This window comes from Phyllostomus discolor, chromosome 3 (genome assembly GCF_004126475.2).
Source record: "Phyllostomus discolor isolate MPI-MPIP mPhyDis1 chromosome 3, mPhyDis1.pri.v3, whole genome shotgun sequence".
In the NCBI taxonomy this organism is placed as follows: Eukaryota; Metazoa; Chordata; class Mammalia; order Chiroptera; family Phyllostomidae; genus Phyllostomus; species Phyllostomus discolor.
The window spans coordinates 65894544-66038722 of record NC_040905.2 but is presented as its reverse complement, the minus strand read 5'-3'; the positions used below and the strand labels follow the sequence as shown (position 1 = coordinate 66038722).

Here is a 144179-nt window from a genome sequence, read left to right as displayed (position 1 = left end):
GGAGTGTGGAAAAACACTCCAAACTCGACTCCTCAAACAAAAAGTGTACCACAGGTCTTTAGAGTCGGATCTCCCGCTCTAGGGGTTTGGAAATTGACTCTAAGCAAAAGCAAACAAACAAACAAACAAACAAACAAAAAGGATTTAGAGCATTAACCTCTTTTGTTCCTCTTATCTAATAGTCTTGTGTTGATTGTTGTCCAATATCTGAATATTTGTTTTGTTTAATTTTCTAGTTGTTTATAGAGGGAAGTAAGACCTTACTCAGGGGCAAAAGTCCCCCACGTAGCTTTTATGAAGATCTTTTAATCAAAAACTCTCTACCAATACACATTTTTTTTTCTGAGGAACACTTTGGAGACTCCTGATGCAGGCATTCTGGGGGTTCTTGGCTTCAGGCAGGAAAAAAAAATCAAATTCAAGCCAGCATAGAGTTAAATGCAAAAGAGTATTTTTTCCCTTAAAACTTTTTAAAAAGTTTTATTTTAATTGTTGTTAATTTTCTATCTTTTACTCCCATCCCAGCCCACCCACCCAGCCCTCCCCACCTCCCTCCCATTTCTACCCCTGCTAGTTTTTTGTCCATGCGAAAGAGTATTAGTGAAGCAGTGTGACACAAGGGAGACTACTCCACAGATGAGCAGCTCCTCTGTGGTGGGATTTACTTCTTTAACTGAGGCTTGTTTAATCAAAGGATAAGGCATTCAATAAGGAGGAGCAATATTCAGGAATTTTCTGGGAAAGGGGTTGACACTTCTTGAAAAAGCACCTTGGCCATTTTATGTCCTTATATGGGTTTTTTATGTCCTTACGTTGTGGCTGAGGGTGTGTCAGTTAGTATGCTAATATATTACAATGAGGTTATAATAAGGCCAGGGGGTACTATAAATGAAATTGGTGACCATGTTGGATCAAGCTACTCTTGCCAGTTCTAAGCTATAAATCCACTGGGGGTTGGTCTTATCTCCATGACAGTCCTTGGAGCCTTTATTGGTTTTAACCATTTTACCACATACCTTATTTCACTTCTACCAATATATAAAAATAAAAAAAATATCTGAACAGATAGATTACTATTCTTCCCTACAATCTACAAGAGGTTAAAGGTCTATAAAGGTTTTTCCATGTTTTAAGGTGTCAGAGACCTACTTTTGAAGTTACTTTAGGAACAGTTACTATAGCTTGAATGCTCATATGTACTAAGCTTGTATGTTGCTTGTTTGGAGAATTAAAACCATGATTATTTTAAAAAATAAAAATTTAAAATGTCATTGTATATTTTGGCTTATACTCCCAGGTAGAAAGGTGTTAAGCAGGAAAATTTGAAAAAAAGTAAAGTTTTAACAGTCACTTTAGGAGTTTTTGATGTACCCATCTATTCTATAACTATATATTATCATTTTTCCTAAAACAGGCAATACTGATATTTTTAGTTTATTTAAATTTCTTCTTTCCTTTTGTATTTGATATTGTTGTATGTCCATATTTTAAATATCAAATAAACAACTTTTATTGTCTCTTTCTTTAGAGAGATATCTTGTATACAATCATAAATCTGCCTTGGCAGTGCAATTATTGATATAACTTGCCCATTAAGCAAACTCTGCTATCCAAGCAGAGAGAATTTAAGGAACTAGATATAACCATGGAGAGATGTTAACAATGTGATTACAGTTAAATTTTTAAAATATACTTTTATCTAATTTGAATATCCAAGTTTTGTGTGGAAGCTGTTGTCGTCAAGGTTCCCCAGAGAAACAGATCCACAGATCCAGTACAATGCAGCTATAACTCTAGATGTAGATATGTCGACATAGATAGGTATTATCCACAGCTATCTATCTATTTATGAGGGAGAGAGAGATTTTAAGTAATTGTCTCACAGTTATGGAGGCTAGCAAGTTCCAAATCTGCAGTGTGGATCAGCAGGTATAAACATACAAGAAAGTCCATGGTGCAGATGAAGTCCAAAAACAGTCTGCTGAAGAATTCCATCCTGCTCAGGAAAGCTGATGCTTTTATTTTATTCAGGCCTTCAAGTGGTTTGATGAGACCCACCTACATTATACAGGCAATTTGATTTACCTAGCACTATTCAATTTAAGCATTAATCTCATCCCAAAATACCCTACAAATATATACACAAAATTAAACATCACAATAGCATTTTATATTAATCCCTTATGTGTTATTAAAATACTGATGATGATAAACACTTTACAATTAATATATGATAAACTAACAAAGACATACTTATTTTACACAATATAATGAAGAAGAGGTATTGTGAGGAAGAAGAGGTAGAGTTGGCCAAAAATGCACTAAAATGTGAAACACTCAAGTTGAGATAAAGGAAAACAGTGGTATATTTTTTTATATTCTATTATTGAATCTTTGAAATGTCTATTATTGTCTCAAAGACTTTACATACCAGCGGCATATAAAGATAGTGTGAAGATTTACAAGTACTAATAGTTCCGGATACTTCAAGGATGATATATGAAAACATACAGTTAGCGAGATAATTAATTAGCAGTTTTAATCACACAAGAGGTAAGATATTTTTCAACCTTATCTTTGATGTAAACATTGCTAAAAAGAAAGCAACATTATTTACAGAAATAATTAAATAATTAAACTTTGTTAAAGGAGCTCCTGTTCTCCCTCTACATCTACAAAAATTAGATGGAATTTTTTTTTTGCCTTTTTTCTGAACCTCTCTTATTGGTCCTAAAGGAGGAGCCAAATAACTAGTGTATTTCTGACTTATTTGTGAAGAATTCTCCCCAGCTAACTTATTTTCTCTTTTTATTCTCCCAGAATACTAAAATATATAAAATTCCTATTTTCCCTTGATTCTTATCCCTACCCTCAAAACTAAATGTTTTCCCCAGTAAATAAGACTATTCTAACTCAGCTATGCAGTCACTGGGTAAAACAGAATAAAGAAACAGAATTTTGTGCTGTTTATGTCAAAAATAGCACTTTTGAGGACTTCCGGCAAGATGGAGGAATAGGTGGTCGTACCGTACCTCCTCGTACAACCAAGATTAGAAAACCAATAATTTACAACAATAATTTACTATCAGAATAACACCCAGATCCGGCAGAGGATTTATCTGAATGGAAGTCGGGCAGCCAAGAAGTTGAAGTAGACGCGTTCATCCGGACTGGTAGGAGAAGACGTGCCGGCGGGCGCGGGGCTGGCTCGGGTCGGCGGCGCGCGGAGGTCGGGGGAAGGTTTGGCGCGAAATCGGCGCAAAAGCCTTCGGGCTCATAAGAAGGCAGCGGTGATCCCTGAGTACTCAAGCTGCGGCTGGCAGACCCAGAGGGGCAGCGATTGTGGACCAGGGCAGAACTTGCCGCCTGGAAGCCCAGACAAGGGTCTGAGTCCAGGGGAACGAAACTACTGCCATTGTTTTTTCCCCACTCCCTCTCCCGCCCCGCCCCCACATATAATGTCACAATCTTGCGACTGGGGTGCCCAGGCCCGGTGAGCACCTAAGGCTCCGCCCCCCACCGTAACAAGAGCAACCAGACCGGAAAAAAAAAAAAAAAAAGGAGAGACGGCGGAAAAAAAAACCATGTTTTCAACAGAGCAAATCAGTCCCCCAGGACTCATCCTTTTGAGCGACCAAGAATTAGCCAATCTATCAGATGAGCAGTTCAAAACACTGGTGATCAGAAAGCTCACGGAGCTGGTGGATTTTGGACGAAATTTAGATGAAAGAATGCAGAGTACCATAAAACAGATGCAGGAAGACACGCGGAGGAGAGCCAATAGTGAAAGGAAGGAATATGAGTCTCAAAACAATACAGTGGACCACAAAGAAGATAGAATCAGCCAAGCAGGAAAGCATGATGAAATAAGAATTCAAAAAATTGAGGAAAAGATTAAGAGCATCCAAGACACCTTTAAACGTTCCAATATCCGAATTATAGGGGTACCAGAATCGGAAGGGGAAAAGCAACAGATTGAGCACGTATTTGAACAAATAATAAAGGAGAACTTCCCCAATCTGGCAAAGGGAACAGTCTTCCAAGAAATCCAAGAAGCTCAGAGAGCCCCAAAGAAGTTGGACCCAAGAAGAAACACACCAAGGCACATCATAATTACATTAGCCAAGGTAAAAATGAAGGAGAGAATCCTAGAAACAGCAAGAGATAAGGGGACAGTAACCTACAAAGGAGTTTCCATCAGACTGTCAGCTGATTTCTCCAAAGAGACCTTACAGGCAAGAAGGGGCTGGAAAGAAATATTCCAAGTCATGAAAGACAAGGACCTACATCCCAGATTGCTCTATCCAGCAAAGCTCTCATTTAGAATGGAAGGGCAGATAAAGTGCTTCTCAGATAAGGTCAAGTTAAAGAAGTTCATCATCACCAAGCCCTTATTTTATGAAATGCTAAAGGGACTTATCTAAGAAAAGAAGATAAAGAAAAGACATGTATAGCATAAGGACAGCAAACTCACAAATATCAACAACCACACCTAAAGCAAAACCAAAAGAAACTAAGTAAACAATTAGAACAGAAACAGAACCACAGAAATGGAGGGCACATGGAGGGTTAGCAGCAGGAGGGTGGGAGGAAGAGAGAGGGGGAAAAGGTATAGAGAATAAGTAGCATAGAATGTAGGTTGAAAATAGATAGGGGGAGGGCAAGAATAGAACGGGAAATGTAGAAACTAAAGAACTCATAAATATGACACATGGACATGAACTAAAGGGGAAATGTGGGTGGGAGGGGGTACAGGGTGGAGGGGAGAGAAGGGGGGAAATGGGACAACTGTAATAGCATAATCAATAAAATATATTAAAAAAGTAAAAAAAAAATAGCACTTTTTCATGCACTCAAAGTTCATTGAGCCACCTCCATTTTCACAAGATTTAACACTTATTAAAAACAGTTTCTTTTTAATCTATGAAAAAATAAAATTAGTCTTAATTCTTTCAGAATAATCTGGAAAATTTTTGTGTAGCTCTCATATTTCTATAGGTGGAAACTGTCAAGACCTATGCAAATGTTAGAGTGAATAAATGATGCTAGAATAACATCAACTAACTCTGTTTTCATTAATCATACATTCCACTGTGCATTTTCAGGCTTTGCATATGAATCTATCCCATGGTAATATGAAACGTTTAGGTAAGTGTTGCTGAACATTATGTGAAACCATGTGATTATTCATAGACGTTTATATGAATCTTTCATTCCCCATCCAAATAAATGTCACATTGAGCATTCAATATGTTTGAATGTGCAATCTCTCAAAAAATATTCTTTCTTCAAACCATAATGTTATACATTGCTTTACTATGGAGCTTTTAATACATTAGAACATGATTCTGCACATATCATCTTTGGGATTTTGTGCTATGAGCCATGGGATGCTCTTATACAGTGGTGCCTTGATCAATGGACCAGAGCTTTATTATCCCACTGCAAAAAGAGAGTAGAGCAGAGGTACTTGCCACTTACATGGCTGTCTCTTATTTTGATTGTTTTATTTAGACAATAAATCTCAGTGGCATTAAAGGTGATCTGAAAGTTAAACATTGTAAAGGATTTCCAAAATTAGCAATGGGCTTCTTAAGATGAACAAAATTCACTTAAAGCTATAGAGGTATTTATTTTTGTCTTCCATTCTTTTTTATTTTCTTTTAAGTCTACAAGAATTAATTAAATAGCTCATTTTTTCTAAAGCCTACAGAAACATTAGACTTTCTGAAGTTAGCCTTTGTAAGAGGTATCAGAAATAAGTTTCCTTTTTGCTATAAAATCCTGAGTTTCTTTAAAAAATATGTTGTAATTCCCATAAAATGTTAAATAACAACTTTCCAACATGTATTACTTAAAATAGCCATTGTGTACATAAACTTTTATGATAATACAGAATAGACCTACTGAAACTGGAACCAACTTATTTCATACTTCTAGAAATTATGGTAAAAACTGGAAGGGAATCAATCAGCCCCTGAAATCCCTATGAATGCAAAAATCAAAGTGTGACTGACCAACCAACACAATGTCATTCTCAATTAATTTCTATATAGTGGATAATACAATGTGCCACTCAGAATTCGTATGTAGGATGGAGACATTTATCCTTCCCCTTTTGGGAATTCCAGTAGCTAGGTCAATGTCTAGAAATGTATTTTGGCTAAAGAGAACATCTATACTTAGTCATGTCTGAACCCATGACTAAGTGGGAACCTAACCATTTTAAACATAGGAGTATAAAGTCATGGTTTCCTTGTCTCAAGGCAACACATCTCTAAAGGGCTAATCCAACTCCAGTGCTGCCCATGAAGCTATACAAGCTCATCCTTGTAACTGTATTGAAATTCAGCTTTACTGATTGCCCAATTAGTTTCCTTTGCCTTTATTCCTAAAAAAATGTCTATATTGACTGTGCTGTCCCAAACACTTCCCACGTCTAAATCTTCATCTCAAAGTCTGTTTTACAGAAATCTTGACATAAAACAATTAGTGTCACTGGCCTAAATAGATTTTAATGTGGGACATTAAAGCTAGATACTGTAACAGCCAGATGGCAATGAGAAAGGAATTAATTATAATAATGTCAGAAAACCTTCCAGAGAAGGTTGATTTATCAGTCTTTACAACAAAGATTCCTAGTTTGAAAGAGTGAGATTCTGAGGCTTGGGTTAGGGAAATTAGGGGTTGGTGAACTCCAGATCCCTTGAATCTTCTGGGCTTGATGCAGAGTCCTGCCCTTTCCTAGTAAAAGCGAGTGTGCCCTCCATTGCTTGACAATGAGGCAGTGATTTCTGTTCCCAAGTTATCATGAGCACCCCTTGGCACCAAGCAATAGTGCCCTTTGAACCTCCAAGCTAGGGAAGTGCTAACATGCTAAGGAAGAAGAGATGGGACTGTGCCCTGAAGAGCACTTGAAGTCAACTCACAATATACTAATAGTGGAATCTGCAGGATCTAGTCAATATACACTGGGAAGAATTGGGAGAATATGATTGGGATTACATCCTAGGAGTCCTGTATAAAAAAAGTAGAACATGAGATTGGATAAGGATTCCTTACTTTATTGATAAGAGAGACCTCTCCTATGATAAAGAATTTCACACTTTGAAAAAGAGCTCAGAAAACTGTGTTTATACACTATTAACATAGTTCTTATAAGCATAGAAAAAAAGGATAGCCCATTATAAGTAAAGTAGATGTGCTAAAAATGCCATGGCAGCATTTAGAAAAAAAAGGAATTTTAAAAAATTTACAAAAAGTGACCAAACTACTTGATATACTGTGTAAAGTTAGAAAATCCACCAGTTAACCATGTTTGGAGAGATTCTGAAATGTGCTCCATTTACCAAAGCAACGATAATGCACTGGTGAGAGAAATACCGTTGATGCAGACACCAGCCCACAGTGTCCACATCATTATGCATGAAATGAGACATTCACATAGACTACCGAGTCCGGTGGAGGAAAAGGGACAGCATGGCTTTTCTCCCAAGGGGAGCAAAACCCTTGGCCCTTGCTGTGACCACCCTTTATTGGGTTTCTCAGCACATTACCTGATGGTCCCCATTTACTATGCACAGGTTCGCTTTAGGTGGTTACCTTTTACAGAAAACAAAGGAGCTGATGCTGCTAATCATATCACAGAAGAAGGATATTTGCAAATGAAAAGGCAAAAGTGGTTGAACCAGTTACACTCATCCTTGGAAGGTTTAGCATGGATTTTAGGAAGTTACTTTATAGTAAATGTCTTCAATTCAGGGCGAGGGAGTTTTTTAGCAAGAGCAAGACTCAAAGCGGCCTAGGCACATTGCAGGCCTTATTCCCCATGGGATAACCTATCCATGGGCGTGGGTCCTATGCATCTCCAAGTGGGAGCTGGGCCCACACCATGCAGAATGATCTTCTACACACCATTACACTTGAGAAGCTCAATGGTAGCTGTTCTCTGTTGGTAGGGCTCATGGTAATCAATGCTGTATGGAACTGTGTTCTTTGATTATAAGAAGGATGATAGAATCTTGAAAATATAGAAACCAAAGGCAGCATCTAACCATAAGAAGCAAAGTCAGTGCATCTGTCAGGATGGTGAAACTGAAGTATCTATCATAGGCACTAATTTAGAGAGGTTTGGAAGTGGTTAATGAAAGACAGCATCTTAGTATGGGCAGCTGACAAAGGTATTACTCTATATTCATAATCAAAAGAAATTAAATATAGATATTCAGTAGGCTAAGGGCTGCCATCTCAATGAAATGTCATGATTCCTGACCCAGTTCTGAATTTCAGCAAGTTTTCATGCCTGCATCCCATTGTGAAACAAGAAGAGAAGGAGGGAGGAAGGAATGAAGGGAGGGAAAGAGATGGAAGTACTACAGAGAGAAAGAGAGAGAGAGATCTCTCAATATCTCTGTGAACCATTTACAAAGTGATCTGCAAGGCTGCCATCTTTGAAGATGGCCCAGGCCAGGAGAGTGTTCCACAGCAGATGAAGACTAAAGTAAGTAAAAGCTGTACCAATCCGGAAGAGGTTTGGATAATGGGAAATGCTTCCTTCTATTTTTAATGGCAAACTCCATTAGGAGAATCACAGGTAGATGTCTAGGTTACTGGACCATAACTGTATCCTTTCCAGGGGAAAATCATATATTATTCAAAAACAAGTTCCTTCTGGTATGTCACCAGGGCCTGGTACAGTTAGGTTCCACCTAACACCATGGAAACTGAAGTAACCATTCAGTCTGAACTCCTATTCCTGAGCTGAAGTCTGCCAAATCCTCCAAGTCATAAGCAAGTAGGCCTAGTAGCAATACATTTCAACTTGGAAGTAATGCATGTAAAATCAGAAACATGCTGGGCCACATGCAACATATAAGCTGCCAAGGTAAAGAGGCCTAGAGCCTCATTACACCCACCATCCTTGTGCCAGAGCCTTTCCTTCTGCTTATTTTTATGACCATATATGGTATTGTTGGTCTTTCTGACAGAAGAGAAAGTAGGTTGAGCTTAATCTGCTGTTCAACTACAATCCTTCTCAGGAGTATCCTTGTAAGGTGACAATGATAGGAAATCCTCTGCATGGTATGGCTTCAGTTTTAAGACCAACTACTTCTGCAGAGGAGATAATTCATCCCAATGACTTTCTTTTTTGAAGTTTCTCTTGAATAAAAGTCCAACAAAAAGCAAATAAATTATGTTCAAGGTTTATTACAGGGTGGAAGTAGATTAAAACAGCACAAGGGGTGGACTGCGATGGATGTTGTGGTGCACAGCTCAGAGATTCCACTTCAGAACCATCAGCAGATATTGCTTCCAGCTGAGTCCTACTCCATTCATTGCCTTCAGTCCAAGAGAACCACACTGCTCTACCTTGGAGCAACCCACATCTAGTGACTGATTGTTAAAAAGGTATTAAGGACTTACTCCGCTGCCTCTAGGCTGGATGACACTGATGGGTCTTCCCAGATTCAGAATCTTTTAATGGACAGGGTGATGCTGTTGTTAGAGATGAATCATAGTTCACCTTCTTTCTACTCAAATCTACTTCCTTCACTTCCACACAGATGTTGATAATGAGGACACTGATAAATTTTCTACATAAGTCTTCCTTCCAGAGTGTTTCTTGTACCAAAAAAAAATGCACACGCCTTAAGAAAAACCTGAAATCATTATCAGCTGGCTATACAAACTCACCTCAGTGATATTGCAGGTTCAGTTTCAGACCACTGCAATAAAGTGAGTGTCACGATAATGTGAATGGTACTCTTTTTTCTGGTAGAGCATCCTGCCTTCAATTGGGATAAAAAAGTCTGTAAAGTGCAAAAGAACAAGGTATGTCTGTACTAACATGTCAAATAACTCTAGTTCAGTCAAGCATCTGACTCCTGTTTGGGTAATGGGTTAATCCAAAACTTACATGTACAAAAATTCAAGAAGGTGTGGGAGTTTCTAATATAGTATTAGGAATGAAGAATTAAAGTTGGAGTTTTGATCCAGTGTAAAGTCACTGTCCCTAGCAATCTTTCCTGGATACTTGGAGTACTTTATTTATGATGAAGCATGGTGGTCATAATGAAATGAGGGAGGGATATTTCTGGCACAATAAAGCATTTAATACGTACTCATAGTCCTCCAGGATAGTTTCATTTTCCCACCTAATGTCTTATGTTGTGACCTATTTCTTGTTCTTTCCTATCCCCAGTCATATATTCATAATCCTCTAAGAACATGAAACTAATTTCCAGTTTAAAGAAAGTTTCACCATCTAGAATTCAGCATGTTTCCTTATTTGTTTTGTCTAGAGAGTATTGTTCATGGTGCCTGTCACTTCTCTACTATTGTTTTAACTAATCTTGGTACCATATTCATTATTTCACATTATTTTGGAGGAAAACATCAAGGTAGGATTAGATGAACAAGAAATTTATTGATTGAAGAGTTATCATAAGAAAAAAAATGGGAGAAAATGGGGTCACCAAACCAATTATGATGTAGGCACTACCCTTACAAACAGGGATAACTTTGAATCCCAGCTTGGGCTCTAGAGGAATTTACTGCTAGCTCTTGATAGTTTAAACAATTCAAGAATTATTATTAATTATATTATATGACAATGAGTGGTGAATATGCAAGTGCTTATGTGAAGGCATCAGAAGAATTTTCAAAAACTCCAGATAAGCAGATAGTGGAAGAAAATTACTTGCCAGAACAAATGTTCAATATGGACAAAACCTTCCTATTCTGGGAGTAGATGCCTGAAAGGACTTTCCTCCATAAGGAGACCAAGTCAATGCCAAGTCTCAAGGCCTTTAGGAGACAGGTAATAGTCATATTTGGGGGCAAAGTTGCAGGCTACAAATTGAAACCCTCTGTGCTCTGACATAGTGAGAAATTCAGGACCTTCAAGCTTATCAATAAACACAAACTGCCAATGTACTATAGAACTTATAGGAAGTCATGGATGACCACTTCAAGTTGCCCTCCTGAATTGCTATGCCAATGAAATGAAGGAGTACTATTTGGAGAATGAAATGCCTTTCAAGATTTTACTTACTGTTGATAATGCTCTTAATATCCCTCTTTTATTGGTGATCTTCATTGAAAAATCAAAGCGATATTTCTCCCTTCAGACACTACCTCTCTGATCCAACCAATGGATAAGGAGTTATGACAGCTTTTAAGGCCTACTACCTGAGGATGACCATTGCCAAGGTTATTGGTGCAAGTGAGGAAGACACTAGTGACTAGTTTAACAAATAAAGTGGATCTTGGGGAGCTCATTGACTTCAGCTAACCCTTTCCTGGGCCAGGTGCTGATTAAAGCTGGCCTTGGTGTGCAGGATGATTCTTTCTGCACACATCCAGTCCTAGCAGAGGAAGCCACAAGCTGTCGATTATTAATAGCTCCAAACAGATTGACCAGGGCCAGCCACAAGCAGCCTATGACAAAGGCCTATACTAGAGTCTTTGCAGATCTACCTAATACATAGAAACAGCTACAAAGAAACAGCCAAAATGGGAAAACAAAGAAACAGACCCCAAGTAAAAGAACAAGAAAATTCTCCAGAAGAAGAACTAGAGGAAATGGAGGCAAGCAATTTATCAGTTAGAGTTTAGAGTAATGATTATAGGGATACTCAGCAGCACTAAAAAGGAATAGAAACTATAAAAAATGACCAGTCAGAAATAAAGAATGCAATATCTGAAATAATTAATACAATGGAAGGAATCAGGCATAGGTTAAATGAAGCAGAGGATCAAATCAGTGACTTGGAAGACAAAGTACAAAAAAAAAACACTCAAGCATGGCAGTGAAAAGAAAAAAAGAATTTTAAAGAAATGAGGACAACTTAAGAAATATTTTGTACAACATGAAGCATAACAACATCTGCATCATGGGACTACCAGAAGGAAAAGGGAACGAGCAAGGAATTGAGAACCTATTTGAAGACAAAATGACTGGAAACTTCCCTAATCTGGTGAAGGAAAAGGACACACAGGTCCAGAAAGCTGAGAGAGTCCCAAGCAAATTGGACCCAAAGAGGCCTAAACCGAGAAACATCATAATTAAATTGGCAAAACTTAAAGACAAGGAGAGAATCCTAAAAGCTGCAAGAGAAAAGCAGGTAGTTATACACAAGGAAGAACCAATTAGAATCTGATTTCTTAAAAGAAAAATTTCAGGACAGAAGGGAGTGATTTGAAATATTCAAGGTGATGAAAAGCAAGGACCTACCACCATGACTATATTACCCGGCAAGGCCACCATTTAAATAAAGAAGAAATAACAAGTTTTCCAGACAGGAAAAAGCTAGAGGAGTTTGTTAATGCCAAACCATCACTGCAATAAATGTTAAAGGGTTTGCTTTAAGAAGAACTAAAAGAGAAAGAAAACACAGAGGAAAATAGTCTAACAATAAAACGACACTAAATACATATCTATTAATAATCACCTTAAGTGTGATTATTGATAAGTGTGACTTAAATGCTCCAACCAAAAGGCATAAAGTAGCTGATTGGATAAGGAAAAAAAAATACATATACATGCTGCCTCCAAGAGAACCATCCAAGATCAAAAGATACATATACACTAAAAGTAAAGGGATAGGAAGAGATATTTTATGCATGTGGAAAGGAAAAAAGTGGGGGTAGCAGTACAGATATCTGACATTATAGACTTTAAAACCAAAGCTATAGTAAGAGACAAAGAAATACTCTACAAAGTGGGACCTAATCAACAAAACAAACAAGCATGCAATATAACCAGAGACACTGAAATTAAGATCAAACTGACAATAACCAGAGGGTAGGTGGGAGGGGATAATAGGAGGAAAATGGGGAAGGATTGTCAGGAACATGTATGAAGGACCCATGGACAAAGCCAAAGGAAGTAGGATTGAGGGTGGGAACTCGGGGTGGCTGGGTTGGGTGGGATTGGTGGGGGCCAAATGGAGACAACTGTACTTGAAAAACAATTAAAAAATAATAAATTTGAAAAGGCAGAAAAAAAGAGAAAGACTCTCATATACAAAATGATAAAAAGAAAACCCAAGAAGAGAATACGACCCCAGTAAACATTTGCACACCCTACATAGGAGCACCTAAACATGTGAAGCAAATCTTGATGGCATAAAGGGAGAGTTTGACAGAAATAGCCATAACCGGGGATTTTATACTCCTTTCACTTCAACAGGTAGATCTTCCAGACAGAAAAGTCAACCAGGAGACAGGTGACTTAAATGATACACTAGATCAAATGGATGTAATTGCTTTCTTCAGGGCATTTCATCTGAAAGCAGCAAAATATACAAACTTTTCAAGTGCACATCGAATGTTTTATAGGATAGATTACATGTTAGGACACAAAACAAGTCTCAATAAATTTAAGAAGATTGAAATAGTAGCAAGCACCTTCTCTGACCACAATGTTGTGAAAGTAGAAAGAACACTGAAAAAACATGCAAAGACATGGAGCTAAATAACAAGTTATTAAACAATGAATGGGTCAACAAGGAGATCAAGGAAGAAATCAAAAGATACCTTGAAACAAATGAAAATGAGGACACAACAATTCAAAATCTGTGGGACACTGAGAAAGCAATTGTAAGAAGAAAATTCATAGCATTACAGACCTATCTCAAAAAAATAGAAAAAGCTCAAATAAACAATCTAACATCACACTTAATGGAACTAGAAAAAGATCAATACACAAAGCCCAAAGTGACTAGAAGGAAGGAAATAATAAAGATCATACCAGAAATAAATGAAATAGAGCCTAAAATAATGATACAAAAGATCAATGAATCCAAGAGTTGGTTCTTCGAAAATATAAATAAGATTGACAACCATTTATACAGACTCATCAAGGAAAAAAAGAGAGAAGATGCAAATAAATAAAATCAGAAATGATAAAAGAAAGCCCTGGCTGGCGTAGCTCAGTGGATTAAGCTCGGGCTGCGAACCAAAGTGTTGCAGGTTCGATTCCCAGCCAGGGTACATGCCTGGGTTGCAGGACATGACCTCCAGCAACCGCACATTGATGTTTCTCTCTCTCTTTTTCTCCCTCCCTTCCCTCTCTAAAAATAAATAAATAAAATCTTAAAAAAAAAGGAAATGAAAAAAGAGAAATAACAACTGACACCAAAGAAATACAACGGATTGCAAGAAAATATTATGAACAACTATATGCCAACAAACAGGACTAACTGGATGAAAATAGATTAATTCTAAAACTAAATCAAGAAGAATCAGAGAACCTGAATTGACATATTGCATCTAGCGAAATTCAAGCAATAATAAAAAACCTCCCAGCAAACAAAAGCCCTGGATTGGGTGGCTTCATGGGTTGATGTTCCCAATTATTCTGTGAAGAACTAATACCTCTCCTTCTCAAATTATTTTTAAAAATGAAAGGGGAGGGAAGGCTCCCAAGCTCATTTTATGAGGCCGGCATTACCCTAATTCCAAAACCACATAAAGGTATGACAAAGAAAGAAAATTATAGGCTAATACCCCTGATGAAAATAGACACTAGGTCCTCAACAAAATATTAGCAAACCAAATTCAACAATGCATCAAAGTACAGAATAATCCAGGGGCATTTATTCTGGTAATTCAAGGTTGGTAGAACTTCCAGAAATCAATAAATGAGATTCAACACATAAACAAAATGAAATATAAAAAACACATGATTGTATCAAATTGAAACAGATACCGTACCAGTGGTATCCATCAAGGCTGTGGATGCTCGTCAAAACACAAGAAAAACATACACAGGGACAATCAAGTCCTGTGGGGAAATAGGTACCAGACGGCCACTCTCTCTAGGGGAGGGCACCTTGGTCACCCCCTCTAGGGGAGAGCGTCTTGTTCTCCTGCCCAGGCAGGCTTTCATTAAAACACCCCCAATACAATTTGACCAGGAAGATAAAACAAGTAGTTAACTTTGAAAGGGAGTGGCAGATCTCCTGCTGGGATTCTGAGATTTGGGGGGTTTATCATTTAAAAAGACTACAGGACATAAAAGCTTAGTTTCATTTCCTGCCCATGCCTTCATATTCTAATTAAAGAGCATTCTCCAGCAAGCAGATCTCACAGGTTCTTTCATATTCTATTTCTCAGGTTCAATTACCCCTGGGGTCTGATGACTCTGGTCTGGATTGCACCACCCCTGTCGTTTCCGCATGCCTGAGTCTGGCAGAAGAGACAAAGGCAGCTGGGAGACTTGGATTTCCCAAGGACTCAGACTTTGGCAAAGCTGATGGGGCAGGGGTCGATGTCAATAACCACTTCATCTCCATAGCCCCCCAAGTCATTCCCTGAGGCCTCCATGTGATCATGCCTGTCTTAGGCGATTCCCCACCCCCCGCCCCCGTGGGAAATCTTATCCGTCATTGGCTAACTGATCAAAGCATTGGAGGCCAGGTACAGAACAGGCAACATTCATGCCAGGGAAATACGTTTTGTCTCTTTAGTGTCTCCTGGTTCAGAGGCCTCTTACTCAGCCTTAGCCACAGGTTTAGTTTCCTGAGACCAGGCAAAGCAGACCTCAACATCAAATGATGCAGAAAAAACATTTGATAACCCAGAACCCATTTATGATAAAAACTTTTAGCAAAGTGGGATTAGAGGGAGCATACCTAAACATAATAAAGGTCATATATGACAAACCCACTGCCAACATGATATTCAGTGGGCAAGAACTATAAGCATCCCCCTTAAGATCAGGAACAAAACAAAGATGTTTGCTTTCACCTCTCTTATTCAACTTGGTACTCGAAGTCCTAGCCACAGCAATAGACAAGAAGAAGAAATAAAAGGTATCCAAATTGGAAAGGAAGAAGTAAAACTGTCTTTATTTGCAGATGACCCATAATGATTCCACCAAGAAACTACCAGAACTAATAAATGAATTCAGCAAAGTAGCAGGATGCAAAATTAATATCCAGAAATTATTTGCATTTTTATGTAAATAACAAACTAACAGAAAGAGAAATTTAGAAATTGTGAAGTATTCACAATTGCTTCAAAAAAGATTATAATTCTTAGGAATAAATATAACCAAGGATATTAAAGGCTTGTACTTGGATTAATTATAAGATATTGAAGAAAGAAATTGAAGATATAAATAAGTGGAAGCATATACTGCGTTCATGGATAGGAAGAACTAACAGCAGTAAAATGTCTATACTACCCATAGCAATCTACAGATTCAGTGCAATTCCTATCAAGATTACAATGACATATTCACAGAACTAGAACCAATATTTCAAAAAAAATCATATGGAACCACCAAAGGCCCCACATAGCAACAACAATCCGAGAAAGAGGAACACATTTGGCAGAATCATGCTACCTAATATCAAACTATACTACAAGGCCATAGTAATCTGAACAGCACTCTGATGACATAAAAACTGACACATAAATAAATGGAACAAAAGAGAGAGCTCTGAAACAAACCCACACCTTTCTAGTTAACTAATGTTTAACAGAAGAAACAAGAACATACATGAGGTAAAGATAATTTATTCAATAAACGGTGTTAGGAAAATTGGACAAATACATGCAGAATAGTGAAACTAGGCTACCTTATTACACAACACACAAGAATAAATTCAAAGTGATTTAAAGACTTAAATGTTAGAACCAAATCCATAAAAATCATACAAGAAAACATAGGCCGCAAAATCTCAGACATTGCTCATAGCAATAGTTTATCAGACATATTTCCCCAGGCAAAGGAAACAAAAGAAAAAAGAAACAAATGGCATTGCATCAAACCAGAAAAGTTTTACACAGTAAAGGAAATCATCAACAAAATAAAAAAACAACCCACAGAATGGGAGAATATATTTGTCAATACATCTGATAAGGAGTAAATATCCAAAATTTATAAAGAACTTACAAAACTCAACATCAAAAAAACAAACAATCCAATTAAAATATAGGCCAAGGACCTGAATAGACACTTCTCCAAAGAAGACATACAGATGGCAATAGACATATGAAAAATGTTCTATGTTACCAACCATCAGAGAAATGCAAATTAAAACCACAATGAGATAACATCTCACACCTGCCAGAATAATTATCATTAATAAATCAACAAACAACAAGTGCTGGCGGGGATGTGGAGTAAGGGAAATCTTTCTGCACTGTTGGTGGGAATGCAGATTGGTGCAGCCACTGTGGAATACAGTGTGCAGATACCTCAGCAAATTAGAAATGGATCTGCCTTTTGACCGAGAGATCACACTTCTGTGAATGTATCTGAAGGAACCAAAAACACTAATTCAAAAGAATATAAGCATCCCTCTGTTCGTTTCAGTGTTATTTACAATCGCCAAAATATGGAAGCAGCCCAAGTTTCCATGAATAGATGAGTGGATAAAACAACTATGGGACATTTACACAATGTAATCCTACTTTGCCATAAAAAAAGAAGAAAAGTTTACCCTTTGCGACAGAGTGGATGGACCAGGAGAACATTTTGTTAAGTGAAATAAGCCAGTCAGACAAAGACAAATGGCATGTAATTGTCTCATATGTGGAATCTGATGAACAAACTGAACTAACAAGGCAAATGGGGACAGACTCATAGCTGGAGAGCCAAATGACAGCTAAGAGGGGAGGGGAAAGTAAGGAATGGAGTGATTGAGTAAAAAGTAAAAAGGACTCATGGACATGGACAATAGTGTGGTGGTTGCTGTGGGGAGAGGGCATAAAGGGGCTAACTGCCAATGGAAAAATACAATTAAAAAATAGAATGAAGCCCCTTCACCACCCAAAGAAATTAATAAAGAAACTTGCAGCTCTTTAAAAAACAACATCAAACTGGAATAGCCTGAATTCTACCGACAAGCAAATGGAGTTTCTTCCCGCATGAAAGCTTTGATTCAGTCAGAACTCCCAATGCCATGAAAGCTGTGTGGTATATTTTTAACACTTCTCTTTCTAGAATATGTGAAGGACTTAAGATCATTTTATTCTTTTTTTATAATAGGAAAAAAATAAAAACAAACTCACCATGGGTTGTTTCTGAGAAAAGTGACACTTCTTCAAGGAGAGTCTTGGGCAGGTTCTTCAGGAGGTTTTCCAGAAGGCATTCTTATCACAGTAGCTGACAGCTCCATGCCTGTTATTTTCCCTGAAGACTTTTGCAGTCAGTGGAACAAGGTGTGCAGTACTTGAACAACAATAAAAAAAATTTAAAAACAGAAGTTAAGAGAAAAAAGATGTGCAGTAAAAGACTGTGATGTTGATAATCCTGACCCTGTGCAGGTTTAGGCTGAATGGGTGTTTGTGTCTTAGTTTCTAACGAAAGTTCAAAAAGTTAGAAATATTAAGAATACGAAATAGCTTATAGGATAAGGATATAAATAAAAAATATTTTGTGTAATGTGTTATTATAAAGTTGGATATTTTAAAAACTAGAAAGTTTTTAAAGTGAAAAGGTTACAGTAAGCTAAGGTTAACTTATAATTAAAGAAAAAAGATTTTAAACTTAGTGTTGCCTAAGTGCACAGTGTTTATAAAGTCTAGAGAGGTGTACAGTAATGTTATAGGCCTTCACCTTCACTTACCACACATTTACTGATTTGCTGAGAGCAGCTTCTTGTCCTGCAGGCTCTCTTCATGGCAAGTGCCCTATACAGGTGTATTTTTTTTAATATTTTAAATCATAGATTTACTGTTCCTTTTCTATAGTTAGGTCCATAGATTCTTACCATTGTGTTAAAATTGCCTACAGAATTCAGTACAGTAATATGCTGCACAGGTTTGTAACCTAGAAGTAATAGGCTATACCTATAGGTTGGGTGTACTGTAGGCTATACCATCTAGGTTTATGTAAGTGCACTCCATGATGTTTGTCCGACAAAATTGCCCAATGACATATTTTTAAGAACATATCTTCCTATTTAAGGGACACATGACTATTTAAGAGACACAACTGTATCCATTGCAATGTTGATTTCTCACAACTACTCTATAGCATATGTTTGAGGTAACACAAACAATCACGCATGCAAACACTAGTAGATTCCAATTTCAAGCCATAAAGGAATGAATGGTACCAGAAGCAACTTCTCAAAGTAAATAACAAAATAAGTCAAAAAAACATAAAGCAATTTGCTCCCTACAAATGCCTGGACCTCTACTGTAAGACAAAAACCCTTGTGAGGCTGCATTGGCTCAAGGACTGCTGATCACCCTAATTAAAATTTCATTAGAACTATGCTTCAGCCCAAGATACTTCTTACTAATCCATCCACCTTTCCTTTACTGCTTCATAGGAGCCACTACATCTTCCCATTTTTTCTCATGATATTTTTTTCAATAAATCTCTTGTTTATTCAATTCTGTCTAGATATTTTCCTTTCAAGCAATGTGAAATGATACAAATGGTACCAGAATTAGTCAAAAAAATGTGTGGTAGCTTCAAAATTTAGAATGGGCTCACTCACTACCAAGCAGGCAAAGATGCAGTTTGGAGTAGAATGTGAGACAATAGTATAAGGTGTTGACCAATTCTTAATAATTGCACCAGTAGTTACTTGTAAATGTTCCACTGGGAAAGAAAACCTTTTGCAGGTGTGATAATAGACATGTAGGGGGACATAAATGTGGAATTTATGTGACTCATTTTGATACTTTCTGTTACTACCTTCTATAAAGGAACACATACAGCAACACTTTTCTAGAAAAATTATGATTACCAAGGGGTCAGAACGTTCATGATTGAAAGTTTGGGTTAATCTATCAGATGAGCCACCAAGACCTGCAAAGGTGATAACCAAGGGTGAGAAGAGGAGGGAGACCATGACCAACAGTAGAGACAGAGGCTATATTTGTTCAATCAACTACTGTCTTCTAAGATTCTCCTCAGAAATAGAGGACTTGGAGAATCATAGCAGAACTGCCCCTTGAACATGTATGGAAAGGTAAATTTGAGGGAGGGTGAGGATAGTTGTTCCAAGTGGCCATTAAATTATGTCTCTCTCATATTCTATTGCAGAAAGCATAAATGACAGAAGACCACAGTACTGCACTCTGAATCTACTGCCCATTACTTCCCAAGCCACAATTTCTGTGGGCTGTTTCCAACTAATAGATGACTATGGCAGAAATACTAATGTCCTTTTGGGTCATTTTGTCTTAGGTATTCATTTGCTTTCCTGAAACTCTCAAAGAATTGTAATAAAAGATTTTTATTACAATTTTCCCCCGCTCAGCCTTCCTTTTTTCACTCTTCTTTCATAGGTGTAACACTTGCATAACAGTCTGAAAATTATCCCCACCTCTTCTGGCTGCTTCCTCACATTCCTTAGTCTTTTCCTCCAGTACATTATCTGTGTGTCTAAACCTGTCTTGCTTCTGGTTCTCTTAGGAAATGAACCAACACATATGTGATCCCTAAGAGAAAGGAAATGTTTGAGGCAAACCTCATGTTCACACTAGTTTCTGAGTACATACATGCCACTTTCTGGATTGAACACAGAAAGTTACAAACCAAACAGAATATAGTCTGTGGAGCTGCAGAGCACATTGGATTTCTGGACTTATAAACAGACTGGAATTCTCAGGATAAGTAACTGAAGAGATGCAATATATAGAGGAGTAGCCCCAGAATTCTTTGTGGGTTTCCCCAAACTTTATTACTTGAGGGCAGGGCTGCACATGTGCACAGTGAGTCTTAATAAGGCCTAAAACAGTGACTGCTGCAAGGTAAGAGCTAATGACCAAAGGCCAGGTGAGGTAGGTAGGTATTAGAGTTACATCATATCCAAGACTTCCTATAATGTATAATCTACCTACAAAAGCCAACATATAATTTTTTAAAAATTAGACAATCAAAATGTATGCCCCCAAATTAAGAAAAAGGTGCACAGAAAAATATCCAAAGATAACTGAGGTATGAAATTACAAAAAAACTTTAAACAGCTATAATAAATATAATAAATGAGCTGTAAATAAAACTGAAAATGATGAATAAGCAGATGGGGATGCTCAGAAATGATTTTTAAAATCTATGAAAGTAAACCAAGTGAAAACACAAAACTACAAAGTACAATATCTGAAATGAAAAATGTAATGAATAAGCTGAGTGGGAGATCAGCTATAGCATGAGAAAGTGTTGGTGAATTTGAATACAGTCCAATAGAAATTATTAAACAAAAATAAAGGGAGAAAAATGTTAAGAGAAAAACTATCTCAGAGACTAGTGTTAAAATATTAAGTGATATAATATATGTCATTGATGTTTATAGAAGAAAGAAAAAATGTTAGAAAAGAGTTAAAGAATGATGGCTAATTATTTTAGGAATCTCCATACTGTTTCCATAGAGGCTGTACCAATTTACATTCCCATTAACAGTGAATGAGGGTTCCCTATTCTTCACAACCTCTCCAATACTTGTTATTACTTGTCTTCTTGATAATAGCCATTCAAACAAGTATGAAGTAGTATCTCATTATAGTTTTTTTGAAGATACAATAATGAAAATACTTTATTTCATTTTTTAATTTATCTTTATTATATTTTTCCATTACCATTTAGTCCCTTTACACCCACCTTCCCCCAGTGATCACCACACTGTTGTCCATGTCTATGAATCCTTTTTCCTTTTTGCTCAATCCCTCCACCCCCAACCTTCTCTCCCCACTAGCATCATCTGCTCTCCATCTCTGAGTCTGTCTCCATTTTGCTTGTTAGTTCATTGGTTCATTAGATTCCACATATGAGTGAAATCATGTGGTATTTGTCTTTCTCTGATCAGCTTATTTTTACTTAGCAAATGGCTCCAGGTTCATCCATCTTGTTGTAAAGAGTAAAATTTTCTTCTTTTTTATGGCTAAGTGGAATTCCATTGTGTAAATGTCCTAAAGTTGTTTTATCCACTCATCTATTGATGGACACTTGGGCTGCTCCATATCTTGCAATTATAAATAATGCTGTAGTGGACCCAGGGGTGTTTATGTTCTTTTGAAGTAGTGTTTTGGGTTTCTTTGCATATATTCCCAGAAGCATGATCTCTGAGTCAAAAGGCAGATCCATTTTTAGTTTGTTGAGGTATCTCCTTACTGTTTTCCACAGTGGCTGCACCAATCTACATTTCCACCAAGAGAACAAAAGAGTTTTCCCTTCTCTGCATCCCTGCCAGTACTTGTTGTTTGTTGATTTATTGATGATAGCAATTCTGACAGATGTGAGATGTTATCTCACTGTGGTTTTAATTTTCACTTTTCTGATGATTAGTGAAGCAGAGGATCTTTTCAGATGTCTATTGCTGTCTGCATGTCCTCTTTAGAGAAGTGTCTATTTGGGTCATTGGCCCATTTTTTAAATTGGGTTGTTTATTTTTGGTGTTGGGTTTCACAATTTCTGTATAAATTTTGGATATTATCCCCTATCAAGTGTATCAGCAAATATGTTCTCCCATTCTGTGGGTTGTCTTTTTATTTTGTTGGTGATTTCCTTTGCTCTGCAAAAAAAAAATTGTTTAATATATCCCCATTAGTTTATTTTTTCTTTTGTTTCCCTTTCCAGGGGATATATATCCAAAAGAAAAATTCTACAAGCAATGTCTGAGATTGTGTTGCCTATGTTTTCTTCAAGGATTTTTATGGTTTAGGATCCAATACTTAAGTCTTTGATCTATTTGAATTTATTCTTGAGTGTGGTATAAGAAGTTGGTATACTTTCATTTTTCTGCATGTATCTGTGCAATTTTCCCAACATCATTTATTGAATAAACTATCTTTAGCCAATTGTATGTGCTTGCTTCCTCTGTCAAATATTAATTGACTATAAAGGTGTGGGTTTATTTTGGGGTAGCAGGATACAAAATTAATATCCAAAAGTCAGTTGCATTCCTATTTGCCAATAATGAACTAACAAAGAGGGAAATTAAGAAAACAACCCCATTCACAATTGCTTTGAAAGAATAAAACACTTAAGAATAAACCTAACCAAGCAGGTAAAAATTTGACATGGGAAATTATAAGACACTGAAGAAAGAAATTGCAGACTATATGAATAAGTGGGAGCACATACCGTGTTCATGGATAGGAAGAATCAACATCATTAAAATATCCATACAACCCAAAGCAATCTATAGATTCAATGCAGTTCTTATCAAGATTCCAGTGACATATTTCACAGAACTAGAACAAATATTTCAGAAATTTATATGGAACCATAAAAGGTTGCATAACAACAGCAATTCTGAGAAAGAACAAAGTTGGAGGAATCATGCTACCTAATATCAAATTATACTAGAAGATCATAGTAATCAAAACAACCTTGTACTGGCATAAAAACAGACATATAGATCATTGTAGTTTTGATTTGCATTTTGCTAATAACTAGTGAAATTGAGCATCTTTTCATATATCAATTAACCATTTGTGTTCTTGGGAAAAAGTGTCTGTTTAGGTCAACTGCCCTTTTTATTTGGAGTGTTTATTTTTGGATGTTGAGTTGTATGAGTTCTTTATATGTTTAAATATTAACTCTTTATTAGAGGTATTGTTTGCAAATATCTTCTTCCTTTTGTGTTGCTGCCTTTTTGTTTTGTTGGCAGTTTCTTTTGCTATGCAGAAAATTTTAGTATGATATAATCCTATTAATTAATTTTTGCATTTACTTCCCTTGTCTTTGGGGTCAAATTCATAAAATCCTCTCTAAGACTAAGGTCAATAGTTTTAGTACCTATGTTATCTTCTATGTAATTTGTTGTTTCAGGGCTTACATGTAGGTCTTTGATCCATTTTGATTAACTTTTGTATATGGTAACAGCAGTCTCTCTTGATTCTCTTACATGTGGCTTTCCAATACTCCCAGCACCATTTATTGAAGAGGCTTTTTTTTCTCCATTATATGTTTTGGTTTCTTTGTTGAAAATTATTTTCCCATATACACATGAGTTTATTTCTGGGGTCTCAATTCTTTTCCATTGGTCAGTGTGTTTATTTTTCTGCCAATACCTATATTGATTATTGTCACTTTGTAGTATAGTTTGAAATAAGGGAGTGTAATACCTCTGGGATTGTTCTATTTTCTCAGGACTGCTTTGGCTATAAGGGATCTTTTGTGGTTGGTAGGTAATAAAGGGTAAAGGGGGTCAAAAAATGGTGATGGAAAGAGATTTGATTTTGGGTGGTAAACACACAATACATACACAGATTATTTGCAATAGAAATTTACATTTGAAACCTATACAATTTTATTGACTAATAAATTTAACTGAAAAGAAAATAGTTATGGCCAAACTCTTCAAATTTTATGAAAATATCAACCAGATGTGTTTCCAGAAAGCTTTTTAAACAACTCCTATACACATTATAATCTGACTGGTGAACATTAAAGATGTGGAATAGAATGTCCAGAAAAGCCAGAACAAAATTCCAATGTATGGAGGAACAAATATACGAGGCACAGTTTCTTCTCATAAGAAATAACAGGGAGAAAGATAAAGTAAATGTAATGAAATGACATCTGTAAAGTGCTAGAACAAGAACAATAAATTTTTATCTACTCAGGGGTCTATGTTAAGCCAAAATACCCTTCAAAAAGTTGAGTGAAGTGAAGAACATGTTGCCAGCAGACCTGCATCACAAGGAATGTTGAAGTGTTACGAGTAGGGGAACAATGATGCCACATGGATGTTCAGATCTGTACAAAATAACAAAGAAAAAAAGTGGTAAGTATATGGATAAATATAACAAGTATTTTTATTTTGTATTATTTTGAATTTCTAAAAGTCAGCCAAGTGAAGTGAAAATGATAACATTCTATTGTGCAGTTTATAATGTATGCAAGAAAAATATATGACAATAGCACAAAGCAGAGGTGATCAATGAAATTACATACTTATAATTTTCTTACATATTGCATAAAGTTTAATAATATTTATAATATGTTCTAAGAATAAACATTCTAACACATATAGCAGTCATTCTATAAAGTTAATAAATTGAAATACACTAAATATATAGAAAATATAAAATAAAATGGCCAAAAATTGAAATAATCCATAAAAGGGGGGAAAGGCAGGAAAGGAATAAAAGAAGAACAAAAAATCAATCAGGTAGAAAATAACATCAAATTAGTATAACTAAATCAAAATGTATGAGTAATTTGTTTAAATTAGACTAAAAACTAGACAGACTAAAAACTTCTATTTAATAATTATAAAACTTGATTGAAAAATATTTGTCAAATTCTTCTTAAATATGAAGGCAAAGATAAGTTAAAAATAAAGAGTATAATATGCAAATTATCAATAAACATAACTTTCAAAACTCTCAAAATGAAGTCATAAAAGAGTATGTCATGTACTACCTAAATCCATTCTAATGGAACCCAAGAACAAGAGAAACTAAGCTATGGTGAGATACATAATACAGAATCATATTGTACGGAAGTATATTGTAGGTGGAGACTGGAGAAGAGGACAAAGGGCATTTCTAGGAGGACGGAAACATTCTATGCTCTGACCCGAGTATTGGTTATTGCTTATAGATTTTACCAAACTCATAAAAGAACAGCTTATTTCACTGAATGTGAGTTATTATATTAATAAAATAAAAATGTCTCTTGCTAAAGGCCACAGAGGACAATGAGAAAAATAGCCAAACCCATTTATTCCTTTCTGAACATCTTTATTCTCATAACCAATTGATCCTTTGTTTAATCAAGTCTTTCTGTCTTGATAAAATAAGTATTTTGGGTTGTTGGTTTTATATTCCAGAGTTTTGAAGCCTATCTATCAATGTAAACATTAATCCACTGAGGTAATATAATTAAAGGAAAATTTACTCCAAGATTAAGCATCAGGAATATGACTATATCATGTAAGTTTTCTGGGGTGACAATGAGGTAATCACTCTAAATTTTTGTAATGGAATGGGTTGATGATTGCCTCCTGAGAGAAGGAAATTTTAAAATGAAAGAGAAGAGATATAATACAGGAAGGAAACAGGATAGCTACATAGCCATGAATACACAAATGTAACTTGATGGTATGGAAAAAATGCTGAAGAATGAATGTGGCAATCAAAAAGGGTCAAGATTACATCAGATACTACAAGAAAGAAATATGAAATAAGTTTTGTCAGCTCCTAGCTAAGCAGAGTCCTATGGAAAGAGAGCTTTGGCCATCAGCCTTCAAATACATTTAGCCCACTGGCAAAAACCGTTCTTTTGCTGAGATAAATAAAACAAGCTATTAGCTTCAAGCACATAATAATGTGAATCTGCCCTTTGACACGTGGAGCACTTGTAGAGAAATGATGAAATCATTTCTCTACGTCAGTATATTTAGTAATCAGACATTAAATTGTGAAATATTTACTGTAGAAGAATTGCCACTTTGTGAGGGTTTGAGGTATGTGGACTAGCTAACCTTTCTTTTCTGGCAGCACTATTCCCATTGTGTCACCTGTTTTTATTTTCCATGATGTTTACAGAAAAAATATTCTTATTTATTCTGTCTTTAAATCTTCTATCCCTTTGGACCCTGCAGATTTTGTCAGCATTTGGATATCTATCCATGGCAGATGCATTTCTATCTGCCCAGTGTGGATTCATCTCCTGAACATTAGTCTCTTAATGATTTATCTATTATAACCTTGTGTGAGATATCAATGCTACTTTCCTTCAGCAGACCTTATTTTTGCTGCTGAATCTTTGCTCTCTTCCCTGTAAAGGCTTTAGGCAGCCTCATTTGTGGACACATGGCCTGCAGGGCCCTCATGAAGGAGATGCCACCTTGCTGTCTGACTGATTTGGGATTTGGCCACAGTGAAAGATTTAGACAAAGGAATGTGAGGAGATGTAATATAGAGAAATATTTTATCTGAGGAGAAACTTCAGGAGCATCAAGAGTTTCTGCCAGCTCCCTTTCTGGAGGTCCAAATAAGGCCAGCTCCCTGAGGCTGGAATCTGGAATGAGGAGACATGTGGAGCAGACACACACAAGTTGTCCCACAGCCACTGTCATCCATCATGAACAGGAAATAAGTGTGTGTGTGTGTGTGTGTGTGTGTGTGTGTGTGTTGCAAGCCACTGTGATTTTCAGGGTCGTTTTTCATTAATAAGGCTAATAAAATTAACTGACTAGATTAGGAAATAATCAAAATGAAATATTTTAACAGCACATTTGAATTGCAAATTTGAATCCAATTTAGATGATTTGTTAAATGAGTGAAAAATACACTGTTTAAACAAAAGTGAAAATAAAATTAAAGTTACTTAAAATTCAGAATAGTACAAAATTAAAAATTTTAACTAAGAAGACATCTGCAATCCAGAGTTCCTGAAAAGCATAACTTCTTTGATTTTTGGTTATAATAATTTAAAATTACATTAACTAATCTTCTTGTTACTTAATGATCACTTCTGAGCATTTGAGGAGAGAGCTCTTCATATCTAGCAAAATCTGGTTTCACCTCAGTTTAGTTCTCCATTACTCTCTAATTCCCATAGTAACTCTGTATCTTGTACCACCATTACCTTATTTTGCTCTGAAATCCAAATTGTGAGCATCTCACTCTCCAGGTACCAGTTATCACCTTTTCAGCTTACTGTCTCTAGTAGCCCCTAAAATTTCTCCATTTTATTGAGAACTCATCCTAGTGTGTTGTAGACTTTGTGCATCTGTCCCCTTCTGTCTTCATGCTTCTTTTTACTTTCACCATCTTAGACTTCGGGGTCCATCATTATTTTTATGCATTCTTAAACACTTCCAACTCTTGATTTTTCTTTCCCTCCTATAATTGCCTGGCAAAACCTCAATTTTGGTTGAACTCAAATGTATGAATTATGTGTATAAACCCTGTATAACTCAGCTCAACTAGAACATGTATAACTCAACTAGAAATACTCATAAAACCATATTGATAGATCTCTGTTTTAATTCATGAACTCAAACCTTAAACAGACAAATAACACTACCCAAAATAATACTACATGTACTAAATCATTTTAATTTCCCAGCCTTTGATATAAATATTCAGAAATTTGCTTTCAACAAATATTTTCTTACATGATCTTATAGTTTGCTTAATTGGTTATGCATGATATAATGGCTTCCATTATAGCCTTTTATTTTCTGATATTCTTGTCTAACCATCTTTTGCTTCCTGGTTTTTGTACTTGCTATGCTTTTGTCTGGTTCTGTGCACTGATAGCTTCCGCTTATTCTCCAAGTCTCTGTTCAAATGTAAGCACCTCAGAGAGCCCTTTCCTTATTATTTTATTCAAAGAACTTCTTTATTAACCTCTGTCACACTGTTCTGTTGACGCCTTCACAGCATTAATTACAATATGCAATTATCTCCTTTTTACTTTTATCATATCTTTCTACATCTCGAAACTAAACTCTTCAAGAGGAGGACATTTGTGTGTGATTTGTACCTGCTGTATCTTCAATGCTGAGAGTAATATCTGACAAAGACTATGTACTCAAGAAACACTTTTGAAGCCCTGGCTGGCGTAGCTCAGTGGATTGAGCGTGGGCTGGGAGCCAAAGTGTCCCAGGTTCGATTCCCAGCCAGGGTACATTCCTGGGTTGCAGGTCATAACCCCCAGCAACCGCACATTGATGTTTCTCTCTCTCGCGCTCTCTCTCTCTCTCTCTCTCTCTCTCTCTCTCTCTCTCTCCCTCCCCTCCCTCCCTAAAAATAAATAAATAAAATCTTAAAAAAAAAATAAAATAAAATAAAGGCTACAAAACTTTAAAAAAAAAAGAAACACTTTTGAGCAATTAATAAATGAATGAATTCAACGTGAAAATCACTAGATAATATTTTAATGCACTTTGTAAACCTGCAAAATGAAAAGATGATAGTGTATGGCTTCCAAAGTCTCCTGTGGGATTCAAGCCCCATCTTTAACTTCTTGACTATAGGTTGTAAATAACTATACCATGGGATTAATTGGGTACTTGAATGAACTCATACTTTAAAGTATCTTTTTGCACTTGTTCTACCTTTGTCATCAGAGAACTTCATGATATAAGCCCAATTTTGATGTTTCCTATAGGTGACTTCATTTTCAAAGTATTCCTGGGAAAGAATCATCAATGGCCTAATGCCTCTGTTCACCTTAACATTTGTGACAGATGCCTGGGACACCAAGAACACACATTCAAATCTTTATTGGTTGGAAGTTAATCTCCACAGGAATTCTATATATCATGAATATTATAATAATCTAATACAAGTTTATTCTTCTTTCAAAAAAATTATAAGTGGATAAATCCAATTTTCATTCTTTTTCATATCTCATTTAACACATATGGCCAAAAGGTAACTCATTTTACATTTAGGTTACACAAGAGGTATTAAAATGCCCAGGTAATTTGGATCTTCCCAATAGACTTTTAAAGCGTATTTATTAATTTTTCTCATAATAGGAGCACAATTGTAACCAATATAAACTATGATGATTTGCATGAGCTGTGAGTTTGTGAGCATGTATGTAATCACGACACCTATGTTAGTCATGGCTATTTACATAGTAGTGTTTCCGGGTGAAGTGTAGGACAATATGAGTATATTTATGCAGAAGACAGATCAATTATTCATGTTATGAGGTACAGGTCAGATGTGAATTGGACTCATTATTTTTCCTTTATTCCCACACGCTCCCTCCATTAGCTATCTATTGATTCATTCTCCCACAGCAACTTTCTCTTGATGACAGATTAGACATCTTTAGACATAGTATTCAAAAGTTTAGTTTATAAGGACTTCATTTAGTCACTTTGCTCGACTATTTATTTACAAAAGCCAAGGTTATCAAAATTTCAATAATTTTAAAAAACAAATAAATCATGACTTGTGTATCCTTTAATAGAAATATTTACTTGCAATATTGTAATTTCAAATATATGCAGGGACTAAGTAAATAAAATAAATGAATTAAAAATTTTGGAATAAAGGAAAATTGTGGAGAGAGATGAAACAGTTGTTACTAATGCCTCCTAACCATTACTATCAGAGTAGGTGAGTCTGGTATTAACAAGTATTACCACGTTTTTGAAAATAAGTTTGTAGTACTGGTACTACTGGCAGGTGTGTATTTGATTTTGATCCATTTTCTTGGGAAACAAAAGTCCACTGGAGGCTGTATCCATCATTAGTGTGCCAATTAGTAATGACCTCAATATTATTTTTCTTTAAAATATTAAATAATAAGCATTACTAAATCATTTAAAATGTCTGCTTTCACAAAAGTCTACTGGAGGCTATATCCATCATTAGTGTGAGAGTTAATAATGACCTCAAGATTATTTTTTAAAATATTAAATAATATATATTAATAAATCATTAAAAATGTCTGCTTCACATTATGTATATATAGTATATCAAAGCAATGTTTTCCAAGAATACTCTAGAAAAGCAATATAACAAAGGATACATAGATGTACATATCTAAAAAAAGAGGCCTACACAAGTAAATGTTTTAGCCTTGGAAAATTTATACTATTATTTTTCTTTGCTTCTCTTATGATGAAATGAAAATAGTATACAAAGAAGGTAGGTTACATTAAAGAAAAAATTAAATCAATGAGAGCAGAAAGAAATTGGTCAAAGCAGATAACAAGAGACTTAGAAAGCACACTGAGATTTAAAAATTACAATCCTAAACAATAAACACCCTAGATAATAACACAGAAGATGCCTTATAGATGATGACTATTCAATAGGAAAGCAGTTTGGGTTAATATTCAGCTTGATAGTTAGTCTATTTCTACTAGACAGTTCCTCCAATGACAACTGAGCATGGAAACACAGCAAAATGAAATACAGAAAACATATTGATAGATAATAAGGTGGAATTTTGAGGACTTGCTAAAGCATATGAGGAATAGTGCACCTGTTTGTCTCAGGGGTCTTTGCAGTAGGAAATAAAACAGCAAGAGCTAGGGCTATAGGACCAAAGGAGATAAGGGTTTGTGAACAATTAAAATGGGGAATATAAGCAATTGAAGTCCCACTCTAAATTGGAGTCTATTTGATTAGCAGTAATTAAAAGATGTCTCAGACATTCCAAATGGATATTATAAATTAAAGTATATTTGACTAACAATGCCTAAGAATTGTCTTTTCTGAAGACACTCGTATTTAAATAGAGATTCAGTAATAAATGCAAATAGTTTTGTAAGTGGTGTGGGTTAGATAGTGAGGAAGAACTGAGAATGACAATGATGAGATATTTTCCTATTGTTTGAGAAGTTATATTAGGTTTATAATTGTATATTGTACCTAAAGTCAAGATTACCCTTCTGTTGTTATTACATTTGTTTATTATAAATTAAAAAATAACAGAAGAACAATGAATACACATATTGAACAAAAGTCAGTGAAGTTTTTACACATATTTACATGGACAAAATTAATTATTTCAGAATAATTTGTAAAACTAGATATTTTGTCCAGAAAAAAATAAAAAATTTTGAGTTGCCTAGTGGTGAACAGCTGAATTTTCTCATTGATATGCTTCTTGTTTTTCCTGATCATGGATTCATAAGTAAAAGGCTTTGCATGAATAATTCTCACTACATTGTAAGGTCATTAACAAAAATTTTAACCAGCCCATCTGTGATGATTTTATGTGCCAATTTGATTAGTCTATGGTACCTAAATATTTGCTTAAACACCAGTCTAGATGTTGCTGTGAAGGTGTGTTTTTTTGTTTTTTTTTTTAGATCAGAGTAATATTTGAATTAAAAAAAACCTTTGAGTAAAGCAGATTCTCTGTAGTATAGATGGGCCTCATCCAGTAAACTGAAGGCCTTAAATAAAAACACATTGAGATTTTCTAAGGAAGATGGATGTCTGCCTCCTGATGTCCTGGGACTTGAGCTGCAACTTGAAGGCTTCCATCTTCCAGCCTACCACCTTACTCTGTAAAATTGGAAAGTGTCAGCCTCCCCAATAACACAATAAGTTCATTAACATAAATATTTTTTCTTTATGTACACACATCTTGGTTTTGTTTCTCTGGACATTCTTGACTAATACACCAACATTTCCATTATTAAAATGACATGGGTACTAGCAAGGAACAATTGGAATTTGAAATTTAAAAAAAAATTGTTAGCACTCAATGAAATACTTAAGTATAAATCTAACTAAATATGTACAAGATTTTTATGATGAAAACTAACAAATCTAATAAAATGAATTGAAAAATAATTAAATAAATGAAGAAATGAACTGTGTTAATGATAGGGAGACAATCTTGTCAAGATGTCATTTTTTTCCCAACTTGATCTACAGATTCAACACAATTCCAATCAGAACCCCATCCAGTTATTGTTGAAGATATTGACAAACTGATTCTAAAGCTTATATTGAGAGACAAAAGATTCAAAATAGTCAACAATATTGAAAAAGAACAAAGTTGGAGGACTGAAACTACCAGACAGACTTCAAGACTTACTGTAAAGTTACAATAATAAGGACAACATGTTTATTTGTGAAAGAACAGACAAACAGATCAGTGGAACAGATGAAATGTCAGAAATAAACCCATTAAAGTACATTCAACTGATTTTTGGCAAAAGAATAAAAGCAACAATGCAGAAATGATAGGCTTTTCAATAAATGGTCCATAAACAACTATATATCCACAGGCAAGAAAGTAAAAATTAAAAAGAAGAATATAGACATATACTTTACACTCTTCATAATTAACTTGGGTTTGACAATGACTTTTTAGATTCACCACAGGCATGATAAAGTAAGAGTAATTGATAAGCTGGATATAATCAAATTTAAAATATCTGCTCAGTGAAAGACACTGTCAAAAGAGGGAGAAGACAAGCCATGGGCTAGAAGAAAATATTTGAAAAATATATATTAACTGACTGTTATATAAAACATACCAAAGAACTCTTAGATGTAGCAATAAAAAAATGAAAAATCCAATTTAAATCGGGCAAAAGATTTCACCAGACATCTCACCAAAGAAGATATACAGATGGCAAATAAGCATATGAAAAGATCTTCCACACCATATGTCATCAGGGAAGTGCAAATTAAAACAACCATGACACACCACTAAATACCTATATAGTGGTCAGCATTCAAAACATCAAAATACCAAATGCTGGTGACAATGTGAAGAAACATGAACTTTCATTAATTGCTGATAGGAGGGAAAATAGTGCAGCCCTTGGAAGACAGTTAAGATTTCTTACAAAACTAACCATAGTATTACCAACAACTACCAGATTATCAATCTTACCAGTAACCACATTCCTTGGTATTTACCCAAATGAATTCATAATTTATGTCTTCACAAAAACTTCATATAGATGTTTATAGCAGCTTTATGATTGCCAAAACTTGGAAGTAATCAAGTGGTCGTTTAGTAGGTATTTGGATAAATACTACAGTATATACAAACAATGGAGTGTTATTCAATGTTGAAAAGAAGTGAACATTTAAGCCATGAAAAAATATGGAAGAATTTTTAAAGAATATTACCAAGTAAAAGAAGCCAGTATAAAATGGCTACCTACTATATAACTACAACCATATGACTTCTGGAAAACCAAAACTATGGAGGCAGTAAGAATATCAATGTCTGTTATGAGTTTGTGGGGGAGGGGGGGGTGGACAGGCTGAGCACAGAATATTACTAAGGCAGTGAACCTACTCAGTATGATACTTATATGTCATTACACATTTAGCAAAACCCATAGAATGTAGTCCACATAGAATTGTAGTCCACATAGAATATAGTACAAGAGTAAATTTTGAAATCTATGGACTGTTGGTGACAATGGTATGTCAACGTAGCTCCATTGATTTTAACAAATATACTGTACTGGTGTGGGGTGTTGGTAGTGGGGGAGGCTGTGCATGTCTGGAGGTGAAGGTAATGGGAAGTCTCTGTACTTTCTGCTCAATATTGCTGTAAATCTAAAAGCACCCCCCCCCCAAAAAATAGTCTATTTAAATAAACTGTCATGGGCCATGAAAACCCCCACTATGAAATTCCAATTGTCAATCCACTTATTTGTAAAGTTGAGGGAACAGCTAACAATTAAAATGTGATTTACATTAAGTTAAAGGATAAAGTAGCATTTTAAAAGCAGCTGCCATTACTTGTATTATTTATTCATAAGGTACTGCATAATTGCAGAATTGTGCTGAATAAAGACAAATGTGTTCTCTTTATTGAAGAACTTACAGTTCAAAGATAGAATGGAAATTTAGGAACAACTTTAGCTTCTCAGGATCATCAAAACAGGCATTCTAATGGAAAGGAGTGAGTCCAAAAAACTCCTGTGTGGATAAGACTTCTTACACAATACTTATTTTTATGGTACTTATACCTAATTGCATTTTGAGAAGAACCAGACTGTCCTGAATTTGGTCCAAGTGTTGGTCTGTATGTTTTTGATTAACTTGCCAAATATGGATGCATATTTCATGAATTTGATAATATTAAACAAATGACACTAAAATACACTCTAAACATTAAATTGTTCAAATATGGGAAGAGAAAGCTCTTCAGTCTTGCTGAACCATGATCAATCATTCAGAATTGTTTACTTCAACATAAAAGGTGCCATGCTTAACAAATTTAGGAACAGTAGCATTATACAATTGAAACATTCATTTTTTTTCTCCTAGATGTCTAAATCTATCTTCTGTGTTCCTATAACAAGTGCTTGGCGTACTTTTGTTCTGCTGTTTGTGTGTGTGTGTGTGTGTGTGTGTGTGTGTGTGTTCTAACTGTTAGGGCCAGATGAACCACTCCCCCTAATTTAATTTAAAGCTTAAGACATTTTCCTCTTGAAGAATTTCTTGTTGCAATTTTCCCATTGGAGGAGACAGCTTGACATTGTGAGGCTATAGAATATTATGATTATCCTGAAAACTTTGTCCCACTACTCTTCCTTCCCACTTTCTGTTCCCACAATACTGAACTACTTCAAAGTTCCCCAAAGCACCAGCATTGTATTATTCTCAGAAGTCACACACATACTCTTTCCTGTTTGCAATGTTCTGTCCTCCCTCTAACTGGCTCACTCTTAGCTTTGCATGACCTCTTCCAAGAAGCTCACCTTCCTTGCTGCCCACAACTTAAACACTCCATCTGCTTCTACCCTGTAGCTTACCCAAGATACCAACTATATGCTTCAAATGCTGCTGTTAGTCATGGTGCTATATTGCAACTTACTTCTTTTGCAATCTGACCTATCTTAGTGAGTGAACTTCATGTTTGGTTAGATGCTATATTTTAATCATCTGTGTGTTCACATGTCTTTCACATTGCCCATAATATTTGTTCAAGATATATTGGACAAATTTAAGTAATGCATACTACACCATCCTCATCAATGAGTGATGTTTTATTTAAAATCCAAAATATATTTGTTAATTGCTTAAAATGAGTTCTGTGTTCTTACAACTAGAATTTAGCATCTTAACCATACATTGCCCAGGTCCTCCCCTTCCAAGTTCTCTTTTAACTTAAATATGCTCTTTGTTCTTGCAGTTTCCTCAAGTTGAGAAGTCAGTGTGATAGAGATGCATTAATGCAAGTAGGATTTGCCTAGACGTCAATAAACTTGAAAGGCTCCCAGCGGGCCACTTGTAGTGTCAATAAAGGCTAGTAATTACTTGCTCCTTTGAGCATTTTAGACCCAGCCCCCCTAATTGGCTCTGCTGTGAATATAAGGCTCCACAACTGAGAAGTTCTTAATTTCCTAAACCTTAGGCAAAGAATGTTAAACATTGCCAGGGACCTGGTTTCTTTTTGTTCAGAAGAGCTGGATGTTATCATTATTTTAAACTCTCATGGGACTGTTAACTCATAACTTCTTTTCCTGCTCTGCTCCAGCATAAGATTGGCTGTGGGCCTCACCACTTCCTGGCTTGGCTTGTGGAGGTGTAAACCCCAAAAGGCATAGAATGGATGAGCTAAAGCTGTTGCTTGGAATGAAGGAACCAGAAATTCAATTGAGAAGTTAGTGGTGGGGGTGGGGAAAGAAAAAAGTGTCACTCTTGTTTATAAACTGGGGAAAATTCTGGCTTTCAGGCACTGTCTCACATTAGGGGTGCCTCCTGATCCAACCCACCTGCCTCCTGGTGAAAAGCCAAACCATTGTGTGGGAAAACCAGAACAGCAAGTTCTCTCGGGGTGAGGGTGAGGACCAAAGGACAGTGAAGAAAGGGTCAGAATGAAAACTGGAGCGCAGGACTGGTCACATACCCCTGCCGCATAATGCGATAGCAGGGAGGAGACTGTAGGAGAGAGGAGAGAGTGAAGATCAGAGGATAAATACATAACATTGAGACTTTTGGAGAAGAGCCTGTCTGTCACTCCTTTCCTTTTCCCTCCTTTCCCTGTCCTTCCTTCCTTCCTTCCTTTGTTCTTCTTTCTTCCAGTTTCTTTCCTGTTTTCCTTTACCAGTGCGGGTGTGTTTGTGTTTAAAAAGAAGGTCCTTGATGACTGCTTTTTCTTGGAAACCTGTTTCTTCTCAGTGAAGTTTAAGTGGGATTGAAGTTTCCTTGACTTCTGTGCAAGGAGTTTGCAAATGACAATGAGAGTCACAGAAATATCCATAAAGTATCTAATGATACCTTTGACATCACTTGTTTCCTACAGGATACTGAGTAGGGATCATTATCTACCACCCACCCTGAGTGGGCAATAGGCTAATGGGTGCATGTGTGTTTTTATACTTTCCAGATTGAACTGTGCACAGATTATAAAACGTCGTCTTCTCCTTCGCCCTCCCCGGAATTCCCTCTACTTGGAAGGCGTGCGGATGCATATGTGTGTGCCCCTGTGCGTATGTATAGCAAAAGTGCTTGGAAGAAGCGACCTTTCTTTCCATGCGCTACCAGCTCTATGTGTAGAATTTCTCCACCACCGCGCGTCTCTAGTCTGTCCGCAGCTGAAGTGCTCGCTCTACGCTGATGCGGACAGGCTATCTCTGCGCTACCCTGTCCAGGAGCTGACGCTTCGGGTGTTCTCAGAAAGCCGCCTGACTCCCTCCTGTAATAGTGAGCTCTCCCCATAGTGTAGGAGTGGTGGTTCCTGTGAGCGTGTGTGTGTGTGTGTACGACTATGAGCTTGTAGGTTTCCTCTCCCAGCACCGTGCAGGCAGAGCCGGCAACGTTACTCTCCGTTACTCTCCGAGCAGCCTCCAGCAACGCAAGGCAACAGCAGCCTCCGCCTCCTCAGTGCGTTGATTGGCTGTTTTTGCTCATCATTTCCCTGCTAGGAAAAAGGAAGGGCCAGTGACGACCCCGAACCCAGCTGCAGAAGCGGCCGTCACCTTCAAAGCACACGGTGTCTCGTCTTTAAAGAAACCTGAGCCTTAGGGGTGGCAGCTCGGACAGACCTGGCAGGGCTGGCACGAACCGCGAGGGAGAGCGCTGGGCAGCGCTCGAGCACCAGTGTGAGCGTGGCCGCAGAGGACCCTGGTGACCTGCTCCTGAGATCCCGGCTCCACGCTCTCCTCACGTTTTACAGATTCCGACCCCCACCTCCCGCGACTGTGTCCCCAAAAGAGGAGCTTTTATATCCAGAGAAGGTGCGAGATCTGGGGCAACCGCTACTTTCCTGGGCACCCAAGATGCGCTCCATTCGGAAGAGGTGGACGATCTGCACCATAAGTCTGCTCCTGATCTTTTATAAGACAAAAGAAATAGCAAGAACTGAGGAGCACCAGGAGACACAACTCATCGGGTAAATGCAAAGCTTCATTTCAGGATATGACAAAAAGTCAAGCCATAAATGAAATGTGAATATAGACAATGGAGTGAGGGTTGGGATAGCATGTATGTTCCTATGAGCTTGTGTGTGTTTAGTCTCGTGGATTAAATAACAAAGGCAGTTGTTGAGGGGGGTGTGTGTGCTTCTCTAGGCATGTTCCCAGTAAGAGTTCAACTTGCTGCTGTTTGGTGGCAGTGACAGTTGTGTTGACGCCGGGCTAGTACTCCAAAGGGGAAGTCACAGCAGAAGTGTCAACAAAGAACGTGTGCCCTTGTCGTTTTAATCCGTGGGCAGAACTCAAGCAAGATGTCTTTATCCACCATCTGGTTGCCCTCCTTTCTCTACCTTATCACTCTAGAGATGCTAGAGAAAGCTGGCTTTTGGTAGGGCTGAAGTTAAAGCCCAGAAAGCAGGAAATGTGTCTCCACCCTGTCTTTACTCTTTGGCATGGGGTAGATCTGTGTATCTTAGTTTGAATTAGAAACTCCGGTACAACCAAGGATACTTCCTTATTTGCTCTTCCATGGTTAAAACGCATGGGTGCCATGGGTACAATTTTAGAAACTGGGTACTTTATCTTCTTTACGGTCTACATTTCTGCCTTTTCTTTTCTTTTTTCTTTTCTTTTTTTTTTTTTTTTTTTGATAAGTTCAAAATTTCCCCCCACCCCAGTGAGTTCTCTAAATATCACACTTCCTTCCTCCTTGCCCCTGGCCTCGGTGTCTTTGAAGTTTACCCAGTGGGGTGGCTGCAACTTTGTATTGCTTACATGGCTTGGAAGCGTTTTCTGAGGATGTGAACCTGGTTGTCAACTGTGTTCAAAGTCCTCTTTTGGAAATCCTCCCTCATCCGGAGGCGTCCGCTACCGGAAACTCCACAGTGGCAGAGATGCCTGCTTGGTTTTTATTTTCCTTGGCATTTATGAAAACGAAGTTAGAATCCTTGCGTGTGTGTATGTGTGTGTGTGTGTGTGTGTGTGTGATATAGGACTGCTAAAACGTGAACAAGCACACGAACTCCATGCACTCCATTTGTTAATATTCCTGTTCCTCCCTAAGTAATGAGCATTCAGGCGAGCAAGTCACAGGCTTATCCTTACAGAAGGAATTGCTGTTTTATAGAAAACTGAGGTAGCAGTAAGTACAGTCGGAAGGAACTGGAACAGAATGAAAAAGCTAGTAAGGAATGGCCTGGATGGTCGTTATGCATCAACAAACCTATATATGGTCTATTCTGGGGGGAAAATGCCGAACTCTATGAGGTCGTTTACATTGGGAGTGGGTGGGTTGCAAATGTGACCTAGCTCAACAGTCAGAAAAGAAGGGTTTTGGGCGGGGCGTGAGGGCATCCCCGTCAGACCTGCGCTTCCCAGGCAGACAAAGGGGTCTTTGGGGAGGTGAAGAACCGGCGCGTGGAGGAGAGGCGGAGGCTGGGGAGTGGGGGTCGAGGCTCTTTGTTCGCTTCCGGGCTGGTGGGCTCCGAAGACAAGCCTGAGCCAAGACAAAGCGGCCAAGCCTCTCCAGGACTCCGAGGGTTCGTGCCCGCAGCTCGCTAGCTGTAGAGCAGTAGTGGGCGGGACGAGTGAAGCGAGAGAAGGCACTACAAGCTGCCGAAATGCCCTCTCTGGGCCTCCCAAAACAGGCCAGCAGGAAGGAAGTGCGCACCCGAGTCGTGTCACTCCAGGGAAATAACAAACCTGGGACGCTCCACATTTCAGGGGCGACATTGCTCCTGTGGCCCTTCGCGGGACACCGCGGGCCAGTGGGCTGCCCAGAGCGCTGGGTAAGAGGGGGCGGGAAGGCACCAGCGCCGCAGTTAGGCTGGCAAGGCTGGGTTTGGCTCGCACCCTTTTCGGGTTGAGCTGCAGTTTGTTCCCTGCCCCTGTGAGAAAGCCTCGGGGGAGCGCTGGAGTTATCACCAGGAAGCGAGGTGTGCTCCAGGTCTGTCCTTTCCTCTTCGGAGCTGGGAGTGAGAGTGGAAGAATGAGTGAGGGTGGGGATGGGGGCCTTTATTGCAGGGTCAGGCACCCTTAAAAGAACATCACTTTTCCTGCTCAGCCGGCACTGAGCTCCTCCTCCTTAATTAAAACCCGCAATTACAGGTGTGTAGGACTAGGCAGAGAGCAGGCTGCCGGCGTTGCGTGTTTGTTAGTGCAGCGTGGTGTCCTAGGTGGGCCACCACGGGCTCTTCCCCCAGATGCGGAGTTGGAGCTGCGGAGAGCAGTGTGAGGACAGTCAGTCTTCACTCAGCATAAAACGTTCAACGGAAAAGCTTGTGATATTAGTTCACGATTTCAATTCCCGAATAGTGCTTCTGGTGGAGAAGTTGACTCATCAAACGATCATCTTGTTGACTCTACCCAAGCCGCGTGGAGAGTCTAGTTTAGAGATGAGTAAACCAGAATGGAGTTTTGGCCCCAGAGCCCAGGCCAGTACTCACAAGTGAGGTAAGAGAGGCAGTCTCTGACCTTTGGGGGGCACTGCATGCCTTCTGAGTGGGCAGTAGATTCAATTAAGGGCCTTCCACATTGCTCATGTTTTAGAACATCCCCCTAGATTCACGTTTAGCTTCCCTGCTATACCATGTTTTAATAGGCAGACAGTTTCTCTGCCTATTGGGCTTCTGCTTCTCTTAACTGAAGGTCCCATCTACAATCACTTCTACACAGTATTAATCTCGTACACAATGTCGAGCAGTCATTCCACTCAGAAGGAAAGAGAATACCAACACAACTTCCCTACCAGCCATCCACATTCTCCTGTGTCCACGGGAATACTAGCAGCATGGTTTTTATAAGGGACTGTATGAGAATAGATCTAGTAATTACTAGACATTTAAAACTGATATTTCCTTCCATGCAAACCTATGAATTGCCTGGCATGATACCGGTTGATAAAGTTGAACTTAAAGGGCATTGGGGGTATGAAGTGGTCTACTCTTGACTGACATTTTTCTTAATGGGAAAAATGTCACTTGCCTCACAATTAGCCCATGATTTCACTGGCTCTTTGTGTGCTATTTGGGTGTAATTGGAAATTTGTTAAGTGTCCTACAGGTAAAAAATATGTGGGTATGCTTATTTAAGGAGATAAGTATTTGAGAGTATAACAGAAACTTTAATATCATACAAACATTTGTTCTGTTTGCTATTCCTTAAAATTCACCATGTACTATTTCCCTGATGACCACAAATGAGACATTAAATTACATTATTTTATTATCTAGACATCTTTTTCATTTGACTGTGTACCTTATGTTGTCTTACCAGTATTAGTTCTGAAACTTATGACAGAACTGACTGTGAAGATAAGCATTCATTCTTAGAGTATTAGCATTGTCAGCAAAGTTACTTCCAGATTGTTCTATGATAGAATACACTCTCATAAATCAGAAAACCGAGAACCTGTGCTTTACTTCACATGTTACATTTGGAACTCTGCAAAAACCATAAAGCAGTAAGTTAAGGTAGTACATCTCTCATCTTTATTTTTAGTTGTTTGGCACAGGTAATTAAAACAGAAATGTGCCTACTGTTTGGGTTCAGGCTGAGTTGGATGCAAGTTCTTTTCTTTTAAATGGCTTTAAAGGTATTTTATTATGAGGAGATTTAACCTAGTCCAAAGGATATATAGTCATTCCAAAACAAGTCATAAAGAGTTTCTCAGAGTGGGTAAATGCAGTGTTTTTAGGATCTAATTTCATAAAACAAAATTAATCATATTTTAATATACTGTAGAATTAATAGAACAAATTAAAGTGATACCTGACAACTCATATTTCAAATAGAAAAATATTTTTAAATATTAATAACATAACTATTGATTGCTTTATGTCACTAGTATTGCACAGATGAATATGTAAGAGGGTTTCTCTTAGTTCCATATAAGCAGGAATACTTTATAAGATATATTGCTTTGTGTTCATGACTTCCTTGATGTATCTTATAAAAGTACATGTTGAATCGTCCTATATATGTGACGAGAATGCAAGAAATGTTTTCAGTGTAGCTGTTAAGTAATTATGTCTGATATGGAATCAGAAACTAGTAGAGGGGGTGGTAACATCCTTCATGCTTTGTATTCACAGGAAGGAAAAGCCTTTTCTAAAACAGAATGCTACCAAGGTCACTAGTGAAAAATCTCTTGGGATCCATTTAACTTTATGCAAAGAAATTTGCTCCAGAGCCTCGCATTGCACTAAGCACACACAGGAATTTCACTGACTCCAAGAAATTAACTAGTTGTAGCTGTTTTCATTCAAAGTCCTTTCCAGTGATAAAAAAAAAAAACCCTGAAATTTGATTTATCATCAGTTCAGTGAAAATAATTCAAACAGCAAAGTAGCATTTCATTACTATAAAACTGATTTAAACTTAAATCACTTTTAAAAATCTAAGTTTTTTTTACTGTGAAAAAAGCTCTATAAAGCTCTGTATAGCTCTATACAGCTGGGTACATCATAACAATTATTCTGCCACATAAAAATGTATCAGTATCTATACCAGTAAAACAATTTTCCATGGGTATTTGAACAATGTCAGCCTGTTTATATTTTTAACTTCTCCCATAAAAATGTACTGGTGATGAAAATAATTGCCATAATCATAGTAATCTGTGGTTAGAAAAAATGATATAACAGGTCAGTTATTAACAAGATGAAGACTAGAAAGACCCCTACCCCTAGAAATGGTGAGAGCTTATGTCATACTCTTAAAGGCATACCCCCAAGTGTAAAGGTTAAATTCTGTATATATCCACAGTTTCATTCACGTGTAGTTATTATCATTAGAAATGTAATATAAAAATAGACTTCTCAGCCACTGAGTGGTAAATTGCTTCAGATGTTTTCATTCATCCTGTATGACCTCTAAAAATTATTATTATTACTTATGCGTAAGCACATCAATGTATCATTTTCATCAGTAAGATTGTTTAAATATTAATTTTTATTGAGTTCTAAATTTTACAGAGAGTAGTTGCATGTGATGCTTTGAGTTGCTTCAAACTGGAAGTACATGTTTAAAAAAGAATGCAGACCCAAATACCAAACTATAAGCCTCCAATTACAGAATTCATCTAACAGCTGTTACACAAGCAGTGTTTCCATTGATGAGGGAGAAGATTGCCTACATAATAAACACATTTAAACTTTCTGATTGAGCACATAGTCACGTTACTTTTTAATTATATTTTTGAAATTCTAAAAAAAAGATAATATGTAAGGAAATAATTTCAGATTTAAAAAGGCCTATGCCGTTAGCAAGTGACTTTTAGATTCTCTAAGTCTGGGTTTACACCTATAAAATACCAAGAAAGTACTAGTCCAACTAGTTCAGCTGTTAATGATATTCTAATGGCATAGATGTGGTCATAGGTATCTATCACTATCATCATTATGTCGAATATCCCTGCTACATGGCATACTTGACTGACACTGTTGATTGAGGGAAGTAGCATAGTTGATTTCTTTGATGTGTGATAGAAAATACCAGTAATAATGTCTACTCAGTGAATTTTCTCCCCACTACAATCTCTGTTTCCTCACCACCACCATCAGGAAAGTGTCTTTTGTTGGGGTGAGGCAACAGTAATTTTAGAAATTAACACGTCAATACTGCTTTATAAATTACTTTCACATCCAGAGTCCCACTTAATCCTCACAAAGTCATTGCAAATTAAATAATGTTATTGAAATTTTCAAGGTAAAATAAGGGCTTAGTGGCCTAGAAAGAAAATATTGTGCAAGGTCATGCAGGCTAGCAAGTGATAGAATCACCAACATGTCCAGATCACCTGATATTCCAAGGTCTTCCTACTCCAAAACAAAAGCTCTTTCCATTATGTCTATGTGCCCTCTGTGAAAATAGAATCACAATTGTGGGAGTCTCAAGTGCACAGATGCAGAAGTGGCCTAACGCCCTATCTCTGTGGTCTGAACACAGTGGGTAGGGGTGGGCTAAAGGGGAGCAGAGCTTTGATGAGAATTTTTTTTTCTTTAAATGCCACAAAGGCCTTTTTTTCAGGATTCTTATTTTTTTTTACCTAGGTAACATTGGTTTATTAGAGTTAATATTAGTTTATAACATTATATAAGTTTCAGGTATATTTTATTATAATTTAACATGTGGATAAACTACAGCATGCTTGCTACCAAAGATCTAGTTTCCATCTGTCACCACACAATTGACCTCTTTTACTCATTTCACTCCACCCCCACCCATTTTCCATCTGGTAACTACCAATTTGTTGTGTCCTTCTATGAGTTTGTTTCTATTTTTTGTTTGTTTTGGTTTCTTCTTTACACATATGAGTGAAATCAGAGAGCATTTGCCTTTCTCCATCTAACTTATTTCACTCATCAAAATATCTTCAGGATCCATCCATGTTGTCACAAATGATGAGATTTTTATCTTTGTTTTATGACTGAGTAGTATTTAATTTTGTGTTTGTTTATATGTGTGTATCACATCTTCTTCACCCATTCATCTGTGGATAGACACTTAGCACTTAGGATATTTTTATGTATATTTGTAAATAATGCTGCTATGAACATAGGGGTGCATAGGAGGTCTGTCCAGAAAAAGTTCAACCATTGTTAACCTAAGGAGAATGATTTGCAGAACATCAGTGTAACCATCACTGCACTGGAATGCACAGACATGAGTGCACTGGAGAGTGTACTGGAATGCATAGACATGAATAATGATGACTTCACTGTACTAGTCAGTAGGGGCTGTAGATGCTGTTGAGTGAGCATGTGTACTGTGTGGCCATGGCATTCAGAATGACTGAGTAGAGCAACAAATCTGCATCAAATTTTGCATTAAGTTGAAAATTCCTCTGCAGAAACTATTTGGAGGAGTCAGAAGGCCTCAGCTATGGGCACCTGTTGATTGGCACCTTTTTCACAACAACACACCCACTTAGGCATCACATCTTGTACAGAATATTTTGATGAAACATCAAATCACCCAGGTGGCTCAGCCCCCCTCTAACCCACATTTGGCATCCTGCAACTTCTGGTTTTTCCCAAAACTAAAATCACCTTTGAAAGGGAAGAGATTTCAGATTGTCAATGAGATTCAGGAAAATATAACAGGGCAGCTGATGGTGATTAGGAGAACTGTGTGAGGTCCCAAGGTGCCTACTTTTAAGGGGACTGAGCTGTCATTGTCCTATGTACTATGTTTCTTGTATCTTTATCAATAAATGTCCTTATTTTCCATATTATATGGCTGGATACTTTCTGGACATAACTCGTATATCTTTTCAAGATAGTGTTTTCATATTTTGGGGGTAATAATCCAAAAGTGGAATAGTTAGATTATATGGTAGTTTTATTTCTAATTTTTGAGGAATCTTCATACTATTTTCCATAGTGACTATACCAATTCACAATCCAACCAACAGCATACAAGGGGATCCCTTTTCACAATATCATCTCCAACACTTGTTGTTTATTACCTTTTGATAATAGATATTCTGACAGATGTGAGGTGATATCTCATTGAGGTTCTGGTTTTCATTGCTTTAAAAATTAGTACTGTTCAACATATTTTCATATGTCTTTTGTCCATCTATATGTCTTCTTTGGAAAATATCTATTCAGATCCTCTGCCTATTTTTAAATTGGGTTATTTTGGCTTGTTAAGTTGTAAGAATTCTTTATATATTTGGGTATTAACACTTTATTGGATGTATGGTTTGCAAATACTATTTCCCATTGGTAAGTTACCTTTTTGTATTGTTGATGGTTTCCTTTGCTGTCAAAGCCTTCTTCTCCTTATGAAATTGGCTATATTTTATTGGGACAAGATAATTGTCCTGATAAAATCATATTCACTCAACCTTTGTAATACTTTTTATCATGGTCATATCTCTTCTTGTAACATGTAGAAAAGGTTGTATTATAATTTTTCACTGGTAATATAAATCAAATGATGTATTATGCTACTTAGAGTGCTTACTTTCACAAAGCTGGCATTTTATTTTGTTTCAGAGATGGTGAACTGTGTTTGAGTCGATCTCTTGTCAATAGTTCTGATAAAATCATTCGAAAGGCTGGCTCTTCAATCTTCCAGCACTCTGTAGAAGGTTGGAAAATCAATTCCTCATTGGTCCTGGAGATAAGGTGAGTTTCTTTAATAAGGCAGAATACATGGGGCTTGGCAGACTTATATTGAATGTTTAATTTATACTTTAAGTATGAATACTTTAATATGAGTTAAACAGCTCTACTAAATGATATTCATTTAAGACTATGAAACCATAAAACTGAAATCATTATATAGTCAGGAGTTTAAAGGATGAATGTGTGAGTTTGAATACATTGTCTTTATACTAATGGAATAAGATATTTAAGTGAGTACTAATATTTAACATACTTTTTTTTCTTCACTCAATTACTCTGGATAGCCATATATTTTGAGAATTACCTTGAACTTCTGTATTAAGTCTTCATACTGATCTTGACTTTTTTAACACTAGATAGAAATAGAACCCATAGAATCCTATTTTGCTGACAATTATATATAAATTTGACTTAATCTATCAATAGGCATTTCTATGTGAGCTCCTGTAATCAAAGTCTCAGTATTTATATTCAAAACAGGTAAAAATCAGAAAATAAACTTTATAGAGTACTGGTTTATTCTCTGTAACATTTTAGCTGAAACAACCTCTTGAAATCAAACTTGGTGCTTACATATGTCCATTATACCTTATTTTCTTCAATTATAATCATATTACTGAGTGAAAGGTAGGGCTAGACCTTCCTAATTATGGAGAAAGCAAGAAGATAATTTTTCTCTAAGTTACTTTTTGTGTTGGTTGGTAGATTTTAATAAGAGCTTTTTATTAAATCATAATTCTTTTTAAAAGTTCAAGAGAATTACCATGCTTTATGCAATAAAATAATTAAATATGTCTAGTATTGGCAGAATGCTAATTATTCAATTATTGTATATTAATACAGATTTTTTAAGTGTAGTTAGCGATTAAGAGGATTAGTTGCTGATCTGTTTGGGCTTCTATCTACTCACTTCTTGGATTAGAGCCATGTATAATTTAGATTATAATTAAACGATGCATATATACACTCATATTTAGAGTATGCATAGCAATTCATAGGATTAATGGCAGCAACAGCACTCATGACATGTTGAAATATACTTGAAACAATATCTGGAAATTAAAGAGATGGGTCAGACAAATGTAGAAACAGTTAGAATATTTGGTGCTAAAGTTTTGGCAGTGACTAGAAAGAAAAAATGGTATCAAATCGCAGTTTTATCAAGTGGTGTTATGTTCGGTGCTTTTAACTTAGGGAGAGCATTGTATATGGGTAGGTGGAGTACAAGTAGTGAACATAAGTAGAATCTGATGACAAAGTTTATAAATTGGTGTCTTTGATAGAATGTGATAAGCAAAGCAAAATTCATTTCAACTGAATAGGGAAAAAAGCCAATGTTAAAGATTAGGAGATTCTTTATGAAAGTAAAGATTTTTATTAGTCTTGAAAAATGGAAAACTTTGACAACTCTGACCCCCCTTCAGAACTGTCTGGCTGAAGCAAACACTAGGCACGGGCTCTCCAGGTTGACGTTTTTACTCCTGTGTCCCCCTTCTCTCATGACACCTGTCTAATACCTCCACATTCTCTCACACCTTTATACCCACATTTGATTTTAGAAACCCTATATGAGATGGATAATTATGAGAAAAAAAGCTACAGGATGTTGGACTAGATGGGCTCAAAAATGCAGGTGTGGTTTAGTTTAGAACAGAGTAAGGATCCATATTTCTTGGAGGTAAATTGTAAAGAGAGAAATACAGGTTATTATAAAAGGAAATATTTGCAGCATTATTCACAGTGGCCGACACTTGGAAACAGCTGAAGTGTCCCTTGATAAGTGAGTGGATAAAGAAGATGTAGTACATACATACAATGGAACACTGCTCAGCAATAAGGAAAGATGAAATACTGCCATTTGCAACATAGATGGGTCTTGAGGATACCATACTAAGCAAAATAAGTCAGACCAAAAAAGTCAAGAGCTATATGAGTTCAATCACATGTGGAATATAAAACTGCAAGCAACAAATGGACAAATAAGACACATAAACAAACAAAATCTTATAGACACAGACAGCAGTATGGTGGTTCCCAGAGGGAAAGAGGAGTGAGAGAGTGCATAAAAGGTAGAAGGGGTCAAATATATTTTGACTGATGGAGAGGTATGACTTTGGGTGGTAAACACACAATGTAGTATCATAGAACTTTGCACTTAAACCTATATAATTTTATTAACCAATGTCACTCCAATGATATTAACAATAAATGAATAAATAAAAAGGAAATATTTAGTCTATAAGGATATCTCAACAAGACCTTTAAAAGTGAGTGATTGGCAAAAGGGGGACAATTAGATAAGGCTACACAGATCAGGTAGTAGAAAGTAATGGAAGAAAGCAGAGTAAAATAAGAAATTATAACAGCTTAATTAATATATTAGACATGCTATGTAATGTATCAGATAAAATAAAATCTAACAAGTAAATTAAATAAGTAATTGGCAATTGCTAAATTAATATATCTGGTCATGCCATCCTAGTATCTATACAGAAGTGAATACTGTAGCCTTTGGCCAGGTGGCTTAGCTGGTTGGAGCATCATCCTGTGAACTAAAAGGTTGCAGGTTCCATTCCCAGTCAGGGCTCACACCTAGGTTGTTGTTCAGTCCCTGGTAGGGTGAGTAGAGGAGGCAACTAATCCCCGTTTTTTTTTTCACATCCATCTCTCTCTCTCTCAAATCAATAAACATATCCTTGGGTGAGAGGATTAAAAAATGAATACTGTAGATATGCATGAGATTACAGTGGTATGTTTTGCTATTTTTAAGATATTCAAGCTAAAGGTATTAAAGGTGAATTAATCCAAGCAGTTCATTATTTCAATTTTACAAATTAATGAGAGTTGCATTCATATCTTTGAGGATGATCTCTTTTCAATTATAACAGCTGATTAATATGTATGAAATATTAGTATTCTTTTCATATGGTTCTCCTTAACAGATAAAGAAATAAACAATAAAACAGTGAACAAATATTGAACAATGCACACGAAGTTGTCATTTCCTTACAGCAAAATAATAATTTGTAAAACCATTATTGTGCAACATGCAAACAGTCCATTAAAATTATAATTGCTTATAGCAGTGGTGACTAGTGATTATTAATCAGCTTGACACTTGTAATAAAAAATTTAGAATACAAAAACGTCTTAGTGTTAGCTTAACTTTTTAAAAGTCATACTGGAAACTAACTGTAAAGTATTTTGGATTATTTTTTCTTTGTTTTTTTCTCCAAATCTATAGCATTTATGAAGAACCATATTACTTTGTGTCAGTGAGTGGGTGTGACATGTTTGACAGGTGTTTTCAAAATTCTTTGATGTCTCTCTCTCATCCTTCCTCTCTCTCTCAAAAAAAGATCAATGAACATATCCTTGGGTGAGGACTTAGAAAATGAATACTGTAGTTTTTTGATTAACACAGTACAATTAATCATTTTTGATCTTACATGATTGAATTGTGCTTACAAACCTTTTTTATTTTAAAAATTTCATTAAACTTATAACATTCTTGTGACATTCCTAATAAATTATTTATCTATTTGCATTAAAATGTAAAACAGTCACTGAAGATAAATTATTTTTCCTTATATTTATAGACATGATTTTCTTTTTTTATCACTCATTCTTTCAGCTCTATATGCACTCTGCTACTTTCGTAAGCATATCAAGAGTAGATTCATATATATTCATCAAAAAACTGTACCTTTGGGATTTGTCCAAGAGAGATGGTTCCATCTAGTAGGTCATTGCACTTTGAAGGTTCATCATGATTTAGGGGAATTTATTCATTCTATAGCTAACTTCATAATTAAAACAATTAGCTTGGTTAAAGGTTTGATTTTATTATTACTAATTTATTATTTATTTATTATTGTAAGCTAAGATATAACACATTTAAGATGCTGTAAGTAAATCTGTGTATATTATACTAAGGTATCATTTGGTTGTGTCCAACATTTGTGACTTGATTTTGTTTTTTCCATCTTTAAGTTGTATCTTATTTGTCTTTTTTCTTATTTTTTTATATGTTGAACAGAAGTGTAAAGAATGGCAATACCAAATGTAGATGTATAGACATGTATGAGCTCAGCTGCTCATCTGGACAGATTAAACATGTAATAATTAGTCAGAAAAAAATATTTTCAACTCTTAGTATTACCATATATCAAAGTTTCTACATGGAAAAAGCTAGCATGTCAACTAAACATAACTGCAAATTTAAATGCTCTAATCTGTAAAAATGAATTTGCTGTTGCATCATTGATTTTCTTTTTTTTATTTTATTTTAATCACTGTTCAAGTACAGTTTTCTGCCCTCCACTCCCATTCCAGCCTACCCACCCATCCCTCCTCACTTCCCTTCCATTACCACCCCCACTAGTTTTTGTCCATGTGTCCTTTCAATTTGTTCCTGTAAACACTTCCCATTCTCCCCTGAAATTCCCTCTTCTCTCCCCTCTGGTCATTGTCAGCCTGTCCTCTATTTCAGTGTCTTTGACTATATTTTGCTTTTCTTTTGTTTTGTTGTTTAGGTTCTTGTTAAAGGTGAGATCATATGGTATTTGTCTTTCACTGCCTGGCTTATTTTGCTTAGCATAATGCTTTCCAGCTCCATCCATGCTGTTGCAAAGGGTAGGAGCTCCTTTTTTCTTTCTGCTGCATAGAATTTTCTTTTTTATATTTTATTATTTATGCTATTACAGTTGTCCCAACTTTTCTCCCTTTGCCCCCTTCCACCCAGCACCTCCAGCTCCCACAGGCCATCCCCACACCATTGTCCATTTTCATGGGTCATGCATACATGGTATTTGACTAATCCCTTTCCTTTTTTCCACCACCCCACCTCTCACCTCCCCTCTTTGATTTTCTTTAGAAAAAGTTTCACAAACACTTCTACTTTCTTTGTTCAGTAAGAACCAGTAGAACATATCGTCAGTCACACAGCTTCATAGTGGCCTAGTCAAGCTTCAAAGTCAGGCCTGCCTAATTGGAAAACTGTCCTTTAATACTAAAATGTATACCATTGAATGCATATTTATGAAGTAAAGAATAGTTTTATACATTAAAATAATAAAATACATTATGCATCCAACATTACCAAATGCTGAGTCAAATATTAAATGGCCACTAGAGGTGTAAACTAAACTAAAAAATATGTTTCTTTAAGCATTTTGGGACACTTTTATCCTTTCATTTGGTACCACCGAGAACCCTAAGCTTGGAAGCCTGAACAAGAGACAGGTTATGTTCATTTAGAACTCTGTCTGAGGCATGTTGCTCACTAAAATAATCTTTTGAGACAAAAAAAAACAACAACAAAAATGTGTGTTCTTTCTTTCTGCTCTTTGTAGGCATAATGAAACACTTGGCACTCTTAAACTTTTTTTCTTTTTAATAAACCATGTAATGATTGAATTGATTCAGTGTTCTTTGGAATCAAAAGTTTGCAAAGCCTGACTGCTAATATATGTGTTATAAACTAATTCGCTTCTCAACTTGTGATGCCTTCCAACTGTAAGATTTGTCTCACAATACTTGCTGATGGAGTCAGCAATGTCACTTACATTAAATTTTAGTTGACACAACATATATGTTTGTTGTTGACAAGAAACCTACAGAGAAGAAAGAGTGGCACCTGGTAATATGTTAGCTATATTTAACATTTCATAAGTGAAAACATTGTTTAGTAAATTAATTCTCTGAGACTTTGTAGCTGCTATTTCAAGTGACGGGTGTTGTTGAAAGGGAAGGGAAATTCTAGTTGAAAATTCAGTTGAAAATTTTCTGTTATGGAATCTATTTCTGTCAGTTTAACTGCCTAAACCAACCTTTCAGTTTAAGCCAGTATTGCCTGACCAAAAATTATCTTCATGACTGCGTTTTTAGTCTCACTGAAAGTGAAACACATATTTTCAGGTTCTTTCAGTTACTTTATTAACTTATTAAAACAGTTGCTCAACTTAGGTGTGTGCTTATATAATTGGTTTCCAGAAGTTACATTATGTTCACAAAATGACAGACACATAAGGAATCTTTTTTGTTGTTCTGTTCATCACACACAGAAAATACAACCCCCTGCTTTAAATATCTGGCAATAACTTGACTACGTATAGGGAAACTTGTATAGCAGATCTTTAAATAATGTGGTTTCATTCAACATCATTCCATTGTAATACTGATGAGAGAGAAAAAAAGTCCCTGACCAGGGCCACTGACCAGGGTCTTTGTGGAGCTTGCATGTTCTCCTCATGTCTGTGTGGCTTTTCTCTGGGTCCTTTGCTTTTATCTCGCATTAGAGACTTGCATGTTAGGTGAACTGGGGTGTCTACATTGTCACAGTCTGAGTGTGGGCGTGGGTTTGGATGCCAGTGGTCCTAAGATGCAAAGGTCACCTGTCCAGGGAACCAGGAAAGGCTCATGTCACCTGTGACCCTGAACTGACCCTGAAAAGAATTATCTTCCTTGTTTTTATTCATCCTTCGTAAATGTATGTTTAGCTCACATTCATTTCAGTGTCTAATATTTGAAATGTTTTGGGTTTTAACTTAGAAGTTTGACGGTGTTTTGTGAGCAGAAATATATTGTAGGAACCTAACTCATTTTTGTCAATTAGTCTATGGCAAAATTAGTTTTGTTGTATGTCTTCTTTCCCTTAAAGTCACAGTTTCTAAGAACCTCTCCACAACATTAGATGAGGATGTACAGCACTGGCTCAGCCAGTATATTAAACAGTAGCTTTTGTTGATGCATGTTTCTTAGAGCCCAGAAGTTAAATTGAGTTTTCTTTCTCTCTCTCTCATTCTGAAGTAATTTGGTTTAACATGCTATTTTCATTCATATCAATTATCTTCTGAGCAAAAGCATGTCTTTTCTCTTTGGTGATAAATTGTTTCAGTTCCAACTAAGTTCAAGAGTTTTTCATGTTTCCAATGACATTTAGGTAATTATAGTGAAGCACTGGTTTTCTCCTTTTTTTTTTTTTTTTTGCTACATTCTGAACAACTAGACTTAGCAAATTCACAGAACTTTTTATAGCCCTTTGTATCTATAATATAAAAGAAAATGCCTGTAGCCTTCTGGGAAGGAAAAAACTTACCTTTTCTTACTGTTTACAAAACAAATTAAACACTGAAGTCAAAATATTCATTCAGTAATTATTTTCAGTCTTTCTTACATCCTACATCAGGAATCTTAGCTTAGATAATTTCCCATCTGTAGATTTAAGCCCTAAACGAGTAACTAAAAGTTTGGTTTGATATAAGAAAAGGAATATACTGGAGACATTTAAGGTTTTTTTGCCCTCCCTCTCAATTTCAAAAAATGAATACTACCCTAACAGTCATTCTGAGTTTTACCTAAAAACTTATATTTTTTAATATTTTAATTAATCTACATGAATTAGTATTTTTATTCTGTCTTGGAAAATACTTTCACTGTTTTTATCACTAGTATTAAATAAACAAACAAAAAACTATTGTTGAGCCTATAACAGCATTGGAAGAAAATAGACAATAGTGTCATCTGCATTTAGTAATTATTTATCTCATTAAGCATTATTTTCTTCCAAGAACAATATGATGTCTTTCAAAACATTTCTGAACTCTAATAGTCCAATTTTATATCAATTTTCCCTAAGTAAATAATTAAAGATGTCCATTGATACTCAGGAATTTAGAAGACTTAGTGCTTGAAAATATTTTTGCTGCTTTCTATCTGTTATTGGAAAGTCTGTCTTGCAATCAGCTGACAAGCATTTAATGTTAACTTTTTTGATGAGGAAAGGGATTTCCAAGCTCTAGAGTCTTCTTTCAAATCTGGACCTGACATCTATTCCCTTCGTGCTTGCAAACGTGCCACTGCTCGTGAGTTACATCTTCACAGATCTGCTGCAACCCCTCCACATTATGTTCAAAAGAAAATGATAATACCTCTTCTTTTGGTGATTTGACCACATCCGTGCAGTCTTTATTTTAGAGCCAGCTTTGTCGTTTTCACAGGAAATGAAAAAAAATTGTTGAAATACAAGTGCCAGGCATTACTTTTTTCCCTCAAAGAAATAAATTATAGTTCATAAGTATGTATAAAATTTTCTATGCATTGCTGCTCGTGCACTTGTTATTAATTTTTGTTAAGAATCATACTTGCTTAACATCATGAAAGACTTCTGAATTTTCTGCAGTACACATGCCCTGTAGTTGCTGAATTCACCAGAAATTCTCTTCTCATATAATCTCATATAACTCATATGTTGTTAAAATGAACTGTTATGGTGTCTGATAGTATTTCGATTAATTTTTAAATTTCATTTGTAGGGAAGTTATACAGGTTTTCCTGTACAGATATAACTTGTGATGAACCTAATATTCCAACAACCTGAGGAGAGTTTTTCTTTTTTCTCTGTTTTAATTTTTTATTGTTGATCTTATTGCAGATGATCTCATTTACCTACCCTTTCCCTCCCTCCACTAACCTGCCTTTCCCCCCTCCAGCCTTTACCACGTTGTTGTCTGTGTCCATGGACTTCGCATGTATGCATACATGTTGTTTGACCACTCTCTTCCATTCCCCCCACCCTTTTCCCCTCTGAGATCTATCTGTCTATTCCATGTGTCCATGCCTCTGATTTTATTTTATTCATCACTTTATTTTGTTTATTAGATTTTACCCATGAATGAAGTCATATGGTATTTGTCTTTGTCTGACTAGCTTATTTCATTTGACATAATATTCTCTGTGTCCATCCATTGTGTTGCAAAGGATAAGAGTTCCTTTTTTTTAAAAGCCATGTAGAATTCCATTGTGTAAATATACCACAGTTTTTTCATCCTTTCATTTACTTGATGGGCACTTAGGCAGTTTCCAGACCTTGGCTATTATAAATAACACTGATATGAACATAGGGGTGAATATATTCTTCCTGATAAGTGTTTTAGGGTTCTTAGGATATGTTGCCAGGAGTGGGACTGCTGAATCAAAGACAGTTCTATTTCTAATTTTTTGAGGAAGCTCCATGCTGTTTTCTACAGTGGCTACACCAGTCTGCATTGCCACACTAGGATTGATGATGGCCATTCTGACAGGTGCAAAGTGATACCTCACTGTGGTTAAAATTTGCATTTCTCTTATGATTAGGGACACTGAGCATTTTTTTCATATGTTTATTGGCCAAGTATATGTCCTCTTTGGAGCAGTGTCTATTGGGTCCCTTGTCCATTTTAATTGGATTGTTTATCTTTCTGTTGTTAAGTTGTGTAAATTATTTATATATTTTGATAATTAAACCATTGTCAGATGTATCATTGGCAAATGTGTTCTCCCATGCAGTGGGCTCTCTTTGTTGATGGTTTCTTTAGCTTTGCAAAAGCTTTTTAGTTTGATGCAGTTCCATTTGTTTATTTTTCTTTTATTTCCCTTGCCCTAGGCGATGTATCAGCAAAGAAATTGCTATGAGAGATATGTGGGATTTTACTGCCTATATTTTCTTCTAGGATTTTTATGGTTTTGTGACTTACATTTAAGTCTTTTATCCAATTAGAATTTATCCTTATGCATGGTATAAATTAGTGATCTAGTTTCATTTTTCCACATGTACTTTTCCAACACGTACTTGTCCAATTTTCCCAGCACCATTTATTTGAGAGACTGTCTTTACTTCATTGTATGCTCTTGCTTCCCTTGTTAGATATTAATCAACCATACAGATGTAGGTTTATTTCTGGACTCTCTGTTGTGTTCCATTGATCCAAATGCCTGTTCTTATACCAAACTATTTTGATTACAATGGCCCTGTAATATAATTTGATATCAGATACTGTGATACCTCCAACTTTGTTCTTTTTCTCAATATAGCTGAGGCTATTTGGGTCTTTTTTGAATCATGTAAATTTCTGGAATATTTTTTCTACATCTATGAAATACAACATTGATATTGTAATAGGAATTGTGTTGAGTCTATAAATTGCTTTGGGTAGTATGGATGCTGTAATGATGTTAATTTTTCCAATCCATAAATACATTATATGCTTCCACTTACTTGTGTCTTCCTCAATTTCTTTTTCCAATATATAAGGAGATAAAAGACATGCACTCAGAAAACCTGAGGAAAAGTTTTCAAAACTTTATTTTTCAAAGATGATGAATATATTCCATACAAAATCTGACAAAATAAAGTTTGTAATCACATTGTTTTCTAATTATACCACATATTAAACTGGGACCTATTTAAAACAAGCCTAAATAAAGAAATCAAAGGAAAGATATGTGTGAGTTATTTTCTATGTCTCTTTGTTAGTCATGATTCAGGTTTATAAGTGTGATTTGGGGAATTGCCTTTTTGGTGAAGTGATGAAAGGAGGACACATTTTGTGCTCAGTAAGAAAGTGCTTGAGTTGTGATGGAGCTTAAACAATAACAACACTACAGGAAAAATATGTCTGTCATACCTTGTTATAATAATGACATTGTTTTTAGCTCTGAAAATATAAGCTTCAATAAGTGCACACTAGTAAATAATATCCAACTTACAAACTGCTAGAAAAGAGCTTTCTCAGATAGCTTATAGCTGGTATATGTTTGGTAGATTAAGGATCAAGCAATCTTGGACTTCGTAAAACAAGTTTATAATCTCTTTGGCGATACAATTCTCAAAAATTCATTAGGCTCTTGGGTTACTTCTTTGTAATTAGTTCCTGGTCTAATACCTCCCCCCAAAACTTCTGAACACAACTTCTTCAGTCTTCCAACTCCCACCATGTAATGGCAGCTATTCTTAAGTCATTAGAATAAATATACTTAGATGGGAAGACAATATCCATCTTGCTTTTGGGATGGCTGTGATTTACAGTTGCATCTCTTGCTCATTGGGGCATCAGAAACATTTGGGATGTCCCAATTACTTGACTCTCACACAGTTTAGATTATAGGTTATTATTAGAAATTTTCCCTTTCACTTCAGCTTTCAATTTGGCTATTCTATGCCTAACTTCACCAATCTTTTAGGGTCTTGCTGAATGAAACAAACAATATATAAACACTTTTTAAACAACTCTTTAAGAATAACAGGCTTGTTAGATATATACTGTGATTCCCAAATTATTGTGGACAACAGTTTTATCAGGAGCTTTGCTCTGTCATGCCAAAGGTGGCCAGCTTTCTGGCCCACTATATCTATTTTTTTTTCATTTGTTATCATCAAACTTAGCATATGCATGTATGTTTATATAGTGTCTTACATCTTTTATCATTTCTTTATTAGTCATGGGGTAGGCTAATCTTCCATAAAAAAGGACCTTAAAATGCAATGGTTCAAACGAGTTGAAAATGTATTTTTCTCTCATATAGTCATGGTCATGATTCACTCATACACTGTTTAAGAAAACAGACTCACAGCACCAAACCTAGATGCACTTGGGTTTGAAAACTTGGAAATGTTCCAGGTGAGCATCGATGTGATCAATTAAAACTTAGAAGACTCAACACTAAAAGGAAGAAGGGAAGAAAGAACACTAAGGAGCAATTAGCTATCTTTGCCGTGAGTCCAGTGTTCTAGATATCTTTTCCTCTGTGTAGATGTCTTACTTCCTGGATGATTGAGCTTGGTAGCTAGCTTTTTAATACACACCATATTATTGTTTTTATTCCTCTTCAAGTAATTATAATGTACACACAATTTGGGTAAATGTGTATAAGTTCTTTGAAAAGCTCAATTATTTTAATAAAGTTTACTAAAGTGTAATTCCAAACAATATCAAGTTATTTCTAGTCACCTTAATTAGACAATATTAAACAAAATAGATTACTATAGAAAATTAATTAAAGCCAACAGGATATCTAATTATTCAAAGTCAAGTCATGACAATTGCATTTTATTTACTGAAGTAATTTTCCTGTATGTTCTGATAGATAAAGGGTCTTTTTTCACTCTACAAATGGGTGAATACAAATGAGTGTATAAACTGTATTCATTTAGAAAATCATTGAAAAACTATATGCAAATTATCTGTAAATATATATTCTATTTCCTATAGAATCTATATAATTGGTTGCTTTAATTACCAACTTGCAATTTAAGATTAGTAATTTTCCAGTTTACATGTCATCATATGGTACTTTGTAAATGATGTCACCAGTTCTTTGATAAGTTGTCATTAATAGAACACTTTGTATTTCAAATATAGGAAGAACATTCTTCGTTTCCTCGATGCAGAGCGAGATGTTTCAGTGGTCAAGAGCAGTTTCAAGCCTGGTGATGTCATCCACTACGTGCTTGACAGGCGCCGGACACTGAACATTTCTCAAGATCTGCACAGCCTCCTGCCTGAAGTGTCACCCATGAAAAACCGCAGATTTCAGACCTGTGCAGTTGTTGGAAATTCTGGCATTCTGCTAGATAGTGGATGTGGAAAGGAGATTGACAGTCATAATTTTGTGATAAGGTGAGCTTTCTTCTTTTTCTAAAGATAGCAATTTCTTCAAAGACTTAATTTAGAACTACAAAACTGGCAGAAATGTTTTAACTCATCATTGATATTAAGGATTATTGAAAGCTCAAACAAATATTTAGCTATGGTATCTTTTGATGTGTAGTATCCAAATTTACATTTACTCTAAAACATAAAATCAAAACTTACTTAACAAGAACACAAAGGTGACCAATAGTATGATGTATAACTGCGGTATGATCAATCTTACCGAGAAGTACAAAAAAATGAGGATAAACATCTTTATGAAGACATGAAAATTATCATAACAATTTTTATTTTCTATCCATTATTACTAGTTTCCAACAATACAATTTAGAATTATAGATTAAAATATGTATTAGGAAATGTAACTCAGGATTGGGTTTCTAATTTTTCAGGAAAAATTTTATAAAGTCCACTTATCATTGGAAACAAATAATCTTGGCAGGAAGACCATCTTTGTTGTGTACTTGCTACTTGGGAGATTCAGTTTTTTGAGCCTCCTGGACATAAGCATCTTCGATGACACAACACTGAAGACCACACTTCCACCCTTTCTAAAGTCCTTGTCTTTCTCATAACATTCTGACTCACTGCCTGTGAGCCAGACCATTTCCTTCCCAAGTATGTGTGGCCTTTGTAATTGTACATGTGTTTCTTCTACCCTACAACATCAAGAACAATTTTCTGACTTAAAATTCAGCCAAAGCCTCATCATTCCTTAAAACAGTTTCCCATCAATATCAAATTGGTCAAAATTGTTAAAATTTTAATAACAGTTCATAGAATCTTTCAAATTGTTCACCTTCGCAGAGATGTATTGTACATATATCTGCGTAGCTACAGATTTTGATGGTTGACTGTGTGTAGAGCCTGGGTTCCCAGTTTGTTTCCCACTTTTCCCTTTAGTTAGTAAGCTTGTTAGGAGAGAAATTATGCCTGGTCTGCTTTCAGAGGGAAATAGTTCACTGACCCCTCAAAGATCAGATTCACACAGATATTATGTTAAGTTGACCTCTAACTTTTAAACCAAAGCATTATTTTTAGATAAAATCATCATTGAATATTAGATTTTAAACTTCACCTTTATTATTGTGAGAACATCCTTCAAAGAATAAAGTGTTATTTTTTTAAAATGACATATTGGAATGTATTATTAAATGCAGAAAGAATTTCTTGCTCTAATAGTTTTTCTATGGGGGACAAATGCAAGGGGCATGTAAATGGCATTATTGTCCTGTAAAGAAGAGTTTTGGAAAAAAGTATTTTTAATATCCCACACAAGTATTTTCCAATTAGCCTATGAAAAATGCCCATGTTGTACATTTAGCCTGTAATGGTAGTTCCACGTAGCTACAGACACATGCACATACGGTGTCATGTACTTTCTCTCCTGGATGGGATACTCTCTCAGTGGCTGTTTGTATCATCAGTTAAATACTGGTTTCAGTGAGGTATTACACTGACTAGGAGCCCTGGTCAATAACATTACATGCTGCTTAAAGTTAAATGAATAAATGAAAATCAAAGCCTGGTTTTGGTTACCTAATGAGTGACTAAATAGTGAACTGATTTGTAAAATCTAGGACTCATACACATAAATACCTAAACAAAAGAAAAATGAGAGAAATAATTTTCTTTCTTAATAAAAGTATTTAAAATTAAATTCAAATATTAGTGTAATGTCCACCTGGTTGATATTTTTTATATGTGCATCCCTCAAGACACCTAGCACATGGTTCCCCAGGAAGTGAATGCCTTGTTTCTGCAAGGAAAGAAGGTTGGCCAAGGCAAAGAATCATGGGTGGTCAATCACTCCCTCAAATTGAAAATATCTTCCTTCTCTTGACCCATAATCCTCTCTGATAGGACAGATTAATAAAAGATGATAAAGCTCTTGTAGTGTTTATTTTGATGTGATTTACTTCCACATTCACATATCAGTTATATACCTTGTTCCACCTTCTTTAAGAAGAAAAGGAAATAGAGGCATAAAAGGAAAATTCTATTTTATTTTTCTAGACTTATTGAGATATAATTGACATGTAACATTGTGTAAGTTTAAGGTGTACAATGTGTTGATTTTACACATGCATATATTTCAATTTAAACACCTCCTTCAGGTCACATATCTAACTATTTTTTTGGTGATGAGAACATTTAAAGTCTCTCTTAGCAACTTTCAAGCATAGAATACAGTATTGTTAACTAAAGTCACAATGCTATGCATTAGTTGCAGAACTTATTCACCTTTTAACTTGATGTCTATGACCTTACCAATATCTAGTCATTTGTCCCACCCTCCAGCCCCTGCTAACCATCATTCTACCCTCATTTCTGTAAGTTTGGCTTTTTAAAATTTAATGTATAAATGCTATTATACAGTATTTGTAGTTCTCAGACTGTTTTTTTTTTTCATTTAGCATGATACCCTCAAGTTTCATTCATGTTGTAAATAACAGAAAGGAAAATATTATTTAAGGATTATTCATTGGACCTATTTCTACACTGACAGGCATTTTGATTCTCAGATTGTACTGCCTTGAAATGGGAGGAAGATGTGACTTTCCTTCATGTGCTTCTGCATCCACAGAGCAGGTGCAGGCCAGGGTTTATTCAAAAAGAATGTTCTGTGGGATGCATATTCTTATTTCCAATGTTGTCATTTTTCTCTTTAGGATAAGCTCTTCTTTTCATCAAATAACATCTATGTCTATGGTGTTTTTAAGTAAAGACAAGTGCAATTTTAGGCCCAAAAATAGCTTTGTTTTGTTAACTAATAGAAAACATTCCAAATATTCAGTTGACTGAAGTTACATTTCTAAGAGCAATTATAATGATGTGTGTAGACAAAAGGATAAAAATATGATTTTTAGAATTATGAAACTTCCCTTTATACCAGTACTTACAGGACCAGTGAATTTAGAGGCCTCCACAAATAATTCCCTAAAATTCTTCCCTACACAGGCGCCACATTAAGTATAATTCAATTTATTGAAACACTTTCTTTGAAATTATTCTTATAGTCGCTTAAAATAAAAATAATCTGGTAAAAGGTAAACATTAAATTATTATCTTAAAGGTACTAATAACTTGTTACAGTAGTTTATTAAAGGCAACAAACCTTAGTGGGTGCCAACAGTAGGCCAGTCATGAGTGGAGTACAGTTATAGAAATGATTATTCCTGCATTCCTTCCTGAATGAGGCCTGGAGATTTGTGGGGTCAGGAAAAATCTTTGAAATAAGAAGTTTCTGAAAACACATAGTGAATGTAAAATATTTTGTATGGGGCAGCTCTATTATTTCAATGCAGAATGACTTGCAAAATATTTTAAAAGGAGAATAGGTAAACTTCCAATACTGAATAAGACTGTTTAAACTCAGAATTTTACCTATGTCTGTGAAATATTCCACAGTAACTCTAAATAAATAACTAATCTTTAGAGTCACACACAACACATTTTAAGAAGATATTAAGAGAAAGAGGGAGGGAGAGAGATAGAGATAGAGATATCTCAGTGCTGCAGGAAAACTGTCACCCAAGATAGGGTCCAGGACTGCAAGCATAGCTCATTGTAAGTGATACTGGCCAAAGTGGCATGCTATACTTTACCTTCTTTAGTTTTCCAATGTAGAAAGTGAGATTATTGTATAAACTAGTTCTCTCTACCTAGGTTGTTACAATTTACCCACTCACTGAGACCACAGAGTGATAGAATTGCTTCTACAAAATCTCTGCCCTAAATCCACCCTGTGTGTATTGATTTATCTAAAGAATGCTGTACAATTTCAGGAACTTAGAGTTCAGAAGACAACATATTTATATATCATTCTAGGCAGGAAAAGAACAAAGGGCAGGTGTAAAAAGCTCCTTCTGTGAACTCAATTTTAAAGTGCCTTTTGAATATATTCTTGTATTTTTTACTATGTGTAGTTGTAAAATTATTGGAACAGTATATACCTTACATAAAGGATGCAATTATTTAGTCATGAAAATTTTGGGGGCTTTTGTAAAACAATGTTTAATATGCTTTTAAGTTTTCCTACAGTTACTTTTCATGTCTTTTAGATAACTTACACCTGTGTATATTTACAAAACTGCATTCTAATATTTGTGCTTTCTATATTCAAGAATTTTATAAAATTAACAATAGTGGTTTTCTAATGAGATTTTTAAAGATTGAAATATTTCCTTATATTGATGCTGGAGAACAAATCCTCATTCCATTTTCCACATTCTTCTCCCCTGCCACCTTGGTGTGCAACAGTGATGGTGGTTTTTCTCCATTCTCTGGGCTACCTGGGAATTGTATGAAATGTCAGGCAGCCCATCAGTACTGGTTTTCCATAGAAGAGAGACAGTGTCCAGCTGATGAGTAATCCTGGTCCCACACTGTGCTGCCTTTGATGTTGTATGGAGGCCTCTGGGTAAATTAAGTTGCAATTGGCAACTGATATTTTTTAATCGTCAAATGCCACTCCTCACTTAAACAGATATTAAAAATAGTGAGCAAGACTTAAGTGATTCAGAAATGGGTAACTGAAAGCTACAAAAGCACTTTTTTTCTGTTAAAACTAGTTGAAATTTTAAATTTGATTTTGTTTATTTATTCTTTTATGGTACCTCCCATTTCTCCACTCTCCACTGTCCCCATCTTCCCTTTAGCCTAGACCACTTTTTAATTTAATTTAATTTAATTTTAATTTTATTTTATTAACTATTGTTCAAGTGACAAAAATAGACCACTTTCTTCTAATTGTCCCCTTTTATTCTTTGATCTTCAGTGCTTGACCAGCTCCCTTTTAATTTCCTCCTGGTTCATATTTTTCCTAAAAATACAAGAACAGCAGTGAGTGGCAGGTAAAAATATCTATTTAAATATATCCATGCTTATATAAGTAAATCTTTAGTACTCAAATCACAGTTCTAAACTACCAGTATTGACATCACCTGGGAGCTTGTTAGAACTACAATCTCAAAACTTGCACCAGAGCTGCTGAGTCAGAATGGGCATTTGTTTGGATTGCTCAGGTATTCTATGTGCATTAAGATTTGAGATATACCAAACAGCTCAATATGCCTAGACAACAAGCTCTAGACATCTTGAACTCTACAACAAATCTGATTTATTTTCTCTGTATTTTCATAATCTAGCACCAAAATTGGTACATTGAGTTATATGTTATTTATTAAATTAAAAAAATGTAGGATTTGAGAAAATTCTAGTTTCCATTCATGCATTGTTGGTTTAGAATTTATATAACACTGGAGTCCAAAATTAATATATCACATTAATATCATATCATATCATATCATATTTAGGGTAATCATATATAAGTAAAGGTCATTTAAATCCTTACAGTTGAAAAGAAAATATAGGAACATGAAGAGTGGCTAAATGAAGTGTCCTAGATATTAGGAATCAGAAAGTAGGGTTCCTGGCAATTACTGGAAACATAAAATTTTGGACATCTATTTTAAGATTTTAAACATCATTATTTTCATTGTCCTTGGATATTAATAATAATAAGACTTTTATTTCAAAGTGTTTTTCTAAGTATCAGATGGAAAATTCATAAAGAAATGCAGAAACTGTAAAACTAAATTAATAATGAAATTGAAATACAGCTCATTTGAATTAAATGTAATTGAAAATTAAATTTCTCACTGCATTTCCTAATAGCAATGTCCACTGACTACAAATAGAAATTTTCATTGTATGATATAAACAAAAGGAGAAACATTCCCCAGATCCATCAAATGTGTATATAGTTGACACTGGATAACATATTATATAATATAAAATTTAGACACATGAACACTGCTGGAATAGGTTGGAGTATCTACAAAATCTGACTACATAAAATTCAATAATTGTAGTGAATGTATATATTTCTTCAGGAAGCTAAAGTAATAAGACAAAAATATTATATTTTATGATGCTCCATCTTCCTAAAAGAAGAAATGATATGTTTCACAAAAGAAAAAGATGGTAGAATTGACTTCCCTTGAATTATACAATATATTTGTATAACAATAAATTTTTCATTCTCTACTGCTGGATAATTTACAGCAAACTTTAAATTATCCCCTTGACCTTTGACAAATGCCTACCCTTTTATAGCAAAACAGACTCTTTTCTGGAAGAGAAAAAAATGCCTGCTTTTCTATGTATTGACAAAATATCTTTAATTCTACCCCAGCCACTTTCACAGATAATATGTTTCTCCTTAACCCATACATTTTAACTGCAGATGATTAAGTTTCTGGTAGGGATTCAGGTCTTAGAATTATAAAGATTTAAAAAAATTCTTATTGGTTAAAATAGCTACTTTATATGTTAGGATTAGCAACGTTGGGTATGTGATATTTGCTGAATATATTTTCAACCATATTGTTACTTAATATTTTATTCATGATTTTGATGAATGAAATTTTATAGTTTCTTAAACTAATTATCTCTGTGATATTGATTGCTTTTAATTATAAAATATATGTTCTTGGTAGAAATAATAATTTTTATACTAATTATTTATGATTTTTAAAATTTAACTTAAAACTAAGATTTATTATTTTTTATGATGTGAGGGAAGGCTCTAACTTTTTCCTTTCAATCATGTTGCTCTTGGAATAAAAAGAGTTTATTTACAACAGATAAATTTTAAATGGAAATGACAATGGTTGATAAACTATTTTAAATTTTAAAATGTTTTATGAAATACTTCTTCCATGTTCTAAAAATGCAATATTATAAACAGATACAATTACCCATGAATCAATCTAGCAAGAATTTAAAAAATTCTTAGTACTCAGTGCAAAGTTGCAGTGATATTGGGACTCCTATAAAGTGCTTCCAAAAATGTAAATTGATAAACTTTTCTAAAAACCAGGTGATAATGTCTACTAAGCCTCAAAAATAATATATTTATTTGTTTATTATTTTCAGTTTGAAGTATCTATACAAATGTGAATAATTGTGTAAATAAAAAGGCATTTTATAATGCCTGACAAGAAAAGATAAGTACAGTGAAATACATCATTGGGATCTTGATTAGAATTGTGTTAAATCTGTAGCTTGCTTTGGGTAGCATGGACATTTTAATGGTGTTAATTCTTTTTATCCATTTACATGGTATGTGCTTCCACTTATTTTTGCCTTCTTCTATTTCTTTTTTCAGTGTCTTATAATTTTCTAAATACAGATCTTTTACATCCTTGCTTAGGTTTATTCCTAGGTACTTCATTCTTTTTGTGAATGGGATCATTTCCTTAATTTCCCTTTCTGTTAGTTCATCATTGACATATAAAAATGCAACTGACTTCCAGGGATTAATTTTGTATCATGCTACTTTGCTGAATTCATTGATCAGTTCTGGTAGCTCCTTTGTGGAATCTTTGCGGTTCTCTATGTATAGTATCATGTCATCTCTAAATAAAGACAGTTTTACTTCTCCCTTTCCGATTTGGATGCCTTTTATTTCTTTTTCTTGTCTCATTGCTATGGCTAGACTCCAGTACTATGTGACAAAGAGGTGAAAGTAAACATCCCTGTCTTGTTCCCAATCCTAAGAACACTTGTTTGCTGGAGGGGGGAGGGATATAAGGGGATTAAATAGTAATGTAAAAAAATAAAATAAAGATTCAATTAAAAAAAGAAAGGATAAGTAAATCATCATACATCTGGATGATTAGTTATACAACAAAAAGAAAAGAGAACTCTAAGGCAAAGGGGTCAGCAACCCCAAAGACAAATGCTTTCTGTGGTCTTTGGATAAGACAGTTTGTGACCATTCTGTTACTACATTCATAATAAGCAACTGTATGAAAATAGCAAAGTATTTGGGGCTTAAATGATAAAAGATATTTACACCAATTTAAGGATTTACGTGGTTTTCTGTAGTGCAAGAAAAACCCTTAGAGTTTGTTTGTTTGTTTGTTTGTTTGTTTTTGTTGAGGTTTTGTTGCTGTAACTATAAGCAGAAAAGGAACATACTTAATGATGCAGAAGCTAGAGCATATTTTCAGTTGGAAGGACGATGGTAATAAATAAATCAAAGATAAGAAAGAGCATTTAATAAGAAAGATAGTAGAGGAAACAAAATATGATAAAATCCAAGTCATAAGACAAATTAAAATGATAAAGCTTAGATGGTATGATTAATATTAATGCCAAGTATTATAGAAATCATCCTTCCCTGATATGGGCCTTAGTAAATGGCCAATTGAACAAACAGTCCTTCTATAGATTTTAAAATATGGCTTCAGTTTTGTGTTTAAAAAATTTGATATATTTTATCAATATCATCTGTAAGTGGACACAGGCCCAAAATAAGTACTCCAAAGCCAATCACAAATGTTTCAGCATCTGTTGTTCCAAGTGATTGATAAGCTAGCTTTGATCTTGTAGTTTATTCATTAACTCCTCCATTCTTTTATTCACCTATTTATCGGGAAATGGAGATACAGAAACTGAGAGCTGTCTCTAAATTGAGACGATCACAGTCTAGTGAAGGAGATAAAGTAATGAACTTATAATGGACAGACTACTTTATCAGAGGTACTCAGAAAAGTAGGCACTGGTAATGATGCAGAGAGGAGATATAAGTGGATGGTGGAGGATAATTTTCTGAGAGAGACAGCACTTGAAATGAGTCATAAAAGCTGAGGAGGCAAGTGTAGAAAGAGGAGAAAACAGAGTGAGACCTAGTTCAAACTGGATCTGTGATGCATAGAGGGGTCTGGATATGGAACAAGTGACTTTCCCAGGCCCAGGAGTGGTTTCAGCATGCTGGAATGGGAGGTTGTGTGGGTCAGTGGAAGTGGACTAGTCTGGAGAGGGAGGCTGAGAGGCAGGTGATACAGGGTCAGGTCCATTATTCCTTGCTAAAGAGGAACTTTCTTCTGGAAATCATTTCACAATATGTAAACATCTATCATATCATCATGTCGTACACCTTAAACAATGTTATCTTGTCAATAATATTTCACTAAAGCTGGAAAAACTATTTTAAAAATCAAAGAAATATTTAAAAAGCTAACTTTATAGCAATGAGCATTTTTTTCTGATATGATCTGTGGATCATCTGTGAGAATTTCTTCCTTTTATCATGCACTTATTGTGTGTTAAAACTATGTCAAAATATTCCAGAGATAGCTAAGTGTGCAGGAGACTCATGTCCTTTTCTCTCATGGGAACTAATGGCTTATTCCAGTGAGATAAACCTTTAGAAAAGGTAGATTTGATTTCAACTTTCACTCAACTTTTAGCTTTTCCATTTTATATATATATATGTGTGTGTGTGTGTGTGTGTGTGTATATACACATATTTAATATATATGCATATGGTTTTAAGTGATTTATTTGCTTCTCTAAACCCCAATGTCTTCACATTTAATATGAAGAAAATAATAGCTATATTTTAATTTTGTTGGTGTCAAAATAAAATAATACATGTGAAAGGGTCTAGTAGAAACCCAAGTATAAAATAGTAATTGAAGAAATGTAAATTTCTCTTCCTCTGATGGCATAGGATTGATATTCATGGTGAGAAAAATTGTATCTTAGACCTAGGTACACAGAAAATGTAAATATTTTCAGTTAAGTGGCCATAGTTGCTACACAGTATGTATTGTCCCATGAAACACTTGAGAGGTCAGGAACTTGGATCCCCTGCTGGCATTGCCACTAAATATAGCTGTAAGATTTTGAACAATAATGTAAACCACTTTGGGTTTTGGTCTCCTGATATGCCAAGTGTACAGTTGACCTGGATGGACTCCTGAATTCCTTTCTGTATCCAAAACTCCATGACTCTATTTTCACATGATTCAGTAGCTACTTTGGAATAGGTCCTGTCAACTTGGATTGTTGTTTGAATTTTTTCCCTCTGGTTGCTGTTTTATAAATAAGTTTCCTCCTCATCAGTCAATTTGTAAAAATAACATTTTCCTCTTAAATCCTCTGATCTGGCTCTTCCCCTTGGCCCTTGGCCTTTTCTTCTGATGTTTGCAAGCAAATGACAGGACTTAAAATCAGAAGAGTATGACTTCTTAGCCAAAGGGGGGGATTTGTACAGATTATGGAAAATGTGATGAGGTCAGAGGTTTGGAAAGTCATGGTTTGTATGAAATACATAAAGAAGAACCACTAAAATCAAGAATTGTCAAAGGGCAGAGAAGTTATTTGACACCAACATCATTTAGTATAGTTTTGGAAAAGAGACTCTGACATTTACTGGGAGATAAGACCTCGCACTTCCCCTATATACTAGCTGGCAACCACTGAAATACTTGGAACCACAGAAAGCAATCCTTTCAGTATATTGTTTGACTTACACCATTACTGGAAACTTTTGTTTAGAACAATAGCAGTCAGTATGGTATCAAATGTTAACTGTGATTTTCTTTGAGAGGGAAATTTGCAAGTGCTTTATGTCTGAAAATTTGCTTAAACCTCCGTTTATGGTGCTGATGTTAGTGTGTATTAGTGTATGTATGTGTGAATGTGTGTGTATGTGTCTTCAAGCAGTGAGCAGAAATAATGTTTTTAAATTGGGAATAAAAATAACTAAAAGTTATGTTAAAATCTGGAGTGTAGGTGAGTAAGGAGATATACTGGAAGTTAGGAGAGTTGGGATCATATTTCAACTCTAACACGGCCCGGATGACATTGGATATTAAATATGTTTTCTAATGAACATAAAATTTCAACCTATAGATTTTGCAGCCCGTAATTTAGATTATTCTCTCACTACTGTCAAATGTTGTTTGTATGGTGTGTATGTGCATGTGTGTGTGTGAGAGAGAGACAATGTATATTTTAGATAATCAAAATCCTTTGAATCTACAGTATTGTACAATAAATTTCGGATTCATAGTGCTCAAAATTGAGTTTAACTCCCAGCTCTGAAGATTTGTAAACTGAAGCTTTTTCCCCTTCATTTGTAAAATATGATTACTGATACTCAATTGTATGACTGTTCTTTTAGGTCTGAATAACTAAGGTATGTGTAGTATCAGGCATAAGGAAGGCAGTGACTGTTAGCTTTTATATGGTTAGTGAATTATACAAATGATTGAACTGAACAATAGTCTTGAGTCAAAAGCATGGTGATCCTATAAAAATTGGGAGTGATTTTTCTGCTGTGATTCATATGTTCAAAATTAGAATTCCAAAATTATTTTTCGAGTTCTACTTTGATTTTTTGCATTAAATGTATGGCTCCCAGATATGATTATTAAAAAAAACTAAAAATATTTACTTGAAATTTAAAAATGACAGTGGTAGTTTCATGAATCTGTTGTCACATTATTCAGCAAGTGTTTTTTTCTTCAGCAAACAATTCTCAAGCAGTCACTAGATGCCAAGTTCTGAAAGACCTTAAGAAACATTAAGGATACCCATGGTCTATTAGACAGAGTATCAGTTCTATACTTCTTGAAGTTTTCAGTCTGATGGAGGAGACAGGCAGGTAAAGAGAGTAAGAGAAATTACAAAACAGTACAATAGCTTGTACTGTTGCAGCAATAATATAGCTCACAACAAAGTATCAATGCCAGAGAGACTGAAGAAATTAATTACAAAATGAATGAATCTAACTTTCAAGGCAGTTCTTTTTGGGACAGGATAAATAATTTTTTTTGAAAAATGTCATATTTTTATGGATATTCTTGCCCTTACTATTTGTGTACGTCATCTTATCAAGGTGTTGTGCAGATGTGCTTTTCGTGCTTGTTAGCCTCGGTGACTGAGATCATTCATAATAATCCTGCCCAGTTTCTTGACAGGCTCTGTCCTTCACTTTAATTTTTCAAATTCTCCAAGCACGATCTTCTATGTAATTCAAGAAAACTATTAATATTTGGGAAGCTTAATTTTGTGCCTTCTATATTCAAGATACTTGTGATCTATTCTAAGTTATCCAAATTATTCTTTAATTTCTGTCTTGGGCAATTATGATGTACAATAGACTTTTAAGTATATCTCAGTATTTTATGTGATCTTCAGCAAAAAGCAGAACACTATCTGGATTCAACCAGAACTGGGATTTTTGTTTTTACAGATCACAAACTGAAACTGTTACACTTTAAAGAAATAAAAGGGGAGGGACCCTAACAATTGGAAGAATGCTAAGCACTGTAGCATTTTTTCCCCGTCCTTATCTACCAACTTCTATAATGAGTAAATTTTGACTCTTGAGAGTTTTAAAAATCAGGATTTTCAAAAATATCAGCCTTTAGAACTTCTCTAGTTTCCTAATTTGTTTTGAATGATGATGGTTTTACTTACAGAAGACACTAGTCATTTAAAATAGACACATCAGTGAGATAGATTGTATTTCTTGTTTAAGTTTAAAAATTTCCAACCTGATAGGATGATTTTTAAAATAGTCTATTTTATTTAGCACAGCATCTGAAAGTTGAACATTATAACAACTGTGCTTAAAATGCAGTTTTCAGCCCTGGCTGGTGTAGCTCAGTGGATTGAGCACGGACTGGGAACCAAAGTGTCCCAGGTTCGATTCCCAGCCAGGGTACATTCCTGGGTTGCAGGCCATAACCCCCAGCAACCACACATTGATGTTTCTCTCCCTTTCTCTCTCTCTCTCTCTCTCTCTCTCTCTCTCTCTCTCTCTCTTTCTCCCTCCCTTCCCTCTCTAAAAATAAAATAAACAAAATCTTTTAAAAAAAAACACCTCTAAGCCTTTCTTTAAAAAAAATGCAGTTTTCAGCCTAAAACACATTTGTTTTCATTAGCTCACTTCCCAAAACACACACTATATCCACTTTCTAATGCAACATCCTTAACATGTTTAACAGAACTAACAGCTCAAAATAAATGTTGAAGTGAGTGTACAGGGAATCAGAAGATTTAGTGCTGAGCCCCAAACTGACAGCCTGGGCACTCAGTCATGGTGGTAGGTTACCATGTTGTAGTAGTTATTGTTGTTGGCATTTATCATCATTGACCCAGGAGAGGCTGCTCCTTTAAATACAGGGAAGTACATAAACAAAATTACCCACTCATAAGAGTTGTGTTAACCTCTGGTTTGAGGGTCTGCATGTCTTCAGGACCTGGCTTGGAGCATCAGCAGAGCTCCAAGAAGCCTGAGAGATCGAACACCATTCTCAACAGTTCTCATTGCAAACACACAGCGTACACAGAGGAACTCTCACTGTCCTATGGTTAGCACTTCTAGTTTCATTACAGACATCAACTCTCTGCAAGCAACTAACTATGACAGAATTTCATGAAAAGTAGAATAAAGATATAAGCAAATATTTTAGACTGAAATTGAAACAATTCGTTCTGCCAAAGATGGCATTGCAGTAGATATTAACCTTTGAGTTTTAACAAACTTATAACTTTTTATTAGATTAAAAGCCAGGATGTCTTTGAGAGGAAGGTCATGCCAGGCAAATGCATCGTCATAAGTAAAGGGACACAGAAAAGTATATGCAGAAGTCTGATTCTGGAAAGCAAGGGCAGGGACCAGTTACGAGTCCCTAGACTGGTACCACTGAAGATTTTTGGTTAGGTTAGCAACATGATCAAATGTGCATTTTAATACAATGATACCATTATTGAAAAAGAGAATTATAACATTGGCATCCTTGTGTTAAAGAACTGGTTAGAGCAGTGATTTTCAACCTTTTTCATCTCAAGACATATATAAAGTAATTACTAAAATTGTACAGCACACCAACAAATACATATTTTGCCAATCTGACAAAAAATAGGTATAATTTGGATTCATTCACACCAAATAGTTTGTTGAGTTGGCTGTTGTCATTTTTTCATTTGACAGTCTCAGGGAAAAGAGATCAGTGCCCCTGACTAAACAGGCAGGTATTGCGTGTTTTAAAAATTCTGTGGCATACCAGTTGGAAATCACTGAGTTAGAGAAGAGCATTGTTTATAAAGATGCATAGCAATTACATGCAAGAATATTATGTGCAAGAAAATCTGTATTTTCTATTATAATCCACTTTATTCTTTATAATTTGTTAAAAATTGCTGATCAATGACCCCATATTTAATTAATGATCCACCAAGGGTCTAACTAATAGTTTGAAAAGTAATTAAGAGGAAATTATTGTAATGATAGTTCAAAGAAACATGGAGGTGCCTGGGCTGAGAAAATATTAATAGAAATAGAGAATATATTCTGGATAAATGTTCTGAGAGGAATTTTCAAGGCTTTATAATAAATCTGATATGGAAGATAAAAGAATTATAGAGATTAAGACCTTTTAAGCAAGTCAAAAATGTGATATTTTACTAAAAGAGAGCATAGACTAATATGTTTCTCAGTATTTTGATCTGTCTTCTAGAATGAGTTTGATTTTTTCATTCTGAAATTTCCCTAGAATAATATGACGCCTTTCTTCCTAAGCTTGCCAGTAATGTAAACAAATCTGGATTTGTGAAAAATTTCCTCTTCTGTTTAGTCAGTTATTTTCGTGATATGTGTCATTAGTATTTATATCTGTGAAGGGTAGGATTTTTTTGTTATTTTACCAGCAAGCATAAAATGTAATGTATGTATATTTGTATTCATTCACCATACAGAAAATTCAAAGCTTCAACATATTTCATCTCTATTTCTAACACTTTGCTCACGACATAATGGTATGTACCACATATAGATCAACTGTTAATCTGATGCTTCATATTTCAAAAAGTCACATCAATTAGATAATTAATCTTCTTGTCAGCATTTTGAAACATGTTTCCCTCATGAGACCTGAGGTATAAATATTATTTTCATATTTACTATTCATAAAATGCCTTTGTTTAATAACTTCTCAGGATTTGGGGAGAGATATGTTTGAGTTGCCTTATACAATACGTTTAAATCCTGGGAGTCTGAGACTATGACCTAAGAGTAAATGTAAACTATTATTTCTCCTACAGGAAGTCAGGGTGAAGGATGAACATATAGATTTTTCCTCTGACTCTGAAAGAAATCGCAGGTGTCCATGATTTCATTTAAAAATTCTGTGATGGAGTCATTCTAAAGTAGCTGTGCTTTTCTTCTATATTCACAATGTCCTTGGACATGTTTATTAACCACTTTGATCTTAGTTCTTTATCTTTTAATTGGAGATAATACTACTCTTTACCTCAAAGTACTACAAGAAAGTATTGGTTTCAGGACTATTTGGGGCCAACTACCCACACCTCAGGAAAGTCAGAGAGGCTGATAAATTAATTGCATGTGTCAGCTTCCCCTAGCAATTTTGAGAGGATGACCCCTAACCTAAAACACTTAGGTATCAGAGATTATTTGTTCTCTTGACTCTTCAAGCTCAAAAGCAAGACAAAGCAGATAGAAATCATAAGCTTCCTCTGGGGGCAGAAAAGAGAAGAGGCAGGCTCCCTTTTCATGGTGGTTGGCAAATGTGGTCCCACTGGTAACAGTGGTTTGGGCTAAGGCATTTCAGTGATCATGCAGGGAAACACACAGTGGGACTGGGCAAAAGAGAAAAGGAATGCCAATCATGCATTTGGAACTTGTCTGAACATTAACTGACAGTGGGAAGGCCTAGACTTTAGTCTACGATGCACTCAGTATAGTTTTCCTCACACTTACTTTATGTTTTATGAGTAAAGAAACAATTGATAACCCCCTGTATCACAGCACAAACCGTTTAACCTCAGTATCGTGGATGACTACTCCTGTCACAAGCACGAATGTGCAGATATACCTTGGGATGAATAAAGACATGGCTAAATGAATGACCATTACTTTATTGGTATTACTAATATGAGATTACATTTTGGTCAGATTATATAATAGTAAAAAAATTGTGATCAAATAGTAAGGTAGCTGGAGAAAGAATCTAAGAATGTGATGTGGTGTTTTCAAAAGGAACTCTCAAGAACTGTTGAGCTATTGAAAGAGGGACCTCGTAGTTGCTTAGACTGTTGAACTATAACTTAAGAGAAATGGCTCAGGATATTGACAAATCAAAAATTTATGTCTTCCTAGGGAATTCTGTGATCTTGAAATGTTATACATGAAATAAATTACATGAATTAACATTCAAATGAATTTTAAAAAATTATGTGGCCTTGAAATAAATAGAAGTACCTTGAGTTCTGCATCAAAGGGCTGTTGAAAGGCAATCACATCTAGTATGAGATCACAGGAAATTTCAGAGGCCTAGAGAACAAGAGGACCCAGCTGCATTTCTTCAGGTTTTTCAGCAATGATGGAAAACAAACACAAATAAATTGAAAATTGGGCAGCTTAGAATAAACAGGGAGTTCATTCAATGTACCAAATTATGTATATATGTCAAAACTAGTTGGACAGTGAAAAAATTCATTTGGCTAAAGAAATAGAGCTTTAAAATATTCTTATGCACTCAGTAGTTTTGACTCACAAAATTCATCATTTAAAAATTATCTACTCTTCAAATTGATGAGATTAATAATAAATTCTAAAATGATATGTTACTTCATAAATGCTTGCTACACATTCTGGATACTTTTAAATATTATAATCCCTAAGATTTAAAGAAAGGAAGATTAAGAACATTTGATTGGAAATCTATTCATGATCTTGCTCAGTCAGCAGCATTGCTACTAGTATCGCTATGAGGTTCACAAGTTGACTGAATTGCTGGAGTACAGCACAGCTGGTTCGTTATTCTGGTTTGTTATTTTGGCTTACTTAATGTGTGCCCTGATTATGTGGCACACAGCTAATTATATGACTAAATATCTGACTCAGCCACAGAGTAGTTAATTTACTGGCCACATATGGACATGATGTTAATCTTTCTTGCCAATGAAAACTTAGATACAGTTGCTCCAAGGAAAATCAACCAGCTGGACTCTTGGAGCCAGAACACGTTATATTTTACTATGTGTCCTTTTGTCATGCTATTTTCAGTATCGCTATTTCTATCCCTCACAAAGCCTGGTTAGGCTACACATAGGTCATAACAACTTTATAATAAAGCTCATGTGGATTAATTACTCTTTGATCTCCCGTTTCCCTACACCAAAGTCACTTAGAATTTTTTGATTGCATCAGATAAATTGGTTTATCTCCTAGATCAACCTTATTTCCAGAAGTGTTCTTCTGTTAGTTTCTGTTTGCTTCCATGGTAGGAAGTCCTGCTTTTCAGTACCCAACTTTATTGATGGATGTCTTTTTAGCTCTGAAATGACTTGTGGCCAGACAATTGTGTTTCAGAAACATGCTCAGTCAGTCCTAAAGGATTGGTGTTAGTGAACTTAGGGGTGGAATAGCTTTTAAGTATGTGACAAGAAAAAGTAATGAAAAACATAAAGTATCTACATGACATTTTTTCCTGAAAAGATAATTTAGTATAATGCTATTTTTGTTCCCTTACAGTGGGCTGACTCAGGTTATTTTTATAAATATAGAGAAAATGAAGTATAGATATTGTTCTTTCCACAGCGCAAATCTTCTGAAAAGAATTGCTGAGGATTTCTTATAGCAGAAAGGTATACCTAACACCACCTCTCCTGACAGGAACATGTTAAATGCAATATTAACAAGTGTTGTCAATTTTTTACCTAAGGAAATAGAATGTCTGCGATAAAGATATTCCGAATGCATTTTCCCCACAGTATCCAAAGTCATCTTATAATCTGCTTGCTTAGAATTTTAGACTATCTTTAAAGCTGGTGTGGAGTGCATTTTCACACTTCAAAAATCATTATATCCTCATGAGTTCCACTGTTAGATGTTCACTTTAACTTCTGTTCACATGTAGCTGTTCTTTTCCAGGGAAATTCCATTCATAATATTCTGACTGTGATGGGTGGGAATGAATAATACCTAATGTCAAATAGTGCATGAATCACAAATGAAGACAAAAATACAAACTCATGTAGTATAGTGGGCTAATTAAGTATGTATAACTTGAAAATATTATTTCTTTTTTTAAATCTTTTTTAAAGATTTTATTTATTTTTTTTTAGAGAGGGAAGGGAGGGAGATAGAGAGAGAAACATCAATGTGCGTTTGCTAGGGGTCATGGCCTACAACCTAGGCATGTACCCTGACTGGGAATTGGACCTGCAACACTTTGGTTCATAGCCTGCACTCAATCCACTGAGCTACACCAGCCAGGGCTGAAAATATTATTTCTAAATAATATGATGTGTTAATTTTTACTTGTTTTCTCTTAGTAGCTCATCCTGGATAATATAGGCTTTGCTTAATTGTGTAAGATGAAAAATATTTGTTGTGATAGCTAAATGTTTTCAGAGATCTAAGAAGTAATAACATGTATTCATTAAAAGAGCTAAGGAAGGGTATGCAAGCCAGTGTTTTTAACAGCAGAGCACACAGTTTACTTTTTAATTAAATTTATCTTGTTTGAGAATTTAATAAATATAGCAAAAGAAATGTGAGAAACTTTCACAATGCAGTCAAATCTGTAAAATGCAGAGAGAGGAAATCAGTTTATTTTCCCCCTCCCCTAAAAGGCTGGTATAAGGAAAGACAAAGCAAAGAAGAAATTTTGTGTGCATATGTGTGCATGTGTGTGTTTCATGGTGTAGATTTGAATAGACACAAATGATTTTTTTCCAAATTAGCAAAATCTTGTTTGCTAAAAATCTAATTCTTCAATACTCAACTAATGAAAATTTACCTTTTTAAGCAAATTAAAATATTTTAAATTAAAAGACTATTTTTTAAGTATCCAAAGATTTAGGTGACAAAATTAAAAAAGCATCACAAATTGGATGAAGAAAAATTCAAGGTGTTTTCTGAAGCTTTCTTTCAATACAAGCATGAAATCAGCTTTCAAGAACAGAATGAGGCCCAGGAGTCTTCGACACCCTAGAGCTTCAGTTGTAAAAACAGGGCAACCAGTTCTGCCCCTCCTCCGCAGGGGGCATGTGCCTGTTAGCATGAAAAAACGATCATTTTGAGGATGTCCTAAAAGGAACAGAAAATTATTTGATCCGATACTATGACTTTTGTATCTCAACATTCTCACATCTCAAAATGGCATATTGAACATGAGAGTTCCTTTTTCTAACTTTGATTTCCCATGTAGGCCTCTAGGAGGCAGTTATAAATATGTGTGTGCAAAATGCTATACGGAATTATAGTTTCTCTTTAACCTCAGGGTGCAGAAAAGCCATCATCACTTACTTACACTTACAAAGTTGTGAAATAAATTTGACACATGATGCAGAGTGGAATATCAGGTCTCATGTGTTGTACTTATAAAGTGGTTTGGATTCCCTACTGCATGGCAACAGATGAAGTTACCATCACAAATCCACCTATTAGGAATTCATATTGTGTGGTTTTATGAAGATAAAAGCAAAGAGAATTCTCAGACGACAGGTCGAATTAGTATAAATGACAATTTAAGTCCTACATCAGGAGCATGCACCTTTATTGAAGACAATGTTCCTTATGTGTGGTGATTTATTGAAAATGTAATTTTACTGGATTATCTTTTTTCCCCCCACCTGGTTTAAGAAAGTAAAAAAAAAAACTATGCTCATTTTCATCCTTCTTTCCATACACACCATTTCAGAATGGATGTTTCATATTTAGTTTTCATTTGCCCGTTATTTTTTTTTCTCTTCAGGTGTAATCTAGCCCCTGTGGTGGAGTTTGCTGCAGATGTGGGAACTAAATCAGATTTTATTACCATGAATCCATCAGTGGTACAAAGAGCATTTGGAGGCTTTCGGAATGAGAGTGACAGAGAAAAATTTGTGCATAGACTCTCCATGCTGAACGACAGTGTCCTTTGGATCCCTGCTTTCATGGTCAAAGGAGGAGAGAAGCACGTGGAGTGGGTTAATGCACTAATCCTTAAGAATAAGCTGAAAGTTCGAACTGCCTATCCGTCATTGAGACTTATTCATGCTGTCAGAGGGTAAGTGTCTGGAAAGGACCAGTCTGTCCTTGGCACAATGGAACACATAACTACACATTTTCTCTAGACAGGGAGAAGCCTCATAAAATCTCCCAGCAGATATATTTTTCTATTAGTTTAGAGTGGCTACTCTATTCACCAACTTGAATTTTGTTTATGCGCTATGACATTTTAGCTCATTCTTTTTCTTATAAAAGCAAATATTTGAACTTGGCACTAATGTATATCTGCTCATGAAGAAACTACTGTTTTATATATTTTTCCGTGTTAAAGAATAATAACAATTCATAGTGAATTTGATGAATTTGGGTAAGGAAACAACAGAAGTGCTAAATGGCTAGTGGGCAATATTGCTCAAACATAAATGTTAAATGTATTTAAGGGGCAATTAAGTCCCATCTATAGTTAAGAACCCTACTGGAGATACAGAAAGCTGGCTGAGATAATATTGCTTAATGCTTCCCCCCAAAAGTTACAGATGCTATTTTTATGAATTAAGTCAACACTTCCCTTTCTTAACTTAAACATAGAAGAAAAACCTAAGAAATGGACTCTTGTTTAAAAGTGGCAAATGACCAAAAGGCCAAATTTAGTTGTGTGTGTGTGTGTGTGTGTGTGTGTGTGCGTGAAATACATAACACAATGATAAGCAATAATGTGCATTTACTGAATATCTACTGAGTGTCATATGCTGTAGATGCAGAGGACAAAAAAGAACAGATCACTGCTTTAAATGAATGTATAGGCTGTATGGTGGAAACAGAGGCATACACAACCAGCCAAGACATAAACAAATGATAAGGGTGTATGTTGTCAAGAGTGTAGAATTTGTCCCTAAGGTTAACAAGGAAGTCTTTAAAGTCGAACATTTGAATCAGACTTTAAAAATAGAATAACAATTGTCGGGGGAAAGAGAAAACCGAACAAAGAAAACCTATTGCATCATTGGAGCAAGCCAAGGCAGGAAATGATTATACAGTAAGCTTGTGGAATATTGTGGAGCATTGTTATACAAAGTTGGAAAAATTACTAGTGATTTGGTTGGGAAGAGAATCAATTTTATCCTGCATTAAGCACAGTTAGCTGTGTGAATTTAGGAGGTAAATCTTGTAACTTCAGACTCTGCATTAGCAAGGAGAGGTGCTAAAGATCAGTTAGACTTTTTAAACTAATTTACTCATAAGATGATAAAAACATAGGGTACAATCAGTACATGGGGAAAGGAAGGGCAAGTTCAGGGAAGCAACTGAATATTGTGACAAGAAAATGAATTCCAAGCCCAGAGTTAAAAATAGTTTGCTTTATATGCTGTAATTGTAACTGGGCTAGTGTTTTTGTTATTTTGTTATTGAGATGCTATCCTCAAAGATTGACCATTTCTTTGTTATGCCTCCAGATAGTTTCTTGGATTGTGTTATTCTGTGCACAGTTAAATTGTATTCTTATAATTAGGTCATTTTATTCAACATTCATTCCCTTGATGTTTGACACAAAGTTTCAGTGAAGTTAGATAAAAAATAAGTGCATTCCGAGGATAAATATTTTTTGGTTACAAAGATTCCTGTTAATTACATTTGAAAAAAAAAGTGTTCTTTTTTTAAAAATAATGTGTTCTTAACTATAATGCCTTGTGCTAAGAATACATCCGATTTTATGAGATGTCAATATTGAATATCATTTAATTCAGAGAAATACTTAAAGATATCACTCTGTCCTCTTTTACGCTTGCACACACCTTGCCAGATACATACACTCCAGTGATAGCTTATTAAGATTAAAAAACAAATGTTTGGAAGTTAGTACTTCCTAAGTATAGAAAACTAATTGGAAAATTCATCACTCTGAATTAGCACTTTTTAATAGACTGTTTTTAGAGCAGTTTTAGGTTCACAGCAAAATGGCAAGGAAGGTACAGAGATTTTCTGTACAGCCTGTGCCCCCAACACTTGCATAGCTTCCCCCATTATCACCTTCTGCCAAGGAGTTACACATTTGTTACAACTGATGAATTCACATTGATACATTATCATCACTCAAAGTCCGTAGGCTACACTACTGTTCCCTTCTCGTTTGCACATTCTGTGGGCTTTGACAGATGTATAATGCATGCAGTCATCATTACAGTATCCCACACAGTAGTTTAACTGCCCTAAAAACCCACTCTATTCAGCCCGCTCATTCCTCCCTCCCCATCAACACATGGCAAGCACTGTATTTTTACTGTTTCCATAGTGTAGCTTTTTAAAAAATGTCTTATAGTTGGAATCATGTGGTATATAGCCTTTTTAGACTGGCTCCTTTTACTTAAAAAAATGCTTTAAAAATCCCTCCATGTCTTAGTGCTCAAAAATATTCCATTGTCTAGATGTACCAATTTATTTATTCATTCATCTGTTGATTACAAATTTGGCAATTATGAATAAAGCATCTGTAAACATGTGAGTGTAGGTTGTTGGGTAGACAATTTTCAAGTCATTAAGGCAAATGCCAAGGAATATGATTGCTGGATCTTATAATGAGAGAATATGTTTAGTTTTGTAAGAAATTTCCAGACTATCTTCCAAAGTGACTATACTGTACTGTGTTCCCACCAGTAATGAATTAAATTCCTGTAGCTCCACATCCTTACCAGCATTTTGTATTTCCAGTGTTTTGGATTTTGGTATATTTTAATTTATGTTTCTCTGATGACCTATGGTGTGTAGCATCATTTATGTGCTTTTGGTCATCTGTATCTTTTCTTTAGTGAGATGTTAAGGTCTTTGGCCTATTTTTTAGTCAGATGGTCAGTTTTCTTATTGTTGAGTTTTAAGAGTTTTGTATTTTTTTGGATAACTATTGTTTATCAGATATATCTTTTACAAATATTTTTCCCAGTCTATGGCTTGTCTTCTCATTCTCTTGACATTTTTTTGTAAAACATAAGTTTATTATTTTTAAGGAAGTACCAATTATCAATTATTTCTTTCATAGATCATGCCTTTGGTGTTATAACTGAAAAGTCATTGCCAAACCCAAAATTATCTAGATTTTCTTCTATGTTATCTTCTAAGAGTTTTATAATTTTGCATTTTGCATCTGTGGTCTATTTTGAGTTAGTTTTTATGAAGGGTGTGAGATCTGTGTGTAGAATCATATTTTTTGTATGTGGATGTCTGATAGTTCTAGCACCATTTGTTGAAAAAACTCTTTACTCCACTGTATTTATTACCTTTGCTTCTTTATCAAACATCGGTGGACTGTATTTATACGGGTGTTTTTCTATGCTTTTTATCTGTTCTGCTGATCTATTTGTCTATTTTTCTACCAACACCTGATGATCGTGATTATGTAGCTTTATAGCAATCCTTGAAGTTGGGTAGTGTCCACTGAATTTTTCTTATCCATTGGTATTGCATTGATTATTAACGGTCACTTGCCTTTCCATATAATCTTTAAAATTATAATTTTTTCCCTTAGATTCTGGTTTATATTTTCAGTTTACTACCAATAGCAAAACATAAAATAAGAGACATTATTTAAATATGGCATTTTCAATTAATTAGAATGCTGATAGAATTATGTATTGTTAACAACAATGAATTTATATGGGCTTTTTACAGATGTATTAAAGATAGAAAGTACACAACTTTTAATAATCAGTTCATCAGTACTCCACTTTTATATTGTATGTACTTTTCTTCCATAATCATTATAAATATGAACTACTTCACAAACTCCTAAGCATATCATTTCAAAGAGCAACAGGACCAAACTTATGACCACTGGTGATGTTAATGATATGCTTTCTTTTTATTCCTGTGCTTTAGGTGTTTTTGACAAGACTTATCTTGAATTCTCCAGAAAGACCTTATCTTGCTATTTTACTGGCAATGTATCTATCTGCATATTTCCCCTGAAATGTCAAGTGATTGAGTTCTAAACTTGGTCCAGAATATAAAAAGTAGCTGTGTAGATGCCTTTCCTCTTTCAAATATTTTGGAAATTTGTACACATGGTGTATGTGAAAGGTAATTTCACTTACGGAATTAATAGAACTAATATAGTGATGCACGTAACATAGAATTTTGATACAATGTTTGCACTTTACACAGATACTAACATGCTGAAAAATAAGGAAGTGCTGAGATAAGATTCATATGACAACAAAACAAGAGCAAAGTTCCCAAATATCTGTTCTTTACGTATCTGTTTTACATCTCTCTGAAACCCTGTGATTAAACTAAGCAAAATAGTTGAGTTTCATATCCTCTGTTAATCACTAGTGTTTGTTGTTTTGCATGAAAGCTTTAGAGCACTTAATACATGCATTTTAGGGTGTACAAAATCATAATGTTAAAATGTAAAGGCCTTGTCAAGCACTGCAGTTACAAGGAAAGTTTGAGCAATTTGGAAAGCAGAACACTCTTGAACAGAACAAGAATCATTTAGGTGGTTTTCATTTTGTTAAGCTTCACTATTTAAACATTTTACTCTGAAAATTATGATGGTTTATTAATTTTAAACATTTATTTGTATGTTTTTTAAAATTTATAAAAATATATTTAATAATCTCAACACTCAAAGAGATTCTTATGTTTTAATATATGGTCATTCTTCCCAAGCCATATTAAGTAAAACAGGAGGAAAAAATATAGCTAGATTCTAATTTTAAAACATCTTACAAGTAAGGAAAGGGTAATTTCAAAGGAAAAATAACAATTACAAATTTAATTACAAATTTAAATGTATTCAACTGGTTTGAAATTGCAAGCTTTTCATTGGTATTCTTCAGAACCCCTACACATTTACTTATTATTATTATTTTATTTTATTATATCTCTTGTGAAGAATAGAACTATTTTCATGTGACTTAAGAGTCAAGAGGGAATTTTGAAAATGTAAAATGACTTGTAGAAACTTAAAAGTATTACTACAATATATACAAGTCAAGGGTTTTTTCTTTATACATTTATAATAATATCAACATACAATCTAAAACTTCCTAAAAGCACCCAATTACATAATTTAATATAATATTTTAAATTATTATATAGAACATTCAAACTATTTTTATAACATATCAAGCATTAGGAAAAAATCTTATTTTTATGATTAATATAATTTGATTCATAATCAAATTGAGCGCTGTTTTTTGAGTGGGATAGCTATACTTAATTGTCTATCTTTTAACATGGTAGCAAAAAAAAAAAACAACAGCTAGACTTTAAAAAGTAGATAGAAAGTTTAGAGTTTACAGTAGGTTTACAGTAGATTTACAGTAAAGTTTACAGTAGATTCCACTACTGCAATTGACAAATTCTTAAGAATTCTCCCAGGAGACAGGTAAAATGAGAATATTTTAAAATTTTGTTTTATATAACTAAGCTTATATAAATTCCTAGTTTTAGATTAGAATCATGTGTATGCCTGTACATTTTTTTGATATTTGTACTTTAGGGAATTTCCTCTTATAGTTCTCATCTCCATTCCTCTGTTTCTTATTATAGTGCTCTTATCTCTAATCAGATATTTATTTTTAAGAGCTTAATTAACTTAATTTAAACTTTTGATTTGTTTACAATCAGTCCTGGAAATATATTCAAATTTATATGTGAATCCTTTGCTCCTTGGCAATTATTATGAACTATTATTAAAATATTTATTCCAAAAATAAAATAAGTCAAGTATTTTATGATATATGCAATCCATTATTTTTATTATTTTAACTCTACTGTAACAAAAATAATCTATTTGTTTTATTTGACCACTGCATTCTAATTATTAACTTGCCTTAATATCAATATTTACATAACTCACTCTACTGTCACTAAATTAAGAAGCTTATACTTATTATCAGGATAAACACTGGTTTGAAAATTTACTGATGACTTTTGAGACTGATAATAGTAAATATATTTAGTGATGGCAATTTTATAGCAATACTAAAGTTATATAACAGTTTTATAAACTAACATCTTTTTTTAAAGATTTTATTTATTTATTTTTAGAGAGGGAAGGGAGGGAGAAAGAGAGAGAGAAACATCAATGTGCAGTTGCTAGGGGTCACAGCCTGCAACCCAGGCATGTACCCTGACTGGGAATCGAACCTGCGACACTTTGGTTCACAGCCCGCGTTCAATCCACTGAGCTACGCCAGCCAGGGCTTTATAAACTAACATCCTTAATAAAATGATTTTTAAGGAAAAGATAAACTCAGTTTATATAGATTTTAAAAATTTTGATACGAGTTCTACTTATGACATTTATTCTTTATCTTTTAGTGGAAAATGTATGTGCTATCCTTTCTTTAGATTTTATTTTTATTTTGACACTGTTGCAGATGTTCCCCTTTTCCCTACACCTCCATTATCCCCTGCCCTAGGCCCCCTTCCCTCTGGCTGTCACCACCCTGTTGTCTGTGTCTGTGGGTTGTGCATACATGATCTTTGGCCAATCCCTTCATCCTCTTTCATCCAATATACACCTACCCCTACCCTACCCTACCCCTCTGGCAGCTGATAGTCTGTTCCATGTATCCATGCCTCTGTTTCCATTTCATTCATCAATTTCCACATATGAGTGAAATCATATGGCATTTTTCTTTCTCTGACTGGCTATTTCATTTAGTATAACAATCTACAGGTATATTCATGCTGTCACAAACATTAAGGTTTTCTTTTTCCTGGCCTTGTAGTATTCCATTGTATAAATGTAATATATAAATGTACCACAGCTTTTTTAGCCACTCATCTACTGATGGGCACTTGGGCTGTTTCCAGACCTTAGCTATTAGGAATAATGGTGAATTCAGAGTGGTGAAGCCATTGTGGAAAATGGTATGGAGTTTCCTCAAAATATTAAAAATGGAACGTCCTATTGACATAGCATTTCCACTTCTGGGAATATATCCTAAGAATGCCAAAACACCAATTTGAGAGAATATATGCATCCCTATGTTCATAGGAGCATTATTTATCAGCTATCCTTATATGTGACCAGTATTCCTGGTGTTTTTTTTTTTATTGGAAGGATAATTTAACAACTACAAAAAAATGTTCAAGTGTGAGATAAATTGACCACATGACTGCTTTAATTTTGCACAGAATTAAGAATTTCCCTTTGGAATATTTTATATTCCCCTCATGACCTATATCACTGTTTTTAAATTAGAATTCATAAATACATATTTCAAAGTGTGAGAAAATGTTTTCACTCTCTTTAAAATATGTTTTTATGTTGATCCAAATAGAGAACATTTGCTTAGAGAATTTTCAATAATTATTTTGGAGTTTGATTTCCAAGGAAGGTCAGAAAAACCTATCTTATTCTGACTGTAGAAAAGACTATTTTCAATCTTAAGTCTCATATTTGTATCCTTTAAAGTGTGGATATTGACATAAATAAGCATTTAGATTAATTTGGGCTTCAAGTTCTACTGGTTCTGTATTTTGTCCTTACTAAAGCGAATATTCAAGCCATCACAATAAACATTTGTATTTGATTTTCACAACCATCCTCAGGAATGTATTCTCTATAACCTAAAGGAGGTACATTTAACTTTTGATCATCATGGTAGTGGAGGTAATTTCTTAAACATTCCTGCTTTAAAGTTATTTCACCGGTAATTTAAACATTCTTTATATTCTTCAATAGCACATTTTAACTAACCCACCTCAATCTAAATGTTTTGTGTTAATAGTAAAAGGTATGCACACACTAAAATGCCCATATATGTAGATAGATAGACAGACAGAGAGATACAGAGATAGAAAAGATATAGGTATAAGTGTTTGTTATGGTACCATTTAGTGTATTGAATTTATTCTTTCCTTGGTTTTCTGAGATTGTTAAAATTTTTAAAAATCATAGTTCTGTTTATAAATGTAAATTATGGAAAATTATTTTTGGACTAATATATGTTGCATATATGAAAAATAAAAGTATTATACACATATGCTATATTCACACTATATATAATATTTACTATACTATTAATATTTTATATATATTTAAAAAGTATATAATATAATGTAATGTTACATATAATTAGAGAATATATAATATTAGTATATTCACATATACTCATGTATGTATATATGTGTATATGTGTGTGTATGTATATATAAAACAACTTATTCCCCCCAAGTTCCTTTGATAGACTTTTTACATGTCAGACAAGGTATCAATAATACATTAACTTTCCTTATGATTATGATACATTGTTGATTCATATTCAACGTGTTATGACTTGGGATTTTCAAAGGCTGATTTTGTTGTGTTTAATATACAACAAAATTCTCATACTTTATAGTTATGTTGTTGTTATTTGTTGTGCTGTCTTGAATTTATTCCTAGTAATTTTATCTTGTGTCAGGAGAATAAGTATTTTTTACACTGCTACTGTGACTAAGCTTTTAAATTATTTTTATTCAGAATATAAGATAAACTTGTAATTAATCTAAATATTTTATAAGTAGTATACTTACTTCTTCATTTTTGTTATTAAATAAAATTACATTGAACAATGGCGTATCACTTAGTATACTCTCTTACATTTCCTAGTATTTTGCTGGATCATTGGTGTTTTCTTGTGGCATGCAGCCAGTAAATTGGCTGATTCACAATTTAATGATCATGGTCACAATTCCTGCTTGTTGATTTAAATGTAGGCAGAAATAACAAGCATGACAGAAACCAAATCAAGTGACATTTCTAGCTAACCTTTTCTCTATAGAGCTTGTCATTGTGTTGTAAAATATTTTGTTGGTCCAGTATAACTATTAAAATTAGCATGCATTAGTTTATAATGTATGCTTTTTATGTGGCTCTTAAATTAAAATTGTATTTTTACACATCTTCCAGCATCAACTTTTTTCAGTTTTAAGATTAACACAAAAATATCATTTCTTAGATTTTAGTTACTGCAATCGTATTTCAAATGTGAAAATTTGTCAATTTTAAATGAAAATGTAAAAAAAAGCTATATAAATTCAGATTGATTCTTTGCAGGCTAAATTCATGTGAATGGCATGTGCTTGCACAAGAATCTGAATCAGATGTGGCTCCACATAGAACCTCCAGTAGAAATGTAGGCTGAAATAGACCATTAGCAGGCTTCAGAAAATTTAAGTTCACCCTGTTGTTCAAATGAATTGTTTTGGAATACTGAACCTACTTCAAGTCACATAAGTAAAAGCAATGAACAAAATAGACATATTCACTCCAAATGCTTTCTGAAAATAGCTTACTTGTTCTAAATTTAGTCCTATGCCAAGAAACACCAGTGCTTTCCTATGGTTTCAATTTTGACCAATCAGCAACATAGCTATAGTATTTCTTTATGAAACATGTATCCTTCTTTAATGTTTTTGAATAGTTAGACACTGCATTATAGATACTTTAAGCCTCATATTATCATGATGGAGTATTTCTTCCCTCACTGGGGACTTTGATATCCAGCCTTCTGGCATTGCTTCATTTCCTGATATCTTAATCTTTTTGCTCTTGAAGTTACATCATTATTTTCTAGCAGCTCCCATCATTCACATATCATCTTGGAATACGAAAGCATAAAGAGCTTATATCTGAGCAGTCATTCACGGGTGTGTGGCTCAAACAGGAACCTGTGGGAAACAGAGTTGCCAGGCTACCCTTAGCCAACGTGCTCTCCATTCTTAGTTCCCTCACTGAAACTAAGAAGCTTTGAAAATAGAATATCTTTTGAGAAGTGGGGAAGCTTTCATGGCACTCAGTGACATTGACGTATCCTGTTTTTTTCTTGTTGGTATGCATTGTTCTCTCTCCTCTACTTGGTTAATTTCTACTCCTTCTGCAAGTTTCAGCTGAAAGGTAAATTCCAATTGGGCACAATTTCAAATTCTTTATGCTATTCACTCAGCTTTTATTAATGCAGATTCAACCCATATTTATAATAACCTAATAACACTAATAATCACCCACAAACAATCAGCAATAATATCACACAAGAGAACTGGGGGATAATGGACCCAAGTCCCAAGAGCCAGATCAGAGTCCAGGTCCGGGAGGCAGCCAGTCAGCATCTTCCAAGGCAGAGTCTGTGGTGGCTTTTCAGTCAGCTAGGGCAGGGTTGATTGGCACAGCCCTGTGACATTCTCTCCCTCTCAACTGTCTCAGCTGTCTGTTAGAAGGCCTTTGCTTTCATATTCTTGCATGATGTAATGCCGCATCAGCCTTTGATTAACACATGTTGCTTTGTGCCACCTCCATAAGCACATGATGATTAATATCCACTACTGCACATGCTCTGAGAAGGTGTTGTTAGCTGTCAGATAAGCATGTGTGCCTACCACATTGTACTGTGCCTGTGGAAGGGTTGCACTGCTCCTCTGAGTCATTGCTTCACTGCATGTACTCTAAACATGACTTCTTACTTGACGGGACTGACTAATGTCAACATCCTTCCAGTACATATGTGTTTTTGCCTAAGCCAGTTACAGTTCTGTCACTAGCAACCCAAAGAGGCTCAAACAAGAAAATGGCATTCATTATTCTGGCTCCCAGCTCCAGGATGAGCTTAGATCTTACATTCTGATCAGCCTCATAGTCCACAGGCCTCCTTCTTCAAGGCAATCTCATTTACTGTCCTTTCTTTATTCTATGAACAATTTGTGAGCCCCCTTTTGGGCCAGGCACCTCCCCATACCTGTGGGCTCTGGGCTCTGGATATAACCTAAAGAAGACATCTGGGCATTACCCTAAGGAAACTCACACAAGCACTGAGCCTTTGAGGTACATAATCAACAGGTCAGTCCAAGCACTTTGTCCTGATGTTTGGATTATTTTACTTTTTTGTAGCATCCTCCTTCTCCTCCTCCTTCTTCTACTTCTTCTTCTTCTTCTTCTAATCAATTGGACACAATATCGTACCCTTGTCCCTTTCTCTAAGATAGACCTGGGTGTCTTTTCTTTATATTCTCTTCAGAAGAGATAGATGTCTTTAATATACATTCATTGGAATGTATGATTATTATTCATTTTGTTTATATTATAAATTTTATGAGAGCAAAGATTGATTTGCTTATCTCTTTTCCTTAGAAGCATGAAAGCCCCATACTTGTTATGATGAGGGCTGAAACACATGTATAGAGGGATGGACAAGGGAGTCCTGAAAAAGGGCCAAGTTGTGTTGACTTTGGTTTAGAATTACTTCTTCTTTTCTTTTAATCCCCACCCAAGGTTGTGTTTACTGATTTTAGATAGAGAGGAAGGGGGAGGAGAGAGAGAAAGAAACATCAATGTGACAGAGAATCATCTATATGTTGCCTCTCATACATGTCCTGAATGGGGATTGAACCCCCCAAACTAAGTATATGCCCTGACTGGGATGGAACCTGCAACCTTTTGGTGCAAGGGAAGATGCTCCAAAGCCACCCAGCCAGGACTAGAATTACTTCTTTAGAGCAATCAAAGAAGCAGGATAACAAGTCAAATGGAAGAAAAAATTTTTACTCAAGAAGCTGCCAATCACCAGTTGCTTCTGAATCATCCAAATAGTTTCTGCAGAGGAATGTTCAAGCATAACACAAAATTTGATGCTGATTTGTTGCTCTGCTTAGTCATTTTGAATACAACAGCCACACAGTACACATGCTAACTCAATGGCATCTACTGCCCCCACTGACTAGTACAAAGAAGTCATCATTAATCACTCATGCACGTTCCAGTCCACTCTCCTTGGCTGCCAGGTTACATCAAATTCACACATAAACCATTCTTGTTATACTAACAACGGTTGGACTATTTCTGGATAGACCTTGTATAGATGTATGTATATTGAGACAGAGATAGGGGCAGAGAGAAGAAGATAGAGAAATCTATTAATATTTTTAAATCATTTATTATGGTGATTTTGAGAGGAAAAAATGTTATTTTAAACACATTAGCCAGAAAAATGAATTTATTTTTAGTATTTTTTAAGTTTCAAGACTGAAATTCAGTATTCAAAAAAAGGTTTATACTGCTACATTTAAGAGCTGCAGGGGAAATCCATGCATTTATTTCATATGATTTATTTATTCAGTAGTTTTGGTTATTTTATTGCCTTTCTACTTTCAAGACCCAATCTTGTAATGAGTGGTGGTAGGCAGTACGTAAATAACCTTAGAAATTCCCTTATTTCTCTGACCTTTCAGGAAAAAAAGAGGAACACTGATCAATATGCAAGATATGTATTGAATTAATCTGCACGGAGCTATTCTAATGTAAGGCCAAGTTACTAGGCAATTACTACATCCAGAGATTTCCCATAAACACTAAAAATTAGTTGTGAATTTAAAATAAAAAGCAAATATATAATAACTATTTAAGAAGTGAGTATGACTAGATATTGAGTTTGCTGAAGAAGATTATTGAATCAAATGTCCCATAAATCTTTATGTATTTACAGTTTCTTTTCTCCTTAGGATAATTTAGCTCTGGCATAGCTCGAAAGCAGCAGTTTAGATTAGGTGTTTTCATAGGATTGATTATAGTCAATCAGCGTTTCTAGCTTCTAATATGATTAATCACATGATCACAGCCTCAGGCTACAATTTCAAAATTATGGCTATAAATATTTGAAATGCCAAGTCAAGATAACATACTCTAAAAGAATAAGACAAAAGACTTGGGGCTTGCCCACTACACTTTTTTTTTTATTAGAAAAAAGTCACTGATAGAGACTTTTGTATATTCAAGAGCCTGGATACCAGCACACTGTGATTCCTATCTCCAAGAGATCAAAGAAAGAACCACCTCTCCTCCTTTTTCTCTCTTTTGACAGCCTTACTCTCAAATCATTTGAATATCTGAGTAAATAAGCATATTGTGCCTGAATAATGACTTTGACAACTAAATATTTTTAAAGTCCCTTTAACAATGCCTTTTGGTTCTCTCTTTACGTAAAAAACAACAATGGGAAAGTATGTTGGTCAAGGGAAGGCTGGAAGCTCTGTTTCTTACAGGTTCTAGTTGGAGTCATATGCATGGATTTGGCTTCTCAGAAATAAGACATTTACATTTTCACATCCCATGGATACAATAAGTGAAGAGGAACATTCACAGAGACACAAGAAGAAGCAGAATTATAGAGTCCTAGTAAAAACCACTAGTCAGTGGAAAGGGGGAAAGCATTGTAGCTGTCTGAGTGTGCTACCTCTGCCAGCTTGCCCTCATCAATGAGCATCCCAAACATCCAGGGCTATCCTCTGTTCACCACCAAAATACTGAATGATGTTCCTTTATATGTACTGATAAGGAAGATTGCCCTCCCTTCAGGTGAGGGCATCTGTAGTTCGGGATGGTTTTCTGAAGATCATATTTAAACACAATGTTTTTTGACATACGTGTAAAAGATGGTACAATAGTTTATTTTGAGAACCAGTCAAATACATTATATAAGTTGCAAATTCTTATTTTTTTAGATCAGTGTTCATTGTCACATCACTTCCTCCAAATGGTATTATGGTGGAGCTGTCACTACAAGGACCTAAATGAAAGTATAATTGAAAGTATTCTTTTAGTTGTTCAGAATAATATTATGTTTTAAGAACTTTATGGTCTTCTGATATACTATTGTTATTGTTACTACTTGTTGATAAGTTAGGCATATTTATCTGAAATGTGCTTCCATGTTTCAGATATCCTACAACATTTATGCCAGATACAATCTTAGATGAAAGGAAGTAGCTAAAACACTCATGTGACATGTGGATATTCATACATAGTCTAAATTGCAAAGAATTATATATTACACTATTAAAAATTTTTATTTTATTTTACTTTTTTTACCCTCACCTGAGGACATTTTTTTTTCACCACTTCTAGAGAGAGAGGAAGGGAGAGAGAGAAAAACATCAATGAAAGACAAAAGCTTCTATTGGTTATACAAGCCTGGACAGGGATTGAACCCACAGCCTTTTGATTATGGGATGACACTTGAACCCACTGAGCCATACCAGCCAGGCCATATTATTAATATTTTTGACATTGAGTCTAATAGGAACCAATTTCTTTTCCTTTCCTTTGCTCCAGTGGATCTTACTTAAAGTAAAATTATTACTTGCAGTTAAAGTTATGATTTTGTATTTTATTTAGATAATTTTATTCCTCTCAGTAGAATTCTATAAACTTTCTGCAGGAATTATTTTATAAACATATATAAAATATTTTACAATATGACAAACTGGTCTTACATTCAAATACCTGTTTCCCAGTATTGCTTGAGAAAATTTTACACTCATTATAAATGTTTGGCAGTACCTATTTTAAAATAATCAAAATTAAAGAAGCAGCATTTGAGTGGAATCTGAGCACTTGCCCAAAACTATCATCTTTGATTTGCTTCCTAATAGGCATCATTAGAAAGAAAGAGGGAAAGAGACAGATAGAGAGAAGGAAGGAAGGAAGGGAGGGAAGGAGGGAGGCAGGATGGAGGGAGGGAGGGAGGAAAGGAAGGAGGAAGGAAGGAAGGAGAAAGAAAGGAAGGAGAAGAAAAGAAAGAAGAAAGAAAGAAAGAAAGAAAGAAAGAAAGAAAGACGAAAGAAGAAAGAAAGAAAGAAAGAAGAAAGAAAGAAAGAAGAAAGAAAGAAAATAAGAAAGAAAGACAGAAGGAAGGAAGAAGAAGGAAGGAAGGAAGGAAGGAAGGAAGGAAGGAAGGAAGGATAGGAGGAAGAAAGAAAGAAAGAAAGAAAGAAGAACGAAAGAAAGACAGAACGACCGAAAGAAAGACACCAAGAAAGAAAGAAAGAAAGAAAGAAAGAAGGAGAGAGGGAGGGAGGGAGGGAGGGAGGGAGGGAGGAAGGAAGGAAGGAAGGAAGGAAGGAAGGAAGGAAGGAAGGAAGGAAGGAAGGAAGGAAGGAAAGAGAGAGAGAAAGAAAAAAAGAGGGACTGAGGGAGGAAGGAAGGAAGAAAGAAAAGAAAGAGAAACTTGAAACTTTGTAAAATCCACATGTTTTAGAGCTTAATCCATCAGCAGGTTTTCATTAATAAAAGTCACTATCAGGAAGAATCAGTGCTGCTAAGCACATTTTGTAGTTTATTCAGCTGGCAAATATTTTTCTTTCTTTTTTTTCCCTAGAACAGACGCCTGCCACAGAATTGCTGTAGTTTCAAAATCAGTAAGCTGATTATTTTATGGAAAATAATTAACACAGAATATGTTCATACAAATATTTTAGTAATGCATAAAGCATAGCATCCCTCCCAGACTGGGTAAAAAATAAAATACAAAATTTTTCATTTAAAAAGTTTATATTGAATCAGCAAAATACTTTAAATCACATAATTCCACAGTTGAAAAATTTGAATAGATGTATTTCTTCACATACATTCTTTCAAGAGCATTTAAGAATACATTCCGTGCCAGGAGTTGGGCAAGGTCTGAAGCTGCAAAGAAGATAACAAAAGCATGGGAACCCTCAAGTAATGGGATCCCCACCTTCTTAGTCCAGAGATTTAGATAAAGAAGGGACAAGGTAATTTGAGAATGCTAGTCCAGGAGATTTGGCAAATACTTGGAATCCCCCTATAAAGTTATATGAGCTCAGTCACTACATGCAGATGGACAGAAGAGTTTTCCAACCAGGATTAAAGGTCAGCTGAGAGTATAGACCAAGAATTTACAGTAGTGCCTATTCGCAAGTCATATCATAGCTATATACTGCATAATATTCTTTTCCCACAGAACTAAATGTAATACCTCCTAAGTTTTGCTTGATAAAAAAATGAAAGAATAAAAAGAATATTAATCAGAGCCCCAACTTACAAAAAGATTCAGAATCCATGGTAAAATTTATTCTAGAAAGGTAGGGAAGGTGATAAAAAAGAAGTATTTATGTAACTACTCAAGTGGATTACCTGTTTAGAACAATATAAGGTAACAGAAAAAATGTCTAAATAGGTTTATGAATTTTTTCTTTCTGCACCATGATATATGGTAGGTTTGACATTTCCCTTATTCTGGTTTTCTCATTTAACTTAGTGTGTGCAGGAACTAAGTCCTTGAATTTCTCACTCCCTGTGAGTCATGAATATGACTGTAAGGAGGAATACACTGACTGCCAGTAGGTTAGCAGGAGGGCAGGGACTTACTGGAGAACACAAGAAGCAACTACAAAATAAAAATGTGGCATATTAGGCAAACTATCTGTATTTTAAAAAATTCTTTTGCATCTATGTAAAAGTTTTTTTTGAGATCGGTTTTCTTATAACCATTAGTAACCTAGGACAGGCATGTGATGAGAGCAAATGTAGGGTAGCTGGAAAAAAGACTCAAAGGGAAATAAACTATTCAAATGGAGTGCTGCCCCTACAGGTCAGGCAATGATGGAGCCTGTGGTTTCCTCTCCGGAAGTTTGTGCGTTAGGAAATGACTGCCTTGTGCAAGAATGGTGACGCAGGCTGAAGTGAACTCTTTGGAGAATTGGCCACCCCACTCAGTCTCCTGGACCTTTTAACACTGAGGTTTGATTGGGTACTTTCTAACCAAGCTGATGGTTGACAGTATTAGGGAATATTTTCACAGCCTGTTCTTTTGCATTATAATAATACACTGAAAACAGGTTTTATAGTTTCTCTGAAAGTCCCCAATATTTTACCTTAAAGGAAACTCTAATGTATTATATATGTTCATCAAACAACTGTATCTTCAGCTTTAAATTTCTTTTAGAATAGCACTATAATTCTTCTTAAAATGAGTAAAAAAGATATTTGAAAATGTTTTAAAAAGAGTGAGGAAATTCATAAATGATTAGAAAAATCTAAATCCATTTGAAAAATAATAAATATTCTCATTTCATGCTTCAAATAATTTTGCTGTGTCTCACTGATAAAACCATATATGTATAGCACAAAAAATTAGGACCAAGAATAGTTAAAAAGCTCTGGCCAGGAGACTCATTGGTTACACAAAACAAAATTTATTCTTGTATTATTATTTATTAACTATTGTATTATTTTGTATTATAACTGTAAGCATACTTTTATACATCCCTGTGTAATATACATAGCTAACTAATTAATTAATATACATAAAGATATTTTAGTGATCATTTGACACATCTAGTTAAACTCTCATTTCACTGAGCAGGATGCTGAGGCCCTGAATTTCAGCCAAGACTAGACATTCAGTGGCAAAGTCAAACTTACCTATTCCAGGAGAAGCTCACTTTTCACCAATATCTCTATAGAATAAAGTAGCTTTATATTAATATTACAATATTTGTGCCATATTATCATTCCTTTTTGATGTTTATTTTTCAATATAATAAAATGTATTACTTTATATAGCTTTGCACTCTGCTACAATGATATTTAGAAAATGACAGCATTCCTATTCATATGTTATCACAGACTTTGAACACTTTCTAGTTTGGGTTTCCTAGCCAGAGATGAAGAGATTATTTCTATAGAAAAGAAACAGAAGTAACCAAGTAAACTGTCTATATAGTTAAGGATTTATACCCCAAACTTCAGACACTAGTTGTTAAAGAATTCTAAAATAGAATTCCTTTTTTTCTCAACTCTAAAAGAGATAACACAAGTCCTTACAGCTGGGTTCCGAAGCATTTCTTTAAATTTAATTTCATTTATCTACTCAGGCTTTCAGCTGACACTTGCAGAGCAAAATCAGGATCTCTTCTAGAGAATTGATTGATGGTGAATCATATTATTTATAAATCTCAAACCATGTAAATTTGAAATATTTTATTTTGAGTGAAATTTGAAACAATATAGAACTTTAAGATATGCATTTACCCAAAGAACAACAAAATATTAGTTCTTATACATTTTAAATTGATGAAAATTTATAGAAGTAAAAATAATCTGTTTTTAGATCAAGCTTTGTCAACATGACTTAAATAATTTTGCTGAAAAGTTTAATGTGGATGACACAGTGATAGAATCAAAACATCAGTTTCACAATTTGCTGAAATTACCTAGTAGCAGTTTTGTTTTCTATTATACACATTTATTATTCTATACAAAACAAATATTCATGAGGATATACCTGAGAAAAGTGTCAGAGAATGTATTCTGAGTAACTATCATAGTGACAACTTGTACTTGAGTCTCTGGACCCAAGTCTTCATTTTAAATTCAGATTAAAATAGTAACTGCATTCCTATAGACAAATAAGCAAATGACTTGTAGGGCTGTGAATTTTAATATTGAACTTAACAGTTTTTTTTTTTTTCATCTAGTATTCTTTGTAGTGTTTCAAGCATAATCATTTACTAATGTTAGGACTTGATTGAGAAAAATTTAATTTAGATTTTAATCCTTGTCAAGACAGACTTTTAAAATATGTTGTATTCAGTGTCTAGTTGGCACTTATCTGATAGCAGTATAAGTAATATCATGTTGTTCTTTATTAAAATCCCTGGTTTCTTTCATTTCTCCTGTAGAAACACCCTATTGCTTTTCTGTTCCTCTTCCTGAATGTAGAATAAGCGTAGTAAACTCATGAGTAACAAATTGATGACAGTCTAGTGACCTGTGTAACCACATAGATATTTAAAAATAGAATTCATGGTCAACATTTAAAAACCATGAGCTTTCAAATGAAACTTTTGTTGGTTCTTTTAAAAAAATCATAAGATCTGGCAACTCTGGAACTTTATCTTTTCTTTTTTCCATTTTTTAAATTGTTGTTCTAGTACAGTTGTCTGCATTTTCCCCCCACCACTCCCCCTACCCCATCCACCCTCACTTCCCACCCTAGATCCTACCTACTTTGGTTTTGACCGTGTGTCCTTTATACATGTTCCTTAAAACTCTTCTCCCTTTCCCACCCCCCATTACCCTCTCCCATCTCCCCTCTGGTTACTGACAGTTTATTACCAATTTCAATGTCTCTGGTTATATTTTGCTTGCTTGTTTGTTTTGTTTACTAAGTTTCACTTACCAGTATTTGTCTTTCACCACCTGGCTTATTTCGCTTAGCATAATGCTCTCCAGATCCATCTATGCTATAGCAAAAGGTAGGCACTCCTTTCTTACCGCTGTGTAGTATTCCCTTGTGTAAATGTACCATAGCTTTTTGATCCACTCATTTACTGATGAATAACTATGAGCTAGAACTGAATTTATCTTTCTATAGTGTAACAATTGTTATCCAGTTTGTCACAATCCACATATTCCTGTCTCTTCATCCTGACAATGGGCTCGATTCCCTCACCCTGGTCTCCTGCCCATTAGCTTTTACACATTAGTTTTATTATTATTCTTTTTGAAAGGAGAATGAGGTATAAATATATATGTCAACCAATTCAGACAGTCTTAGAACTAGAGATTACCTATCATCTAATTAAAGGATTCATTAAAAATTATGACATGAAGGCATATTTGGGCAAGTAAAATGACTCAGAATTTATATGTAGTAGTTTGATCTCAAACATACATCTTTTGACACCAAATGCCATGCTTTTTTCATTAGTTAAAAAAACTGTGAAATAGTTGCAGAAATTATACAGCATTTTATCAATAGAGGTTCTTTTCAAGCAGTGTGTGCTAATAAATGTTTAACAATCAGCAATCTGAGAAAACAAGCAAATCTGGACTACAACATTTGCTGGTTCCACAGTCCATGTTCATTTCCCACCATGTCCAATTTTAAGCTCTTGGTGAGATGTCAATCACCTTATATAAAAATCCAAGAAAATTTAACCAGTTCCATCCATGCTGTCGCAAAGGGTAAGAGCTCCTTCTTTCTATCTGCTGTGTAGAATTCCATTGTGTAAATGTACCATAGTTTTTTGATCCATCCATTTACTGATGGCCTCCTAGGCTGCTTCCAACACTTGGCTATTGTAAGTCATGCTGCTATGAACATTGTGGTGCATAGGTTGTTTTGGATTGGTGTTTCAGGGTTCTTAGGATATAATCCTAGCAGTGGAATTGCTGGGTCAAAAGACAGATCCATTTTTAGTTTTCTGAGAAAATTCCATACTGTTTTCCATAGTGGTTGTACCAGTCTGCAATCCTACCAACAGTGCACTAGAGTTCCCTTTTCTCCACAACCTCTCCAACACTTGTTTATTGCTTTGTTTATGATGGCCATTCTGACTGGTGTAGAGTGGTATCTCACTGTGGTTTTAATTTGCATTTCTCTGATAGCTAGCAATACTGAGCATCTTTTCATGTGTCTCTGGATCCTCTGTATGTCCTCCTTGGAGAAGTGTCTGTTCAAGTCCTTTTCCCATTTTTTGATTAGTTTGCTTGTCTTCTTAGAGTGGAGTCATGTAAGTTCTTTATATATTTTGAAGATTAAACCCTTGTCTGAGGTATCATTGGCAAATATGTTTTCCCATATGATTGGTTCTCTCTTTATTTCAATATTGTTTTCTTTTGACATTAATTATTACCATACAAAATGTTTACTTACATAATTGGAAAAATATGATTTTTTAACTGCTTAACCTAAAAATTAAATGATTATAAACCTTATGATATTAGTAAAAATGATAACATCTGAGAAAGTACAATATATTGTCATTTCCTTTATTTACAACTAAATGTATAGGAAAATATTTTTTGGTAAATTTTTATACAAAAAACAGAAATAAATTTTAATATTTCATAATACATGATTAAAATATTATAGCAAATATGTATATTTCTCCTGTAGGAGCACAACATATATATGTATTATATATGTGTAGATGTGTGCAATCCAGTGAATGTGCATCCAAATCTACATCTAATTCCAGAGCTCTAAAGCATATGTGAGTGAACTAATGGAACTGATTGTCAATACATATTAAGATTTATTTCTAAATAGAAAATAAGATGATATATGTGTGTAAAATAGCAGTTCAGATTTTTAGGAAATAAAATTTATTTCATCTGCCATGTTTTACATAAACTCATTTATTTATTCCAGAGGTGTTTTAGGCTAAGAAACTGAAATGTCGTTTCTTCCTTCTTCCATAGTAGAAGTGTTTCCTCAGTAACAGGAATTAGTCAAATCATTTACAGTACTGGAAGTCATATATAGTTCATCATTACTCTATTTTCTAGCAGTTTTAATCATCTATTTGAAGAGAAAGACTTTGTTACCTAAAATCTCTTATATTCATCCCCAAAATTGAACGGGGTCTCATCATAACCACTGCATCTGAAGTAGTTCATCCTGTTGCAGGAAGATGACTTGCTCAATGCCAAAGAATTATCAAGTGTTGCAGATGGTAAACCTGCACCATTTGCTTTCATTAACTTTCTTTTCTGGGTGAAAGAAACAATAAGAAAATAGGCAAATGTAACACTCAATTTATAAAGAGCAAAGATAATATTTCATGATGAACATTCAAACACTAGTAAAAGCTAGCTGCTGTTCTCAGGACATACAAACCCCATTTATTTTATTTTGTCTGTGAAAAGCCTGGCAAAGTAAAAGGAAGTGTGTTTGCATGCATGTGCTGCATTGTGAGAATCACTTGGAATAGTTGAACTCTTTCCTCTGTTATTTTCATAGTTCTTTATTCATAACATAAAGGAAATTATTTCTTTTGCTCAATGGTCTAGAGACAATTAGGATTTAGATTTTGGGGTGAGTAGTGTGTGAAAGAAAAGTAAAATAGCCTGTGTTCTAGGGTTCCAGAACTATCCTCTAGACAGAAGCTGGAGGTAGAAATCAGTGCTTAAGATTAAGATTTAAATTGGCTTATTATTTTGGCTTATGTGTTTTCCTCAAATTTAGAGAAAGCATGTGGTATGGAAAATAAGACTGCTGAAATCCCTTTCTCCCTCTTTAATCGATCTTTTTTCCCTCTGTTTTGTAAACCAATTCAACACTGGTTCCCTGAAGCACCTTTTACATTTATGATGACTCAGATTTTACAAGTAGAAAGTAGAGTTAATAATTAGAATGGTCTCTTATTTCCCTAAGGTATTGTCGGGTGTGAATGTGTGTGTGTTGTGTGTGTGTGTGTGTGTTTGTTTTAGCACTAATGAGAAAACTCTTTAGCCTTCCCTTAGAGCTCCTATGAATAAAGCCAATAGTGATAATAACTGGCATGGGAATATTTTTACACGGAAATTGAGTAGTATGCCTCCAAACTATTCCATTTTAATGTCAGCACATAACTGTAGCAATTTTCTCTGATGGATTTTATTCTTTTCTAAGTATCAGCATTACTTCTGCTAAATGTAAGTAAAAACAGAATCTGGAGATGATAAAATACTTTCCTGATTATTTATAGTTCAAGTTGATTGTTTTATTTATTTATTTTTTTAGTTCTAAAATGTATTTGTCCACCTCAATGAAATGGAATAACTTTGATTTGGCAAGTTGAAGAAATGACATAAGATATAATATTTGCCATAGAACTGTGAAAGTTTTTTAATTCCAGGTTACCCTCAGTAAGAGTACCATATCTTAAACTAAGACAGAAAAACATGTTAACCTTCTTTTCTGCATTAGATTTTAGAAAGGTTTTTACTTCTCTGTGTGTTTTTTTAATCAGTTAATGCAACATACCCAGTGACTAATTTCAAAGTTATACCCAAGAAAATTATAAAATGAGGTATTGGACCCTCAGTCACATTTAATGTTTTAGTAATTTAATTATTGATTCTGAAATTAATGTAATGCCAACTAAAATGACATGGCCAAATTAATAGCACTACTGAGATACTGTTGAGATTTAACTCAACATAATGTTTAGGACACAGACTCTGGAGGGAGGTTGTTTTTTAATTCCAAGTTTCACAGCTTACCAACTCTATGACTTTGGGTTCTTTTGTTACTCTCATCATGCTTTGGGGTTCTGAATTGTGAAACAGTTAGTAAGAGTACCTACTTCAATGGGCTGCTGAGAGAATCATTTGAGTTATATATTTGTAAAGCATATAGAATGGTGCCTGGCACATTGCAAGTGAAAGATCTTAATGCCATGTGCCTGCCTACACTTCAGAGAAGAAAGCAAGTCCCTGGCCGCCTATATTTCTGACAGATTGGCTATAAATCAAGGGTTTGCACAGCCTCTTCCTTGAGTTTTGTAATTTGCAAGAAAAACTCACATAACTCAGGATGGCACTTTACTTATTATTACTGGTTTATTATGAGGTTTGTAACTCAAGAACTGCCAAATAGAAGATTCATATGGCAAGGTATGGTAGAGAAAAAGGGATAAGGAAGATGGGTAGGAGTTTCCAGCACCTTGGTGTGATTACTCACTGGGAATATCTCTGGACCACCTTGTTCAAGAGTTGTTATAACCCAGTCTTCAACCCCTTCTTCTTTCTGGGTGTCAGAGATGGGGCTGAGGGTTCTCACCCACTTATCAGTTGGCCTTTCTTATCACCAGCCCCAGTCCTGAAGTATCTAGGGACCCCTCCCTATATAACCTCCTCAGTATAAACTCAGATGTAATTGAAAGTGACCTTTAATGAATAACAAAAGACACACTCCCATCACTGGGAGTCCCAGTGTTCCAAGGGTTCACTGGGTTATATTCCCAGGGTTATAGGGTCTCTATGCCAGGAAGTAGGAACAAAGACTGAGATGACCATTTGTGCTTATTTGTGCAACTGATGTGAAACTTTAAACCTTCTTGTAATTTGTGATTGAGGACTTTGTGTACAAGTTGAAAAGACTAAATTAGTATCATGTTATGGATGCAAAACTGCCATAGCTATAAATAAAAGAATATAAATTGGAATATTTCCCATTTTTTTCATTGTTTTATAGCTTTAAAAGAAATAATCCAAGAAAGATGTTCAATTTCATTGAGCAATAATTTGAGAATGAGGAAAAGGCCCTGGCTGGTGTGGGTCAGTGGATTGAGTACCGACCTGCTAACCAAAGGGTCGCTGATTTGATTCCAAGTCAGGGTGCATGCTTGGGTTGCGGGCCAGGCCCCCAGTACAGAGCACACAAGAGGCAACCACACATTTATGTTTCTCTCTTTTTCTCCCTCCTTTCTCCTCTCTCTAAAAACAAAATAAATAAAATCTCTAAAAAAGAGAGAATGAGAAAAAACATTACATGCAAAACAAATATTTTAAACATTTAGAAATGTAAAACCATCAAATTAAAATATTGTATGTCACACAAAAATTTCTTACAGTGACTATATTTTAATGCCCCCTTTAAATATCAAATTACAGGCATTTTCACAAATAAGGACATTTTGTGTGTGTGTATGTGAGAAGGATATCCATGAGGCTTCTGTATTTAGTATCCAAATTAGATTTTAAGGCATGATAAATCCCAAGCTGTTATACTCTCTTTTTGTTCACCACAAACTAACAATAACCCCTCTTGTCATTATAGGATTTCATGTTTCATTTCCTTTCATTATTCTATAATTTTTCACTTTTCAATTCTATTAAAAATAGACCTCAATACTGTGTAAACATATACATTTTATACATTTTAATTGCATTTGATAAAAATCTCCTTTATTATTATGTGTATACTCACTTGATTAAAAGAGTTTCCTCAACTTCAGTTTTCTTCAGTAACATCATTTAGCACTCAACTTTAATCAAACCTAAGCTGTGTGCCATGTAGATTTGGGGTACATATTCATAGTAAATAAACATAGTTCTCACCTTCACCTGGATGGTTATATCAGTGTAACAAGTGCTCTATGATGGGGGAGGGAAAGATAGTGTGGGAAAGTCACTTCTAGAAAAAGTAAAAATGGAAAATTGATTAAAAGAAAAAGATTTGCTCAAGAAATTTATGTTTTAGTTAATGTAGGAATAGGGGGACTATTTAAGGCAGAGAAAATGACATTTGTAAAGACAAATGACTTTTTTGCAATCATCTCATTGTTTAATATTAGCTAACACTCATATAACTCTTATTAAGTGCCAGCCTTATTACAAGATGTTTTCACTCTATGTAAAAAACCCTATAAGCTAGTTCTGTTATTACTTTCATTTTTCACATGAGGAAACTGACAAAGGAACTAGTGAAGTAACTTGCCAAGTTTATACAAGTGAAAAGCAAAGCCAGAGTCCAAGCCAGCCAGCTTGAATCTGTATTCTTCCTCTGACTTCCATAGTGCCTTTACAGTGGAAATGCATTGAAGTAAAAATTTAATTAGTTATATATACTAGGTATTCATTTTGGAGACTAATAACCAGTAAAATTATTTTGGAGACCAGCTTACAGTAGCTCAAATAATATAAATCACCAAAACACCTGTGTGCATTTATTATTAATCATAGTCCATAGCAGACTAGGAATTCACTTCACTTCCACAAAGATTTGTTATCTTTCTCTACATACAAAGTTTCAGGCTAGGACTCAGGAACATCAAGATCAATTAGTTTATGCTCTGCGTTTTTCAATTTTGTCTGTGAGGTGATGTGTTAACCAATAAAAAGATATACAATTTAGGACAAATACAATTGAGCAGACACCTGTAGGATATGAGGGCAGAGTTTGCCTTATTTACCTTTGAATTCAGAGCACAGTGTCAGACACATTACATATGGAACGAACAAATGAATGCAACAATGTGCTATAAAGGAAAACATCGCTGTCATCACTGTGAATCATGAGATATTCATTAAAAAGAGACATTTGGGGACCTGAGAGTGAGTTGGATTTCCCTACTGGAAAATGGTAGAGTAGCAGAGTAAATGACATTTGCTTAATACATAAAGGATAAGCAAAATCAGTAGAGCAGAAAGGTAAATAATTGAGTAAAGACATAGAGGATTTACTGAAGAGTTTGACTAGTGTAAGATTAAAAAAATAACCTTAAAAGATGTAACAAGGAGCTTTATATTTTTGAAAGTGGAGAATCCGTAGAAGTTTGTGAGCAAGAAATGACAAATCAGAACTGCACTTTTAGTTACACAATAAAATTAGCATTGTATTTTATAACTGGAGCCTATAAAAATATTTTAGAAGCTAATTTGTTAAAGTGTGTGCAAATTAATGGTGGACTAAAGGAGGACAATAAAAACAAGAAGATAAGGAAACAGAAAGATGTGGAAGTTAGCTAAGGATATGTTGAAATTTTAGAATGCTTCAGTAGCTTTTAATTCACTAACCTACATTAACTGAGAGAGAGTGAGCCACACTTTGAAAATAAGAACAAATCCTTTACTTCATTGGTGAAAATAGCAAGTCTTTCTTCTTACTATTATACTTGCTGTGGTCCAAAGCATGTTTGAAAATGAAATATCTATGATACTAAAATATCTTCAATAGTGAAACATCTGTGATACTGAAATATCCTCAATATTTTTTAAAAATTTGTAAGGCTTCCCTAAAGCATATGTCCCAGACATACAGTATTACTTTTTAGGTCTGATTGCAAAAACTGTGGTGCTCCAAAAAAGCCTGAAAAAGAAAAACTAATCTATGTAGAGTTAAGTTAAAAAAAAGATAATACCTAAAGTGTGGACTGATTTGTATCAAAGGTTTTGCTTTAAGTATAAATACAATGCATTTAATTTATCCAGTTATGAAGTATCCATTATTGATATTCAGTACCTACTTAGTCAAAGTTAAATGGTGCCATGTTCAAATGAAACTAGATTTTAGAAGTCATAGAGGGGATCTCAGTCTTTTCCAAAACCAATATTTTAAACAAAGTTATGGTTCTAGATTTAGAGAGCTACTCAAATATAATGCACTTGCATATATAGGTTCCTATCATGTCTCATCTCAAGTCACCATCTATCCCCTCTCCAAAACAAAACAGAACAAAAAAACTGTAGAAAAGTTTTATCATGAGTCAGATAAGGAGATTTTTTTAAATAAAAAATATATAAAATTATTCATTTGAGGCCCTTTCAGAGATGATAAAGTCAAACCACTCAGAAGCATGTTTTTTGGCTAAGAGCCAGACTACACCTCCAATGGAAGGTTAAGTAGTGGAACAGAAGTGGAGAATGAAGGAAAAATGGACACGATGAACTGAGATGGAGAAGAGACGATGTACTAGAGAAGAGTTGCATGTCTCTTCATGGGAGGAAGGGCAATAGCAATAAGAATATCTTCATTTATTGAACACTTCTCATTTAGTCCTCATAACAGGAAGGTTTTGTAAGCCTCCTTTTAAGAACAGTTCAGATTAAGGAGAAATGAGAAACTCATTCTTTTGTGAAATTTATTTTCCGTGTATTTTCACATGTATGCTTTGTGCATATCTGTACACATAGGCACACACATGTGCACATCCATAGATAGATATAATGCAGTCATTCAAAAGAACATCTTTGTCTAAAGAACACAACTGTGATTTTCCATGTCATTCTTGACAAAGTGTCCTTGACTGCTTGTCAAAACTCACAAGCATTAATACAATAAGCTACCACCCAGAGATATTACATAAAAATACATAAAATTAGCATACTGAAGGCTTGAAGGGGTATCCTGAATTCAGAAAAATAAAATTTATGTTCTACACGGATATCCATTGCATATGCACAGTTTCTAACTAAGGAATGGATTAGCTTCAAAGTTTTGCTTTATTAGCTGTTTTATTCAACGATAAATAGTATAATGTTGGGTCAGGTATTGTTTGTAGCACTTCACAAATTTTAACTTATTTAGTCTCCATAACAATCCTATATGGTAAATATCACTCCCATTTTTATTTTTATTTTTTAAAGACTTTATTTAGTTATGTGTAGAGAGAGGGAGGAAAGGAGAAAGAGAGGGAGGAAAACATTGATGTGAGAGAGGAACATCGACCAGGTGCCTCTTGCACATGCCCCAACTGGAGACTGAACCTGCAACCCAGACATGTGTCCCAACCAGGGATCAAACAAGAGAGACATTTCACTTTTGGGGAGGACGCCCAACCAACTGAGCCACACCAGTCAGTGTTCATCCCCATTTTATTGACAATGGAGTGAGGCACAATGAAGTTAAATATCTTGTACATGCTCACATAGTAAGTGGTAGCCCTGGGCCTTGAACCTCATCCATCTGGCTCCCATTTGCCTGTAACTCCTGCACAGTAGTGCATCTTGTAAACTCTGTTGCCTTTCACTTATTTGCCTATTGGACCAGGTCTTCTTATTCAACTTTATATAATTTTTATAAAGAACTAAACTGTTACACTGAGCCACACAAGCCTCTTATCTTTAATGTTCCGTAGCCATGGACAATTTTATATTATAAAAAAATAGTATTATCACACTCTTAATAGTAAGGCATAAATAATAAATAGATAAAACTTTATATCTCTTTATCTTGTATAATTGTACTTAAGAAAAATCAGTTTAACTCATAAAAGAATATGTCACTAGATAGAAACAGTGTGGTAATTTTAAAGGATATGTTCAAGCATTCTAGAGATTAAGGACACAAGAAATTTATATCTATTTTGTTGAATTCATGTTGAATTTATGAACTTTCTTTTCCTATTATGGATTTATCACTGTCCATACCCTTTATGTTTCAACTTTTCTTTATTACTCTAAAGTAGAATTAATGCAAAAAACAAAACTTTAAGTCAATGAGAAGATTTAACAGAGCATTGGGGCAGTCATAGGGAGGAGTCAAGGAAAATGGGTCCCAGAGGAATATATGCTTCGGTTTGAAAAAGGAATGAAGGTGAAGTTTCTAATCTGGAAAAAAAGACAAGAGTGGTGGACATCAGGCCTAAAGATGGAGTGAGGGCTTTGAAGAGGGAGTGAGGCGGTACTGGAGGGTCCTTGGTTCACACAGCTCTCAAGGGTTCTCAGGCTCTGCTGCTTCCTGGGAGCCTTTTAGAAATTACCGTGAGAAGGCAGAGCTCTGCAGGGCTGCTGGGTGAGTGGGAGCGCATACAATAATGTTTCTACATGCAGGATATTCACAGTGCAGTTTTGTGATTTGGGCACAAACTGTCTGCATCAGAATTCATCAACATTTTATAGTAAGTCACTTGGTACCACTTTGTTCTTTCCCTGACTGTAATAATTAAGCCAATGAAAATTCTTCTCAGTCTCAGACTTGCTAAGGACATTTTATAGGAATCTAGGCCTTGGAAAACACTGAACTCTTCCCTTGCTTAACTAGGGAGTAGTATTAACTGTAAAAAAGGCCTTTACTTCTTTGACTTGAATCAACACCTGTGGATAAGGATCTCCCACACTCCATCCAAAATGCTGACTCTCCTCTTAAAAGTCTGGAACTTTGTACTTAGATTATCAAAAGCAAACTGCAGGTTTAATCATGAAACAAGGCCCTAAATATCTCTGGTGTCCCTCAAGTGAGAAAATCTAGGGTACTATCTAGGCTTTAGGCCTGCAAGAAGTCTTTGCAAAGATATGCTTAGGAATCTTAAACTTAACCTATGTTCTCATCCAATACAAAAGTTTTTATATCCTGTTATGAGCCTCTTTCTGTTAGGTTTTCAGGAAAGTGATGATTGTGTTTTTGAAGTCTCAGGGGTGAAGAGTAGGGCTTCCACCTGGCCTAAGCTATAGCAGGCAGCTGCCATCCTACCGGCTCTGGCAGCTGCTGGCCTGGCCCAAGCAATGGACTCTGACATGCCAGCACATACCAATTTATTGCCCATCGGCTCATTTGGGTTTTGTGTCATGGTTGGTTTGTGCAGGCCACAGTTGGTAATGAATTCAAGAAGTTCACCCCTGGAAGAACGCAAGGACTCAGCTGGGACAGGTAATCCACTCTCCAGTGACTGGAAGTGGACTCACGTTTTGTTGTTGCAATCACACATTCACTCCAATTGGTGAGATGACCCGGAACTGCAAATCAAGGTGTTTTAGCTTTTACTTCAGTTTACACATCAGTACATACGTAGAGACATGGATGTAGATACAGGTTTCAGTTTGAAACTTGAATCCCTTATCCAGTGTTTACCAGAGATGTACATGGTGAGAATACTGCAGGTGGCATCTGAGGAAAGCTACAACCGGACACCGGAAATGTGTGCTCTTAAAAGGCACTTTGCAGTGTTCTTATAGAACCACAGAGATTGCTGCCGTGAACGTCACTGCAATTTAGGGAGTGACAAAGGTACATCTTGGACTTCTTAGAGTGGCCTGCAGCCACACATGCAGCTTGTCTCTGAAGCCAGGGAGGGCCTGATTAAATACAGGGCCCACCCACTGTGAAAAAAACTCTCTGGCACCCCAGCTGCCATTCAGAATGTGAAATCCAGGATATGACCTGTCAGGATGAGCCACTTCAGCATATTGTGGCACTGCAGCTGTCAGTGAGATACATAAGTCTCCCGAGGAAAGCATTCGGACTGTTTCCATGGTGGGATGAATACAAATACACAGCTCCGGTCACATTTGAATGTGATTTCTTTTCAGCAGGATGGTCTACACTACATATGCACATTAGTGGAAGCGATCCCATACCTCTTCTGATCTTGGACTGCTGAGCATTTTCTGGAGGCAGACTAGTTCAATATTTCTTTTGATCTGTAGTTGAGAGGAGCACAGAGTATTTGGATGCTGTACAAATTTAAAATATGCATTTCTGTCCTCTTTCCTCAACAGAAACAAAATTGCTATAGATCCCCAAAAATATTTCAATGAAAAGTTTGGAAAACAACTGGTTCCACAATCCAGATTTAAAAAATTTATTTCATATTTATTCCTTGATATTGCTTATTCTATTCAACATTTTTATCTATAGCACTAACACCAAAATGTATACTAGAACTTAAAAATTTCTTACTTGTGCCATGGATGTCAAGAGAAGGTCAGTGAATAACATCAGTAACTATATAAGCATTTTCTTGATGGGAAAGTAACATGCATTGTCCCTCAAGTGTGTCCAAATAGGTGGCACTAAGTCAATTTTAGAGTGAATTTCTCTTTTTCTGAGTTCCTATTAAAAGTTTCTGAAATGTAGGAAATGGTCAAGTAACAAACTTATGTTTTAATTTGGTACTTTTAAAAATAAAACTGGCTGAAATAAGTCTCATAACAAAAATGCCTCATGACAGACAGTTTCATTAGGAATCATATACATCTGCACTGGAAACAATAGACTTCCTTTTAATAGCAAAAAGGAAATGATAGAAATTTTGATTCAGCTAACAGTAGAGTTTAAAAAGTCGTACTATCCCAAACTATTTTTATTTAAAGCAACATTTAACTATGTATTCTGATACTTAGATAATTATTTATATACCTGTGGGATGTTTGTGTGTGTGTGTGTGTGTGTGTGTGTGTATGTACATATATACACATACATACATACAGGGTCTGGCAGAAGTAACGCCTGCTTCAGTGTGGTTGGAAGGGTAATAATATGGGTGTAATAATTTAGTTTCAATTTGAATATTTCACCTAGAATGTCATATGGTGTTCTTGAGTGTGATATTGTTATGTTACAGAATTACATGCCTATGATTTGGTAATAAAAATTTCTGTAATAAAAGGAGGTATTATTTTTGCTGGACCCTGTATTTTCATAGCTAATGAGGTATATATGTACTTATGCATTACATATGTTTATTTACATGCGTTTTTGCACATATTATGTATGTTTGATTTCAAATGTAAGCATAATATGTGACATATAATTATTGTATATTATATAGCCACACTTGATATTATACTTATATATTCACTATCAATTAGAATGGAATGTTCTATTTCCTATAATATATAACAATTTGTTTCACTTGCTTATCTCAGAATCTCTTGATTCCAATAATTCATTAATTTAACAACTATGTTTATGGTTACTATGCAAAATTGTTTAGTAGAGAAGTGTTTCTAGTTCGTGCATATATAAATTCAGAACATGTCTATTCCAAAATACCAAAAAGCCATCCCTGAAGTATGAAATAACCTTGAGAGTTTCACACATGTCATTTCCTCATTGCTCTGTGACAGATTCCCCCCCAAACACCTATCACATTCCCCAGATGGCTTAGCAATCACCATTGGCAGAGTATGAATAATGTTTTAGGTTGAACAGATGTGAGCAATTTGTAATTTTTCCCCTTTCTGAACCAGCTTTGTTTTGATGAATCAACTGGAAATTTAAACTTATGTAGAACTTCTGCTTGAAAAGCAGCAGTGTTTTCCCACATTGGAATATATAGTCAGCTCTTAAATATGGTAAGAGGCAGGGAACAGGGCAAGTGGCCAGACTGTGTGACAATAAAAACCAGAAGATCGTCACTTAGCACTGCAGTGGAGTTTCAGTTTCTTTAGTCTGTAGAACCGCGTATAAAAAAGAGATTTAGGTCATTCCAAACCAACCAAACTTCCATCACAGTTTGAAAAGAGGGTTTTTAAGTAGTGTGTCTCGTATATATCAGGTTGCCCATGTTTCTTTCTCTCTGGTCAAAATACTCTAATTATAATTATATTGTTGACCTTAATATAGGCAACTTAAATTGACCCTTACTGGTAATTCAGTTTCAGAGAAAGCTCTCCTAAGCTATAAATACATACTCTTTTCTTTTAAAAAACGATTTTAAAAAGAGACTACCTAAGGCAAATCTTAAGTCCATGGCTATAAAATACACATTTATTTATACATTAATATTCCATTTTATGTAATATAACTTACTTTTCTTATCATAACCAGTTGCTAGATCTAAAAGGCCACTTAATGTCCAAGTTCAGTCACAGCCCTGTATTTTCAGAGCTTGTCTCTGACCTGAAAATTCTTGCTGTTGGAAGAACAATTATAATGAATATTTTAGCCTCCTTTAAATTAAAGGTCTTTCAGACCAAACTAACTGGCCGTTGGTCTAGATTAGATAACACTGAATTCTTGAACCCTTAAGGAGTTGAGAACTCCATATGCTACAGGCATAACCAAAATGTGAACAAAGGCAGTCATTGATGCACTTCTTATCTCCATGTTCATTACTACATTCAATACCATTGGCATAGAAAGTTTAATATCACTTTTATAAAATACTTTCAGGTAAAATTCATAGATCATCCCCCAAATTTTTTAAACTTGCTCCATTTGAAAACCACGAAATTTCATACACTTCTTAAATAAGTTAAATACTACAACTTAAACTCTATCAAAATAATTAGAATTTTACTATGCTTTTTCTACTTCCACGCCACTTCAGAAACACACCTGTTTTATCTTCATCACTGAATAATCACTGGTCCCGATAAGGTGGCCAAGGATCTGATTTACCAAAGACTTTCGCGTAGGCAGCCATTTTGAGGATATTAATAGGTACATTTTCTTATTTACTTATGGAACTCTACAGGGTGGCCTACTCTGGCATCTTCTTATCTCTCAGGTTCTCTAAATTAATGTTTCTTTGATATGAAGCTCAGTCTCTGAGATCCTGAGTTTGCATCCATCCACAATTGCTGGGCCAGAGATGAAGGGCTTGTTTTCATGCCAATAAAAGGTGAAGGGTCCTCTGGACAGCTCTTACAGAGTGCCCACAAATTACAATGATTTGTAGTCAGTTTGCTGTTGCATTGCATTTGTCCTCTTATTTGAAAGGATGAATATTAACAACTGAGACATTTTAACAACTTAGACATTTTAGAGGTGTCTTTATTAGTTAAGAAAGACCATGTGAGAGTCAATCTGAGATTTCTTAATATTTTAAGCCTAATTACACTTATTCCAAAATAAATGTAATTTATTCTTTAGTAGGTGTATAGTCCTTTTCTGAACCTGTATATTTCCCAGGTTGATCTCTTGCTTTCTGCACTCTATGGGTGTCTCATGCATCCAGGAAGTTTACAAATGAAATTGCAGTTAGCATACAAGACGATATTACGTGAATGTACTAACAAAGAAAAGAAGAAGGTCAAGAATACCGTACACACGCTCTGTAAGCCGGCTCCCACAGATTGCCTGTCTTTGGATTTGTTTTTTCAAGTAGAATCAATCATTAGACAAGTGATTTAAGATGCCTTTTTTTTACAGAAAAATTGCTTTGAACAACAACAACAAAAAGCCATCTCAATTGCATTTTCATTTTAAAGAAACTTATGTTTCACTCTCTTGATAAGTTTATTGTTATGAATCCTTAGCTAATTATCTCCATCAACTTCCATTCTTATTCAAAGTGGGGAAAAAAGTTTTGTTACTCTCATTCCTGAATTTCTATTATATCAGTATAGCTTAAAGAAAAACAAATAGTATGAAAATGGTTGTCTTAGGCCACTGCCTCTCAATTTTGTATGAATTTCATGATTGCTGTATTAACTTGAATTGTATAGTTCACATTCCAGATAGAAACATGATTCTTTCTCCTTGCCTTTTAAAATGTAACAAGTTTAAAAAAGTAACTATAGATTTTTTGGTTTGTTTTGTTTTCCTAGGTGATTTTTAAGTCCTAGTCCTATAATGTAGGCAATACTTCATCAAGTTCTTTAAACAAAAACAAGAACTAAATTAAACTGAACTCAAATTCATTAATTAAATGTTAATAGCCATATGCATAGGTAATGCAACTGACCTTTTCTAATAATATATTAAATTTCATTTGTATATAAATTCATATTTCATAGTGAACTGGAACAAGGGGAGGGATGAATGTTTGATCAGATGTAAAGGGTAGTCAGATATCAAAAGTGGGGGGATTCTTTCTAAACTAACTTGGCAGGATTCTTGCTAAAACTAGACCCAGCAAGAATGGACAAAGAAGGCCATAGTGGCCTAGATAACAAGAGGGTGCAGAGGAGCCTCACTGAAGTTTGGTCGAGGAGAGACTCTCATACCTAGGAGTGAAATTTCTGCAGAGTAAGGTAACTCTAGGTTTATCCTTGTGAAAATCTTCCAGACCTTGTCCCAAAAGGGCTACATCATTTTACTCTCATACACAGCACCAGCAATGTATGAGATTCCAACTGCATCACCTCCTTGTCAACACACTATTATTTGTCTTTTTTATTATAACCATTCTAGTCGATGTGAAAAAGTATCTCATTGTGGTTTTGACTTACATGTCTTTTATGGCTAATGATATTGACCATTTTTTCACATGCATATTGGCAATTTATATCCTCTTTGGCAAAACTTCTATTCCTCTGTTCATTTTTAAGTTGAGTATTTTTGTGTATTCAATATTGAGTTGTAAGAGTATTTATATATATTTAGATGTAAGTCCCTTATCAGATATGTCACTTGCAAATATTTTCACCTGTTCTGTGGGATTTTTTTCTTTTTCTTTTTTGAAAACACAGTTTTAATATTGATAAAGTCCAATTTAATTTTTCTATTATCACTTGTGTTTTTGGTGTAATACTAAAGAAAGCTTTGCCTAAAGCTGTGTTACATTATTCCTGTATTTCTTCTAAGAGCTGTAGAGTTTTAGCTCTTAAATTTAGGCCTATGATTCATTTTGAGTAATTTTTGCAAATGGTATAAGGAATGGGTCCAAATTCATTCTTTCAATGTTGCATTTTGACTGAATATTATGGTAAACATCATTAGGAAAAGTCTCAGACAAGGTGCATTTTGTTAAACATTAGCCAGATTTTGTAGTACTGTTTTCACTTTCATATTTTTTCATTGCAAAGAATAGGGTATTATATAATGTAATTGTCTGTATAGCTATATTCCTGATTGCTTTATTTTTTCAGAAGTACAAGAACATTCTTTTTTCTTTTAAATCTCCACTAATGGTCTTCCATCCAGCAATTACTTTAAATGTGATTTTTATATTAAGTGATTCTGCTTAAAAATACATGGAAGGGATCAGCATTTATTTTTTATTCTTTTTAAAAATATTTTATTTATTTATTTTTAGAGAGAAGGGAAGGAGAAAGAGAGGAAGAGAAACATCAATGTGTGGTTGCCTCTCACGCACTCCCTACTGGGAACCTGACCTGCAACCTAGGCATGTGCCCTGACTGGGAATGGGACCTGCGACCCTTTGTTTCGCAGGCCCACACTCAATCCACAGAGGTATACCAACCAGGGTGGGATCAGCATTTATTAAAGCTAAAAAAAGAGAAAAGGAGGAAAATTACACTGATCCCTAGATTGGACTTGCATCCAATAAATATTGACATCTGGAGAAAGCAAAACAAGTATTAACTGACATTTGACTTGATGAAAAATATTATAATTACCTTATAGCCCTTACTAGTATATAAAAATTTAAAATTACCCCCTAATTAATTTTGTGGAGCAGAATTACAGCAGTATTTTTCTAGTGACAAGTAGCTTTGGAGTATAATTCATATCCCCAAACCTGCATCCTTGGTATTCCCTTAGTAATTCTCATTGTTTTCTTTTGTTTTTATTTTATTTTGTTTTTAAGCTGGGGGGGGGGTCCTTTCCCAACATATATGCTTATAAAATGCCTTTTACTGAGTGATGAGTTTATGCTAAAGACAACATAGTTGTCTAAATAGACAGTTCCTTCAGCATCACACCCTTTATGGCAAGAATAAAAATAGAGGATGATGACCTAAATTTGACTAAACTCCCCACTTGCTATTATGTTGATACTTGCTGGGAAAGCTTTAAAGAACTACTTTGAGCTTGCTTATGACTATCTTGATTCCATTACTTCAATGGGCTTTCAGAAGAACTCTGATCTTTGGCTGATGTTTGTACACTTTGCTAGCAAGCATTTTACATTATTGAATGGATTATAGATTGCATGTATTTGTCCTTACTCCTCCTGAAATAGAGTTTTGCACAACTCTTATCTAGGAGGTTAATGTAACCTTACTTATTGACATAAACTAAGCATATATATTTGAAAATAGTCTAACTTAAGCTTAACTAAGGTCACCAGGCCATTAAAAAAGTTGTTTACATTTTGTTATAATAGTAAAATGAACTTTTATTGGGAATTGGTTCTTATGTTGGCTGAGGAATGTGGAAGTATAATCTCTAAGTGCCTCCTTGGAATAAATATTTAGGTAGAGGAAAAATTTGCATGCGTAAAATACAACTGTCATTCTCGTCTTCCAATATCAAACTCACTGTTCTTAGGTTTGGGGATTACCTACCCCCACTTGATTTTAATTCCTCTTTTATTTTATTTTATTTTATTTTATTTTATTTCTCTACATCTTATGAGAAATAATTTTACTGTTTCCTTTTCATCTCAATAAGACAAATGTAAGGTTTTCCCAATTGTTGATTTTCAATAAGCAACTCATAAGAAGGATCATGCAAAAGGCACTGCAGCATTAGTCGTATTTAACTCCGTCATCATGCTTCAGAAGGCTGTCCTCCTTCTACGTTGCCAGTATTTCACCCGGGCATCACCACTTCTTCATTCTCACAAGTTAGATTTTCAGTTTCAGTTGTCTTTCAGAACTCATTAGGTTAAAAGAAAAGGTTATTAAAACCTGTAGCATTACATCTACTTAATTTTTTTGCCATAACCTCCACACACCAGTGCAGGTTTTTAAGCATTATCTTTGAGAAGTTCTAAAATAGAGTTAGAATACCTTTATATATGATAATTATTCTTAAGTTCTCCTTCACTAAAATCTAACTAACATGATGCAGTTCTGGTGTGATTCATTTAAATTTCATTCAGGTTTCTGACACAGTAAATAAAGTCTAAAGGATTCTTCTGTTTACTTTTGTTTAATTGTTCTAATTTCTCAGCAAAATTCCATTTTCCTATATTATATCATTCTCTTCTGCTAGCTTTATTTTTGAAATTATAGTGGATAGTTTTATAAGTTTTAGGCACTAAAATTTTTTTATATAATAAAAAAATTTAAGTAAATCTTACTTATTTGTAAGTATCACAGTATGTTAAATTTTTCAGCAGGAATGGTTTTATCAAACAGCTCGTAGTGTTATTGAAAAGAAATGATGCATGTTAGTTAGATCGCACATTATAAAAGTGTTAGTAGTGAATGACATCATGCAAAACATAAAGATTAGACCACTGCCAGCGCAGGGTGAACGTTCATGTTCCTCAATATGACATCAGCTGACTTGTTAATTTTTACAAATGGGAGTTTTAGATGTGGTAGAAACCATATTAAGAATCCCATGTTTTGGTTGGTAATCTGAAAATGAGTAGGTTTAAGGGGTTTGCCCAAGATCACATCGTTAGTGAAGGGTAAAGCAGAGCCAAGACTGTAGCTTTTTCAGGGCTTTCCCCCTGTTGAATGTTGTCACTCAGGGATTGCCAAGCCATAGGTGTGCTCCATTTATTTTAGCACCATGCATCTCCAAAATGCCAGCAAAAAGAAACTAAGTAAGCACTCATTAAGGACCTGCTGTGTATTCACCACTGTGCTAAAATGTCATGAGATAAAATTGATTCATTTACTTCTATCTTATTATATAATAATGTTGAAGTTCTCCATTAGTATGTAGTGAAGCTATCTTTCCAGAGATGCAAATTATTTCTCCATCTTCTCTCTTTATAAATGTGGTAAAAAGAAATAACTACCTGGAAATTTTTTGAAGGCAAGTTTCTTTAAATTTGAATTTACTTGTACAAACACTAAGAAACCACAGGTCAGGAGGATTTTTTCTGAGTCTTTTCTGCAGCCAATGACGTAATGGAACTGGCTTGTAGTGGCTTGCAAGAGCAGGTCACACCATCTCTTCCCATTTCAGTGTTCACTGACATCAGGGGAGAAGTTTGAAATTAGCTGTGATGGGAATATTTGCACCACAGAAATGAGCAAATAATGCATATCAGTAACTATCTTTCTTAGTCTCTGCTGTGAAACATATATCAATGTACCAATGGTGGAGCAAAATTGGACAAACTATTTTACTTCTTGAACAATTAACTGCTTCCTCTGTGAAGTAAGGATGATAATATATACTATAGCATATATCACAGGATTTTATGAGGTTCATGTAAAAGTACTTTGAAACTAAGTTTCAAATAGAATCACTAACATCACAGTAATAAGAGTTCTATGTTCACTAATAAAATGAGATACTTGGCAAAACCAACATAGCATAGGTAGATCTAGAATTTCTTAACATCACATCTACACATAAACCGACTATGGACCTGGCCAAATAAAAAGAAAAAGGATGACATTTAGACTGAAGGTCAAAGTCTGATTCCTATAGGGGACATCAAATAGCAAATGGGTACCAAATAGAATATGGAGATTATTAGGTCTAAAGTAGTATTTCTACTACTTTAGAAGTAGTAGAAACTACTTTAGTTTTCCCCATGCCATAAGTCCCTTATGCCTCTGATGAATTAGGTTTAGGGTGTGGCAGATAAAACATTTTCCATACGTAGGCTATGAAGGCCTCCGCAGAAAGGATGTTCTATTTTCTCTTTATCACCTCCTTAATACAGGGCTCTGCACACAAAGGGCTCATAGGAAGAAAATTGACAAGTTGACCTCCCGAGGCTACAAAATTCTGCTTTCATTTTCATGAACATATTCATCAACATATTTCAAGAAGTGTTGTTCAAATCTGCATGGAAATCCCTACCCTTTGATACAGAGTAACTACCTTTGGCATTTGCAATGTGGTTAAATGAGTTATTTATTGAAACTACAAAATCCTCTTCTGATTTCAAACACTTTTGAGACTGTGCTTAGGAAAAATGTGTCCTGTGTATTTGTCAAGGCTTATTTACCTCTAATTAAAACAAAAACCCCCAAAATGGTCATGTGTAAAACACCACACAAACTTTTATTTTTCTCCATGTGAAGTCAGTGTTAAAAATACTGCTAATGACTTGCTTTTTCAAGCTGAATGCTCTTGAGACGCTAAAGAAATCAATTCCTTTTTAGTTACAATTAAAATCATCATAGCCAGATAGACATGGGCTTAAATCTTGGTTCTGTCACCTCCAATCTCCATGAGTTTAAACTGGTTATGTAACCTTCCCAAGCCTTGGTTTCCTCATCTGTGAAATGATATCTATTTGTAGTTTGTGGTAAGGATTAAATGAAGAAAAAAACCAACAGCATACTTAATGCTCATAACACTATCTCTGACCATTATGAATAGTCAGTAAATTATGATTATCATGGCTACTTTTTAATAAATTGCTTATGTTTTTACTCCTGGGTTTACTCCTAGCTTGCCAAATCACGTAAAATATGTTTCTCTGTCACTCTGTTTCCTCACAGGAGAAGCATATTTAAGATCATCACCTTTTCTTCTCTGGAACAATATAAGTGTTAATTAATTCATGGTGAATCCAATTATTCTAAGAACAGTGCAGGAAGTCATATTTTTTAAAATGATCATCAACCCTACTTTTGTAACAAGACAAATCCATAGTCTTAAAAAAGTATCACAGATTTTACTAAAAGAGTTTTAAAATAAAATTAAGGTTTATGCAATTTAAAACATGAATTTGTGTTTTGTAGCATACTGCAGACTGGGAATACGACAAGATGACTATTTGAATAGTTGAAAGCAAAACATCAGAGATGTTCTGTTTCGGTGTGTGCGGGGGTGACTGCCTTCAGTTTTATATTGCATAGCCTGTCCACACAAATCCCGCCAAAGAATGAAACGGCCCAAGACTGACGAATGTGTAGGACAGAATCCCTGAAAATCCATATATATTATTCAGATACTATAAAATGATTAGCTTTTTAAGGGTGGGGTATATATTTTGGGTGATGAACTATAGAAAGCTAATTCTTTTATAATATCTCAAGTTTTCATAGATGTTTTAGAAGCAGAGGCTATATTACACCTCTAACAGAATCTTCCTGTGGAACCAAGCACAAAGCCCAGTTGTGAGATTAAACAAGAGAGGAGAAATGGAGAAGCCACTTCTGAACTAAGAGTGCACTGTGTTATGTAGGCACTCCACCTCTCATTCCAGATAAAAGAATTTCTGGGCTCAAGGATAGAAACTTTGCAAGTCATATAACGTTAGGTTTAAAGGTGTTGGCAGAATGAGATTCCATACTCTTTATTCAGATTCATCTAGAAATGTTCATGTTTAATCATTAGAATAATATTTTAAGAGGAAGAATAGTACTTCTAAACTTGAAGTCTTCTTTGTTTAAATATAAATACAAATTAATCAATATGTTGAGTATGTTGTATGTAACATTTTTTGCTTTTATTTTAAAAATGTCAGTTGCCTGAAATACTCATATATTTTGACTCATCAGGTGGTTATGATCTGATTTTATTATGAGATAAAATATAATATATTGCTGGCTTTACAATCAAGAACTCTCGAGTAACTGCTTTGCAGTACATCATACCTGAAAGAAGGTAAAGGGAGCAAAACAGGGAGGAGGGAGCCAAGCAGGACCAGGAACCTGTCAGGGACTGTGCAGTTTCATGGGGGAGGAGATCTGGAACAGCAGCAGAATCTTAGAGGTAGAGAACACCCCAAAGACATATGGTTTTGTTTCTCAACTAAGGAAATGTGACCTCAACTCTCCAGTCAATACGCAGATACAAAAGGTGCCAAGACAGAAGTGGGATGTGTGAGTAGGGCTGAAGAATGGGTTGTTGTGGGATATTCTGAAATTCAACTACTACTTACTCTGTGTCAAGTTCGATGCTATATTCTTCCACATTTACTTTCTTTTCATATGGTCATAATAAGCTTACATGTTAAACATTATTAACCAATGTCCAAATAAATAAACTAGCTTTTTCAAGGACTTAAAAAGTATTATTTCACGCCCAGGCATTATAATCATAAATATGGTCACCTATAGCACACTGATTTGGTGGGTAGAGGCATCCCAAGCATTGAGTGTGCCTGAAATAAGAAATGGGACAGTAGATAAGACACCTTGCTGAGCAAGCACAGAGCTTCCATACTGAGTAGTGCAATGACTACATCTATTTTTAAAAAAGAAAGTTTTAATTTACACACAAAATCTAAGGTGAGTTTGTTTCATGCAAGACAGAGTATTACAATATTAAAACAGAAAGGAAGGGAAGGAGGGAGAAAGGGAATTAATAATATCTGAAATAAAACAGCCTAGCTGATGATTAATATTGTCTGTGTGTCTATGAATGACTAAATTATATTGTAATATCCAAAACTGCCAGGGAATAAAAAGGATGCTACACAGTATCACAGTTATCTTTATGTGGTGGATTATAGCTAATATTTTTCTTTTTCATTTATTTTTCCCTTCATTTTTCTATAAAAAATCTGCATTTATTTTATAATTTTAAAAATTAATTTATTTGTAAAAATAAATACATATATGGAAACAAGATTATTTCCTGACTTGAAAACATTGCTAAATTTTAATATACAACACAGAAGAATTTGAGATCAAATTTATAACAGCTATACTAAATATGAGTAGTTCATTATTTTATCAATGCAGTTGTTTCAATCCAATGTTGTCCTAATTAAGATTAAAAACTTAATAACTTAAAATTAAAAATTTTTAAATATGGCTTTCCAGATGTTATTCTGGGCTTTGTCTTGTAAAGTTGACCTGCTAATAGAACTTTTAAAGAATATTCATTTTTTTTCTTTTTCACATGTGAAATGTGTTTTGGGGCAAATACTGAATCCTGATAATTAAATTGGCCTATAAAATTTCAAGCATAACATTAGATTTGTAATAAACACATAATAAATTGTTAGTAATAATTTCACAGAATGTTATTACCTGAGCCTTTATTTCTTGACCCACTTTAATTTCTTTTAAGTTGTTACATGTTGATGCCATTTATTAAAGTCTATTTGCTTGTGATTTCTAAAAGTATTCAAGAGGATAAGTGGCATTTAGTTTGTGTTTTTTTAATGTCCTGAAAAATGTGTAATTTATTTTCTTTAAAATTATTCAAATTGCTACAAGCCAAATATCACAAAGCTTCATTTCTTCTTCTGCTAACATTTCTAAAAGAAAGTTTATTAATAACAGTATTTCAACTACATAGATTAAAACACAGCAAGTTTGTAAAGTATCTCTACCAATTATTTTCAAATAGGATGTTTTGTGATCAGGATTTAGTTTTCAAAACACAATTTTTATTAATATTAATTTCTAGGTAATATCCTCCCTATTAAAAATGCATTTATTTCTTCTGTAAATTCCTCACTGAAGTCACATCATAGAGTTGAGAATTGCCACAAGAATTATGTTTTTGGATTACATTTTCCTAGGTGTACTAATGTTTCTATAATGCTCATTTGCCTGCTCTGCATTAAGATGTCAGGTACTTGAGGGTAAAAAGACAACCTCACTAATTGTCTGTGGTATCTCAAAAGGTGCCTGGATCTAAAAATGTTGAGTGACATCCAAATACTTAGCCCGATAATATGGCCTTCAGCATATGTTCCAACATTAGAGTTGCTAATTTGTATTACATATAGAAGTTGCTTTGGTATTTTTCTCTATAACCAACCATAATTAAGTACAGTCCAGTAAATCTCACCAGAATTAAGAAACGGAAAGCAATTTTTTATAATATGATCATGAGGTCACATTGAATGTGATCTTTCACTCCCATGCAAATAAGATAGCATTATATTGTTGCCCACTAGTTATGTTTTCCCTCACCTTAGAATAAAATACATAATTCAGTATGACCTTCATATTGCCAAACTATTTCCAATCATTGATGCTTCCTGATGAAAATAATTTTGTTCACTGAGTTTGCACTTCACCCACTTGAAATTTTTAAAAATAAATGCGTTTTTAAAACTAACCAACTACATCCACTGACATTTTTAACCACCCATAGATAACATGGGCAAGACTTTCCTATAATAACCGCTTGCTTTCTCAGGGCTGAGAGAACTTCAGGCTGTAGCTCAGTCTCTTCGAATTGTTTAGATTGTAGACATGAAATCAATGTTGGTGGTTTCGTCACAGTGATACTAATATGGGTGGTGTGGTTTCTGCTCGTTCAGCTATCTTTGGATCAAAAACAAATTCCTAGATGTTCTTCTCTGAAAATTCTTTATAACCCTTCTTTACTGAGAATAGTCTTTCTTAAAACACTTGTGATAACAAAAGGTCAATAATGCATTTCACATTGCTTAGCACATTTTAGCATGTGACCCAGGAAAACAATAAAATGTGAGAGGTCAATTCTGGTTTGAAGGAGGGGCCAAAGGGGAAAAAAAAAAGGAATGATAATGGTAAAGTGTATTTTTCTTGTTTTTTGGTGTTTATAGTGAGGTTTGAAAGTCCAGTATTTCTCCATCAAATGAAATAAAATAAAATCTTGTTTTTTCATATTCAATAGTCTAGATATATTTGTTCTTCCCTGAAAAGCTTCACAAATCCTTTTTAAATAGGAAATAATATTATGTAAAATCTAAGGCAAGTATTTAAATACCACAACAACCAGAATCCAGCAACCTTCCCCTTACATTTGGATGGCAGAGGATATATTTCCCCGAATAAGAGATGTCAATCAAAACCAAAATTTAAAAAAAAACACACAATCTATTTATTACCGGGTAACTTTGAAAGAAACACAAAATGTATACCCTTACTCTTTAGCAGAAGGCAATGAATCTGTGAAAAACTGTTGGCAACCCCCTTCCACTCCAGATTAGCTTCTTGAGTCTGCCTGCATGCTTGTCAGGTGAACATCGTGTGGCAACAGTGATGGGCCCGAACACTCTGGAGTATTTTATTACCTTTAAAAATGAGTAGCATGAAATATTTATCAGCACTGAATTGTGTTTTACCAACTTTACAAAATGTTAAACTGCATAAATGGTGGCCTAGTTACAAATCTAAGTGTTTTGTGCTGTTTTGTGGGTGGAGACAGTATTTTTAATTAGCCTTAATAAAGTGTGACTTAGACAACCAACAATGAATATGTTAGCACAATACAGGTAAAGCATTTATTTGTTTGAATTTTTAATTTAAATACGAGATTTTGAAAAAACTATAGACCTAGTTTTATGTTCCCTTTTCCCAGAAGAATCACTTTGTCACTGCACGCGACCGCGTCTCTCACAGCACATTTCACGCTTCCTGAGAGGATTCTGCTCTGTAGAGTATGCAAATGTTTGCTACTAATTTATTTTAAATACGGGATTACACAGCAATATTTAAGTACATTTCAGGTGACCTGGCTAATTATGTGACCTCAAAAATAAGCAAAGAAATCAAGGATTAAGAAAAATAAAGAAAACTCATTAATATTCTAGATGCTTAACAGATATATTTCTTCAGTGATACTTCGAATGTTATTCATAAAGATATTTTTCAAGTTTCATTTTCATTTACTTTAATTATACGTAGTATATTTGCTATAGACGCTGTAGTATGATTCTCTAAATTCTTGTTTCTGTGTTTGTGTGTGTGTTTTTCCAGTTATTGGCTGACAAACAAAGTTCCCATCAAAAGACCCAGTACAGGCCTCCTCATGTACACACTTGCAACAAGATTCTGTGATGAAATTCACCTGTATGGATTCTGGCCGTTCCCTAAGGATTTGAATGGAAAAGCTGTCAAATATCATTACTACGATGACTTAAAATATAGGTACTTTTCTAATGCAAGTCCTCACAGAATGCCATTAGAATTCAAAACATTGAATGTGCTACATAATAGAGGCGCTCTGAAACTGACAACAGGGAAGTGTGTAAAGCAATAAAGCACATTTGGAAACAGACAAGCTGAATATGCACTTCTTTTCTGAAGACACTTCCTAAGATTTGAAAATAGGATCCAAAACAAAACTGGGTTTCAGCATTCACCAATGACCTGAAAGGTGATAAAGGACATTCTTGAGAAATCCACTACCAGCTGATGAAAAACCTGCAAAGTGCTCTAAAAATTAAATATCTTGACTTCAAGGGTCCTAGTAAGTGCCACTTCCACGAAGAACACAGTTTGAATGTATAATCAGTACTGTTTACAAGATCCAACAATGCATTCATCATTAGTTACCGAGGCAAAGATGTTCATTACTGTCAGGCTGCCGCTGCAACGCCAAGCACATGAGAAGAGGAACCCAGGAACACAACTCCGCCCTTGGGGACATTAACCATCCTTGTCAGCAGATAGGAAGACGCAAACAGTTTGATCAGTGAGATTCATAAATTTAAACAACTCAAGCAAATGCCTTCAGTTGAGAGTCTGAGTCCTATGGTGAATTATGTTTCTGTTCCTGTTTTTATTTGTCTGGAATCTCTTTTGGATTGGGTATTTGGGGTGCTTAGAAATCCTTTCTAAGACAAATGTGAATGACATAAATAACCTTCAAGTAATCATGGTTAAAGTTCTTACATTTTTAAAGAGCAATCACACAATGTCTTTGATAAAAAGGTTTGTTTTGCACAACTCTAAACCTCCAGATTTTTTTCCATTGGTGTAGAAGGTACCAGTAAACTGTACCATTTGGTAATCTTGAGCCATTCTAGAGGAAAGGTGTTCTATGTCACCTGAGGTGGTAATATTAGCTGGAAAAAATGTACTTTTGGTACCAAAGATTATACTGATGCTTCTACACAACGAACCATTCTCCTCCCATGAAAATAATGTATTAATGTGTTATTCTATCAACATGAAAGTTCTCTCTAGATATTTTAAATTTTCCAAACTCAAGACCTCCACAGTTTTTACATTTCATAATAACTCTGTGGAAGCATTTTGCCCTTTAGAATAAATGTTTGACTGACAGGGCAGAAAAGTGACTTCCAGTTCTTTAGTATCCTCCCCCTTATTCAAATGAAAAGAGTGGCATGCTCTTCGTACCATAGTTAAATGTCCTTAGTGCAGGAATAACATGACTAATAAGACTGCTGTTTCCCTAACAGGGATGATTCATTTTAAGAAGTTTAACAATAAAACTGTGTGTCAGTGTTTTGCACTTTGTATGAATTAAATTGACCAACATTTTTTCTGTGGTTAAATTTATTCATGTTATCATATTAATGTGTTTTCAAAAAAGCACATGGAATTATGAATAAAGTAATTTAAAATGTTTTAGCATATAACAGAATTGACCAATAGGCCTGTTTACTGGAAACTTATCCTAAACGGGTAGGTAATTCTGATGGTAGATTGTTTCTCCCAAAAGCAGAAGTACTGTGTTCCCACTTCTACTCTTGGCCTGAAACGACTTAGATGACTTCTTGTTTTTTTCAGGCAAGGCAGTCTGAGGAAAGAAGGACAGCACGCAGAGTATGTATGTTTTGTTTATTAGGGAAGACAGTGTGAAAAAAAGATCAAATAGCATGGAAAATGTATATGTATATGTTACCATGAAAAAGAATATTCACAATAGTACAGCTCTCGAATTATTAATGATATGTGGTATTATTTTTAAAAAATATGGTAGAACTGTGTGATATAGAAGACTATATTTTCTGAGAATTCATGTGTCTCTGAGAAAACAAAATCGAATGAATAAAGGAGATGCATAGCTAAAAATGGGTAGAGCATAATGTACTTTTATCATTAACCTCTTATCTATTGGGGATTTTAAAAGAATTAGGCACATATTTTGAATGTGAAGTTTAAAAGTCTGATTAATTTAAAAAACCAAATGTAGGTAGGCAATTTATAGAACTGTAATTTTGACAATTTGCAAATCAGTTGTTTGAATAGCCTTTAATTTAAATTCAATGGAAATTTTGAAATCACAAGTAAATTCTTAGAGGTAAAATCCATCTCAGAAGTCATTGAAAGTATGTTTTAAAAAGCAGCAGCAAAGTACCTTGCCATTTTTACTGTATTTTCAACAAAGGTATTTAAACAATTTTAAGGCCACAGCAAAAGCATCCCAGCCATTCACTGTTCTGTGCATTGAAGTTTATCTCATAGACGCATTGAGTAGTGCCTTTTTAGCTTCACATTGTGTTGTCGCCCGATGCTTTGTGTTCTCTAAATACGTTGCCCAGTTCTGAAAATGTTCAGCATACAAAAAGGGCTTCAGTTTCAGCTGAGACTACTTTTGTTCATCTCAGGGAACTTTTAATACTCAAGAATAAATTCATTTAAAAGCATTTAGTGTTCAAAGAATATAAACTTTACATGGTCACTCCATTCCCTGTTGTGTACTTTCCATCCACACGTCCCCCTCAAGATCTACTGTGGCCTACCTATAGGGGTGGGGCAAGGAGATCACGGAAGGCTAACAGCAAGAATAAGGAAAAGAAATGAGATTTAACCAATAAGGGGGCAAAAAGGATCTTGATAAAATTAAATTATAAATACATACTTGAAATATCTGGGTGTTTTTCTTTTGTACTATTATGTGTTCACGGCTTTAGTTGTTTGGGTTTTTTTTATTTCTTTTTCATGATTTAACCCTTTACCTGACAAATGCTCAGGCAGCTGATTGTGAAATATTCCTGTCCTTTAGAAAGCATGGTTGTTGTGTGCTGTTGACATGAATGGGCCATGGAAACATTTTCATCGTTACTACCCAGGCTGTTCTATACTTACTATTACATTGCTGGAATTAAAAACAATGAATCGGTATCAGAATTTTCTGGGCAAGTCTAATTATTCAGCCCACAGGACTGATGAAATTACTGTGGAAGTTTTTTATATGAAAGAAGGTACTGGGCATTTCAATGTCTTTATGTAGTGTATATCATATGAAATGTATATCAGTGGCTAATGGGAATTTCTGCGTATATGCTTACAGAAGTGATTCATTTCAGTAATGCTATGCTTGCATTGGGGATATAGTGGTGAGCATAGCAGCCTTCTACATGCTACGGGCAGTGTACATACCAAGTAGCCATTAAGCTACTACACAGGAAAAGGGTGAACAAAATAATTTATTTCTAATTGAGCCAGTTAGTCACAATGCACACAATGTTGTATTGGTTCATAAAAGAGTTGTTTTCATGTGGTTATTGTTGAGAGTAGCTGTAATTGTGGAAGGGGTGTAGGAAGAGTTAAATAGAGTTAGTTGTTACCTCTACAAGTTTGAAATTTCCCCACCAGACATTATCAGTATACCAATGTTTTAAAAGCTGAGTTAATGGAGGTTATTGTTTGTATTTAATGAAAGAAAATCCAAATAAAGTCCACCTAGAAATAGATATTTTATTATACATGTGCTATGGATATATCTATATAGTACAAATAGATGTGTAATGCATATATACAATGTTATATATGTGTGTTTGTGTGTATACACACTGAGCCTGTAATATACACACATTAGATTTGTGTTAAGCTAACATCTTCAGGGGTGGTATTGTGAAGCACTCTGGAGATGAGACCACTTTGGGATAAAGGAGTTCTTTTGAGACTTCAGTTACTAACATGCTTTAAGAGGAATCTACTTTATAACTGAATTCTATGTTGTCTATACCTAGAGTTAAAATAAGGGTCTAGTCTGTCCAAATGTTTAAAAAGAGAAAAATTTAAATAAAAAAGTCTTCAAGCTGGCAATGTATTTGAATTGCAGTTTTCAGATTGTGGCTTTGGGCCCTGTGTCTCCCATCTAAATGGCACCTTTTAATAGAGACTGTTTCTTTGTGTAGGCAAAAGCACAAGTGGTTCAAATGTATATAGCAGGAAAAAAAGTTTACAGAGATAGCACTGCTGCACAGAATAATTGCTACTGAGTATTTCTTATATACTTTGTGAAATTGAAAGATAAGGTTTATTCTGTCAGATTCATTATGTTCAACACTGTTTCCCTATCGTTTATGTATAGCAATTGGTGTTACTGTTTTATCATTTGTAAAATTGTAAAATAAATTAAATCCCCTTTTTTTCAATTTTTCTTTTGTTTCTTATATCCAAGCCCTCGGTTGTACTTTGTACATCAATATAAGGTCCTAGTTTTTAATAAGCTTTTGTCTTCCCTGCCTCTCAGCCTCAGCCGCTGGTAATCTGGCATTTATTTGAAAGTGTATGCACGGGACTAAGAATGAAATCAAAAGCCCATGAACATCAGGAAACCCTTAACAATTTTATGTGTGGCGCATTCTGTTTGCTGTTGAAGGAATGAAATATTACACAAGTTAGTCATTTAAATTCAATTTACAGAGTTACTGGCTGCTGTCAGTCAGTCACTACAGCTTCATGGCTGGAGAGGCCAATGGTTTCTTACATGCTACACATGCTTTGGTGGCCCTTTGATTGCGATTTCAACTGCTATTTCATCCACTTGATACCATTTGCTGTTCATCTTCCAGGACATGATTCTGGAAAATTACATGGCCTTCTCTAACTAGCTGGTCTATGTTTTCAGACTCTGCACTATCGTCTCCATAAAGTATTACATAAGATTACTTTTAGCATTCTATAATTTTAAAACATGTGCTAGAGACCAACAGCAAACCATTAATAACGGTTAATGATTATAGGTCTTGTTTATATTTTCATAATTACCTTTAATTTCAAAGATCCATATACTATTGGTCACTTCTATCTATTCTGGGGATATAATCAGATCTTATTATAAAACTGAGGTGCATATGGCAAGTATCCCAGCAGTACAGATTAGATGAAATAAAAGGTTGTATGACTTTTGAAGGATCAGAATTTGAACCTATGTGTTCAGCCTAACTTCAGTGCCCATGTCTTAACCACCACATTTTGATGCTTCTTCTTAAACTGGCAAGAGTTCCCTGGGAAACTTAAGTTTGCAGATAAATTAATATTTAATGAGCACAGCTCAAGAGTATAGGTACATATATAGGAGGGGTATATAATTTAGGCTTCAGTATAGTGTAGTATATGACCTCTACCCCTAAAGAGAACACTCATCTCTAAAGATGAGATGTGTGCCTTCTAGCGCCTTCTAGTTTCCCCTGGACAGTGTGGCATCGACATGGCTGGTGCTTGCTCTAAATTCTTCTTATATTTTTTTCATGCAAGCTGGATTACACTTATGTTAGAATCTGACTTCATGTATCACAAAATTTATTACATTACAGCTATTTTAAAGTCTAATGTGAGGTTCCTATACAAACATTTTGATTGAATTTGGGTGTTTCATTCATCTCCATTAGCAACTATTTACAGGAATATCTTAAGGTTGAACTTATGCAGATAGCTAAATTCAACCATTTTACATTAATTTTTAAAACAAATTTCCCTCGTATCCTGGAAAAGGAAGTAACTTCATCTTCAAATTAAGGGGGCAGTGAATGGCTCCCATTATATATGACCTTTACTCTGTGCAAGCCCATGCAAGTTTTTTTTAAATAAAGAAAACCTCAGATACAGGAATAAAATTTATAGTTTGATCCATTTCTAAAGGTATGGTTCTGTCACTCCATTGTTAATAAATCTCAATAAACAATATGAAAGAGCTGAATGCCAATATAAATATCTTTTTTTGTGTGTCCAGATTGCTGATTTCTGGTTTAATCACCAAAGTAGTTTCTCAAGTAAACACAAGAGAATATTAGTCCAGGATGTGCTCCAGGAAAATGTGCTCAGTGAAGGACAATTCTGTGTATCTCTCCCTTGGAGATTCAGAAAATGCATTAACATACAAAAAGGTCTGAGAATATTAGCAATAAAAAAGACATTTTTACTGTTTAAAAAGTCATTGATAATTTTGTACACAATTTCTGTCAATTGTGAAATTATGTTTTACAGATCATACTTGGGATAGCACTTCTGGATATAACAATACAAGATAAGAGGAAACAGCTGCAGTTAGAAAGGCTGATGCTGACTTTATTCACCATTGTCTTTTCCCATAGGCCAAAATATTTCCTTAGTAATATTTTCAAATATGAAAACAATTTAACCTAACATTTAGTCTCTAAAATTTTTATATTAATTTTTACATTAATAATTACTCTTTCTAAAATATTAATTATACCATGACTAAATTCTTAAGAACAGTCCCAAAGTTAAATTTTATTGCTCATTCTTAGCAATGTGCACATACTAGTTTGTATTAAGACATTCATAGCACAGGAAGAAAAAAAATACTATGAGATGCTAATTTTCATTTCTAGAATAACTCAGTATTTTACAGTAAGCTCTCCCCCTACTGTCTGTCCAGCCCAGCTTCCTTACCTCCAACGTCCCATCGCCACACAGATGGGCTGTCTATGAACACATCTGCCAGTGCTGCCACAATGTAAACACACTCAGCTGCTAGCAGATGTTTTCCAGGAAAGATTGCTACCACTGGAGTTGTTCTGCTTTGGATTCTATGTTAGTTGATCTCCATGATTGGGCATAAGGTCATTGTGTTCAAACAGATCATTTGTCTCTCAGGTATGGAACAATAACAGGCAAATGCAGGCTCATGTGTTCCATATTACCATGCGCATAGGTGCAGATATGCCTCAGAAGGCTCTGCTAATAAGTCAAGATTTTTCTTTTTTAAAATATAAGCCTTTATAAGACTATTTTGCTGAGCTCTTCAAAGGCAAAACATGGCCTTAGCAAAAGAAAAATAAATATAACCTCTGATTTTCTATGGCCATTGTTGTAATGGTTAGTGTTCCTGTGAGTTGTTATAATAATTGTGTGTATTCATAGTTCTCATGCCTACTTTATATCAATATACTAGACATGGGGTAATTTGATTTAATTCTATAGACACTGATGGCATGTTTTTGTTATCTGAGTTTATAAATTCATTTAATATGGATAGATTAGCAAATTTCTTGCTGGTATGTATAATCTGAAAATACTTTGTCTTATAAATGGTTACAATTATTGGGCATTTATAAAGTAATACTATCTACTAGTAACTCAACTAAACATGAGAAATACTTATTCTCATGGTTATCAAAATTTGACAGAAAAGACATCCAAGATAAATGATCACATCCCTTGGTGACAGATATTCTATTCCTAAAGTGCCCTGAGAGTTAGGGGAGCACAGAGGAGGCCAGGCTGAAGATGCAGGCTACACTGAGCATGGTTTGTAGTCAGGTGGCAAACACTCTAATAAGACAGAAGATCCAAAGAACAGATGCTAGCTGGATTTACACTATTTTTATTAATCTAATCAGTAAGGTTTGAGAAACCATTATACAAAAAAACAACAGAAATACCCATCAATCCTTGCTTATAGAAATTACACAATTTCTGTCCCTGCCCCTGCCCATACTTTACCCTGAATCAGTCAAATTACAAATTTAAATAATACTGAAGTCCACCCTAAACCAAGCACTTACCACCAAAACCAGGTGACTGCAGAGCTATTGACATTATCTGTTGTACAAGAGTCTCCACTTCCAATTATCTCTTAACATTTACTTTGAGCTTCCAGCTGCAAGAAATACAGCATCAAAGAAAATGTCTTGTACTTTCTTTGAAGTGATGAATTTTAAAACTGACCTATTTCTGTCACTTCAATACGTTACCAAATTATTATAACTTTTAAGTTTGATTTTGGGATGACCCCAGAATTTGGAAATCTACCTGCCCAAACTTTCTAAAATACAGGATATGAGGTTTCTAATATGACCTTTCATTCAGCGACCACAACTTTTCTTTCCTCTGCCAGCTCCCTTTTATAGGAACATAAAGGGGTAGAACACCTACAATGTGTTTCTGGATTTTCTTTAGTATACTTTTATGTCCGCAGCTCTAGAGATCATATCCATTCTGATGCTTTGTAAACTGAGGGAAACATGGATAAGTAGAGGTAATAATAAAGTTAGGGAATCTATTCATAGAAGAGTATGCAAATTCATAGTTTAGATTCTCTTAAAAATACTGCTCAAAGACCTTTTAATGCAAATAGTCAGTTGGGCAAATGCTTCCAGGAAGCAGAAGTGAGGACACAAAGTACCACAGACTGATTATGCCTCCCTCCAAAATTCATGTTAAAACCTGATTCTCAGTGTAATGGCATTTGTAGGTAGGGCCTTCAGGAGCTGATTGGGTCATGAGCATAGAGCTCTCATGAATGGAATGAGTGCATTTAATAGAAGAAACCCTAGACCGCTGCCTCATCTCCTATACCACGTGAGGTCACAGCAGGGAGGGGGCTGACTGAGTCAGGAAACAGGCTCTCACCAGACACCAAATCAGCAGGTGCTTTGATTTTGGACTTCACAGCTTCCAGAACTTGTTATTTATGAGCCACCTAGTCTATTATGTTTAGTTATAACAGACCGAAGGGACCAAGACAGAACTAAAGTGTAATAAGAAAGGATAGAAAGCCTATATAAAGGTGTGTTTTCAAATTGACTGCTTCTGCAGATACTGGATGCTCAATCCCACTTGTACTAACTGAGGAAACTTTTACTGAGGATCTCAGGATTCAAGGGATGTAAAGAGGAAGCAATTGCCCATCAGATGCTCTTCTCAATGAGAATTTCCCTATGAATCATAAACTCCCAGAACTTCTGAGTTACACATGTGAATTCTAAGCTAGCTCCCACAGGTATTCCAAAGCATAGTTTGACCTGAGGCACTGTCTGCACAGCACTGTTTGCTGAATCTGTGACTAGAATTAGAGGTGAGGCAGAAAAATTTTGATGTAGTGCACAAGGTGTTTAATATGATAATTCTAGTGCATCATTTGCATAGGTTAGTGCCCTCCATTAATGCCAATCCATAACAAACTCTTCAAATAGATTGCTATAAACTTTACAGAAGAGTTTACATAAGAGGAATAGTTTGGCAGTTATAGTCCAGGGAACTATGAGTCATTTCAAGTCATAAGTTGTTATTAATTATCTTTTATTATTTATTTATTTATTTATTTATTTATTTATAGACAGAGGGGAAGTAAGGGAGAAAGAGAGGGAGAGAAACATCAATGTGTGGTTGCCTCTCTCATGCCCCCCACCAGGTACCTGGGCAGCAACCCAGGCATGTGCCCTGAATGGGATTTGAACTGGCAACCCCCTGGTTCGGGGGCCCCCTGGGTGTGCGGGCCATCACTCAATCCAATCAGCCACACTAGCCAGGGCCATTATCTCTTTTCTTAAAGCCACTCGCTTCAGCTAGTGTGGATTTCTTGCCTAAGGGTGACCCAAGTCCTCAAGGAGTCTGAGCACTTAGTTGACTTGTACGTGGTGGACCGTGATTGCTGGAATTGTCCACTCACATCTATTTCTGGACACTGCACCCAGTGAATGTTCTGGGTCCCAGACATACTCTTCCCTTTCCCCATTGTATTAAGGTAGTAATCTTAGTTTCAAGTTCAGCGAGATCTTTATTGTAACCCCTGAAAGAAACATTCCCCCAGGATTTATAATCTGTTTAACAGAGTCTAAATTGTAAGTACAAGAAACACAAATTTCCAAAATAGGTTGACAGGGAAAATAGGTTGAAAAGCCAATGATACTTTTATTACTTGGTTATGAGTCTAGTGTTCTTAGTATTAGGAACGCAGCACCATATATTACTATTATTGTAATGCATCCTACACATCTTAAACAGCAGCATACCAGACCTGCATGGTGCCTTGGCTCTGAGCTGTCATTTTACTGGAGCCATTCCTTTATCATATTTGTTAGCCCTTTTAGGTAATCAGGTGTGTAGTGAGACAGATTCATTCCGTGGTAATAGTAATGCATCTATTGCCTCACCTTGTTTCATAAAATTGTCTTATTAGTCTAAAGAAATTTGCAGAACCCCATTTCAGTAAATTAGGGATTTTTTAAGAGCCTGATGGCAAAGTTGGCAGAAGTATTATGAATAGGAAAGCAAATATATATGTAGAATTATGTCAATTCTGGTAAGGTTAAATTGTGGCCTCCTCCAAGGTTAAAAGGGTCTAATTCAGAAAGGCCTAGGAATTTCACCTTGTATCATTTCAACATGCTCCCAAATCGTTCAACTTGAATTAATACCATATTGAGGGTCCACATCGGTTGCTGTTATTGACAGGTTGTACATTCAGCTGTGGTAATATCTACTCCAGCCAAAAATGAACTAACTGACATCAATAGGAAGGATCATTTTATCCCCCTAGGTGGCTGAAATTCTCTCCTTTAATAGATAGAGGTTTTCCATCTGGGTCAAACATTAATGTGAGGCATAGTAATCCACAAACATCATGCCTCCTCCCAAATCAGTTAGACTTCCTTTTTTTAGCTTCCAATCTTTGTCTGTCTAGGTCCCTATTTAACTAGTCAAGTCACAACTTTGATACAAAGTAAATGGCCAAGGATATTACCCTCAGCTCTGCTCACTGGGAGGATTTCTTCTCATCATGGTCCTATAGGACCTTACCTGGATTGGGCTAAAGTACAGCAGGTGAACATTTTCAGCTTACATTAACCTATTAAGCTGACCCATCTGAGAACCAAGTCTAAATTTTCTCTCTCTGTCAACTGGTGCTACAAAATGCCCTATAAGGCTATAGATGTGAACTAAGGGATAAACAATGGTCTAATAGAGATCATTGGCATGGAATTTGAATCAATTGTGTAACTTAGGTGTGCACCCTAGAATGACTTAGGCCCCATTGTTACCCAGTGAATTCAGATGGTATACTGGTGCCACATAACAGGTACAGAAGAAATAGTAGTTGTGAGGACGATTGGATTGAATGGTTATTGTTAAGCACCATAACTGATGTTTTGGGAAAATTTAATGAAAATCTATTGCTTATTAACAGGTAATTGAAAAGCAATATGATGCAAAGAACAAACTGATTGTTGTCAGATGGGAGGAGGGTGTTAGGAGGCTGGGTAAAAAGGTGAAGGATTGGCAGTTACAAAACACTGGTGGGGATGTAAAGTACAGCATAGGGAACACAGTCCATAATATTGTAATGATTATGTATGGTGTCAAGTGAATACCAAACTTACCCAGTGGTGGATCATTTCGTAAGTTATACAAAAGTTTAACCACTATGCTGTACCCCTGAAACTAATGTAATAGTGAATGTCAACTGTACTTTAAAAAACTGGGATTAAATTACAGAAAGAAAAGTGATATGAAAGATCAAGAAAGTGAGTCCCTGGTAGCTCACACAGACACATTCTTCCTCTGAAATGGGAACGGAGAGCACACTAAGAACAAGCCCAAACTTAGTCATCTGAATAGTCCAGCTTCAAAGAAAGTGAAACTCTCAACCAAGGGAGCTTATTTTATCAAAATCAGGCCTCACTGGGGAAAAAAAAAACATGGACACATAGGTTGACAACTGCAAAATATTGAATTCCTAGATTATCCTGAACTCCTTTAAAAGTGTTCAATAGCAACATAAAGCTAATGACTATTGACTTGAACAGTGCAGCTCAAGACATTACGTCTTTGGTGAATTAATGGGAAGACTTCTACAGTCACTGATTAGGTTATGTCTTTTCAGCAAAGGGCCCAGGGCTACAGGCAAAAAAGCTTGGTCTACTACTGGCTGCCTCACTTACTTGACTTATTTGGTGAGAAATCTCTGATTTTCAAATTATCTGTTAATTGAAGAGAGTCTGACATTAAGATATGCTAAAATGTGATAATTGATAGAAAGTAATTTTGGTGGTGAGAAGACTGTGTGATATACTGTGGATTGAGGTTATTGGAAAAGTTGCAAAGGAACTAGTTTCTCATAACAAATAAATTATAGAAAACTTAACATAGATTCATAACAAAATAGGATATAGAATCCTTGATTTTCCATGGTAATTTCACCACATATTTATATCACTGAATAATAGATAGTTTATTATGCATGGTTTAAGTTCAATAAAAGCAGACTCATACTGTATGTATTGCTTTACCACTGGATTTTTCTCTTAACATGATATATATGAGCTATACTCACATATACTGATGTCAATGCATGTGGCACCATTTGACTCATTTCCACCACCATTTAGTGTTCTCATTTATAAATGTACATTTTAAAATCACATCTGTTCAAATACTCAGATGTAAGAAGGATTTCAGACAACAACCAGCCTCTGGCTTTACAGATGCAAAGAGCTCTGTTAATGACAGGTTGACCCTTCAGGTAAACATTCTTTACCACAAACATTTAATACCATTCACTGCAAGAGAAAGAGATTATCTCAAGAATAAGATAATCTCTTATTCTTGAGATATTCTCACTCTGGGTGATGAGGACCCTGACTGAATTAAGTGATGGCTATTCGAGATCTAAGTGTATTTTTTTCATTACTCTTTTCTTATCAACCCTCATCAGGAACTTACATGCTTTCATCTCTTTAATTGCACTTCTTGGCACTTCAACTTTATGGACCAAACCGTTCGTTCTGGCTGTGCTAAAAGTCTCCAGCACCACTCTATTTCTTTTCCTCTGGTCTAATCCTTTTAGCTCGAACTTTCTTCCTGACACTCACTGCATAGTAGCTGGCTGGCATCCATTTATCACTTCGGTCTCAGCTCAGACATTGATCTATATTCTCCATACCAAAGCACTGCCCAACTTTACTATTATTACTTATCTAACTTTCTATCAACTTTGCAAAGCTGTTTAAAGCTTAGGGACAGAAATTGCATGTATCAGTTCTGTCTGTTATGATTATAGTACCTCTTACAGTCCCTGATACATAGTAGGTACATGATACTTTTAGTTGGATGAATTATCTAATTTTACCATGTCTCATTGATCCTAAGGCACATATGTTTTAATATTCTAACATCTCTGAAGTCAGAGTGCTATTTAGCATTGGTAGTGTTTATAGATTATTTGGTTGGTTTTAATTTCATCTGAAATAATAGGGTATGAAAACTGAGGATGAATCATATTTTTACAAAATTATGATAATTGAAAATGATGAAGTTCAAAATTATCTCTTCTATGTAGAGTTTGACATTTAATAATTAGTAAGTGTACTATAATGTGAAAAGTGAATGAATTATTAACCATTAATTAGTGTTGATCAAATATTTTCTGTCACATTTGTATTTTCAAGAGAAGTGGCTGAACTATTTCATTCATGTAGCAGTAGCTTGCTCTTAAACCACAAATTGCTGCCACCCAAAATTTGATAAACATTATATGGTAACTTTATCATGTTATCCACAGAAAACACCTTTGCACTTTGCAAGGGCATATGGTAGCTCTAGAGAGGCAAGGACTAAACTCTTTAGAGAGCTTAACCTTAAAAGTGTACAGTGTCCTTCCATATATAATCAAAAATGAAAGAACTATTAAGTAATAAAATGATTGTAAGGAGTAAAATAAGTCTCCAAGGTGGGTTTATATATTTTTTAGTCCATTATCAAATTCTTAAGGAAAAAGTTTATGTCCCCATCAGGCTGGTTGTTTTCCTATCAAGTAATCTAGCATGGACCACACACTTGGACCACAAATATTGTATCCTTTCTATGTGAAAAGGCACAGAAGATTTCATTATAATTTGCAATTATGAGTTAAAAAATATAAACCACCTGCCAATGATCTAGAATGGATAGCACTTCATCAGAAAAAGAGGTGTTGAACCAGAAGAGTGCTTGTTCAAAGTGACCTAACCAAGACACAAGGGCCTGTGGCAAAGCCTTGTTCTAAAATCCAGACCTACAGGGCTCAGCAGGCAGAAAGTGCTGGGTCTCCTTGCTCTAAATGGTCACTGCCAAGCAAATGCTCCCTCCCCTTGGTTTCTAGACTTTCCTGAAGAGCCAGACACCAGGTGTTCAGCTCTGGTTCTGGCTCATGGAAAAAGGCCTGGACCCAGAGACACTGGCCCCCACCCTCTTTTTTACTCTGCCCTTGCCTACTTCACTGAAAAGCCCATCTAGAGGTTTTCAGGATGAGAAATACATCTAGGTTTTCTGGGTCCAGTTTAGACCTCATCTGCATTATTTTAATTTCACTGTCTTTCTTCAGACCTTCATACTCCGATAGGTTTTGACAGTATGTTTAGTTGTGGGGCAAAATCCAATAAAACCCCCCTTCCTGACTCAGGGAGAAAGCTGAAGTTATGGGGATTAGCATTGCTTTGAACTCATGCTTGAAAACTGTATCTCTCAAATGACTCTTGACATTAAAATTAAATTTATGTATCACAGTAGTGAAAAGTTTGGGGTGAAAGTACTATCCTTCTCATATCACTCAGACTTCAGACATAAAATCAGTCCTAACAGTGGTCCTACACAATCTGTCACACTGAGCCACTCACAAAGGACAATTCTTATCCTTCCCTCCACTCCAGGGATACTGGCTTCTTTGCAATTCTTCTGACATATGTTCACACATCTGCCTCAGGGCCTTTGCACTGCTGTTCCCTCTTCTGTGTCTCCATCTCCACCTGGATATCTTCATGGCTCATTTCCTCTTCATGTTCTGTTCTTTTTCCAGGTGTCACATTTTCTGTGGACATTTCCTAATTATATTACATTAAATTTATGCCCATCTCTTTTCTGCTCTATTTCCCCCCCAAATGCTCATTACTATCTGATGTCTACATATACTGCTTACTTATTGTCTACTTCCCTTGACTAGAAAGTTAGCTTTAAGTTGGCAGAAAGTCGTGCTTCCATTATTCAATCCTCTATTCTCAGCATGTAACAATGTGTCTGGCACATGGCAGTGCCATTTGCCTGCCTGTTTTTTCTTCTTACCTCTGCCTCTATTCCACCCCAACACCAACCTCTTCTTCGTTATGAATTTTGAAATTCATGCAGGAAGGAACTGAAAAATAGAAGAAGCATAAAGTTATTTCCTCTCTGGTTTATATAAGATGAAAAACCAAGACAAGGAACAATTGGTAAGGTCACTCTCATACTGAACAGGTTTCTGAGAGCCCACTTCAGTGTCAGGAGGCTGTGAGGACAGCGGGAGGAGGCATTTGCATTGTCGTGTGGTGAGGAGCTAGGGGAGTTTGTCACTGCACAGCTGCTCTGCGCAGTGCCTGTCAGTGAGAATGCATGAAAGGGCCCAGCGGTTTAAACCCACTTAACCTCCAACCTGCTGTTCAGATAAGCACTGAATCTTTGAAGAGCTGCATGTGACCTTGAACGGCTGAGGCCAGCTATCTAACAATGTCCCAAGAACTTACTCTTTCCTACTGCATGTGATGCCCCTGAACTTTTCTACCTTTTGCTTGCTGAAAAAGCTGACATGTGTAACCTGGGACAATGGAGCCTGAGAGGAGGCATGCTGGCTTCATTGTCTCCTTTCAAAGACCCTTCTGAAGGAAGTCAGTCCATCATATCATTGTAGCTCCCCCTAGGACCATACTGCAAGGTCGGCGCTGCAGACGGGTCCTGCGCTGGAGACATGAGAAAAAGATAAGAATATTTGACTTCAAACCTCCTGGTGATTCTCATTAAAAGATAAATCTACCTCAATCTCTTTTAAGCCTGTTTTTTTTTTTACACAATAATAAAAGGGGCAGTGTGAAAAAAACTTCATTTCATCTACCACATTTTTCCTTCTGCTTGTTCTCAATCTATAAATGCGTTTAGCAAGTCTAAAGGCAATTGGAAAGTGTGTAGCATATGGTAGCTTTGCAGCCAGGTGAAATATTGCTCAATCAAGTTAGAAAAGTCAAGATCTGACTCTTCTTTGTTCATTTCTGAGAAGAGAGCAAAAGGCAACTTACTCTTCCCATCTCCCTCTCAAAGGCTACATTATGTGAAAATACATTAAGCAGCAGAATGTCACCTACCCTTTTAAAGCTGCACCTCCAGTGCACCCGAGAGTGTGAGATCCCAAATCGGTGATTCAGTAAGGAAAACCTACCTTCAACAGGGGATGAGTCTCTGAGCACCCTGCTTAGCCACGCTCCAGGACAGACCAGCTTCTGAAGGAGGTCTGCTGCATAGAGTAAGATCGGAAAGGACACAGTCACAGGGAGGTGTGTGATTCTGATGGGATAATCAACAGACCACACACTTCCTGGGGTGGCATATAAACCTGACAGCATTTAAATATTACATTGTTTCTAACATTTTAAGAGAATTTTAGTATATTATATGAATTATGATTAAAATAAGTATGCAATAAAGCATTGGATATGAACTAAATATTATTATGATAATTATATCAAAATCTTAAAATATTGATAGCTTCAAAAGCAATGATTAACATTTGGTTTCAGGTGTAAGAGACCTATGCACATTGTCACTTCTGTCTCACATAATTTAATTTTCCTCTATTTTTCATAAATTGTGAAGTCATGCTTTTTTCTATTTCTTTGTAATACCACTCTAGCCCTCCCAAAACAAAAAACAAATAAATAAAAAGATGTTTTTAATTTACTCATTTATTTAGTAAGTTCTTATTAAGATTTAAATAAGCCTTTCAGAAACTTATTATATTTATGAATTCAGATTTTCTCTGAATGGCCACTCCAGGAAGGAGCCATTGCCAGGAGCTTGTGGCCCACCACATGGAAGGAGTTTCAGCGCCATTCCCTTAAGTCCCTGGCAGAAGCCACGCCTTCACCAGATAACTGCTAATGGCCGGGGCTAACAAAATCAAATGGGAAGCACCAAACTTCAAAAATTTTAATATGCAGAACTTTATCTTTGCACTGAGAAGCCTCTTAAAATGAAAAGGTCTTATATTTTTTTTTTACTAAATCTTAATTAAGTTCAGGCTTATTGAATATCAACTACATGCAGAATATACTATGCAGTAGCTAAATGCAGGCAAACTGCAAAACTTATCCCTGCTCCCACCACATAATCTTTGTAATCCATCTCCTCCATTCCCATGGCTTCAGTGAAGTCTTCACACCAATATTTTTAAACTGACCTTTCAGCCCACACCTGTCTCTTTACCTCCACAGTCAGAAAGATAACTGCATATTCACAATGTGGCATACTTAGGGCTAAACATTTCTCCCCATTTCTTCATGTTTTCTTCTTCTGAGGTTTCCTATCATCACAAATGTTATCATCAACCTGGTTACGAAGGCCAAAATACAGTTATCTATTTTCTTTAGTCCCTACAAATACCAAATGTTGCTCATTGTAACTCCAAATACCCCTGGATACACATACTCTCTCCTATCCCTTTGCCATTATAGCATTCTGAGATACTATAACCTTTCATCACTTGCACACCTACAAGATCTTTTGTTCTGGCCTCTGACCTCCCACTCTATTCTCACACAGAGGTAAATTCAGATAAAGCTGATTTTATCCACCTTTGCTTATAATACCATCAGTCTTCTGACAAAATTTGACTCCTTAACCTGCACTGTAACACCCTGATTACCCGACCTAAGTACGTTTCCCGTCTCAGTTTGTTCTCTCAGAAATTCATGCATACATTTCTAAGATTAATTCCTAAAGAAAGTCAAATTCACTCTTAACTCCATATACTGTTTATTATGTTTCTATGCTCTACCCTCCGATCCCTTCAGTTTGCCATACTCTTGCTCATCATTCAAAACTTCATCTAATAATTTTATCTCCTTGTAATACTTTTCATCTTTTCCTATGATACATTATAAACTTCTTGCGGGGGGTGGGGGTGAACTAATAATAATAATAATAATAATAGGCAATTAACACAAAACTTACTTTTTTGGTGCACAACAATACCCAAATAAAATTTTCAAATCATCTCTAGGTTATTTTTTAAAAAATAAAATAAAAAATAAAATTAAGTTCTTTTTATTTATAGCAAGCTTACTGTGTACTGTGTGTACGGCTAACTACTTTATTACAAACAATTTTACTATTAATATAATGTTATTTTACTGATGAGGAATCTGAAGATACATTAACAAAGAATGAAGCAGGAAATTTGATTACTAAGTCACACTAGCTCATGAATTAGCTGTGCTTACTCTACAGGCTTCATTCACAAAGTAGCCCAGACACAGGGAATGGCAGTACTTGGGGCTATAACAGTCAGATGTCACTCAGAGAGAGGAAAGACTGTAAGCAGGTCAGGGTTCTGCAAAAGATTATAGACAATGGTGAAAAAGAACCCCACTAAAGAGGTTTCCAGAAGTCCAGACTTCTGGGTCCTGTTGGCAGAGGTTGCCCTTGCTTTCCACCCCCACATTTAGATGTTCTGGAATCAAGACCAGCTGTAAGAGTACAGATGCCTTGGCTATGGTTGTTGAGCAAATTCTCTACAAGGCCAGAATGACCAAATCTGGGGGACATTGCTTATGTGTCTAGAGCCAGATTTCCAAAAGATGTCAAAGAGTCCACTCACTCTCACCTCCATCTTGACACTTATTTTCAATCAGGAAATGGCCTCCTTTGAGTCACCTCTTTCCTAACAAAATACAGTGTAAAATAAACACAAAGGCATAAATAATAACACTTGGCCAAGCTAGAATTACTGACACTCCAGGCAAACACATTTCCCAAAGACACTGGCCACTTTAAATCTGTGAATTATCAATGCACATGACCCAGGCAGATCATGGGTAGGTTTGCCCACTAATGACAGACTGAAAGCATAGTTATAATCTAATGGGGTTAAGAGGATATCCCCTATAAACCTGACCTGGGGAATGGGGGAATTGGAGCACTGTGATTGGGAGACTTTTACTATCTATGGCAACTTGGCTAGCTTCATAGATATGTAAAAAAGCTGTGCTTGCACCTGGGGTAAGGAAGATGGTTGTGACTTTGTTTCCTGATATAGCTCACTGTAGGAGGAGTCAGAAATGGGGAGCTTACAGTGACTGTGTGAAAGGTCTGAAGCTCAGAGTCGGAATTTAAACAGCATGCAGGCAGCCATTGGGGAGTTGACCATGCAGTTTGAAAGACAACAGTGAGAAGGGGGAAGGAAGCAAGGAGCTATGTAATTTATGGTGAGGAAGGAGGTCATGTGACCTGGACTAATAAGAAAGGAGACACTGCTACTGTGATCATGCCTCTTAGATGACTCTGGAACTGCAAAGGACTTCCTTATAAGATCCTGACCAGGATTTTACCTGGATTTTACCTGGACTTTTAATACCTGTGCCTTTCTTCAGTTTCACCGTGATCCACAGAAACATGACACATGTTTTTCTGGACTATTACACAGAGGCTGATGGCAACATATTTCAGATTTGGCACAAATAAGGACATGGGGAACTTTAGAGGATGTTTTTGGCTTCTAGCCCAGTGGGGAGCATAGAAAGTGCTGGGTCTTGTGGGAAAAGAGGTCTCTAAGCTGAGGTTCTCTAAGCTCTCCCAAGGTTGGAATGTTGTAAATAAAGACCTGTCTCTACCAGCATTAATTACTGGGTCATACACCAATGTGCCACATGAGTGGGCCCATACCTGCTCAGTAACAATAACAGCTCTGGAAATACTGACTCCTTTTTTTTGACTATTTACTTTTAGAATGGATTGTTTGGCCATAGATATGCTGAATTTGCTAGACAGATTCACAGCTCCAGATATATCAACTACTGTGGACTAATTTGTACTCTCCTACTTGATCCTAGTACCTAGATGGACCCTATCTGTTCTTTCCCAGCTGCCCATGGGCAATGGGTTTATGAGGAGAACCTTAAATAATGCAGAATAGCCATAGGACAAATCATACTTTCATATTTCCTCAAGTTTAACAGTTGTGGTTTTTATTGAACATTGAGCCACTGAACCCAATACCTACTTTCTACTAATTATATGAAAGGTATACCTGTGGGAGGGGGTTCCACCTGCAGGGCAAACCCCCATCCCCGGCCACCACAGATGAGAATAAATCTACCAAGACTTTATCAGCTTGGGCAGGGAAGGTGGCTGATCTCCCAAAGGAGAAGGGCCTGGACTCTTTTCTTCAAAGAGCTTTTATTGGGTTCATTTGTATAGGAATACAGGGCATATACATAAAGCTCATCAATCATTGTCAGGCTGTAAGGATCAAATAATAGATAACATTCAAAGAACTCTGAGGGTTTATTCTGAGTCAGGGTCAGATAGTTAAAGGGCCATAAAACTTTGGGAACGAACTCATTTCATGCTTGCACCCTTATCATTTAAATTGAGGGTATTAGTAAAGCAGGCTTCACAGGATTTTATGCATTCTTTCTTAGGCCTGATCACCCTGGGGATCACCCTGACTACTCTTTCCAGCACAGGGCTGCACCCACCTGCAGTGTTTCAGGCTTAACTCAGGCAGGGGAAGTAAGGCAGCCAAGAGATGAGGAGACTTCTTGCAGACAGAATGAGGACTCAGGCTTTGTCAAAGCTGAGGGATGAGGGTCCATCATCCCCCAAGTCCTTCCCTGAGGGCCTCCTCATGATCACGCTTGTTTTAGATCATCTTTCCCAGGAGGAATCTTACTGGTCTTTGGCTAACCAGTCATCCACTCAGGGCCAAGTGGGATGGAGTAAAGGGGGGCAGAGGTGACCCCTACAAGAAAAATAAGCTTTGTCTCCTTAATGGCTTATGGTCCCAAGGTCCTTTCACTCAGCCTTAGACATGAGGGA

General features: G+C 35.3%; 1 protein-coding gene across 1 annotated transcript; it reads left to right on the top strand.

The window, feature by feature from the left end:
• The first annotated feature begins 37159 nt into the window (after positions 1-37159).
• On the top strand, positions 37160-127708 carry ST8SIA4 (ST8 alpha-N-acetyl-neuraminide alpha-2,8-sialyltransferase 4). Its single transcript, XM_028516950.2, has 5 exons — positions 37160-37729; positions 45755-45886; positions 58066-58323; positions 77952-78245; positions 123336-127708. The coding sequence occupies exons 1-5, from the start codon at positions 37617-37619 to the stop codon at positions 123616-123618; spliced, it is 1080 nt and encodes a 359-aa protein (XP_028372751.1). The 5' UTR covers positions 37160-37616; the 3' UTR covers positions 123619-127708.
• Positions 127709-144179: the final 16471 nt, after the last annotated feature.

Bases quoted from the DNA above. Each gene is read 5' to 3' on its own strand.
- ST8SIA4 (XM_028516950.2), top strand. From the start codon at position 37,617: ATGCGCTCCATTCGGAAGAGGTGGACGATCTGCACCATAAGTCTGCTC. The intron at 37,730-45,754 runs GTAAATGCAAAG...ATTTTGTTTCAG, and splicing joins CAGGAGACACAACTCATCGG to AGATGGTGAACTGTGTTTGA. The intron at 58,324-77,951 runs GTGAGCTTTCTT...TTTTCTCTTCAG, and splicing joins AGTCATAATTTTGTGATAAG to GTGTAATCTAGCCCCTGTGG.